This window comes from Colias croceus, chromosome Z (assembly GCF_905220415.1).
Source record: "Colias croceus chromosome Z, ilColCroc2.1".
NCBI classification, from domain to species: domain Eukaryota; kingdom Metazoa; phylum Arthropoda; class Insecta; order Lepidoptera; family Pieridae; genus Colias; species Colias croceus.
The window spans coordinates 11,125,116-11,242,352 of record NC_059568.1 but is presented as its reverse complement, the minus strand read 5'-3'; the positions used below and the strand labels follow the sequence as shown (position 1 = coordinate 11,242,352).

Sequence of the window (117,237 nt, the reverse complement as noted above, 5' to 3'; positions counted from 1 at the left end):
TATTGAGTAGTTACTTAAATTTAGATTAGAATTATTGTCTGTGTTTTTATTACATACCCATTTATTAATAAACAATCGTATTTCATCTAGACACGCGGCAGCGTGTCAAGCCAAGTTCAAACGAAGAGAACTGGCGATAAGCGGATTACACCAGTCTGTTTGGAAGAGATAACCCTACGCAAATAAATAATATGTCAAAGGTTAATATTTCATGTGTACATATTACGCAATCTACAACAAAAGTTACGACACAGTTATTAAAAGGAGGGTCCCTAACATAATTTCTAGCACTGAGAGACCGGTTAGACTGCTACGGTGCCACAGAGCAAGTATGTACGGTGCTAGACGCTAACACAGCCGTAATAAAGTTGAATATCGCGCTTGATCGCGCTCGAGCTCGAAGCTAAATCTCGTCAAAGTCTCAATAATAAAGTAAAGTCTGTGGTAAAGTCTCAATTCTTATTTCGTTTACCTATTATAACTAATTGATCTAGAGAAAAAATATCTTGGGATTGGATAGTAAACTATATTTTCTTACTGTTAACATTTATTTTACACACAAAGTAAATCTTTAAAAAAATGTAATAATCCTTAAAAAGGGCATAATTTTTGAATAAAAAATGAATCGAGCGAAAATGTTACCATTATGTAACTGTCTTGTACATGGAAAGATAAAGACTCAATAAATCATATAGGTACTAAAGTTCCATTTTGATTGGATGTGTGACTGTTTCAGAATATTAATGCAAATGCAAATTCACATTCATAAACTAAATTTAGCCTCCCCTTAAGTAAAAGTTTAAGATTTATTCCTATGTTCATACTGTTTGAGCCAATTTTTTGAGTAACAAGATTACAAAATAGCGACGTAGACCTCCTAAAATAATAGCCTACTATCATAGAGGTTCTTATCTTCTATAGTTCTTTATTTAGGTACATCTTAGTTATATATAAAAATACTTATAATTGTTTGCCATCATATTCAAAAATTTCTGTTTATTTTCTGTTTGCTGCCATCACGCAGATGATAATAAGTATAACCTAATGACGCAACCTAGACGCAACAAACATCGATAGTACGAATTATAATGTCTGCCTTGTACCGTAATCGCGTTATCTCAATGTGCTAGCTATCGTATATTGATAAATATAAATAGGTATGTGGTTGGACTACTCCAACTCAACACGACTTGTGGACCTCAGTAGCAATCACACCACTGAACAGGACATACATCTTCATTTACCAGTTTAAAATGTAAGTTTAAATGCTCATTACTTAAGCCGGTAAAGTACCGTTTTAATTAATCGCATAATCACCGGCATAATTTATTTTATATTTGTTGACGAAACATTAATTTGCAAACAATGTGCTCTCTCATTACCATATTATGTTCAAATGTCCCGATTTAACCTTTAATTGGTACTTTAGGATTTTATTACCCAATTCAGTGGTATATTTATTGAATAGGAGTAAATTCCACATAATATTTATTATTATGTGATTTATTTTTTGTTACGCGTAAAACCGGTTATGATAATGTAGTACGTTTAGATGTGGTGTAACTCTGTACGAGACGGTTCTGAGGGATGGATTGTGGCTTTGAGCAATATTTTAGCACTGATTTATTTTTATACACCTTACACGCATCTAATACCTTTAGGTATTTAAAATGTTATTAAATATATTTCCTACATGCCATATGATATTACCTACAACAAAATTGGCCTCCACACATTTTTCTATTGCAGACAACAATGGGTCTCGACATTAAATCAGTGTTGATTGTTGACGGAGTTGGCGCTAATTGCGCGGAGATTCTCAAGTCCCACGGCATCGAAGTAGCATCAAAAGCTAAAATAACCAAAGAGGAACTCTTGAACGAAATCCCTGTAAGTTAGACACAAAAAATAATATGCATGAATTATATATTTTGTAACTAGGATTCCTCATACTCTCATTCTTTCTAGAAATATAATGCGCTGGTTGTAAGATCAGCCTCTCAAGTGACAAAGGAAGTATTAGACGCAGGATCTAAACTGCTGGTAGTTGGACGAGCTGGTGCAGGAGTAGACAATATTGACGTAAATGCCGCTGGTCAGAAACAAATCGGTGTTATTAAGTAAGTTAATAATATCATACTACGTGTACAAATGGTACCAATTTATAATCACCAATAGAATGAAATAGAAATGGTAAATATAAATAATTATGTGAAAATAAAATCTGAGCGTCTGGGTGTCAAGTAATCTTTTTGTATAATCGATAATGAATATTCATGAATTTTTAATCGTATAATCAATTTTATACACGTCGATACAATTGATATCAAATATTTCCTGTGCATTGGGTCAATAATTCATTTCTAAATTCTATCCATATCGAAAGTCAATGCTCTCTTATCTTTATCATTTGAAATTATGACATTGGTGAAGTTCAATATCTAAACGTCTACATTAAGTAAGTAATTGTTTGTTTAAATAGTTGATTTCAAAGTTAAATAAGTATATAAGAGCTACTACTTATTAAGTATTCTGTGATAAAAGTATGCTCAATAAAGTACCATGTCAAAAAAAATATTCATGCCTAAGGGTCTTTCTCAATTGAAAGATCACTGTTTTGGCGCTGTTCTATTGATACAATTCCTTCTGATGCATATCATGTGAATAAAGTCATTTTTGTCAGAAGATTTGTAATTACTTTGTAATTTGTGTACTATCGCAAGTGTCAATTGATACATTTGACTTTGAATTAATACCCCTATTTACCGCAATTGACGTTAATAAACACAGCAAAACTATAATGGCTAGAGCATATCTAAATGCGAAAGTTTGTAAATATGTATGGATGTTTGTTTAATATTTCACCCAAAACAGCTGATCGGATATGTATGCAATTTGGAGTGGAGATAGATTACAAGCCGGATTAGCTAGATTAACTGATTATGTTTTTTACTCGAGTACCAAAAAGATTTCCACGAGTTTTCAATTAACATATTGTCACACCCTGGTATTGATTCTAGTGCTCCAGGCGCGAATGCAATGAGTGCTTGCGAGCTTACCTGTGGGCTGATATTGAACCTGGCCAGGCACGTGGTCCCAGCAGCCTCAGCCTTGAAGGCCGGCCGTTGGGAACGCGCCCTGTACACAGGCACAGAAGTTAATGGAAAGGTGCTGGCTGTCCTTGGACTGGGAAGAGTTGGCCGCGAAGTCGCTATCCGTATGCGCGCTTTTGGAATGAAGGTAATTGTCAATTTTATTTGTGCATATGTAAAAAAGTTGTATCGAGAATAATTTTATAGAATTAAAATCATATTCTTTACTCTATCATAGTTCTAATGAAGCATTTATAAAATAGCTATCAAACTCTCTTTAAATAAATTCTAGTGGTAGAACTTTGGAATACTCGTAATATCACTTCGAAAATATAAGAAAAAGCGATGGAAATTCGAATCATATAACCCATGTATTAAATGGTTTAATAAAACATTAACCCGTATTGCTCTCGAAAATTAGGTACCAGGTACTTATGTAACTATTTAACGTCATAGTTTAAGGATAGCGAATTTATTTTCCTTGTTATTATAAGGCTCATGATGCGAATATGTTATTGTTTTCAATCAATGAAGAGCAAAGCGAACGAAGCTCATTATCCTGCTTTGCTAATTCGAATATGAATATAATAACCAATATTCTATAATATAATAACCAATATTCTATAATATAATAACCAATATTCTATAATATAATAACCAATATTCCAAATCCAAAATGAAATCTAACCGAAGCTAAGCGCAATAATGGCAATAATCAATCAGCGCGAATATCACATAAAAATATCACTACAAAAATTTCATTTTGGAAAGTTTATTAGGATCCATTTTTCACGAATTAATATTGCTTAGACCGTATTACGGTGTACACAGTATATAAAATATCCAAGGCAAGGTACCGCATGTGCTTGTAATTATTTTATTCAAACCTAGAGTAATAAATAATATAAAGTAGATTCTAGGAATCTACTTTATATTACAAGTAATTTTTAATACAATAAAAATTATAATCTTAGAGGTATTTTTATCGTTATCGTCACAACTAATAATAGAACATGTGACTTGAGATAAGAAATGTAAGATACTTTCCGAAATATGCTATTATCCAACTGTGCCAGAAGAAGAGTTATGTTTTTCGAATGTAAAAAAAACGTAAACACTATTTATGTGTTTGTTGGATGTCTAAATTTGAAGATGATTTAAACCTGGAGACTACATCCGTCTTAATGATGACTTGGTAGAGTAACAGCCAGCTAATACCTCTATCTAATCTATAAGGGTCTTCTCCAAATAAGATAAGGGTATCATTTAAGCTATCACCAATTTAATTAGTTTTGTGTTTCTTAAATAATAGGGTTTGTCCTCAAAATAGTAGATCTGTCACCAAAATGTAGTCACCAAACAATGCAAAATCAGTTCCACAATAAATCACCTAAAATCCTGAGATATAAGGTCTAGTACCAAATAAATGTTTTTGTATGTATTATAATAGGTGTGTCCTAATAAGTATTTAAGCAAACTAATTTAAAGAGATCACCAATAAATCATATTATGTTACTAAAAGTTAAAATAATCAATATCTATTCTTAAAAATAATAACCACTGAATAATCAGCTCTGGTTTAATAGCTGGCTTATGGTTAGCATAATTGTGGATAAAACACTTAATTAAAGTTAAAATAATCAATATTTATTGTAAAAAAACAATAATCACTGAATAATCAGCGCTGGTTTGGATTTCGAAGGGCGCCCCCTTTTTCTTTTCTGGCCGATAAGCACATTTTTTGCTTCTGGTGGGGGGTTGGCCAGCTTTAAGCGTATGGCTAATCCGATAATATGTTTGCACATGTCAATTTTTAAAGCGCGCCAATTTGTCTCCGCCCCTTTGATCATTTTTTCATTAAAATTATAAATTGATGTATTAAATTGATAACGAATACTATTAATTTATTATCTGAACGAAATAAAATGTTACTACTGTATTGGTGACAAAATATCAAATAAAAAGGAGTCGCAGTCAGGGATCGATAATCGATTTATTTGGTGACAGATCTACCATTCTGAGCACAGAGCTATTATTTAAGTAACAAAACTGTTATTATAAGAACGAAGTTTATATTCATGTAATGCAATATAATTTTATTGGTTATCGATCTCTTATTTTACTCATATTATATTAACATTAATTTGATAATTCATACCTGGGAACAATTTTTGTTTATCTGAGAACGGAAATATTTCGTGGTGATAGATCTATTTATTAGGTGATACAACTTGATGACAAATATAAATTTTGGTGATAGAAAATATAGTTCCCATAAGATAATTCTAGAATACGATACTCGAGTTGAATACTAGTTAGATATTTGCTTGCTAAGCGATGCTCGCACAGCATGCGTAGAACACTATAATTATTATAATACATTTAGAAAACTGTTAATTATTTCTTTTTTTTCAGGTTGTCGGCTTCGATCCCTTCGTATCTGCAGAGCAATGCAAGCAGTTTGATGTAACAAAAATGGAGCTAGATGAGATCTGGCCTTTGGCTGATTACATCACACTACACACGCCCCTCATTGAGTCCACACGCAGTAAGTCTTGTTATTGTTATTATGTCAACTGTTATCGGACAATTAATAATAGTGTGGACTGGAAATCAATTGCATCATTTATTATTACATTCAAGGGGATTTTATTGGGAGATTTAAACCTATAGCTTACATATAATACTAGTAAAGTATTAATTCATAGCCTTGCTTTTGATTTAACTTTTTATGATTTGTGAACCAAGACTGTACGCAATAATAATAAATTATAAGACAATGTCATTAAATGAACACTAATGTTGTGATGGAATTTTTTGGAAGAAAACATAATTTAGATAATTAATGACTCGAGTTGATAAAGTTATTTCAATTATTGTAATGGAATATAAATAGCGGCGTATTAAATGTTATCTGCAACTAGGATAACTGATAATGCTAATAGTATTTATTAACTAATCATTGAATTTTTTGGATTAAGGCATGATTTTTTGGTTTTATTGATTAGTCTCCAAATGGATCCAAGTTACAATCATAATTGTGCAATCGAAAAAAAATTAAAACTTCACATTTTTGCAACTTACCTACTAGTAATTGGCTACTAATTAAGGAACAGGTTTTTACACGTTTATTTAACAACCATATTTTTTTCAGATTTCATTAACGCAGATGTGTTGAAACGCTGCAAAAAAGGAGTCAAAATCATAAATGTTGGTCGAGGCGGTCTCATCAAGGAGAAAGATTTCCTCGACGCCCTTAATGCTGGACAGGTAGAATAACATTACAATACAAGTCATTCTATAACAGAAAATTCATTGCAAGTTTTGTTTAAGCTTCCCATATTGCAATAATAAACGCGTGAGCGTAGAACTGTCCTTGGTTTGATTCCGGTTGAAAACTAACATACACAGAATGCTCTACATACTTGTCTGTAAAGAAAAGCGATCAGTGAAATATAATATGTACGCTACTACTGCTCATAACCGCATGGGTACGTACGCAGCCTCGCGAATTAATTGCTGCGCGAGGCTGCTCTGTCTATGTGGACCAGCCTAATGAACTTCAGAACAAGGTTTACTTATCAATCTGTTATAATTCGCACAGTGCGTAATAATGGCAACCAAACTTTTAAAATCTAAAATTCAAAAGCATACCAACGTTGGCAGGGATTTTCCGCAAATAGCGGTAAAGTGGCCAACATTTGTTTCTTCACATGGTTTTCGTAAGAGTAAATCTTTGCGCTTTTTGTCTGTATACTTACTTAAGGCCTTAGGATACTCTAGTGCTAGTGCACGTAAAGTTCAAAGTTTTTGAATTGAATACATATTTATCATTCAATATTTTTTTACATTTAATAGACATTATAAGAACTTTACTTATTCCTTTAGGTTGGTGGCGCTGCTCTCGACGTGTTCGAACAAGAGCCTCCTACAGATCCCCTTACTTTAGAGATCATCCAGCACCCAGCTGTTATTGCGACACCACATTTAGGTTTGTATGACAATGTATTTGTATGACATTAACAATCACATGAATCATGTTAAAGTATAAAATAAACCTTATAGTATGAAAACAACTTACCATGCAGGAAGTTATAGAGAGTACTTATACGAGAAAGGTGATCAGCATCATATTTACGTTTTGCCTTTGTAAAATAAACATAAAAACAAATCATTTTGTAATAGTACCAATATTAATAATTAATATCAACCGTCGCGTCGCTTGTAAATGTGAATCCGTTCGTCAAATATGAATTTTCAAAAAAGGTCACCGATTTCGCATGGAAAAGTAACATATAAATATATCATTTGACCTCTACGTTCTATAATAATGTTGTCTACGTGCTGAAACGAGTTTATACATCCTGTTCTTTATTTGCGTCAGTGACAATTGGATTCTTTTTAGATGTTGACTGCATTTTTGTTTCATTCAATTGTATCGACTTAATGAAGTAATTATTTGCAGGAGCGTCTACAAAAGAGGCCCAAGTTCGAGTGGGACAAGAAATAGCAGAACAGCTGGTAAATTTAGTGAAACCTGGTACATACAACACACCACTCGCTGAGGTGACCCGTGTCTTACCGAAGTGAAGAGCTACGACATAATATAATTTCCAAGATATAAACATATCTTTATTTATATTACTTTACGTATAATTTACTACAAAGTATTTTAATATTTTTGTATCGACTGTGAGATTGTAATTTCTCATTAAGTTCTACATAAATGTATTGTCTTATAGATATGTCATTTTTAATTTTCCCCACCCCTAAATTAAATAATATATAGGTACGTTTTCAAAGTTATCTTTAAACGTAGTAATGAAAACGTAAGTAACGAAAAAATCTCTCAAATATATCATTATTTAATTAATACCTATTATGAGCTGTTTAAATAAAAGCGAAGTTTGTTTTTGTAAAGGTAAATTTTTATTTATATATTAGCTGAGGACTATATTATTTTTGAAGGTAAAAGTAATAATACAAAAGATATTTTAAATTATTTATTTAAAAACACTTAGAAATATAATTTACAATATAGTAGGTAAGTATATAAAATCTCTAATTCATTGGAACTTACTAAGTTCAGACCAGAGTATTCTGATGGCAGTGATGTGGATACAGGTAAAGTAGAAATAGTTTTAAGGAGAGGTATAAAGTTCTTTTACAGTCACGAATAGGAAAGAGGCATATTTTATACAATTATAACCTTATTGGGATAAAGGAAAGGACGAGAAAGGATAGGAACAAATGAGAAGTAAGGAGCAAGGAACTAGTTTCCACCACGTCTGAATTGCCTGCCGGTCCTGACCGTGGGGGCGGCGTCGTTTTGTTCATCAATTGGGTCTGCTTCTTGCACGGACCTTGATGACGCTGAAAGTATAAAATAGTTTTAGTATACCTACCAATTAAACATCATTTTATAGGAAACATTAAGATGTTAATTTCTTCAGATTGATCACTTAATGATAGGCATTTAGAAAAACAAACAAGTTACGACGGAAATAGGGGTAAACAAAATTTGGGGCAATAGAAACCACAAGCCGTTTATCATAAATCTAAACTACCTACTACGTACGTTAATCGTTGCTAAAATAGCTTTACGAAATCTATAATTATATTGCAAAATGACACGCAACACAGTAAAGTAGGTATGTTATTAAATAGTTTTTGGTAAGAGTATTATTTAAATAATTATAATAAGCAATTAAAAAAGTTTATGGTTAAACATTTTCGTAATAGTGCTTTATTGGTACAAGCCTACGTATTTGATGAGAATGCGTATGTAGGTAATGTTTCTACATGGGAATATACAGGTATATAGATAAAAATATTAGCTGTCCCGGCAAACGTTGTTCTGCCTTACTCTTATCAGATGTTGGATGTGATGCACAGAAAATTTCATTGAGAATCGGTACAGCCGTTTTGGAGGAGTACCGCGGTAACTAACATTGTGACACGGGAATTTTATATAATTATGTATTAGATGAACATTGTTATAGGTTCGTAAAATAAGAATCTGGGATAATAATAGATAAACATTGAAAAAATAGTAGGTAGGTAATAGAATCGAATGATGATAATATTTCCTGTGGTGACAATATCGTGCACCAAAATCGAATTACATATTATGATATCGAATTACGATTATGAATAAGATTGTTCAAAATATGAGATAGAAAAATCGTGTAACTTACGTCTGTTGAAACGACTTCTGCTCGGTTTCGATTGCCCGGGAGCGTCTTCAGATTTGGTTTCACGAGTAGCTGTATTAAAACGTTTTTTACCTGCTGAATAAAATATACAATTAATATTTGATATTATAATTATGTAAATTCATGTAATCAGTGTATAATATACTTACTGAAGTTAGCCTTTGAAGGCGCCTCTGTTTGAACATCAACAGATTGCGACTGTGACGCGGCAGGTACAGATGATTGTCCTAATTTAGCTAAAAGAAAAGCAAAACATTATTGGGTAACAAAAATCACTCAATTTTAACTTAATTACTAAAAAATCACTCAATTATAATTGAATAAATAAAAATCTATGCAAAATACAACTTGATAAGGTAAGGGTAAGCCGAGGTTTCATTATGTATTATTTTTTTCAGAAAAAAGCTATAATTAAGGATGGTGCTGCGGACTGCCATAAATCATATAAACTCGATTTATGTGCCTAATTATAAAATTTTGTAATTGTATTAATAAAATAGTTTTATTGCGGATAAACACATTAGGGTAATATTTTAACAAAAGAAGCGTAATGATTTTCCGTCTACCAAATATTTCAATTACATGCCAATATTAAAATTGTAGACTGACTTTCAGTGTGGTGAAGAAATTCGTAGGAAATAAGGTTACATATTAACCCACTTCCACACCGGCGAGGTCAGTCAGTATAAAAATATGTGTGTAAATCAGTAGAGGTCAGTACTTTTTTCTGTCGGCAACATATTCTACCAATATATTTATTATTCTATTTGTATTTGCAGGACAAAAGAAATCTTTAATCAATTGTAAATATTAACCTTCAGCAACTTGAGCTCGCCGCCTTTTAAGTGCTTCCAAGAGATCGGTGTTGCTGCGGAAAGGTCGCACTCCTCCGGCGACTAGCTTTTTGCCTTCAGTCGAGGAGGGAGCTGCTTCTGTTGAGGGCTCTTGGGCTTCAGCCTCTGCGGGGTAATCTCCTTCTTCTTCATAATCACCATCCTCCTGTAATATTAAAAAATTTATATCTCATTAAATTATTCATATTGTGCACTTATATTATTATAATGGAATTTAGTTTTATTAAATGGATATATGTACCTACATAGTAATTAAATGTTCCTATAATGATTTTCAAAATGTTCAATTGAAACTCTTTCAACTCATGATAAATGTCCGATATTGTACTTACTTAAGAAAAAAATAAATAAAGACTGCAAAAGACAAAGTAAGACTTGTTTTATTGTTATAACTTTTATTGTTATAATACTTTATATTGACGTCATAGCCAGGAGATTATATATAGAGTTGTACATTCCAAAGGCGGTCGCAATAATTCCACCAGAAACCAGTTCAATCAGTATGAATGTGTTATTGTCGTTCGCGTAGAAATGCCACCGAGGAACGGGAGTTGCAGAGGTCACTCGTGAAGGCAGCCCGACCATCGGGTGCGGGGCGGTCCGACTCGCCTTGGACTAAATGATTCGAGTGTGACATCTCGTGTGCTCGAAAGGGAAATAAATACCCATAAGACAATCATGTGGCAACGAGTGCATCAGAGCCGCACGGTGACGAATGCAGTTTTAACGATAATTTCAGTCTCGATAAATAATGTAATATATATGGAAACGGATACTGGGTTATATAGAAAAGCTGATAAACATTATATAATTAATTAAAGGTTAAAATTGCAGAAGATTTGAAACACTTCGGCTATTATTTAATTCCGGGGTGCTATTAGTTTGCTTTATTTAAGTAAAATATTATTATATAGAACCTATTTCGGATAAAACAAAGGAAAACGATAATTAATACTGATTCAAACCAACTGTGTACAAAATTTAAGATTACTCTCATATTTATTGCCTTTATATTATAAACATTTGAAACTACCAAAACTGAGTTCGAATGTCAAAAGTTAACATTATGTAAGCACTTTGGTATGGAATAAAAATATTGCAAAAATATCATCCTGAACTAACAATATTGACATTTTAGGACTCTTAATGTAAACGCAACTAAAAATACAACACAGACATCGTTACATAATAGAAGATATAATATTCTTGAGCAATATGGGAAGCGAGATAGAAGCAAGAAAATATATGCACATATACGATAAGATCTTACGTGTTCGTGAAATAATACTACCTACTCAAAGATCCTTGATTGTAGATAGAGGTTGGATACTGGTTTTTACCAACTACATAAGAATTATTAAATACCAAACAGGAAATCGGAGCGTGCATTTTCTAGAAAACTTTGTATATTTTTTTTATTACCTATAGGTATATTAATTAGGTAGAATAAAGTATTTAAATGGATAGGTCAGAGAATGCCAAACAAAAGACCATATAAAGACACAAATTACTGTTAATGTACAAAATATAGCTTTCCATCTATACTCTATAATAATATTATAAAGAGGAAAGGTTTGTATGTATGTATTGTATGTATGTATTGTTTTCACGCATAAACTACTGAACCGATTACAATGAAATTTAGCACACATATAGAGGGTAACTTGGAATAGGTTTTATCCCGGAAATCCCACGGGAATGGGAACCGCGATTTCCGCAGGCGGAAATATAGTCGTTTTATACTTTAACATCGTTTTATATTTTGTAAAAATATTTTATTAAGTCTTAAAAGCTTAACAGCTACTTAAAAATGCATATTAAAAAAATAAGAATCTTTGTTTATTCAAAAAACATTATAACGTCGCCGTAAATTAAATAATATTTTGAATTAATATTGCTTAAAAAAATAATTAACCTATGATGATAAATTACCTACCTGTTTGACTTTCCTTAAAAGGACATAGTTGTAAATAATGCGGAAAATGTAAATTATTTTAAATATCTATCCATAAATAATTAATTAATGAAGAATTAATAGTTATTTAAATATTATAAGTTTATTATGTAAATTCTTTTATTTATTTAAACAAATTGAAATATAGGTTATATAATTAAGGATATAACGGTATTTTTTATTGGAATTAATATTCTAGTTAAAATGCATTCAATTCATATCCTAGAGACTATGAGCCCTTCCTTTGTTTTGTTTAATTACAATATATATATATATAAGATTAATTATAAATGGTAATAATACTGCAAATTCAATTATTGAATGCTGCTTGGCACAGGTGATCTTTTTTTGTAGTTTTTCAAATTGCATGCAAGATGCATCTTATCCCCATGGACATTGTTAACGTAAAACTGTAAAGTCAATAAGACAAATCGTTTATTTTTAAAGGCCTTAAACTTTTCTAAACACCTACCTCTGCAGGGGCGGCTGTGGTGGTAGTCGTTGTAGGCTTGCCTTTTCCCACCAAACCTCGTTTCAAAAGGCCCCGATTTGGAATTGCCCTGGGCTCTGAGTCATCTTGCGGCCGCGCTGACGCTTGCCACGCTATACACGCTAGAAGAATGAATCTGTAAGTAAAACAAATTTCATCGTTCAAACAAAATTATCATAATTTATAACATTTCTACGAAGACGACCCACTTTGGCCCATGCAATGACTGCAAGCTGAAAGTTATGTAAATAGAACCTTATTGCGTATTCAGGACACATCATCGATGATTTATGTTAATTTGGAAAAAATACATTAACTGTATCGACTGTCTCTTTTGGACTTTAACGTTCTAGGTAAAACTTATTTACCGTTTCTAAATAATACCTACTGTTTACTACAAAAAAACGCATCTTTATTAAGTATGTACCTATTTCGCTTAAGTTAATATATTATTTTAACTGTGACATGTCATCAGAATGTATTACGAGTATATTATTATAATGTGGTAAATGTCAGGGATCATTAAAATATGCCTAAATAGCACGTGCTAGAGTATGGTTTGATCAATTTGCGAATCAAGTTTTTGCACAATGTCCTTGTACGTTCAACCTTTATGGATTGTCGAAGTAATACGAGGATTTACGTAGAGACGGTAAGTATTACAAAATCTTTTAAGGTGTATGTTCGGATCGAAAATATATATTTCTATAAACGCTTAGATAATTGATAATTAACTTAATGTAATAAAAATGCCATAAAATTATATTCCTGTTAGGAAATAATTAATTTTATTAAATATATTTATTATTAATTATATTTATATATTAATTATTAATTATTATTTTTAATTTAATTTTATTTTATTATGTTTTGTTATCAATTGTACGAGGCATGTTAGTCTCAAAATATGAATAAATAATTAAACCGAATCTCGGTGAATGTCGGTTAGTAAATGGTCTTGATAATGTCATACGTGGTCATACTTCGTTTCATTTGGACATAGACGCAAGTGCGTGAGAGAACTGTCGATGGCTACTAAAGGTTAACACGTTATTTATAGAGAGTTAAGTAACAGGTCCCCTCTCAGGGTCAGGTCAGGTTGATAGCTAGCTAGGCAAGTTCCGCATTCGCTTCCGATCAAATCACGACAATCTCCCTTAGCTTTCTCTATTTTATGTAATACATCACAATATCCAATGACATGCACACATAAATAACAGCAATCTAGCCATAGCTAAACCTGGTCACGAACGCGAACTCGTGCCTTTATTAGTAAAATATCAATAAAACTGCATTCTTGACATTTTATCGTTTCTGTGACTATCGACGTCGATTTATTAGGTGATAAAACAATAGTACCTACTTCAGTATACATCGGGAGTCGAAAACTATCGAATTGGTGCTTCGCGTCACGTCGGAAAAAGTAAAACTTTCTATGTTTGTGTTATTTAGTAAAACGTGCGTGCATGTATCGAATATAATATGGTCTGAGTCCAACCGCATCAAGGACATTCGTTCCAAAACCAGAAGTGGTAAGAATTGGGGTGACCTCGCCATGCAATGCGGCAGCCGCTAGCACTAGAGGTAGACCCCTCCGCCTGACGGGTGACGCACCTACATCAGGAAGCACTGCACACTCGAGATGACTGAGAGGTTGTAATTTGTATCATGTATCTTAAATCGATTTAATTTACCTCAATATATTATGCATTTTACGTTGTACATACTACGATTGCACGCCTAAAGCTTGCAAAACGTTACGAATCGAAACAAGCATATTGTGAAGCTTATTGCGCGTGAATCTTCCCACAGTACAATAATTGATCTTGGGTAAGTAGTGAATGCTATGGGAACAATGAAAAATAACTAGGTTATGGGCATGCACGCAAATTGTTTATATCTTCAGTGACGCAATGCACTTAGTTGATGCAAAAGATACTGAAGTATACAATTGTAAGTCACTCTTAGTTATAGACAAATGCCAATCGTCTAGTTGTGTAATAGTATATTATTACCAAATGTCTTTATGTTTGCCGTCATGTTGAGTAAGTGCTAGGTATTTTTGAGCGCATCTTCATGTAGACACGCCTCCGGCTATCAATGTGTGCGCTTGCATTGCATGCGATTGCATATATTCGCACATAATGTTATCATGCACATAATACTTTCAGACAGCTCATTTTCTATATTTTACATAAAATATTTGAAACACGTTGAAATATAATAAAAACGAGTGAATTATAGTTTATAACTGCATTCCTAAACTACTCGAGATAATAATAATCTCAACGACTGAGTCCTCGAAAATAACGAGAAGTAGCTGTAACAGAATTTTAATACATTATCTTTTATTAATTGAGGCCAACTACTGGAAGTTGTTGCATTCATTATTTTGCAGTTGTTAAACGAATGGGTACACAGCAATACAACTATCAAGTTTGCTTTTGTTGTAATTGTATTTCCATTGGTTTATTACAATAATGGTTCAATTTAAAATGAATTGATAGGTTCGGAAATACTTTTCAATTTTAAATACGTTATGTTCTTAGTTTCAAAGGCGACTATAGGTATTAATGTATTGTATATGTGTATTATCGTATGTGATGAATACTCATGATGTGTTTATGGGCGAGCCCACCTTTTGCTTGTTCTGACATAAAAAAACGCCCAATAAGTCTTGATTGAATAAAATTATACATAGGTACCTATATATCGAAAAGAAATCGGAAAGCACTATAATCGCAATGATATTTCGCACAAGTTATCTCCATATAACAAGAAGCTCAAGCACGCTCAAGTATATAATGTAACTCATTATTACATAAACAATTGATTTTAATCGGAATTTCTATCAATTTATAGTTTCTGAAAAATAACTTTCTGAATAAAGTAGATGACCTTCATTTTTAAATTAAATCTATTCCATCTTCATTGTAAGTCATTGGATTTGTACTTTCGATAAATTACGTCTTTAACTGTTTACATAATCCTTATGTACAGCGTACAGCTAGATTCACCGCTTCGACAAATGACAAATTGAAAGGCAAAGTTGAAAATAGACGTTTAATAACTTGTTGGTATTTATCTTCATTGGTCAGTTTCGAGATACCAGGTACTAACGCCTTCAAAGACTAATGAAACAAAATGAATTATTTGATATGAGAAAATAATCTATACATATTAGCAAAGTTGAAAAGGCGTCGTGACGTGTCGTGACTATGTTTGTATGAAACTGAAGAGCTGTATATGGACAAGCAGTACTCAGTTCCTTAATGTACTGTGCCAATACCTTATCTGCATGTGTAACTATTCATCCTACATAAAATCAAAGTTGCTTAATCGTAGGTCGCGGGCTTAGCTTTCAACGTGGGATCGAGTCATTCAACCGGTTCTCGGTTTCGCTAAATAAATTTGAAAATTAATTGCTTTGTGTGTGTTACACTAGGTCAAATCGGGCTCCGTAATAAGGTTTATAAGTCACGAATTATGAAATAGATATGAATGTTCTCATTTTGTAGACCCACAACAATATTGATTGCTATTTTTTCCCATAGGTACTTCATACATTGTTATGAATTTATTCAATATAGGTACACCGTACATTGTAATTATTTGAATGAATTCTGTTACGTGCAAGTTGGTTTTCTTATTAGGTTTTTATTGTTGTGTAAATGAATTGCATTTCCACAAAGGACATTTGTTATCTAGTTATTAAAAATTTAAATATAATTTTGCGCCGTAGGTACATCAATATTTAATTAGGTACAATTGAGATTTCGCAACTATGAAATGTTTTTTTTTTTGTTAAATATTGTTGAATGAGAAATATCTACTTAGTTATTGAATTAATATATAAAACATAATATCTCTTTTATGTTCATTCATAAAAAATTATATAAAAAAGCTCCAAGCTTATTCATTGGTTTCGTAGATTGTTTACTTGCGTTCATTATTATTAGAATTGCACGGTTCTTTGTTTTTTTTTCTATGTCGAAAACGTAATTAAATTTTCTTAATTGATGTAGGTATGATTCAAATGGATGACCGAAAAATTTGTTTTCAATAAACTTTAATACATAGGTACCTATAGAGATTAGGAGGTAGCTTTGGGTGATATGTAAGAGATACATTGTTAGAAAGTGCTTAAAATTATTTTAATTTCATGGGTTACACTAAGTGTTAATAGTGTAATAGTAACATTCTTCACACACAAAAATAATAAAAAAGTTATTTATGAAGTTTTAGGTGTTAACGCTTAGCAATTGAACTCGTAATTTTAAGTCAGGTCTATGTCTATATATTTCTACCTATGCCTTTATCTACCTGACTGTGAATGTTTCATTATAATATTATGACATCGCAAATGCAATCGCACAGCGGGATCTTACAATTCCGCTTTATAGTACGTACTTAGATACTACAAAATAAGTAATACTACGAAATAAGTGTCTACTTACAGGGGGAGACTCCTCATGTTTGGTGAGTGGTGTTTTGTGAATGTTGTAAGAAGCACTAGTGTTGTTCCTTTCTCTGCAGAGCGTAGTTGTGCAGGTCCACAGCGTACGGAGGCCACGCTTGATCTGCCGTTCCAAGACCGACACCTCCGATACTCTCTGACTTTCGGTGTTGCAGTGGCCGCCCGCCACCCCAACACCACTAGCCTGATTTATATTCGGAGAAGCATGCGCGTCTGTACACATGCCAAACATTCCACACATGAATGTCTATGCATTTGTTAAACTTTGAATACGGCAAATCCTGTTGTGACGTACGTCACGGTTGCCGTGTAAGTCACGGCAACCGTGACTATTACACGGTAGTGATGAGTAAGAATCATTAGACGCAGCGGTAACTAGACCGAATAGTAGCCACCACCACTTGTACGCGGTTACAAAAAGCCACATCACGTGTCTTAAATTTTTATACGTGTGTATTGGAGAACAAAATTATGTTAGCTAAATACTACTTCCGCTCCTTGATTATGCTGACGCCTAGTGTACCACTGATTTTAGTGAAGAGCATTTAAATACACTTGAGCATCTCCAAAATTACGTCTTTTTTTTAAGGTCTTCGTAATCCACGTATCCCAGTTTCGCAATAAACTCAAGTGGCTATTATTATCCATCCTCTTTGATCCCAATTCCTCCCATTAAAAAAAAAACAATTTAAGTTCCTAGATTCAGGTGTCTATAGTCTCCGTTCCGTTGATAATCTTCTGTTTAGTTTTCCTTCTCAACACACTAGTTTCCTTGATAAATCCTTTATCATAACCGCTATCAGACTTTGGAATTCTTTGCCTATTGCAGCTAGACTGATCTTTGAAAAGTTCCTTTAAAACTCTTTTAAATAAATATTTCTCTAATTTAGCTTTTCCTTCAAAATAAATATGTATGTATTATATTCTCTTTTATTTTTCATATAATATGTATTTTATTTATTCTCTATTAACTTTACTTTCAATGCCACCCGTGTACCTAATATATCATTAATTCATTATCCTTTACCTTGGGCTGTGGGCAGCCTGGAAGAGATCGCTGATGAGCGATATGGTTGCCTTATGTGCTATGCATGTTTTCCATTTCTTTTAATATATTGTATTATGTATTGTAATTTGTAATGGTATCTACATAAAATTGTTAAATCTATACTAATATTATAAAGCTGAAGAGTTTGTTTGTTTGTATGTTTGTTTGTTTTAACGCGCTAATCTCGGGAACTACTGGTCCGATTTGAAAAATTCTTTCGGTGTTAGATAGCCCTTTTATCGAGGAAGGCTAGGCTATATATCATCACGCTAAGACCAACAGGAGCGGAGCAATGCGGGTGAAACCGCGGGGAACAGCCAGTAAATAATAAATAAACATAATTAAGATTTAATTTCATGCACTTAATTATAATTAATCAAGCATATAATGATTTAACATAGATGAGTCAATTCCTGCGTTAACACAATCTCGACGATCGACAAGCTCTGTAAAAAAGCTTAATTTATTGAAATCACCATAGCGAATAAGTACCTATTACATACAAGAGGCAAATTGTTAACTTCGGTATTTGTGATTATACTCTGTGTGTGTGACTTGTTATGCAATAATTTCTCGTAAAAAAACATGCGACATACGAGTCGGCTGCATCATAATATAAAACAGGTAGGTAGGTAGTTATATTGTATTTTTATACAAAATATAACAGGACGGAGCAGAATGAATAAAAAAAACAGCAGAAGAGTGACCGCAAGACGTTTACTTTCTTTAATGTCAAAGGTGACAACATTTATTCGTGCTTTTAAAGTGCCGTTACCAGCCGGATCTAGACATGTAGGTAATAAACATTTCGTTAGAATGCTCATGACGAAGGCAAATAATAACTTCTGCTTATGTCATACTAATAATACAATATTTGACTGGAAATGACCTAATTACTGAATTTTTTCCTCAGAAGGTAATAATAATAGGTACATATCTTACTATTGCTTTTACTTTACTATGTGGAGGGCCTTTAGTTTACATGTTTTTTTTTTATAATTTAATGTTGCGTTTATTAAACAAAAATAAAAAAGAATATACCTTTGGATTTTTAACGTGATATTTTGTTCATTGTGCATTGTGATCTGCTACGTTTCGAACACAGACATATTATTGTATGTCTGTGGTTTCGAACATTTTACAGCGAGCATGATCACGGGGAGACCAAAATGATACAACAATGTAAAGGGTAACTACCTACCTACGTCATGAAGGTCGAGCAAACTATTATGATTTGTGAACTACCTTCACCGTTTTCAGTACAGTTTGAAATTGTTAGTAACAATAATTTTAGATGTTTTTAATTTCTCCGCTCAAATGTTCCAAAAAATATTCTCTAGCAAGGATAATATGTGAATGGTCGAATCGAATGTAGTGTTTCTTGTCTAGTAGGTAACTCTGTCATTGCCGTGCCATTTTACATGTCGCAGACCTACAGACTTTATTGAGACGGTCTTTGTTTGATAATAAGTTTACCGTATGTGTTCGGTGTTGCCTCAGTCCGCTACCTAAGCTTCTTTATATTTGGCCAATTTTTGTGAGGGAGACCACAAACCTGCTTTTTGTAATGGAATATTAAGTACCTAGGTACCTACTCTTTATGGGTTCGAAAAATGAAAAAAAGAAAAACTTTAGCGATGTCAAGGGACATCCGGATGGAACGAAGTATTAAGTTAGAGAGACAGACAGAGAACTACGTGCACGTCGCATTGGCTACAACTCTAGCAAAAAGTGTCGTGACAACTTTTCGTAAGAATTTTTTCCGTCAAGCCCCCTTGAACTTCGTTCCAAAATGAAATTACTTGAAGATGCTGCGAGAGCGCTTAAAACTTGTCGCGAAGTACCTATTTTTGTGGTCGATAGAATCACAGAGGGGTAAACTGTCCGAAATAATTACCTATCAAGGGATAGAATGACGGCGGATTGACCAGGAATGTGGTGAGATTTACCATTAGCTGCTAAATTCGTTAAAAAATTCTTGTATTCCAATTCATTTATCAAAAAAAAATATTCTCTTAGTAAATCGCTTTTCCATATTATAAGTAGCTTTATTTAAAAAAAATATCTTAAACCTACCTAGATGTCAATAATAGGTACGATGAGGAGCACTAATGGAGTCAGATAGTAATAATAGAATTGCTTAAATATTTATGTATTCCTGAATCAGTAGCAACGCTTACGAGTAATTACGAATAGTATGTAATATGTTGATTTAATTTATGGCGCCTCAGAACATTGCTCTAGCAATCATGTATAAATGCGAAACATCTCAAAACAGATAAAAAAAGCGAACCAAGTTTATATTTCTAGTGCTACTTCATAGTGATAAATTCACTTCCCTCCAGAACAGGTCTTTTTTCCAGATCAGACTTTAACTATTTAACAAAAAAACACAATAAGAAAACTGATGAAAATGTAAAATTATCACAAGAATATATCATTGCCATTTACTAAATAAAATATGTAATCGATATTGAAAACTGGCATCTTTAAGTGAACTGTCAGTTGTCAGTTGTCACCTCAGGTTGTCACTCTATCGAGTTGACTCAGCTGTTGAGACTTGATAGACTTGAGTAGATGATTTGTCATTTGTTCTCTAAAGTTTTGTCATCAGTGTGGTCATCAGCTGAAATTATAAATACTGCATTTGAATTTTTTTTACTTTCATAAAATCTTCCTTCGAAAGACTATCATTAGTTATTAACTGTTGCTTTATTATCTCGCTTCTAATGGAGACTTATCAGATTATATAAATTATAGTCACTACTTAGTTAAAATAATAACAGTACTTTCGTTAAAATGATCAAAATATTAGCGTTGTTTACCGTTTTTCTTGTGTCTTCTTTTGGCGACAATACGCTGCAGTATGCTGCAATTATATTTAGACATGGTGATAGGACGCCTGTTGATACTTACCCAACAGATCCCTGGCGTAATCAATCTTTTTGGCCTGTAAAATTCGGAGAACTAACTAATATTGGTAAAAAACAACATTATGCATTAGGAAAATGGCTCCGACACCGTTATGCGGTAAGTTTCATTTTAAATTCATAGCCTGGTGAATAAAACAATGTAAAAACATTTTAATTTACTATTACTTTAATACATAGTTTAAAAAATGAGGACATAATATAGTTAGCTGGTTCTTGTATATTTAACAGAATAAGTTATCGAATAAAACAACAGTAATAGTTTGTAAATATTATGAGAATGTTATAAAAAAATACTTAGATAACATGAGATTATTAATCTTAACATAATTATTATTACTATTGGCATTAAATAAAACTAACTACCTCATTATAATGTGATTAATGGTTCAGGTGATGAACAAAGAAATAAATTTACAATTTAATTTGTTACATGTTGTTTGTTTGTTTGACTATCATGGTATTTTTTAAACCTTTGTTTATCATAGGATTTCTCTTTGAGAAAACTCAAAATCAGTGTAATCATAAAACATTAACTGTTTGCTAATACTTTAGTACATCTGAAAAAACTCAAACATTTATTTATTCAATTAGACTTTTTCGAGAAGCACTTTTGAAACGCTAATACATATTTTTAACATTTACCACCGATTCGGAAAGCAGTATCTATGGAGAAAAACCAGCAAGAAACTCCATAGTTGCTCTTTTAAATCATTTCAGTATTACAATTTAATTTTACAAAATATGTAACTGTATATTATCATAATATGCCAAAGAACTGTCCTGTGGTTTTTACGCGACAACCCTCCATGGGTTTGTCTTCCATATATTCCTTAATGCTGTAATAGGCTCTGAATTAATATGTTTTTAATATAATTTTTAAATTTAGCAAAACTCTTTAATAAATGGACTTGTTCTATAATATATTCATTTAAATTAAAGGATTTATTCCATAGTTTTAATTTACATCTGTAAGACTAATGACCATTAGATAGTCCACCAACATTATGGCTGTAGCATCTAAATGTTAGGTGTCAAATGTTGTAATACTGCTAATGGCATTTGCAATAAAATATTTTTCTTTAGTAGTTTGAGGTTTTTATTTTTTTCAGAATTGTGTAGTCTTTAATCTGAATAGGCTTAAGTATATCTTAACTAAGTATATTTCTCTAAAATGAAATTGATTTTTCCAGAATTTAATATCTGAGGATTTTGATCCGACTGAGGTGTATGTAAGATCCACAGATGTTGATCGTACTCTGATGTCTGCCCAAGCAAATCTGGCTGGTAAGAGAATATTTCGGTCATTTAAAACATTGATTAAATATGGCAAAATTTTATTGAAAATTCATATACAGTTGCTTGATTGCAGGTCTTTACCCACCTACAAATAAATCAACGTGGAATGATAACTTGATGTGGCAGCCGATACCTGTACACACAACACCAGAACATGAAGATGAATTATTGGCAATGAAAAGACACTGTGATCCTTATATCAAGGAAAAAAATAAATACTACAATTCTAAAGCATTTAAAGATCGGCTGAGCAAATATCAAAGCCTTATGGAGTGAGTTATTTTCATATATTTGGATATAATATCTATTTGCATGTATTTCAATTAACGTAATACACAAACAAACACATGTTGCTGGGATAGACTTCAAAATTAATATCATAGTACATTATAAATTATTATATTTTTTAGCTACCTAACCGCATACACGGGAAGGAAAGTAAAAACCTATGAAGATATCTCATCCATTTACAGTGTGTTAAAAATAGAAAGTTTGTACAACTTTACATTGCCAAAATGGACTAAAACTGTTTACCCTCATAAATTGAGGGAACCAGCTTGTTATGGGTAATATGCATTTTCTTAAGTGATAAGACATAGTATAGTGAGTCATATTCTTGATTAAAACTAATGCCAATACATATTATTATAGGTTTTCGATAGCTACTGGTACATCCTTAATGGCGCGTCTTATGATTGGGCCGTTACTACAACAAATTATGAAAAATATGCAAGCCGCTATTGCCAATGCGCCCAATCATTTAAAATTCTCCATATACAGTGGCCATGATTTTACAATTGGCAATGTTTTGAATGGTCTTGGTGTATTTGATGGAAACTGCCCGGAATATACTTCAACCATATTTTTTGAACTTGTTCAGGGTGAGTTTCGTTTTATTGTGTACCTAATAATATATACTTCATTTGTATTTTGTAACTTAGTTGGTACCGACTTGGGTAAAGTCTTGTAATGAAATTTAATTAATATAAGAAAATTCTAGCAATGCTTTTCGATAATAGTAGCATAGTGAATAGTCAGTTAAAATATATACATGATATTGACCTGATATTTGTTTTGATGAGTAGGTAACCAATATATTGGATTGTATAAACATAAGCTATTGGAATTATAAAAAAAAATAAGGTAGTGAACAAATTCTTAAATTAATACTTATTTAATTCTATTCAGTAATTTAAAGGCAGAAAGAAGTCTATGTTGTTGCAGTATTTGAAAAATATTTTATAAATTTTCTGAATTTCTATAGCTTACTAGCGGTCCGCCCCGGCTTCGCCCGTGGTAGATGTTTCGCAATAAAAGGTAGCCTATGTTCTGTCACAGGGTCTAAAGATTGTCTGTGCCAAATTTCATCAAAATTGGTTGAGAGGTTTAAGCGGGAAAGCGTAACAGACAGACAGACAGAGTTACTTTCGCATTTATAATATCAGTAGGGAATAGTAGGGATGAGATAGACGGAGGACATTTAACGCTGTTGTATAAAATTCAAATGTATATTACTATCCATTATACACATAACTATAGTCAGCACCTGAATCTATCTACACTTTCTATAATAATATTTTTTTTTTCCAAATCATGTCACATACATACATTTTTAATGTTATCTCACTGTATTTATATGATATTGCTTGTTTTGTATTGACACTCAAAACATTGGTAATAATTATGTACACATTTTGTGTTGTTTTTTACAGATAACTCATCTATGGAACACTTTATTCGTGTTTCATATAGAAACAGTAGTGAAATTGTAGAACCAATAATATTAAATCTCCCGCATTGTGACAAACTATGTCCAGTTAAAAGATTTAAGAAATTGTATGAAAACATACTTACTGTTAATTGGGAGAAGGAATGTAATGTACAGGTAATTAAATATTCTTAAAATACAAAACATATATTTAGTTATAGTTAATCAAAAGAAATACGGACATTATAATCAAGATGTGCGATTGAAAGAAACCTCTGCAATAAAAGTATCTAATATTATGAAGAATTTTAAAATTATTCTTATTTTTTCAGAAAATTAGATTTTATATAATGACACATGATAAAGAAGCTGAACTCTATACTAAACAAAGAAACAACCTATACAAATATAAAAAATGAACAAAAAATATTTGAATGTGTCAGGTTATTGCAATGTTATAATAATTAGTTAATTACCTATAGTTAATCAATATTCAAATCTGTTATAATTCTAGTAAATCAATATTCAAATCTGTTATAATTCTAGTAAATCAATATTAAAATATGTTATAATTCTAGTAAATCAATATTCAAATCTGTTATAATTCTAGTAAATCAATATTCAAAGTTATACTATAAAGAAAAACATGCAACAAAAATATAACTTTTTTAAATTATTTTGCAGTATCCTGGCCTCCTGACAATTTCAATCATCCCTCTGGTCTTTGTGAACTGCATTCAATTAATTGCAATTATGATCTACTTTCAATTTAACAACATCTTGCCTTGGTAAGTGCATTATCTATACATATAATAAATCTGTAGAAGGGTCAATTCTGCACATTGAAAATATTGAAAAAATAAATCGCATGGGGTGTTACTGGATCGATACCAAGCCCAAATATGTGATTAAAAAAATTTTTGTCTGTCTGTCTGTATGTTCAGGCATCACGTGAAAACTAACGGTTCGATTTCGATGAAACTTGGTATAATTATACCTCATTATCCTGGGCATAAAATAGGATACTTTTTATCCCGGAAAAATACGTAGAAAAAAAATAAATCTTAATTTTTCTTTAATTTTCCGTGCGGACGGAGTCACGGGCGGAAGCTAGTTGATCATATAAATAAAGCCAATATCTTTCATTAATAATATTAGTGTTCCACATGTGAATGCTAATATGTTGAAAAAGCGTAATACTATGTCATGACGATCCCAAAGTGCTTCTAGAAGGAGTCTTATTGAATAAATAAATATTTTTAGTTGAAATTGTTATATGGTGAAATATTTCAAGATATTTTTTCTTACAAAAAAAGACTATATACAAGATAGACAACAGATCAAATAAGTGGCATGAAGTGGTATTATATTTGTATGTACTAATTTGTTATTTTGTCCTCTTTACAGGGTAGGATTTTGGTACAGAAGAATGCCAGTTCAACAGGCCAGCGAAGAAATACAAGAAAAACAAATCATCATATAAAATGATTTACATTGAGCTAGTAGTCTATTTTCTGTCCATTTTTTGTTAAATGAACTAAAGATCTCTTAATTTATTGTCGTAAATACTAAATAGTATAAGATTTTTTTATTTTAACATATCCTAGAAATTGATTTCATGAAATGATTTGGATTTTAAAAAATAATAAGTTTGCTCAATTTTTTGAAAGGATATATGTATATCTATAAGGATATCTATATCACCTTAAAGAGGTGGGGCAGAAAAACCGATGAGGCTTGTAATTTAATAATAATAATATTGATGTTTTCTATAATAATTAAGCAACAGAGGCTCACTCATTAGTAACATGACTTAGGGCTGATTTTAGAAACCTTGATTAAAACTTATTCTAAAGAATATCCTATTAAACTGACATTTTAAAAATTTGTTCTATTTGCCTTTCTTTTGATATTTTACAGGCAACATTTTAATATCATCATACAATATTTTAATGGATAGATAAGTTTTAACCGAGGATTGTAAAACTGGCCTTAAATGTAGACAACAATAAATGATTCTTAAGACATTTATACATCTTTTTTAAATGTGATTTGTATTTTAATACATATAAATATTTCTATAATTAAATAAAGAAATAAAAATTTATAATTCTTTTATTGACCCAATTGTTATATGATTTGTGATGTTCATGAAGATATAATTTATTAAATACAAATTAGTATTGATAGAAAATCAGGTGAAGTTAGTGCTTAGTAAGTATAGAATTTGCTTTGGCACTTAAAGGTACATTAAACCTATATTGTTTTCAATTATTCATAAATACATGATAATGAAAATATGTTTTATTTATATGTTTATGTAGTTAGCTGAGTATTTTGTGAGTCGAGAAAAGAAAAAAGGTGATTTTTACATCAAGTTCTTACTTTAAGTACCTAGTGAGTTCTGAGTGCTGAAGCTTATAAGCTAATATAGTTAATTTAAAACTTTTTCATCATCTAACGCTAAAAAGTGTAATGTATGTGCAGTACGAATATTATGGACTTTCTAAAAACTTTACAATACAGAACTCTTGCTATGAATCTCAAGGGTATCTGCAACTGAGAGGGTCTACTAAACTGTAAAAGCAGTTCAAAGTGAACCAATTTCACTTCGTAGCCAACAAATAATTAATAAGGGTAATCCACAGGGGTAATCAATAATCAGTGCCGGTGTAAGGACTACTGACACCCCGGGCGAAAATATTGGACGCCCACTTGAGGTGAAGAGAAGACCACTGCACCGGTTTGCACCAGGAGAGGCAACTTCAGACCTTGGCGCCCCCCAGAAATTGTCGCTCTGGGCCTATGCTCTGGGCCATCGCCCCCCCCCCCCCCCCCTACGTCCTAACGCCGGCACTGTCAATAATCATGTCATAACACCACAGTATTACTTTACTCCTAACTTTACTCTATGCATAACACTGAACACATGACAATTCACAATATTCAAAATTGAAATGTGTTGAAATAATATTTTGGGATTTCAGATATTTTGTTGAAGGCGTTGAGGCGTCAGCGCAGTTGACACTTGACAGTTGTCAGATTTTGACAATCGTTCTGAAAGAGCTGTGAAAGTTCATTGCCCATTGGAGAGTGGAGACTCAGGTGTTGCTATATTTAATTATCCAGCACAGGAATGTCTATTTGCTGAAAATATTAATTTGATACCATACATTCTCCAAGCAGTAACTAAGTAGTTTTATATCCTATAAGTAAAAATTAAAATTAAATAAAGGCATTGAAATACTATAAGAGCCTAAAATAAATAGTTGCGGACTGCGCAGTCACTTGAAGTCAGATTCAAGTAAATTAGCAAATACAGCAAAATTTTTCTTGTATCGTTAGCGTAACGACTATTCTAATCTTTGTATGTTTTTTTAGAGAAATAATGCATTTTATAAACAATTTTTTTTTTAACAATCAATCGAACTAGTAGATTAATCGATTACAAATTAAAAAAACTACTCACGTCTTACCATACTTGAACAATACATATTACATCACTATTAAACAGTTGTCCGGTGAAGTTTCGTTGCGAGTCCCCATAGTGGTTTGGAATTAGTTTTCTATAAAATATATTTTCAATAACAAGTGATACAAATCTTTTAAAACGTTTAATAATGTGTAATAATAATTTTAGTGTTGCTTACGTGTATTAATTGTTATCAGTGCGTAGCAGTTATTAATGTGTTTACGGTTTGTTCCCCTATAAATTTGGTCATCTGTTTCTGGGAGATTCTTTATAAAATACTCCTGCGTAGTCTTGCCAGGGAAGTCTTCAATATATTTATTTACCTACATAATCTCATACCATTTATTTGAAGGTAAACTGTATTCTTCATCTTTTGAATACTTAGAGTGGACAATGTTATACCTACCCACAATAAACGATAGTAACAGTATTTCTTTTCTTGCTTACATTTTGCCAAGTAACTGAACTCTTTGGGAAGGGGCTTTTTCGGTTGATAAACTTATCTCCAAAAAAATTGACCTATTCACAACATTGTAAAACATTTTGCAAGTTGTATGTTGGTAGCTTCTGTCATCAGTTATTTAAACATGTTCAGATATTTCTCAACATTTAATTTCTACAAAACCAAGATACTGTTTTATGGCCAAATTAATTTATAAAATTTATATAGACATATGTTTTAACGGTAACTTCACAATTAAAAATTTATGAATTCTAACTATTGCTTCAAACTTATTTTGAACAGTAAGACTAAAATATGATATCACATATTTTTATAATTCGATTTGAATTACTACACATATTATACACATTATTCTTCACATAAACCTCAAAATATTTGACCAATTTTACTCAAAATATGGTTTATTATTAAAACCCTTTTTACTTCATATTAACTTTTAACACTTAATATTGAGGTTGATTCATATTATTTTGGAACATGTTTGTCTATACAAATTGCAAGATGAAGCTGATGCAAGCTTCTATTAATAATCATTTAACATAATATAAGCAAAACCGGTACAAACACATTTAACCCATTGAGCCACAAGCGGCCAGATCGGGCCACCACACAATAGATATATATATATTTCTATTGTGTCTGTGATTCCGGGGGCTGAGTTATTAAAATGATTCAGCTATCTAATATAAATGATACTATTGAAATAAGTATATGAAAGTAAGTCAATATACATATTACAAGAAAATAAAACAGAGACAAAAAATTAAAAACAAGGCTTTATTTGTAACAAGCGATGAAAATACTAAATATGTTCTTAAGTTTTAAATTTTAATACTCTATAGTTAATATGTTTTATAAATTTTTCAATTTTAAATATTAAAAGCATCTTTTTGTTACATAGGTACCTATTATCTAATATGTAATAATATCTTCTATGCTCCTTTTTTATATGTAATTAAAAGCTGAGTATTGAAACTTATCCAGTATATTCATGATGGATCTTTACATATTATTATATTAATTCTAATTTTTGTTTAAAAAAAATTACGAAAAGGAATTCCACCCACAAATGACTTCCACTAGCCAAGCCCTTTCATTTGTCACTTATGCGGAAGTAGTCTAATTTTTGTTTAATATACAACTATGTATACTATGGATAACTAATATTTTTTTATTAAATTCTTCTGCATGTTGTAAGAAAAATTTTTAATCATAACTACTTCTTACTATTTAATCTTTTGCCTTGTAATACTTAAAAGTTAAAACTGTACAAAGTATGCTTAAAAATCTGAAGTACAAATAAAAAGCAATCTAATCTGGATGGTAATTAGATGGTTACTTATGATGACGTCACTGAGTCTTTACTTCAAAGGTGCTAGGTACCTACAATCTCTTTTTATGTAACAAGGTATGCGTCATAAATATTTAAGTATATTGGTTCATAAATTCATATAGGTATTATCTTATGTGTACCATACCTAAATTGTAATAGACAAGTATATCCTTATGAAAAATAATATCCACTACAAGTTGCTAATTTTTTATTTAATTAACAATAATAATGCACGCAAATGTGTGATAAATAAGTCTGCGTCCAACCTTTTACGTATATATTTCCGCTGCGGAAAATGGAAAGTTTTCGGTGTCCTAAATTTCAAATAAGAATACACTCTCTTTTGTTATTCGCTAATTCGAGTAGGCAGTATTGTTATTTTTGTAAAAAATAATCGTTCCGCTGGGATAACGTTATAACGGATATATTAAAACGATTTCGAATTATCATACACAATTACACAATGTTATGCACTAAATATCTATGAAACAAATCATGAAATTCGACATTTTTCCGCTACGCTAATGCTACCTATGAAGAAATATTTAAATTTGATTCTTTATTACCTACTTACTTAAGATATTGTTATTCTCCGTAATACACGGGTACCACCAGAAGGAAGGTACCCGGTCTTTTGGGAGGCTTACGTGGGGACACAGGTCCAACACGCAGAGGCCCTTTAGAGAATTTTAATGTGTTTTGGGACACCAGCCGCAGCCTGCCCATGACTGCACTATAGAGATACAGCCCTGGGCAGTCCGCGGCCGATGCAGGACTATTGTAAAATATGGGAATTAAAAATCTGGGTTATGGAAGGAGGTGCTTAGTGGATAGGTAGGTTGGGTCTATGGGGACTATGGACGTCTGCCTTTTCAATATTAAAAATTGAAAGTGATGGCAGACGGTGACTCGCCAGCTCGGTCGATGGGCTCCCAAAAAGGTTGCCGAAAATGGCAACAAGGGGGCAACATCAGCTGAGCGGCTGGGGGTGTAGAGAGGTGCGGCACCGGTTTCACCATCGCGGGCCCGCAGACCCGGAGCGGGTTTCCCCGCTATTACGCCATTAGACACTTCCACCCCCGAGCATATAGCTCTGGCGGCTCCACTCTGGACGGCCAACAAAGGCAAGCCAGAGGTGGGGGATCCTGAACCTCGTCATTGTTCACTCCGAACTGCCACCGGGACAGCCCAGAGGTGAGGACAGGGACCTCCCCCGGGAGCGCTCGGTTCCCGCGGGGTCGCTACTCCCCGACACCTCGCCACAAGGTGCCCTGCGGGGTGACTGACTGCACGGCTGGGATATCTATTGTAGATATGCCAACCGGGGGCGATGGGGTCGTCACATCCCTACGCCTTTATATTGTTATAAATATTAATATATCAAGTATAGAAAAGATATACGTATTTCAGAGATAGGTAGGTATTTGATAGGCTAATAAAGTCATTGGCTCATAATAGTTATCATAAGACCCGTGGGCGTCGTGTCCGCGTAATAAACTCCTCATAAGTACAGATCAACATTTTATATCAAGTACTTATATCCACGTCCTTGCAACGAATCTCTAGCTAGCGTTTAGTAAATACATTACTATGTACAACCTACCTTAAGGGCCGACTGCTATAGTTAAAAATCTCTTATAATTCATAAATTATAACCAAAACATTGGTGGAAACTTATAAAATGGTATGGATCAAAATTATGTAAAATTACCACCAGTACCGCCAGCCAGACAGCCCGGACTCAAACCGAAATAGCAAGAGAAACAGTATATCAAAAAACCAACTAGGTATTCTAAAATTCTTTTTTTTCAAACGTTGCTAGCTCCTGTACCAAATATTCCGTAAACTTTCACTCCACTGCGTGTTGTTTATTCTAAAATAATATTGTGACATAATGAGTGGTACATACCGTGAACACAAAAGCAATAAAATATACACACCGGCACAATTAGCGGAACAAAAAAAAAGTGAGACTATGAGATAATAACGCATATATTTGACGAAAATGTAATTAGATACAAAATAACAAGTTGATTAACATCTTTTAACAACGACTTTGAAAAGTCTTCGTTATTTTTTATTGTAAAATTAAGAAATTTGAAATAAGTGAAATTTTTAGATGATTATGAACCATCACAAAAAAATAAAAAAAGTAAGCATTAAATGATTTGACAATAAAATTAAAGCAAAATTAAGAACGAGTGTTTCTCCCTCTTGCTCTGATTACGGTTTCCATTCGTCTGGGCTTGCTACAGATTATGTTATCGATGATTTCTTGAGGCAACCGCTCCCACTTCTCAAGTAATTCGTTTCCAAGTTCATTTGATTGATTTGATTGATCTGATTTTTGCCTGATGGCTTTTGTCGATCCTTAAGATAAACCAGTCCTTCCGCGAAGAGATCGGGATTTGACTATAACACATTCCACTAGTGCTAATATTCAGAGAAAAAATAGGGAAATACGTTTGCATGAACTAAACCCCGCTACCATTTCCTCATATACACTTCATTGGTACGTTAACGTTACGAACTGCTAACTCTTAAAATATTTGATCAACTAAATATTATTTCTTGTTATCACCTAAATTGTTTGAGCATTTGATAGCTGAATCGAGATGGACCAAAAATACTGTTTTACTTTTAAAGCACTAAAATTATAATTATCAAAATAAAAGCGTAGAAAATAACAACTAAATCCATAGTATAGTCCATAGTAAGTTTTCACAACCTTTATTTTGATTATATGAGCAAACCAAAATAGAAAATTACTCACATACTGTATCACTTTGGAAACAGAGTAGTCTTTCAGTATTATAAATTATAGGAGTGAACTGTTATGTTTTTGATTGTTCACACACAAATTAGGTACCGTAGCGATTTAGATGAAATATATAGATAGGGAGGCGAGGTAGCTAAATGACGTAATTCAACGGCGTCGTCGAGACTTATCAAAATCGAAAGAGAAAATAATTTCGAAAAGAAAAGCTTCTATGGTAAAAACCATTTTAGCGGTGGGTTTGGCGTGTACGGATTTTCAAAAATGTAAAAAAAAACAGTTACTTGGGCATTCTCGAGCGCGTCAGATATTCATACTACGTATGCCCCAAGTGCCTCTGATAACAACGGTATACTAATCTGCCGGTTTGCGTGGTGGGGCTAGGCATATAAATTCGTCAAAAATGCACAAAAAAACAATTTACTCGAGCGCGTCAGATTTTCGGAAGGGGTGTTAAGTAGGCCCCAAGGAAGCTTCCCTTAAAAAAACTGACGATTACGACATGACGATAAGTTATGATGAATTTTTGAAAATGCAGAAAAAAAGAGTCCTTTTGAAATACTCGAGCGCGTCAGATTTTCATAGGGGAGGTTTATCTCGGTATCCTGAAAGCATATTTTCTTAATCTGACAAAAATGTTGGTGGGTTCTCTTAATCTGACCGAAAAAGGTTTGTGGGTTTCTTTTTTTTAATCATCTTTATTTCATATCAATTTTTCTTAACTCCCTCAGTTTTCGAGATATACACAAAAAACCGGGAGTTTGACTTTTTACGATGCTTCAAGTAAAAAAAGTTTTAACTTTGGACAAAAATGAAAAGAGACCTTTTTTTGTAGAATAAAATTACCTTTTTTGTTTATTTAAACTTTTTTTTTGGAAAAAGTAATGTTCGCGACTTATATGCTGCAACGCGTTTTTCGGAAGATGAAATGGCTCCTCCAGACTTCCGGTCATGCGGAAACCGGCAGATTTTGTATTTTTAGTAAGTTTTAGATTATATTCTTCAAAATAAAAATAAAAACAATCGCGCTCGAGAATGCCGGATTAACGTTTATTTTTACAAGTTCGCGACCCTATAACTCGGCGGCGTCAAGGACTTATGGTCAGATTAGTTAAATTTAGTCTTAAAACACTAAAATCAACCCCCAATATCTTAATCTGACGCGCTCGAGTATTTCAGACTATCGATTTTTTTTTACTAATCTGATCGTCTATCCTAGGCGCGCGTCACTACATATAGAGCTAAATAGTTAACAAGGTTGTTCTATTAGGTCTAAGGTATCTCTCATATCTTAAACTGCCACGCTCGAGTATTACAGAAAATTCCCCTCTTCGCCTCCCTATCTAATAGCTTATAGGTACATACACATTATGGCAGTTTGTCAACAATACTTATAATCTTGATTTTTGTTTAGTTTGTGTTCATTAGATGCAAATGTAAGGTTTTGTTGGTATTCATTTTAAAATAGTGCTACCCACGGTCACGTGTTGCTTATGTCACAAAATTAATTTTTACCGAACATTCCGTTTAAGGCTGGTTGCAGAGCTTGACCGACTGTCAGTGCGTACCGTCGGTCCTGACGATACGCATCAACAATTGTATGACTATGACACTAATGCGCATGACAATACGCGTGCGTATGGTCGGTCTAGCTATGAACGGTTTTAGGCTGGTTGCAGAGCTTGACCGACCGTCAGTGCGTACCGTCGGTCCTGACGATACGCATCAACAATTGTATGACTATGACACTAATGCGCATGACAACACGCGTGCGTATGGTCGGTCCAGCTATGAAAAGTTTTATGAATTTTCATACATATTATGACAAGCGCGACTGACGTACGCACTGACGGTCGGTCAAGCTCTGCAACCAGCCTTATGAATTTCCATACATAATATGACAAGTGCGACTGACGTACGCACTGATGGTCGGTCAAGCTCTGCAACCAGCCTTATAGGTAGGTATGTGGATAGTAAATAATAACCCCAAAATTAAACACATCTTACGAAGTATGTAATCTTAGTTGTGTAAAGCAATTAAATAATCCTCACTAATATTATAAATGCGAAAGTAACTCTGTCTGCCTGTTACTCAATCACGCCAACTACTGAACCAATTTGCATGAAATTTGGTATATAGATATTTTGATACCCGAGAAAGGTCATAGGCTACTTTTTACCCTGGGAAATAGGATAGGTTTTATCCCGGAAATCCCACGGGAACGGGAACTATGCGGGTTTTTCTATGACTGCGCGGGCGAAGCTGCGGTTGGAAAGCTAGTATTTATATAGATTGGACTTTCTCAATAAACTTGCGATCGAGATAAGTGTTTAACATGGCCTATGTTTTTGCAGTTATCTCATTTTTCTATGGACTTGGTACCTATAGTAGTTATGTATCGATAATTAGCTTTATACCTAAACTTTCAGAAATTTGGAATGGATTAGGGCCGGTTTTTCAATGCTTGGATAAAACTTATTCGTCGAATAATTTATAAAACTACCATTTTAAAAACGTATTCTAATTGCCCGTATTTGACAGTTTACGTGACATTTTAATATTATCGTGTAATACTTTATTGGACGGATAAGTTTTATCCAAGCATTGAAAAATCGGCCCTTAATAATTTAACTGTTTAAGGGCTGATTTTTCAATCTTTGGATAAATCTTATTCATCGAATAACGTATTAAACTACCATTTCAAAAATGTATTCTAATTGTCCGTATTTGACAGTTTACAGGTGACATTTTAAAATGTTCCTGTAATACCTACTTTATTGGACGGATAAATTTTAACCAAGGATTGAAAAATCGGGCCTAAGTTGAATTATGTGTTGACTGTTGACAGTTAAAACATTCCGCACTATTTGCCGATTTTATCTTAATACCGATAGGGGTTAAGGTTTATGAGTAAGATAAAGACAAAACTGTATCCGCATGTTAATTAAATAGTAAATACTGCAAAATCAATTTATGTATAAGGTTTATAAATAGTAAGATGCACTTTATTGAAGCAATGGACATTGGAAACGTTTATTTAAATCTGTGATTTAAATAAATAACAAATAATCATGAACGTTTTATTCGACATTTATTTTAATCGAAGCATACAAACGAGTACAAACTATGGACACAGATTAGAGAATAGTTACTTCGTGACTATTTAATTAAAACAAAATTGAAAATACATAAGTAATACATGTAGTATTAGGTACTCCATACAGCAAAACAGAATGTTTATAACGTATACCGACTACCGACCGAACCGACTACGAATACCGACCACTGATTGATACGGCTAAATGAATCCTTTAAAAGATAAATTAAATACTCTAGAGGTCATAAGAAAAAATGATATTATGAAAGATTACGAACTTATATTTTAAAATATGCACATAATTGTATTTCATAATGGCTTTTTATTACCTATACCCGGCGCGGCCTAAGATGATCCCTATGACAGTTCGTCTTAGTGATTGCTCGTATGATGGATCGTGTCGATACTTTACTATTTTATAGGCAAAGGCGTGGTTTGCATTCAGCCACGTCGGTAAACATGTTTTTACAAATATTATAAAATGAATTTTTAACGTCTATTATGTAAACGAAACGGTAAGTAAAACGAAAGTTTTCCAAAACATAAAAATGCACCTTATCATTTTCTCGTAATTTTTAACCCGTTTAACACAGTGTATATTATTTTATCATGAAAATGGAATCCCCCATTTAATTTTTCTATAACTTATATTATCATAGGTAAGTAAATTAACGCGAACGGAAATTAATTAATTAATTATGCTGCGATCTTCTGTTCCATTCAATAGTGAATGAACTATAGCTTAAGCATGGAAAAAATGTGAACTCGTTTCCATTATCGAAATTTGTTTATCGATACTTTCCGCACTAGTCGATAAATGCCAACGATGTAAGTTTTGAAGGACGTAAACGTAAAGTCAGATTGATATAATTTCTCGTAAATGTTAAGAATTGTTATAATGCCAACGGAATATCATTGTAATAGCATAAAGCTACGTAAAAATTAATAAATGCCATTTTTAGATGCCTCCAATACGTTTCTAATTTAATGGTGACGCCATTACAAGTTTGTCTCTTGAGAATAACTGTCAGTGTCATAGGGATCATCTTAGGCCGCGCCGGGTATAAATTTGGATTTTAACTGTCACGACTGGAAATTAACAGAAAGCACCATTTTCCGACCGACTGAGTACAAATACACGTGTTTCCGACCACTGAGTAGCTAGATTCCGACCAGTCAAATATTTTCTACTAAAATCAACTTTATGATAATAGAAATACAATGGAAATTCGTAAAAACCCGTTTCGTCTTTTCACTGCATCACGCGTGGACCGATTTCGATAATTCTTTTTTATTAAATTACTTGAAGTACGAGGATGGTTCTTATGGAGAGATATTTTAAATATGTACCACGGGCGAAGCCGGGGCGGATCGCTAGTTTTAAATAATATTTGAGCATTTATTATAATAACAAAAACTAACTCTATGTTAGACTGTAGTAGTTTAAAATTACATTTACTCAAACTCAAACTCATAAAATGCCTCACTGGTCATCCACACTAAATTAGAATGTCCCATTGACTTTGCCCAATTCTAAAATCCATTTCACCAAAAGTATTATTTCAGCTAATGAGAATACTTCAGCCTCTTTACCTGAAATAAACGCATGCAATTTCACTCAAGCACAGCGCAAGCAAAAGCAACCCAGTTGGACGGAAACAGGGAAATATATCGCACCTAGATTCCGACCAAACCTAAATTTGCGTAATAAAGCCTCTAAACCGAAATTGATATTCATTTTTAGTTCATTTCTATTTCATATGTACACTTATAAAGATCTCACAATTTCGTAGTTATGCAATTATGTGTCATAAAAGTAAAATATAGGGTTTTTAAACCAGACCGGTCTTTGTAAATGAATAACAAAAAAATCAAAAAAGAGTGTCAGTTAAAACGTATATTACAAATAATCCATTAAAGTTAGCATTGGTCGCATACAAGTGTAGTATGTAAGCATAGCGTTTAGAATAAATAACTTAATACGAAACCTCCACAAAACAACATGCATAATAGATAATTACCTTCTTTTACAAAGTGCGAAATTCCGTTTACCGACCGATTCGGTCGGATTTCGGAATGTTGTTATTTTGAAAAGCTCCTCATTCCGTCCATAATTATTTGTCAAAAAAAACCTATAAAAACACGCTATCTTTGCATGTATATTTTAAAATTAATAATTTAAAACACCAATAAAACGTTCAAAGTAAATTAACCACAAACTTACCAGAGTATTTAGCGTAAAAATCCAAATGTTTATTTTCACCGTTTTATGTTTTTTTCGCATTCAATTTAATACAAACTACACCCTCGCCTAGCTTTTCTTGGATTGACGAAATGTCGGTTAAAATTTGAAACCCAATTTTGGACAGATGACGTACGATAAGTGATTGGATCGAAAGCCTTCAGTTTCACGAGTGTCGCGCGTATTTTAAACGTTTTATCAAATAAAAATCAAAATGGTCGGATAGAGGAGGCTAGTCGGAAACCGGTGCCGTTACGTTACAATATTTTACCTACTCCGAACTCAAACTAACCACTCACTAACCACTGTGCTATAGGTAAGTGTTAATACACACACGTACGTCATATTACTTATTAGGTTCTATTACGAAAATTAGCGATAAAATATCACACAATACAATAAAAGTAAGTATTAGATTATAATGTTATATTTAAAGTAACTGAGTATCGTTACGCATTAGGCACGGTAGAATGTGCAAATGACGATTGGTCACGCATTCCATTCTTTGCAATTTGCTAGCCGAGTAAAACTGTGAATGGAGTTCTTTAACAAATTTAAACTATTTATCACATGAAGTCTCTATATATTTAATTGCTAATGCGTCCTTGTATCTATAACCGTAATACAGCCGCTATTCGCTCATAAAAACGTTTCAAATATTATCTATCTAATCTTATCATTATTATGTGTGATTTAATTATGCTGTATTGCTTTCTATACGTACCCTAGACATCATTTATCAATTTTATGAACACTTGTGACGTCCTTAATCACCTTTTATATTATATTCATGTAATAATTCACGGTTATATTTCTGAATAACTATCTCAAGTGAAAATATACACAAGTTTCCTAATATGTAGAAGTTTCTGCTGCTTTCGTCAACTGACAGGTAAAGGCTTTCTCTAGATAATGTTTTAGTAGACATTTTTAAGGGGAATAGAGTAAATCTGAGTAAAACTGCTGTAACTAGTTGCAATCAATTTAAGTGCAACTGACCTAAGCCGTACCTAACTAAATAAATTAACAAAAGTTGTATCTTCAATATCGTATTGTATCTTTAATATCGTATCTAGACACGCGGCAGCGTGTCAAGCCGAGTTCAAGCGAAGAGAACTGGCGAGCAGCAGCCGTGTGTATATTTACACGAACCATTTCGAGCCACTTTTCACCCCCTTATAACTCGAAAACTATTTGAGTTAAATAAACCAAATTTGGTACATATCAAGAGGACCTCAAGATAAACAAGAACCTTAAATTTCATAAATACAGATTAAACAGTTGCGTAGATATTAATATCCAAAAATCGCAATTTTTAAGACTGACTGACTTATAGACATATACAAAACCTAACCCACTTCCAGATGACCTAGAAAGTTCAAATTTTGTAATCAACTAGGTAATAGTGAGTGTACAAAGGAAAAAATCAGAAAATACTGAATTTATTTGTATTTAATTTTTTTTTCAATGACATTAATTTTGTTTGTATGGAAAAATGGAAAAGTTTAAAAAAATAGAAAATAGTATATTCACCTTACTAGTCTTTAAAAATAGATCAAAACTAATCAGTGGCCGAAAAAAATTTTGAAATCCATCAATAAATGACTGAGATATAGATTATTGAAGTTTACATATTTTAGGACGAAACATCTGTAGATTCGAAGCGCCTCTGACATCACACTCACTCGCGCTAGTATCGCTAGGGCTGATCACTTCGATTGCATGATTTCTTTATTCAAAAGACGTAAAATAAAAGAAAATTGTAATAAAAATATTGCTCATACAGTTAAAAATAATATATAATTTTACATATTCACATTTAATTATTCTTTATTTATGAGTGTTTAGTTTAGTTTTAATTTCAGTGTAAATAAATAAATAAATAAAATCTTTATTTTGCTTTAAACATGGTATTCAATGGTGATACAATTATATTAATAAAGCACAAACATGTTCAGCCAATACAAGCATGCAAAAATAATTACCATAAATGGTGTAATGGAAGAAGGCTTCGTCGAAGGTCGAAATGATTTAATTTGCGTAATATTAATATGAGTTAAACATCTTTAGGCGCGTTTAGAGTAAAATTTCAAGATCGCTTCATGGCAATACCGTAACGTCATGGAGTAAGGCGACGATTCTTCTACAACGATCTTTGCATCTTGGTAATAGTGTGTGTAGTCACGCTGGATGTTTAGAAAATCATGTAATCTTTTAAACAGAAAACGAGTTTAAAAAATTGCAGATAATGACGGGGCAATGTGCGCTGACATTCATAACATATAAGAAAATATAGAAAATAATACTAAACAAACCATATAGAGAAACCGCAAGAAAAAAAAATCGTACCTATATAAAAAGTATTATAATATTCATAAAGTAAATCAAATTTGCAGAGTAATTTTCTGCACAAAAAGTAATGATATCCCATCAAAAACATAAATGTAAAATTTGGAGCCGAGTTCAATCGTTGACTTAATTTGCCAAAAAAAGAAATGAGATCTAAATGTGTGCCAAGTTCTGCAGACAGTCCAGAAATTTATTTACAAAGATGTATTAAGTTCTTAGGTTGACTGAAAACTCAATTGTTTTATTTTCCCTTAGAGAACAATGTTTATTCCAAAATATAACTTTTTTAATTTGAATAATATAATTATTTTCACAAAGCAAACAACAAATGACCTATTGAACCCCATAATTTGATGAGGCTAGTTTTTAGAACCTCACAAAATATAAACAGTATGTAAAACTAGCCTCATCAAATTATGGGGTTCAATAGGTCATTTGTTGTTTGCTTGGTGAAAATAATTATATTATTCAAATTAAAAAAAGTTATATTTTGGAATAAACATTGTTCTCTAAGGGAAAATAAAACAATTGAGTTTTCAGTCAACCTAAGAACTTAATACATCTTTGTAAATAAATTTCTGGACTGTCTGCAGAACTTGGCACACATTTAGATCTCATTTCTTTTTTTGGCAAATTAAGTCAACGATTGAACTCGGCTCCAAATTTTACATTTATGTTTTTGATGGGATTGTATCTACCTAATCTTTTAGTTACCTGAACTAAATTTATCAGTTTTAATTCACGGAAAAAAAAGTAATATGTAATGAAAAATGGGACTCATAGACAGTAAGTAGTTCACGCTGCAACCATGTAACGCAATGAAATTTTTTTTTGTGTTTATAGATAGGAGTCTAGAGAACGACATAGACACAGGTTACTTTTTATTGAGGAAATCTAATTCTCATCAGAATTTATTTTTGTTGTTTTTTATTTAAACACTAGCATATAATGTAGACGTGATTTAGTAAATATTTCCATACATAGGTACTGGAAATGCATGCATTTAAAATTCTGTGTAGTTGTAGTTACATACTTACTGTTCAATATAAAAAAAACATGTTCTTTATTCAAAAGATTTTTATATGATACGCGTTTCCTTTAATTACATCGTAACTTTAATTCATAAACTATATAGTTACTTGCCTACCTGGTATTGTAAATGTATTTACGTTTTTTTCTCGTATTGAAATGTTACATCATTATCTTGACGTAAACTGGTGGCAAGTGCTAAGCATTAGCCCACGATGTTAAATAATTGAACTTATGAATAAGTAACTACTTACGTACAATGAATTGTTACATTACCTTTAAGTTAACTTGGTACATATATATTTTTATATCAGTAAACAATTCTGGCCGATTACGCAGGAGTATTAATTATTTCTTCAATATATTATATAGGTAGGTACTTAGGACCCGGATCAATATTTATTTTGCTCTCTTTCAGATCACTGAAATGTTCTTTGACATTGATTTACTTAACAATCTCACAAGCATGTCGTCGGTCCGATGACGGGAGTTTGAAAATTTCTTATGAAATCACCTAAATAACGCTTAGAACACTAATTTAACATGTGACTTTATGTGATATTTAAATAATAATTTTTTATAATATTTTATTTGATTGTGTTTATACGTATGCTGTTCAATGGATACCGACAATAACAAAATCACAAAGAATAAATCGAAACGTAATAGGAACAAAAATGCGAAGAAAAAAGAAATGGAGAGAAAAGACGAGGTGGTCGTAGATAAGGTTGCAAGTGATGTTAAGGGGGTCGATAATGAAGTCAGTATAAGTGGATCGCCAAGCTCAACGGATAGCGAAGATCTAGTCAACGCCATCAACTACAACACCATCACGTCCTTAGCTGCTTTGAAAGATATCATTCAAGGGGAAAATAATGACACTCCAGAAACGGACAGCTTTTTTCAACACTATTTTATGAATCATTGTAATAATTTATCCAGTCGGAATTCTAATTCTACGTCACCTTTCCCATATACTGAAAGGAGACGCCTCTCGCAATGTCGCGAGGAAGATGAAGACGATTATAGAAAAGATAATTCTGTTTCGAATTCCCCATCGAAAGCTTTACATTTATCAGATTCTAATAAAAATGACTATAAGTTGAACAAATCTCCACATAAAACGGAAAGTCTGAAGATAGACAATAAGGAAGATAAAGAATCTTCAAAGCGGACGGTGATGGGAGCTAAGCACAAGTTTTTGGTAACGACAGCGGAAACTCCACCAGCAAAACTAGAGCGTGCTTTTCGAACACAAGTTAACAACGCTCACACAGTTCATTTTGGAACAAAGGGTGCGGAGGAGTTAAGACCGAGTGTGAGATCAATATTTGCCGCCGAAAATCTCCACCGGGACAAGAACTATTTCGATAGCAGCTTGATCGAAATAAGATCGACTGTGGACGGAGTAGCGACAAGCTCAGAAGATATTTGGGTCAAGAGGACTAATGACAAACAAGTAAGACTTGAAGTATATTTTTTATATTTATAATATAAATTAAACATCTAGTTATTCCATTGAAACTCTTCAAATTATTTTATGACAAATAAAAATATCCCATTTGCTTCAGAGGTGTGTTCAGAGGTCTTCTATAATTTCTTATACCCATGCAACCTGCTTTTAAAGTATACCTAGCTAGTTCAATTTATGTTTATCATATTTATAGCTGTATTCTTATAAATAATCATAAAATTTTCACATGTTATAGGTTGTATTGCCAAAAGAAGACGTAGCTACAACTGAGGATGAAAGAAAGATTCAACTAGCAGTAGATACAGAAAAACCAGATAAAGTGGAGACACAACGCGCGAGATCAGGAACCTGGGGCTCGCAGTCTCGTAAAGAGAAAGATATAATAAAAATAACCGATGTTCAAAAGTTGAAGGAGATTCGACGATATAGCGATGACAGACGCCAAAAGAGAGGTAATGTAATATCTTTGTAATAATAAACCGTTCATTTAACAATTTCCTATAGGTATTAACTAAAAATAGAACATTTTGGCTCAGTCTGCTTCCAAAATACAAAGCATTAAGATAAATTTTGAGATAAACCCACATTTTCCATTTAATTATCTCGCCATAAAAGTCAAGTGAATCGTGTAAGAACAAACGTAAACTAACAATCGAAATAAACTATGTATTTTATTTGACAAATAAGTCGTTCTTAAGCCATCGTGGATTTCTGTATATTTTGTGCGATCTTCGTGCGAAAGCATGCTTGGGATATGAATAAAGATCCGCTTCTTATTGACGTAGATTGTAATGAGATAAATCTTAGAGATAAATAGATAATTATTACAGATATGATAACTATCAGTTAATATTATCTCGAAAATCTTTTCGCCACTTACTAATTTTGTACTAGTTAGTTCACGACTATGCGTTGTTTTCGCATGTATTAAATTTAGATTTATTATCGACGAAGTGTGTACTAACCAAACGTGTTAGCAATGTTTGCACTGTGTCTTCATATTATTAGTATTGTGTGTGCTCTAGCTGGCAAATAGCCACATTACTAATGTTAAGGGATAGTCTTTCTCTAGTAGGTACAGAGCAATTAAATGAAATAGTTTTAATGCAAACTGGTGTATTTAAAGATACCGGAACTATTAATTACACATACTAGACGGTATGTTTGAATATTCTATAAAGTTTCGTATGCTTAACTTTAATTATGTTTTTAATCATAAATAATGGCGGCCCGCGCCCACTTTCACGAAAGACCTTCGATCGGAAAGGTAATTTTATGATTAATTTTCTACAAAGGCAATTTATTAATTTTCATTATATAACCGTAAACATTTTGGTCGCGATACCAGAGTAAATTCTAGGCCCAATGTGAGGCACAACGTATACATATGTAGGTAATACTTATGTGTATTTTTTTTTTTTCACTAGACTTTTAAGAAATTAAACAGCATCAGAAAGCTTCTCTATTTAGTACGAGTCATGAAACATCGTGATGTATAGGACGCGATACAAATATGGGATTATGGTCTTTTCTAATTATCACTATTTCTGCATCGTATTTTCTAAATTTGTGGAAACAATTATCGATTAGGCTGAACGCAAAGAAAAATATTTCTGCTAAACAAACGAGAACAAGCTATATCTACTGCGATTATAAGGCACCAGCCTTCACCTCGTTTCAACCTTTGTACTTCTATGCAACAGCGTTATTTTAATTTATGAAAACTCATTTTCATTAACTGCCTAGTGAGATCACTATGTACAATATAAATGTAGCCTTGATCGAAATGACTATTTTATATCTGATCTTATATACACTTGTTTCAGCGTCCTATTTGTAAACATGTTTTTGTGCCACATTTACGCTTTGTTTACTATAATCGTGTCGCTCAGTTGGATCTGATGAAAAGAAACGCGTTGCATCGAGAAAAACAAATGTTGAAAATTTTAGAAAACAGTTCGCGATTCAACCTTCATATTTGTATTCAGACATTTATTTAATATACAGGTGTTTAAAGCCATGGTAACGTTATAATGCTAGCAATGTATGACGAAGTGGCTAGGAATTTGCATTTACAACGTGCACTATTGGCAAAATGTAAAGTTCTTCAATATCGCAATGGTGTAAATATGAGGTTGTTTTTGGAATCGTAATTCTGCTCATTACCTACCGCGATATAGCGGCGATCGATTTATCGTTAGCACGCAAGGCTATAATATCCACGTAAATAAACTATGGAATTCATTTCAACTTTGTGTTGTAATGAATCATAATAATGTCCGTATTGTCCCTAACGGTTCTATACAAGGCGATATCTTTGAATAGAAACACATTCTAGTATGCGTTGTGATGATTAATTCCAATGAGATAAATATGCCATGGGGGTCGTCGTAGAATGGATGGGATAGTTGTCACGAGTCACACTTGTGTAGTCAATTGTAATTATTACTGTGCCATTACTTACGTAATTATTTATTAAGTAATCTATGCTATTTTTAAAATACGTATCTTTATTGTAATCTAAGTACATATCTTTTAGAAAAAATGAAAAAACGCATACTACACTATTATTTTGTTAACATAACAATTAACATATAAAATTTAAATTATATCTTTTAAAAAATTTGTACTGTTTTAGAGCAACGCTTGGACGCCGCAATCACAAGAAGCACACAGTCAGTGGGTGAACGCAGACGCCGAGGGTCCGCAGACGATGGCCATTCGCACCAGTTTTATCAACAAACAATACATGGTAAATGCTCTTATTTAGTTGTATTAGCCATTTAACGACCGTTCTAGAATTTTCCATCAGGTGACGGAGAATTCATGACGAGTAAAAATTGATAAACCAAGATATTATTTTACGTGGCAATATGCTACGACCACTCATTGTTTTTAATTGTTCTTCAGGAACCTCCGGGGTGAGCCGTAGACCGGCTTTGTTTGATATTTTCAAATCGCGTCCGCGCGGCGCTGATTCTAAGAAGCAACCGAGTTTCATGCAACAAGTGAAAAATGCTATGCAGGTATGAATGAGTTTCAACGAACCATGTTATGAGATCCTATTAACGAACCATGCTATGAAATTCTATCTTAACCCATTGACCACCGAGCGGCCTATCGGGCCACGACACAATAGATTTTCTATTGTGTCTGTGATTCCGGGGGCTGAGGCATTAATATAATAAATGTAAAATAACTCTGTCTGTCTCTTCTTCACGCATCAACCACTGAACTGATTTTGATGCAATTTGCTAGAGCTTGGGACCGTGGAGGACATAAGGATAGGTAACATTCCAGAAATACCACGGCAACTATGCGGGTTTTTCTTTGTCTACTGACTAATGGCAACTAAAAGGTTGTACTAAATTAAATATTTGATTTATGTATTTTCAGAATATGACAAAAGCGAAAGAGCCCATTAAAACGGACACAAAACAAGATTTAACAAAGCCGGACGGTGCTGCAAGTTCGACTACTGCTTCGACTAGCAAAGTTAAGGATGGATCTGCGCACCCGCACCCTGGGAGTGACACTAAGGTATTTTAATTTATGTTTAATTTAATTTGCCAAAATTAGTCTCATTTTAATGAAATTTGGCATAAAAAGGGATGGGTATATATTTGTTACTAAAAAAATTTAAGGGTCAAATGATTTCATTTTAACCCATCAGCCCCCGGAATCACAGACACAATAGAAAATCTTGTGTCGCGGTCGGATCTGGCCGTTCGGTGGTCAACGGGTTAAATACTTTTATCTACCTTACTATGATCTTGGAGGATGAAAATAATAATAAGATAGACCTTCATTGTAAACAGAAAATAATAATGAATGTTATATCGCGATTCGTGGAGTGAACGCTCTAAAATATGTACGAGAAGACAATCCACTGGGTATACAGCGGAACGCTATGAATTTTGCCTTATTGTGAAAGTTAATTATGTTGCAAGGACCAGAAGTAATACCTAGTATGTTGAAATTGTTTCTGTATTTTTTAAGTCAATTTCTAAGTTCAATAATTATTTTTTGAACATACAAATAAAATGCAGTACATTATTGTAAGTCTGGGTTTTGCAAGTAAAGCGTATATGTAGGTAATTAAACAAATCTTGACACTAATAATAATTTAACAAAATATCAAATGTGCTGACGATATATTTGATGATAAAAAAATATTTTAAGGAGTTTTTCATATGATTTTCTTCATACTTTTATTAAGTACTAGTACCTGTGCCCCGCCGTTTCACCCGCATTGCTCCGCTCCTGTTAGTCTTAGCGTGATGACATATAGCCCATAATCTTCCTCGATAAATGGGCTATCTAACACCGAAATAATTTTTCAAATCGGACCAGTAGTTTCTGAGATTAGCGCGTTCAAACTAAAAAACAAATAAACAAACTCTTCAGCTGTATAATATTAGTATAGATTATAATTGTTTATTTCGTTATGGTTATGGATAATAAAGTTTAGTGTCTATTATTCCATGTCAAATTCATAGCCATGCCAATACGCATTTGGTTTCAAATAACACCATCTCTTGAAATTCATGAAAACTTACAGTAAAAAAACTATAAAATCAAAATGTGTTCGTTTCACGACGCAAACCATTACGAGATACAAAGTTTGCTTACATATGAAATTCATGTGTATTTTTTATATTTTTGATTAAGGATTACATACTTTATAGAAAAAAATTATGTTCTTGAACCAATGAAGACAAATTCCCTCTTTATTTATGAAGGACTCAACTACCAACTCTATTCGCTCCAAACGGGTTTATTATGCTTTAACTATTTTATTTAAACTCAATATATTTCCATACAGTACTACCACACAATCACGGTGCCGAGCAATCGTAGGCCGAGCGCCATCAATAAAGTGATGGATCTGTTCCGAGGACGGGCTTCCATACCAGGACAGCCAACTGAAGTCACGGAGAAACGGCAGAGGGTGAGTTTAGAGTTTAATCTGCTTATATCTCGTCGTCGTATGTATATAATCTGTCAGTGCGAAGAGACGTTGCGTCTCTCTGTATACTGTACATAATCTACTATGGGGAGTGCTCTGAGGAATTGTTCCACCTACTACCAGCCGTACAGTTCCACCACCGGACCACTCGCCGTAAAAACCAGTTCCATCCGCACCATCTGGATGGTTGGCGCTCCACTACTGTCCGCTTCACCCGCAAATTCCTACCACGAACGGTGAAACTGTGGAACGATTTGCCACCTGCGGTGTTCCCGAACAACTACGACTTTGAGGAGAAAAGAGCTTATTTGTTCATAAAAGGCCGGCAAAGCACCTGTAACACTTCTAGTGTTACAAGTGTTTATGGGCGGTGGTGACCACTTAACATCAGGTGGCCCACCTGCTCCTTTGCTTGCTCTGACATAAAAAAGAAAAAAAATATTAAGTATAGAGATATTTTATGGCAAGAGATGTCGAGGACAACAACAAATGTGCCAAATGGTAAAGATTTCGCCAAGACAGGAAGCAAATGTAAGTTACGTTTGCCAAAGCAGAGGAAGAGGAAGCTGAAAGAGGCGTTTTCTAAAAGGCACAATTATAAATAGCCATGAGCACTTTTAATAGGCAAGGTATGATCATAGGAATATATGTTTATACGTTATATTTTATAAAAAAATACGTCTTATCTGGTTATCAGATCGGTGAAGTTCAAGTTCCCAGAGTCTTCTAAACTATAAGTAAACACGACATTCATTTTTCTAAATCGCTACAATGTCCTCTATCTCCAGTAATACCACGTTATCCATTCATTACGCCGCATTTTGATTTATTTATTATGAAAATATTACGTCCTATTATCACGCTAACTTCCATTATAATGTATTATGCGGATTTATGAAAAATCAGTGTTTTGGTAGTAAGTCCACCATGATATTTAGACCCGTACGTGGCACTTAATCAGTACGAGTTCCTCAAAAATTAAGTAAATTGTAAACCATAAAATTATGCTACACACAGAACCCCAGAGGGTTTATATCCTGCTCGCCCGACATTTCTATAGTGCGATTTGTAACAGGACTGCTGCCATCTGTTGTAATGTAAATTATTTTACAACCCTTCGTATAAAAGTCTGGAACAGAAAAGCATATTCTGTAAAAATTGCACAGTAAATGCAATAAAATTAAACTTGATTCATTCATGCGCTAATAAACCTATTTCCCCAAACTTTAATTAAAGCTGTTTTAAGCCTGTCTATATTATGTTGTTTGAAACAAGAACTTTGTCTTTTCATTTTCGATTCAGCGCCATCTATACTTGCCTACTCTAAATTATTTTGTTAGCTTCAAACATTCTTTCCTGAAAGTTTTCCTATCTCGTAGCCTCGTAGCGTGAGTTACAAAGGCATAACGCCATCTATTGACTAATATAAATTATTTTTTAAGGTTCAAGCAGGGAAAACATTGTTTTTTATTTCTAATAGTACATATATATGGTTGACTAGCTGCGCTCCGCGGTTTCACGCACGTGGCTCCGCTCATGTTGGTCTTAGCGTGATGATATTATATAGCCTATAGCCTTTCCTGAATGGGCTATCTAACACCGAAATAATTTTTCAAATCGGACCAGTAGTTTCTGAGAAAGGCGTGTTCAAACAAACAAACAAACTCTTCAGCATTATAATTTTAGTTATAGTTACTATTTTACATTATAGTTGTTGCCTGCAGCTTTGCCCGTGTAGTCAAAATAAATTTTCATAGGTATGAAATGTTTCACCGCGTCAAAAAGTATCTTATGTTCTCTTTATCCTCCTTACTTTTTCCAGTCATAAACTTTATACTTACCATAAGCATTACGACGGGAAAGTTAAAACAAACAGTTGAAAATGTATTGGCAATTATAATATTAGTAAGGACTAAGGATAGAAAATCCATTAGCATGGAAGTTGTTACTCTTACCTTCGTCGAGCTGGAGCCTACGTAAGTCCTTACTATATCCAGACACAAAAATCATACTATTTAATAATTAATTTGCGAAGTAAAAGAAAGATAATTTAAAAATGTTATGGTAATACCTACTTTGCAGTTTACAACAGTTTCATCATTATGACTATGAAATTGTAGATAAAATTGTATGTTTTAATTTTAATGAATTAATTGTGTCAATACGGCTAATCAATATGTCCTATTAAAGTAAACATGATTGTTAATTGCTAGCTAAACCAGGCCAAGCATCGACTTTGCTTCATAATAATTAAGAGCATAGATTGAAATTCCGTTCCCGCGGGCTCTTCGGAATGAAAATTATATAATACAAGCGGTCCACCCCGGCTTCGCCCATGGTACATGTTTATGTTTTCTCTACATGAGAACCATCCTCGTACTTCAAGGAATATAATAAAAAAAGGATATATCGAAATCGGTTCAGCCGTTCTCGAGTTATCCGCTTGCCAACACATTTTGCGATTCATTTTTATATATAAGAGAAGATAACATACCTTCAGTACAAAAGAACACTCTATTGTAGTTCAGATTATTGGATAAAGATCGTGTGTGCCGAGCACACGTGCCAGAACTGAAACTTCTATGGCAAAAATCTTCGCCTTACTCTAGACGTGATGGTATTGCCATGACACGACCTTGAAATGTAACTCTCAACGCGCATAAAGAAGAATCACTTCAAAACTCCTTTTTATGAGTTCTAATGACTTCGAGGCGAGTGCCTCGGTCGTTCAATTTTTTGGGTTGGTTACCTCAGAATTTCGACTGAGTGAACGGATTTTCATGATTCTCGCATTTTTTGAAAGCTAGTGCCTTCCGGTTTGTCCCATTTAAACTTTGCCCAATTCAGACAACTTAAGTTTTGTTAAAAATCATTATTTATTTACAGGGTTTGCGTTGATCTAATTATTATTACTCCTAATTCCGTAGGTGTTTGTTATGTCAACAGGTTTAATTAACCAACCATTGCCCATCTATGTTGACCAAGACGTACTGAAGCAAGTAGAGAAGATTAAATATCTAGGCAGTACTTGTGACCTTGAAAGCGAAATAAATCGGATTAACGCCGCATGGGCTGCTTTTGGCAAACTAAGACGAAAGGTTTTTTGTTCTCACTACCTGAAAATGACAACAAACACAGATCGACAGGCATTATCGGATGCGCCGATACCCACGGCCTGTGGTCTGGTCTGGCGCGGTTGGATCTGTGAAGAAAGCAGGCCGTGGGAACCCACCTTAAGCCATTTGCGAGCGCTTGATAGGGCATTACTGACCGGGCGGGTTAGTAATGCCCTTTCATTGACAGTTTGTTGACAATAGTTAGCAGTCGCCGTAGCCGAAATCGGCAAGGAGTGATTATTATTATGATTGATGATGCAGGTGCATCCAATTCTAAACCTTAAGTTAATGTTAATTAGAAGACTTACTCAAAATTAATAATTATTAATTATGATATCGAACTATGTATTTTTAACCTTTTTTCATTTATAGGCACAAGATAACAATGTAAAACTTTAAAATTATTGACCTAAGACGAATTAGTAAACTTCGTAATTAATCGATTTCAGAGATGGTTTATCGCGGCATAAAATCCGCTACAGACTATCGATATGCACTAATAATTTTTCGTAGATTATCTTCTTAATCACAAACCCAACCTTATATTATTATAATCGTCAGAACGTGATAATTATAATGATAACAATTCGACGGAAATTTAAGAATATTTGAGTTGTTCATTTTCCACGAGACTTGGCTTAGTTGATGATTAGATATTGTTTAGCAACTATATTCTTACCACGTTTTAGTGTAACGAAAATGGTTTAGGACAAAGCAGTTATGTGCGTTTAAAATATGAATCAAATTTCGTAATGCTACAAATGGAAATTGTAGAAAAATAAATAATTGGCAAAGTCATATTCGTTCAACGTTTATTTTAAATTAACTTTACGTTAGTAAGTAACAGCGGCTTTAAACAGACGTTAACTGTGTCCACAAGATTAATTGCTATTGCGCTTATCTCAACAAGCTGTGAAAAGTCAAAGTTGAGAGTTTCAAACTTTCGTTAAATGGAGAAGATTGACACGAATTCAAGGCCACTGATAAATAGCAAAAGGTCTTGTGCGAGGAATTAGCTAAATAAACATTGTGAGTAAATGTTCGGAAAACTCTTTGTATGCAAAGTGATTTTTGTCTAGCTTTTATGAAACCCATGATAACAATAGGATGTGTATATAGAATAATGATATGTTTTGAATCCCTGAAAAATGTGCGACGTTTTTAATCGGATCCTTTGTGTTTTCGGCGACTTATATCAGCCGAATATACGATTTTTTATCTATCGGTCTCGTTCTTGTCTCGTTTTGTAAAAATAAATGACTGATAATACTCAGGGCGAATTGTAGACAAAGGACCAAAGTATGTTTCATAATGTGTTCGTCGTTAATCGAGGGCTTCAAATTATCTGTCGTCAAAAATTTACTGGCGCGATAGCTAATAGAGGAAAATTCTGTGTGTTAAATCGTGGGATTTGTGTATAAGTTAGTTTATTTCAGTAGTCGTTTTATAACATACAGTCCATGAAACTTCAGGTAGTTTAGCTTTGTGTGTCGTTAAAAAGAAACATGTCCATCTGTGTTGCAGTATACGATACTCGTTTATTGCCTAGTGCACGGTTATAGTTCAAACATAGTAATATTATGATCATGTTCGTATGTCTCCAATGTGTGGGGCCATTGCTCATCATTTGCATATATAAACATACTTTTCATTTGCCGTTTCCTTTAGTTTATCATGAAAAAAAAAATGTCTGCAGTATCAAGTGACCTTGTAAGAAATGTCTGTTTTTATTTATTCACTTCCCTTTGATTATATCTAAACATCTTGCATACTAATATTTATCTCAAATATTAATCTCTAGATTCCCAGGTGAATGCACTATCCGGCACTTAGGGTTCTGCTTTACATTTATAGATAATTATAATCTTTGTTTGTTTTTCATATACTGTATTACATAGAAATACGGAAAACAGTTGAATATTTACTCAGTGGTTTAATTAGCTATATAATTGTCACCGCAATTATGTCAAGTTCGTAGAGAAACTCCAATCGACATTTAAACGTTAAAAGGCTTAGTCACAGACTATAAATCTAAACTAAAAGTAATGAAATGTGAAATAAAATCTTATTTTATTTTGTTTCGCAAGTCGGTCTTCATGAAACGTCGGGTAATTTTTAGTGCACGATGGCGATGACATCACAATGATATTGTCAAAAGTGGGTACGTGTTGTGACACTCGATGTTCGGGCCGATACATGGAGCATTGTGTCGAACGGTCTGATAAGAGCCTCTTGGCTTCCCGATTCCGTTGCGGAACCACTGTTAAGGAAATCGGGCATGTACGCTCCAGCATTGCATAACAAAAGAACGTCTCGTGACAACTGTGTTATCGCTCAGTGTTTTAAGAGATGCCTCCGCGATCTAACATCGCCGTATTCACGAGAATGCGTGAGTTTTATCGCTAATCGTGGTGACATCTCGCAGAGCATGTTTTGAGTGTGCTGGTGGGATATGGCCAATTACTTTCGATGGAAGAAGGGCAAAAGGGATGACGACGTATTCGTGTCTGAGAAGCCGCGCAGTCGATCTCTCGATCCACGTTCGTTGGAGTTAAGTGGTATCCGGCTTGTCGCACAAAATTATCACCAAAATCAACCTAATCAACAGGTAACGATTTAATTATGTCTACCTACTCTGCTCTTCGTTACTTCATTCACAAGTTGACAACATTATGATTCGAATAAAATTTCGTAGTGTTGTATATCCGTATAAAGGTTTGCGAATTTGTTTCTTGTCCTCTTATGTCTGTCGCTAACAGACTTTATCCTGTGTGTTTATGATTTTAAGTAAGATGACGGCATCGCGATTAGGTATATATGTTTACCTATTATTCACACTATAAATGATTTACGTGAATATTATCTTGGTGTTAAAGAATATAATAAAATGATAATTTAAGACACGTTTTATCGTATCTGAAGACGTCATCATTATAATGTGTGTTAGTTACTTTGTTTATTGAATAGAAAGCCTTGGAACAAAATAATGAGTACATTAATTGAATATGTCCCTGCCTTTTCTTTTACGAGTACCATAATTGAAATACAATCACGGTTTGTTGTGATAAGTACCTACTGATACGAAAAGTTTGTGATAAAATTTATGGTCACTTGTGTGTGTTTATTATTATTGTTATCGAGTGGTTGGTGTAAATTCTATAGTTAGCAGTTGTGGTGTAAGTAATGAAATACGCGACCTCCTTCATGCGTATATTTGAAGGACATTTTCAACAGCTGCTTAGTTTCGCGATATAAATTTTCCTCACGCGTTTAATAATTTCAATAAAACTAATATTTTTGACACCAATAATCAATCACATGGATATATGTATGTATTTTAACTCGGTGCAAAATGTTACATAAAATTAATTATTTTTCTTTCCCTTGGCGATGTCCTTTAAATTTCTAAGGTTTCCTTTTCTCAGTTTAAATTATTATTCTACTATGAATTGTGATACATATCATGCCACTTTATTAGATAAAGAAACAATTATGTTCTAGAGAGTCATAAAATAAATTATAAAATAGTTTGGAAAATCCAAAAGTGCACGCCTCTTATTCTCATCCTTTACAATAAAATTGATTATTTATAAAGAGTACGTGACTATAAATATAAAAAAGAAATAAAATAAAACATTTGGAAAAGTAAAGAAAGCGGTACCGTAATAATTGAGCTATTTTTCTTGTGGCCCCACCTAGATGTGAAACTGCGCAGTTTAAGGGACTGACTACCAACTTATTTTTTTAAACCTTGGCTTATAGTATAAAGAATCGAGTTTATAATGGTGAATTTTGAGTACACTATAAAAAAAAAAGTCGATATTTTTTTGTTTATTTAATAACAATTAAACCACATCGAATCAGACCCTGAAAAATGAAAGGGTTCTATTCCTGAGCATACACAAGCGTAAGAGAAAAAAAAAGACTCGATTAGTAAAGTATTTCGGTCGCTATTGTGTTAACAAGAAAATCCTCCGCACATACAGACACACGGACGTCCAAGACAGAACTTTTTTAAACTGTTTTTTAACTAGTTTAAAGAACAAAAATGACATCAAAAATATCATGAATGTTAAAAATAGTGTTTTTCCTTAATATGTGTGTGTGTATAAAGACATTTTATGTTTGAAAAATCAGATGTTTTGCGCGAAGTGACAGTAGTAGTTAGTACCCACCTCAACGCTTCGCTTATGAGGCGTGCAATAAAAATTAATATGAAACTATAAATCAACTTATATCACGAGTAAAAACAATGAAAATGATTATTGTTATTTGTTGGATACAAAAGCGGAAAATTTTGGAGTCAATCATAAATTGATGATTGCATTGGTTTAGGTATGTGTGGTCCGTCAATTATAGTGGATAAAATTACGTTTGGTTGTTTTTTTGATTTTATAAAAATAAAAAAGTACCTAATTAAAATTAAATTTTAACAAAATATCTATACCATATACTATGAAACTTTACAGTAATATAGGCTATATCAGAATAACATATGAGAAATACTTGATTTTGCACTCCGGTTAGACCGCGGGTGAACCCGCGCGGCATAGCTAGTATATTATAGTCCTCGTGCGAAACACTTGTTAGAATTTCTAAACGGATGCTAAGGGACACTGCTGTTATCAGGACGTCCCCTTTATCGTGATGGATTAATATTTACATCATCGTCGTGTACGAAAATTGACTACGAGAATAACATGGCTCTATCTGAGGTGTCGGTATTTGTTTTATGTAAGGTTGTTGGACATGGAAGTCACCAGTTTTAAATAATTGATTGTGTACCCAATGAGATTTTTGTTTTTCTGAAGATTTAAATATAATTTTCGCTTTCTTTTGTAATATGTAAATAACACGCGATGATATGATATGAATTCTCCTTTTCACAAAAATATTAGTGTAATACTTTGTACCAATTTTAAATGGCAGAAAGGAAATTAAAAGCCGTGTGTACAGTACACAAAAAAGGTGCAAATGTTAAATGTCACTCCACAAAATTCTGGACCAGTGATTCGGAAGAAGTAGTTGGCTTCTTATTGCATGAACTTCGCTATTAAGTAGGTACGCAATTTCACGGCTGAAAACCTGTAGGTAATATTATGAGTAGATAGCTTCAAATGGAGTTAGAAATATAATGTTTATCACATTTGATCAAAATCATATACAAATTGTGTGAATGAAATATTGTTATCGATATCGAAATGATAAAATTATTTTATGAATATAAATTTTGATTTTCCATAGTAATTATGCAATGTAAAGTTTAACATTGAAAATGTTAATAAAATAACTACTTACACACTTTTTATCGATAATAATAAAAGAAGATATTATAAGCAATGGCCTCGTGTCCTTATGTTATGTCAATGTGTACTTATCATCATTTTTAGTGTAAGTAATATTATAATTTATAAAAAAAATCAAGTTTGTCTGCTTATTATATATGTTATGTTTATAAATTATAGCCAATTTATAAACATAATATATTATTATGTTTATATTTTTCGGTTAGAGATTGAAATACCTAATCTTTATTTTATCAATTTCATATAGTTCAGGATACATCGCCCATTTTTGCAAGTGACTACTGTCAAGCTGATTTTCCGTTTGTAGCTTTATTTTGATGAGACACCGAATAATTTCGTGTACGAAACTCTCGATTGTGGTAGCTAACAGAGATAACAAGGATAAATTTTTGATTTGATGGTTCTCAAATATTTATTACGCAATTTGTAGGACAATATGTCTGTTGAATTATATAAACATTAAATAAGTGAAAACAAAAAAATCAGCTTGTTAGTAATCATTTATGATGACCTCGTTATCGATACACTTTGGAAAGGGGGACTCTTTGAACCAACCATAGATTTTGTAGGACAAATATTTTTTCGAATAATTTAGGTAATTATCTTGAGATTGAACGAAAAAAAAATCAGTTAGTAATAAATATTTGAGAACCATCAAATCCAAAATTTTTATCCTTGTTATCTCTGTTAGCTACCACAATCGAGACTTTCGTAAACGAAATTATTGGGCGTCTCATCAAAATAAAGCTACAAACGGAAAATTAGCTTGATAGTAGTCACTTGCAAAAATGGGCGATGTATCCTGAACTAGTACGTTTAGGTATATATTTGGAACGATTTCGATCCTTAAATTCGTAATAACGAAAGTCTTAAGCAAAAATATTAATTTCATTCTACTTCAATAATCTGTAAGACTAGTTTTAGATAAAGACCGTGTAACGCGATAGGATAACTGTACACTATTTTTTTCTGCAAATAACTTTGGATTTTTGGGGAAGTAAGTACCCGTAATGGCACACATACATTACGCGTATAATGTATATGTTGAAGAATGTATTAAAAATCTGATTAACTGTATGCCATTTTCTTTTAATACATCGTGAGATAAGAACAAATGAAGTATTTTCTTCATTTCGATAACACGAATATTATAGCGATAAATATTTACCAACAACACGATGCATGATAATACAATTATGTAATTTAATTGACTTTCATATTTCGTAGTGATGCAGTATACAAATATAGGTACAGCTCAGTACAGGTATAGTTCAGCCCTGTATAATTTGTTCGTTCTCATCTCGCCTACTTCAGACTACATTTTCAAGTGCAACAATGCATAGGTGGCCATTCTAACACAATAGTCGTCCTAGTATGTAATAAGTACACTTTGTTAATAGGTTAGATACACTCATTGTTAAACCTTCGACAGTTATTAGCATACTGTCACGTTTCGTTTCATTAAATGATTAGGTGGTAGATATGATTGCAAGTGCGTATGTGGCTTATAAAATTTGTTCCTATAAAACCGTTAACTGACAAGGAATCATGTATTAGGTATTGAATACCATCCTGTGCATGTGAAGCTCGATGGAAATGGTCTTTTGTAATGTGTTATTTGTAATAAAACAAAGCAGAAGCGGATTCTACTAAATAATATAATACATACCTACTTCGAATAAGCGCTTAACTCATATTATATTTTTTTCACGAACAACGCTAAAGCTCTACATTATTAATCCCTCGGGCTTTGCCTGTAATGTTTTATCAACAATGGTTTATTTATATTACTACCGACGAAGATTAAAGAGTGAATTAATTAAAAAAATATTTCCCTTGTGCCAATAATATTCCAGAAAGAGAGCTTAATTATCAATATTGAATTTGGAGTGAGTTCAATAAATAATAATTTATGCATCATGCGGTATTGATCGAGAGGGTTTGCAAATTAATGAGCCACCGAAAGCTTTTATGAAGTCAAATTAGATGAATTAATATGAATAAATTTTACACATCATGGTTTAATTGATGTGAAGTATGGTTAAACAAACGGGGCGAGAGATATTGTAAAATAAGTTTTTGTAGGAAACTACATTGGCGAACAATAGGTATTTTATTATGTTTTATATTTATGCCACCTTGATTTAAATTTATACATTCACGCTTGTATTAGGAGGGATACAAAATGTGAGTTATACAGAAACAACTAATGACGATGTGATTTGAATTGAGGTGGTCTCTCAATGTCGGTAAAATTGATAAAGTTAGCTCTAAAGTACTCTATGTAGCTCTCTCGTCAATCGACCTTCACAATTATTGCTTGCGCAGTAGGTACTCTCGTAGGATCAGTGTTTGAGAAGCAGTAGAAAACGTCTTTATTAGTTTCCCAAAGTTATATTGCAAAGGCCTTTACTCTTTAGGATGGTCGATCTATAGATATCACAATATATCTTTTCATACAAAAAACGATTGATGTTAGACTTTATTTGATATGTATTAAAGTCTTAAATTGTTTGCGAGTATTATAAACTCGAAAGGTTCTGTAGCATAATTATTCTGATTTTGTTAAAATTTATGAGAAAGCACGAAGAGTACACAAATGGAGACGAAAAAAATAAAGACAAAAGATGCAAACAGCTGTTGTGAAAGCGTTAATGTGTTTCATAGAAGCAGAATAAGTATTTGGAATCGGAAAACGTTTAAAGGAGTTCTTTGAGAGCAAATTTCAATAGGATTACCGGTATAAAAGTAGAGCCTCTTACGTTAATAGTATAATGAGAAAATATTCAGCAGAATAGTAGAAATGGGAGTGAAGCAATTGTGCACTTTAATTATTTTTAGAGTTAAATAATACAGTTAATCGCTTTCATATTCGCTGTAGATACACGTGGCATAAATTAATATGTATATAATAAATTAAATTAAAATCGTACGGTAAATAATAACATCCCATACTGTATCAGACGAGATGTTCTATTACAGTTTTCACGGTCCAGTTTCACATGAATAGCTTCAAATTACCCTTTATAAACAATATTATATTTTTATTTTTATATTTCCTGCAGATTCTTTTAATTTCCACACAATCGTATCTCCTGTAATTATATTTAAATGATCTTATATAATGCTCTACGTTTATATAAATAATATTCAGTGCACTTTAAACATAGCTTTATACGCAATTACGCTTGCAAAGGCTGGCAGCTATGATTAAATAAAATCTATATTATGGTGCTTAGCACTGCATCTAGTATTTGCTCTGGCCACTCGTCCATTGTTCAACTTTTTATGATTACCTACTATGAGAACAAGGCGGTCTGTCAACAGTTAATACATCAAGCGAATCTGTAAACTGTTTAATAATAACACAGTACTTATCACAAAGGACAAATGTAGATACTAATTTCGTCACAGAACTGAATGTACCTTTTCAAAGAAACTGTTAATAATTTCAATAGTTAACGTACTATGACTCCTCATTGTATTTTTTTTTTATAAATAGTAAATAGTACAACATCAAGCGAATCTGTAAACTGTATAATAATAACACAGTATTTATCACAAAGGACAAATGTAGATACTAATTTCGTCACAGAACTGAATGTACCTTTTCAAAGAAACTGTTATTTATTTCAATAGTTAACGTACTATGACTCCTCATAGTATTTTTTTTATAAATAGTACAACTCAAGTACAAGTTAATAGAAAAATATGCAAAAGACATTAACATAACAATTGAATTAAAATTAACAATACGAAGAAACAGCTGAAAGATATTTTATAATGTCAATTGTCACAAAGCAAACATTTTAATGTAAAAATTGCTTTAACGTAGTAACAGGCGTAAATAATGTTATATATTAAGATGAAATATTTATTTATTTTATTTCATGGTATCAATAATAAACTGGGAAGAATTTTTGCAATATTTTCAAGTACTACTTTATTTTTAAACGTTATATTTGATAGATACTTCTCCGTATATCCCGACTTGATGTGGGTTAAGCCTATGTTACTAGGAAACATGTTTGTTTTTTATTGTAAAAAAAATCGGAACACTAGTTTATGAGTTAACATTTTTTACTAAAAACTCGATAGTATTCGCGACAAAAAGTGACCTTGTAGCGAGGATCAAGAACCGTACTTACTACGTAACTGAGGTAAAATGTTAAAAACTTAATAAACTCTTGTTCTAAATCGTTACCGTAATTTTTCGCTGTTTAGATCTTAAAAGATGAAATTGCCCTTTTTGTCAACTAGAAACTGAAATGCTGAAATGCAACTGAGGGCAATTTTCTGCAATGTACATACCTATTTTAAATTTTCGCTTGGGTTTTTTGAATTGTGCCATTGTATGACTGATAGCTAGTTAATCTTTATAATTTTCTATTTAAAGTTCATGAAGATCGTTCAATTTCAAAAATGGTTTATTCGAGACATATTTATTTGTATTTTATTAGCACTAACAATGCCTAAGTGACGTAAATGTGTTAATATACATATTAAGGAAAAGTTTACGACATTTAAACATTTCAGTTGTTTTTTGTTTGTTTTGTTATATTTTGTAATTTTTCAAATTTTCTTTTTTATTTATTTTTGTTTGTTTTCTTTACAGAGGGCGGTTGCTCAGCCACACCACCATGCAGGTGAGTTTTGAGTCTCACTCAAGCATGAGCACAGAACAGAAGCACTTTGTGGCAAGTCTGAGATACACCGGCCGTAGTTTCAATATTGATTTTCCAACTTTCAAGCTAGTGATTAAACTTACCGAACAGTAGTGTTGATATCGCATTCTGTGTTTGCTCAATTAACCAGATAATATGAGGTAGTTGCGGTTCACTTAGCTTGTTTGTAGAGGGAAATCTGTTTTTCTAATTTCCAATACACTTGAATTTTAAAAATGTGTAGGTGTATCAGGCGGTAATCTATACTAATACTAATAATATTAAAAAGAGGAAAGGTTTGTAATTATGTATTATGTATGTATGTATGGTTTTCACGCATAAACTACTGGACCGATTTCAAAAATTATTTCACCATTAGAAAGCTGCATCTTCACTGAGCAACATAGGCTAGGTTTAATCCAGGAAATCCCACGGGAACGGGAACTATGCGGGGTTTTCTTTGAAAACGCGGGCGAAGCCGCAGGCGGAAAGCTAGTAAGTTTATAAACTCGTACTACATTTAAAATGAACGAATCTCCTATGGTCTCTTTACCAGAATTAATCTTTGGGATATAGATATTAAAAAATTCGCCATACCACACATACAAGATACGCAAACGTGGAGATTGGTTTACAATTTCGGTTAGACTTGAATTTCCAAGAGTATTTCGGTTATTGTACTGTATATTGTAGCACTAATCATACGTATATGCTTTGTGCACATAGTTATATGTCCACAGATAGTCATTGAAATTTCCAATTATTACTAGATTGCCATAGTAAATACACGATGTAACCATGCAAAATTAAATTGTCCGTTTATGCTGAAAAACAGTCCAATGCAAATTATTATTTCAGTGTTTGACCAAATAATTAGCGTTAATTTATTAGTTAGTTGAAATAATTAATTTACTGAACAGATAAATACATTATTATAATAAATATGCTACTATAGCTATGCTGCAAATAGGTCAGATTAGATAATTTTATGTTGATAAGATGGATTCATCTTGTTTCGATTTTTACAGACTGTCTAGATAAGTATTAAAATTAATCCATATATAAAAGTTCTATTTTGTATTCTCTGTATTCCTGCAGCTGTAAAATTACCGTCTTAAATAAGATTTTCAAAAAGGAAAAAGCGTTTTCAAGTATCTTCTAGTTATTAGTATGAATTGCACTTGGCAAATTTCCGAGCCTTGTAGTATACGTGTATTACCTTCGGCGATTTTTGCGAAATAGGCTGGGAGGGAACGTTGATTACTCTTACGTTAGATAAATAATTGATCTTTCGTAAAGCAACAACCATATTATACTTTAATTCTTTTGTAACTTGATTGCCATGCAAACGTCTATTGATTGTCCAATGAACGTTGAAAATGAATTTTTCAATGCATACTGCATAGATATGAGTTATTAGGCAGGTAAAATATTTAATTTTTATATCCAACTAGCTTTCCGCTCGCGGCTTCGCCCTCGTTTTGAATGAAAAATCCGTATAGTTCCCGTTCTCGTGGGATTTTCGGGATTGCGTCATTTTCCCAGGATAAAAAGTAGCCTATGTCCTTTCTTGGGTATCAAAATATCTCCATACCAAATTTCATGAAAATTGGTTCAGTAGTTTACGCGTGATTGAGTAACAGACAGACAGACAGAGTTACTTTCGCATTTATAATATTACTAGAGGTCCGCCCCGGCTTCGCAGGTGGTACATATTTCGCAATAAAAGGTAGCCTATGTCCTTTCTTGAGTATCAAAATATCTCCATACCAAATTTCATGCAAATTGGTTCAGTATTTTAGGCGTGATTGAGTAACAGACAGACAGACAGAGTTACTTTCGCATTTATATACCTATTAGTATAGATAAGTATGGATATAGTTATTTACATTCAGTTAACCGATGTTCTTATTTTAAACTCAAACTCGAAACATTTATTGCAACTAATTATGTACAATTCAAGAAGACTCTTCTGGAAATACTTTAGTATCGTCACAACATACTTTTACCATCTTATGCCCCTTATATTTGTACGACCGCGGGGGCAGACATTATTGGAAACCACTAAAATCAATCCTTATCACGAAGCGATTAATTTGTGATATATAGCAGATGTGTCTAGTAATTAAGGATAAGAAAATTTACGCTTCACATTTATTCACTGGACTAGGGTCGGGGACAGAGACTTATAGACGATTAAAATAACCAAACTTTCTGGACTAACCTTTTTTATTAAAAATAGGGTGAGAGTACACAAGCTAAGTTTCCACTTACTACATTATTACCTAGTGGGAAATGTCACATATTTCCTTGAAAACTGCGTACCTACACAGAGCTGTCAAAGTATTTCAAATTATAGAACTATTCCAGACATTGGTGTCCTGTGTGATAAATAATAAACTTTTATACTTGAAATAGAGCATTATTAAATAAAGTTATATTACGAAATTGGAATAATTTAAAAAAGTACAGACTCGTTTTACAATTTATTGATATAAAACAGGCAGGATCTAAAAAAAAAATAATTATTGATCTCACAAATTTCTTATGTCTTAAGTGCCCAGATGGAATCATTACATCCCTTGTTTTTGTTGGTATAACATTCATTGACAGAATACCACCTGTTACCAGTCGACGTAAGAAAATTTACATACCATATATTATAAATCTGAAGAGATTGTTTGTTTGCTTGAGCGCGCTAATCTCAGGAACTACTGGTCCGATTTGAAAAATTGTTTTCGGTGTTAGATAGCCCATTTAACGAGGTTATAAGCTATATATCATCACGCGTGAAACGGAGCGAACGGGTGAAACAGGGTTAGTATAGTATATGGGTACATAATATTATTCTGTAAATTTTCCATCGATATAAAAATTTATATCTTGTCTATATTTTTTACGATTATTGAATTGATTTTGTCGAAACTTGCATTCCTAAAAAATAATGCGATTAATTGTTTCGGACTTTCTGAGATATGTAATGATAAACATGTTGTTGTAAATAGATAGAGAAAAGGTGTTTACTTGAAATCCGAATTAGATAACATATTATGTAACTTAAAATTGATATTTTATGTCGTTGCAGCAAAATAAAATAAACACGAGTCGAATTGACATACCCTTATTTAAAAACGGTTTATAAAATTAATTGTTTTTATAACATTTGGCATGTGTTCTTAAGATAGATTTATAACTTCCCACAATAATAGGGCAATAAATAAAGGCACAACATGGGGACAGTTGTTCCCAACGATTTTCCTCATTTCTTACTCCCTTAAGGTGCGTATAAATTAAGCGCGGCAGCCGCGCGAGCCAATGTTCGACCAGAGTTGACGATCATTTGCTGCGCGAGCCAATATGTAGATATATTTTAAGTTGAACGTAGTTGCCGCGCGCGGCAGGCGATCCATCACGAACATCTCTTCTGTAGGACGCCAAAAGTATAGTCATTTTCTTTTTCAAGTCAGGAATAGGTATATCTATTTTTTTACTGATTTCTACCCACGCATCATACCTTACCGATTTATTGTGGTATTGGGAGGAAATCTGTTCCACAAAAATTCATCAGCGCCATACAATTGTATTAGTAAACGGCATTTTTAGTTGTCTATTTTTACGTATACGCCGCGCGAGCCGAATCACCAAAATTACAAAACGTCCACATGGCGCGCGAGCGAACGACTGAAGCTCCTTTGATGCGGTCTCAAAAACCGACAGTGAGCGGATCGCCCCGCGGCACGTTCGAGCGCGGCAATGTTCGCGTCGCCGCGCGCGGCGATCCCGTCTACATAGTGCGCGGCCGTCGCGCGCGCCAATGTTCGATGGTTTGCCGCGCTTAATCTATACGCGGCTTAAGATTCGTGATATCCCACATAGGGAAACTCCAAGACGCCTCACTAGGTGACCTTCAATTCCCCTATCGTGTCCAGCTTATCGAAGCCATGTACCATAACTGTTTTGAAATAGTTATGGTACATAATTTAGTTGTTTATGTTGTTGTCATTGGCTTTTAATATGTAAATTAAACAATAAACGTTATTCCTTTATTTTTAATTTTCTTCAGCGATTCCTCGCAGTATTGCGTATGAAACAAAAAAAATATATTATATTAGCCGAATTGATAAACTCCTCCTTTTTTTAAGTCGGTTAAAAATAATTTTATTCAACGTGTATTACGTAAAATGTAATCATGTGTCATGACACCCTTTCTTGGAATGTGATTATACAAATGTGTCATTTATTCATGTTCCCGTCCTTGTCCTAAAATGTTTAAAACAGGGGCAAGTAGCAATGAGTTTCTTGATAATATATTTATTTTAATCTGTTCGTTTCATATTGAGTCAGTAACTGTGGTAGCGGAGAAAGGTGCGCGATAATTAGCGGATTTAAGGAGATTAATTGATGTCCATTACAGATTTCGCGGGTGACTAGTAATCGCAAATTGATGTTAACCCTACCTTTGTCGCGTGCTCACCACGAGGCCGATGTAGATTCGCATTATATTATATACCTACTGCCTTCTCGTTTGCTCTCTTGCTTATTTATTTTACTTAGTGTTCCCACGGTTGCCGCGAGTAAATGACGTGTCGCGCACGAGTCAAATATAGAATTGCAGTGATAGATACGACTCGGTCTCGTGTTTAATAAAAATTGAAGTGATTAAGATTAAACAGTTGTAAAGTGAAACAAGATTTTCAATGCGCTGTTCGGTCGAATCTCGACATTAGCGGTGTGTTTACTTTTGGCATTATAACACGTTAATAATTGTGTTGTTTTGACCACATGCATCTTGGCGCAATGCCGTTGTTGACAAAAAGTATTTAGGTTTCAAACACATGCATTAATTGCCGGCCGACTATTGTTAAAATATTTATTAGCTATTTATTTAGTGCCAAATTATTCTCGTAAATTATGGACATACGTCGTTGTTCTGTGAGACTTTAATTTATGCAAACACAATTTTTATTTGTAAACGTATCCGTTTGATCAATGACATTTTGAAGTTAGTTTTGAAATAATTTAATTATAATCAGTTTGGTGGGTTTAAAATGTATTCGTTATGTTACAAAATTCAAATACTAGGTATGTTTTTAAATAGAAAAAAACTCAATTGCGTCCAATAGCGTTCAACGTTGACATTTTATTTTGATGATTCAGTTTTAATCACAACATTTTATTTTACCTTGATAATATATTTAAACAGCCTGTGCGCTAGGTTGTTACTATGTACATTTTTTTATTTACAATTCGATCAAACATCTTATTCATAATAAAATGAAATCAAATATTTAAAAGTACCGATTGTGTATACGTGTGATTTCAACTCAGAGTTTAACGATGCAATTCGATACTAATGATTTCTCAAAATTAGGTATTTAAGTTATCTAAAGGAGCCTTTAGATATTTTTTTCCCATGAAAAATGGAAATAGGTGAAAAAATGCGTTTTTCTTTCTCTGTGTCGGGTGTAAACGCTACGACCCTTTTCTATTTTTGTTATAAAATTACTGGACTAAAATAGAATAACCCACTAACTCTTTTAACAGAAAACCTTTCAATAAGTAATGCAGTGGATAGTAAAAAATAAAATCTGTAAATTGTGTGAATTTACGATTTAATATCTATTAAGTCGATATACCTATACATAGGTGTAACATAGTTTATCTGTCTATAACCAATTGCAATAGTTTAGGAGACAAAGTTTGGTTAGCCGATCGGCGCGTTTACTTTAGATTCAATTTAGTGATATAAGCGTATGGCCGTTAAACGCCCCTGATTTTAAATTACTATTGAAAAACGAAGCTGTCAACAATATATGCCATTTTACAATATATCCGGGAGGCCATTGTTTACCATCCTTGCTATTGGCGCTTGCGAAGCTCGAAAATGCTTTAACATGTTTCATTTTAAACGAGAAGATTGAAAATGGAAAATTCTTTTGTTTTACTAACTACTAGACCGGGATCCCTCGCCCTTTTTCGTAAGTGATTACTAACAAGCTAATTTTTCGTCAGTAGCTTCATTTTGACGAGACGCCCAACATTAGCTAGTACAAAAATTTCGTAAGTGGTAGCTAACAGGGGTAATGAGAACATAATTTGTTGATTTAGTGGTTATCAAAAATTCATTACTAACTGGTTTTTTTATTTATAATTCTTATAATAATAATCTAAATTAGCCGAAAAAATATTTGTCCTACAAAATGCTAGGTTTGATCAACGAGGTCCCATTTTTGCAACATGTACTATTTACGAGGTCATGAAAAATTATTACTAACCAGCTGATTTTTTTTTTGTTGGTTAGTTAATAATTATATAATTTAACGCCCACATTGTCCTACACATTACGTGGAACGTTTTTCTAGTCCTAGACTCCTAAGTTGTCCATACCACAGGACCATTTTTTTTATTAGTAACTGTAGGACAAAAGTATCACGTGATACATTAGTGTGTTTTTTATCCGAATAAAACAATGTCCTACAAAAAAACTGGTATGCATCCGTAGTCCTACAATAATCGTAATTTTCCTTTTTCCTATGTGCAACATGAGGTAAAGTGAAAATATATTTATTGAAATAAATCAACTTTATTATGTAACATACATGAAAAAGTAGATATTTTTATATAAAAAAGTAATTAATTTTCATCTGACTCATCAGAAAAACATTCATCCTCACTACTGGCATCACTCTCCTCATCTAAAAATAAAAAACAAAGAAAAGAATCTTTTTCTTACTTAGACACAATCATACACACACCATGATATATATTTATAAAATTAGTTTTTATTTTATTTTTTTTCAATTTATTTGAATGTTTTTTCTAAACATCCAAGTGCGTACCCAATATAATTTTATTATTTATAAATAATTGTGATTTCAAAAAATGTTCAAATACTATTATATCTTATTATTGTTGAGATAAATGCAAAAATTACTTATGATAATAACAAAAAAGTAATATAAACTGATAAAAAAGTAATTTTAATTACATGTTTCAATTTATGCTTAAATAACTTTAAAAAAATTGATTTCAGAAAAAAATATATAAGAAACAAATTGTAGACAATTATAATTAGATTATTATTATAAGAATTATAAATTAAAAAACCAGTTAGTAATAAATTTTTGATAACCACTAAATCAACAAATTATGTCCTCATTACCCCTGTTAGCTACCACAATCGAGCATTTTCGTAAAGGAAATTCTTGGGCGTCTCATTGAAACGAAGCTACTCACGAAGTTTCAACTTGATACTAATTATTTTTACATCTAGTATTTGTACTACAACCTAAGAGTGTCGGACTAGAAAAACGTTCCACGTAATGTGTAGGACAATGTGGGCGTTAAATTATATAATTATTAACTAACCAACAAAAAAAAAATCAGCTGGTTAGTAATAATTTTTCATGACCTCGTAAATAGTACATGTTGCAAAAATGGGACCTCGTTGATCAAACCTAGCATTTTGTAGGACAAATATTTTTTCGGCTAATTTAGATTATTATTATAAGAATTATAAATAAAAAAACCAGTTAGTAATGAATTTTTGATAACCACTAAATCAACAAATTATGTTCTCATTACCCCTGTTAGCTACCACTTACGAAATTTTTGTACTAGCTAATGTTGGGCGTCTCGTCAAAATGAAGCTACTGACGAAAATTTAGCTTGTTAGTAATCACTTACGAAAAAGGGCGAGGGATCCCGGTCTATACGTGCAGTCTTTCGCAGATTACACTGTTACTTGCTAGCTTCGATGAAATCGTGTTTTTGTGCTGGTATATTTAAGAGTTTGTAATTAATTTTTTGGTTGTTTTTCATCGAGGTAAATAGAAAAGCTTCATTAAAATCTATACTAATATTATAAAGCTGAAGAGTTTGTTTGTTTGTTTTTTTGAACGCGCTAATCTCGGGAACTACTGGTCCGATTTGAAAAATTCTTTCGGTGTTAGATAGCCCATTTATCGAGGAAGGTTTTAGGCTATATATCATCACGCTACGACCAACAGGAGTGGAGCCACGGGGGTGAAACCGCGCGGAGCAGCTAGTACTAATACATATACCTATAAAAAGAAGCTGTGAAAGGACTCACAGTAGCAACAAAATCAAGAAAGACTACGCGATAAAGATCTTTAAACGTTTTCCCTTATAATGATTTATCCAAGGAAAACATCAAAAAGGCGCCCAATATCAAAGATGTTGAAGGGTCTTTAATTTATTTTCGGCATAAACACGTTGAATTAACGGCTAAGGTTAAACCTGGTGCGATGAATATAAACGATCTCAATTGCCCTCTTTTTAGATGAATAAGGGCAGAGGCGTAGAAACCACGAAAGAGGATCCTATTACATTACCATACAGATATAATACGCGTGTACCGAGATTAGACCTATCGTAGGGTAATATTATACGTCTACTTTACCAAACTCCTCAATTAAGTACAGCAGAAACTAATATGTTAGTAATGTTATTTCCGATACGTTTGCTTTTCAATGAATATACATAGGAATATTCGGATTTTCGCAAAATAAAGTTTTCATCGTTGAGCTTGCCACTCCATTCAGACTGATGTAAAGAAGTGTTTAACACTTATATAGATTACATTCGCCCTAAAGTAATAATCTTTAAATTCAAAGTAAAGTAGTTCTGCATTTCCCAAAAAAATTGCCGTAAAATTTTACATTCCGCACTAGTTAGAGATAAATTTATTTTATAAGATCCATCTCGGATCCCTCGGAGAGATAACGCTAGCCGTTTCTGGGTTTAAATCCTCGTTGATGAAATGGAATGTTAAGCGACGACGGATGCCATTCGTTTGACATGTGACAGCTCCTCAATTGGGCTGATAAGTGTAGTGATAAAATTATTAGCTCCTTTACATTGGAAGTATAGCTAAATCATTCCCAATATATTTTCCGAAGTTGCTACCATATAAATTGGCTTTTCTCTATAAAAAGGGTACCCTGACACTGAAATAATTTTTAAAATCGGACTTGTAGTTCCTGACATTAAGGCTTTCAACCAAGCACGCTAACAAACCAAAAATCTCTTCAGCTTTATAAGATTATAGATGTATATATTTTGGTAAAATACACAACTGTCTTTTATGAAATACTCTAAAAGAATATAGTTATCTCAATACGACCATAAAATTACTTTACAATTTGTGTGAGAAAAATAAAAATCATTTGTCATTGTGTGAGAAAATTAAAGCGTTACCTTTTTTAGTAAGAGTTGAGTTGGGGTTAGTTAATTTAAACTATAATGGCTAAACAATGAATGCACATTTTGTCCCACAGGATAATATTGCTTTATTTACTCTATAAATGCATCTGCACATTTATTTATCGTTTCCGTTTTCAATATAAAATAAATTGAGAAATAATAATACAGCGAATAATGATCTGTTAGAGTTTCTCCATTTATTTAAGATAAAAGCTATTTTAATCATGATATCCTATGCCCTAAAAAGTACGTCACTGGGTAAAAATTTTAAGCAAATGTCAAAGGCAAAATGCTTTGATTGCAAAAAGAGATCAGTTCAAAGAGTGCAAAATCTGTGAAGGTGACCTTATACACGCATGCGTCATGCATTTACTATTGTAAAAAAATCCCCTTATTTATTTTCCAGTATATTCTTGGTCTTTATATTCAACACACCCTCTTCTTTAGAATAGAGGAAACCGGCCTTCATTCAAAACCATATTATAGTAAACAAATTGGGTATTACGTTACGTCATATTTCACACCGGTTTCTTGTTGGGTTATTCAACTTCTACGCCTATTTAAAGATATTTTTATTAAACAGTAAACTATCAATTTTTATTTTATTTCGAACCTCAGTCTGGATTCGGCTTGAACAGCGTAATTAAATAGACTATAAAAATGAGTGTTGTTGCTACTGAAATAATGGTATAAATTTGTAACCATGCACGGGCTATCAAATTTCTTCCACAAACACCACTCGAGGGAGTCCACGCCTCCTTTGGAAGAGGAGGATAGCTCTGATAGTTGGCAATCTAATTTGAGTACGCCAGATCCGCGACCAGCTCAAAGCGATGGACGCAGCAAAGCCATTCCTATCAATCGAAGAAGTTGCTGCACACACAGAAGTTTTCGGGGGACGCCCGGAAGTTCCTACGAGTATTCATCTAGTCCTAGAGATAGATATTCTAATTTTGCTTCATACTACCGAGATGTAATGGATCCTCAAGCCCAAGTTTCCGGCGCATCTTCCACCCCGCATTCCAGCCACGGAGAAAGTAGACGAAGACATGACGATGATAGATATTCATCGAGTCTACAACCCACCCGGCAAGATTACCGCCATTACGTTTCACCATTGTTCAACGATGTTATGGACGATATACAAGAAAATGAATTCAGCAAATGCGAACGCTACGGTGAAATCAGCAATACCAAAATAAGTCACAAGAGCCGGTTCGATAACAAGAGCTTTGTGAAGAAGTTGACCGAAAATATAACCCGAAGTAAAGATTCTTCTGAGAGGCGGGGGTCCGGATCGAGCGGAAGCGGCCACAACTACAAGCATTCCTTTCAGGAATTAATTCGGACATTTTCGAAGAAAGTAGGTCATTGGCGTCATGAATCGGGTGAAGGTCGAAGGGGGTCGTGCGCCGTGCCGGCTACGACGCTTGAACCCACCATAGACCCCGAGGAATTCCGATCTCGCTCCAAATCTTTGGATGCAGATCGTATACACAAAGTTACTCATTCTATACTCGATGACTGCGGCGCGACCTACGAGATTTTTGAGGCTATATTGAGAGAAGGTATATATTTATTTTATTGTCATATTTAATACATTAAGCTAAAAATACATAATTGAATATGCATGAAATCAATTGTATAGAAACGACATATAAAATCTGTCTTTTGAATAATTTTATTGTTATATTGAATAATAATATCCAATAACATAAGACGATGGTGAACGTATAAAAAAATTCACGAACAAAGTTCATATTATTATTATTCATTTTATATATTATTTATTCTGTTTAGTTACTAAGAGTAAATATTACAAGGTTTTATTTTAAATGTTTTGTAAAGACCACAAATTTATAAACATTTATCAAGACAGTAAACGATAGTAAATATTCATAGTTAAAATAAAGATTATAATAATGTAAATGTTTAGTGGAGTAGTTGACCTAGCGATTAGATGTTTAAAATAAATAACCTTCGCCGCTAAATCAGCGTCTGCTTATATTTATAATTACCCATCTAAGAACTAATTGAACTTTAGTAAAGTAATTATTACGCTAAATGTTTACAAATAAATGCTAAAGAAATGGCAATCGAATATACTAGTGCTTTATAAGATACAATTTTCTTGGGCTCAAGTAAACACAAACGTTTTTAATTATGAATGAGTTTCGTAACTTCAATTAAATCTATGTGATTAGTTATAATCTGATAAAATTCATTGTTTACAATTTACAAAACTACGGCTCGAGAACGTGGTAAATGAATTCATAAAGTATTGAGTACCTAGTAATTTTTACGATATGTTTCACCTTCAACAAGTGACACGTTATTAGTTAGTCATTGACGTTAAACTCTCAATGAGTCTATCTTGTCTAGCTTTTTTTAATACATATAATAATTATGATTACAAAGCGTACAGATTCACCAAATCATAACAAAATATCGACGAAATGCATGCAGAATATTTTAGGTAGGTATGGAAAAAAAAGAACGACTTAGTAAAACACATAAATATAATATACTAGATGTGTCCTATACTAATTTAAACAAGATGAGAGAGTAGAATAAAGAATTGAAAAACATTTTTTTTTTACGTAACGCCTTCTTCTACGTTATTCAGATTATTTCAATTTATATTATAATATAATCTATATCGCCTTTTGTTGTTTTTTAATTTCAATTTAAATAAATAAATATTTAGATACAGAATTTGAATACAAATAAAAAAACGTTCACATAACGACTACTGTTCGAATTGCTGGTTAATCAAATTTCTCTGTCGTATTGAAGGAGCGTTTTTACTCATGTTGCTGCGGTAACACGCGTCTATAAAATAATTTTGAAAAATAAATTATTTATGTAATAAAGCCGAAAAATTAGACGCGTATTCCATAAAATTCACACAAATGGAAGGTTAAATGAAAATGGACTGTTGTTTGGAATTTGGTTAGAATGAATTGTGTAAATACGTCTTTAGTCGCCAAAGAGGTTTTGAGATTTTTTTATCAGATACGAGAGGTATCAAGGTGCAATATTATTAATAGGATAATTTTTATCGCTGACGTCGAGTTCATTGTTTCGATTATATAAAACAGCATATTTAAATAAAGATCTCTATTTGAATTTATTGAAAATCAATATAATCTACTCATAACTACAGATAACTAATAACTGCCCTATTATACAATTCATATTCGTATTTTAAATCATTTACCATATCCAGAAATTATAACTCATTGGCAAAGAATCGAAGTGTTGATGCATCGACTGCATCGAACTGAGTAGGTATGGAGAAGTAATCTTCGGTTGCGTCGCGATAACCTTATTGTAACGATCTTGTCTCAGCTCCGTCTACGTCCTATTTGGTTCGCTTTACCTTGTTTTGCATTGCTTATATGTTAATACTGCTATACGAGTGCGCAATCACGTACTTTGTTTGGTCTGCTATTATTATTATAGTGTAAGTAGGTAATAAATACAATTATAATATAATTGAATGTACACACAATTATACGATCGTGCTACGCTCATATCTCTGTAAAAGGAAAATGTATGTCTTTGGTATTCGGTCATAACAACGTGTGTTTATATGAGGTAAATGTTATACCGTTTTAGATTAACTTTACGTGGGGTTAATATCCTTCATTGTAACTTAAAATATAGATGAAACAATGGAAAATGTAAACAATTTTAATATTTTTATCATATGAACACTGAGATCAATGAATTCTGATCACTCGCTCACTACAACATCTCCTTTCTTAAAAACAAGTTCTGTGTCTCCGATAGTTTAATCAGGGCCAGTTCAAATATTAGTTTTATTAGTTATGTAATCAGTGGGATGTAACCGAGTTTAATCGCGTGCGTTGTCCTGATCTCGTTTCGTGTTGTTACAGCGATGGAGGAAAATCCAAAAAAAATGTATACTATCATCGATATAATTATGTATGTTGTATGTCAACGCCGCCTTGCATATATTTACTTCGAGAGCTATTCACCTTGAACTGTATGGTGATATGTAGTTATGTAAATTTATGAGAGAATATAATGTAGTTACAATGTATGCACTATGTATGCAATGTATCCTTAACTTGCAAAGTTAGTAACTGTTATTAATTTGGGTTTTTCAAGCAGGTAGGTACTTCGTTCGGATTACGGTAGGAAAATAGATTTCGAAAATATGTTTATTCAGTATTTTCAGAATAATAGAGTTTTATATTGTTGAAAACATTTTAGGAGTGCACTTCATAGCTTTGATAGTGAGTGTATCGTTAAAAGCCCCGTGGATGGATGCATTGTATGTAGTTAGGTACATTTTGTTGTTCTAATGTGAATTTTTTATCGCGCATCATTGTTATAAATAAATAATATTTACTACTGCTAAAAAACTTTAAATCATAACATTATTCAAAGTAGGTAAGTTAACTTTGATATTTTATTCAAGAAAATTTTTAAAATAGTTTCAGAAAAATCTTTACAGTGTCTTTAGTAGGTATATGAGAAATAACGTTTCTCTTCGTGATCCTACTAACAGTGTGAAATAATATTAGATAAACCTTATTAGAATTTATGTAATATAATATACCCTAGGATTATCTCCGCGGCTGTATAAACATAGCAATTTACGCGGCGGCATGTTTAAATCATGACCAAGGATTATAGGTTTCAATTCAACGTCTTGACCCTTATTATAAGAAATAGACCAGTTAAATAAATTTCGCCTAATGATGTGCAACTTCTCTTATCATTATCTATAGTGGCGTTACTTTGCAAGATCAAAGAAACATTAACGCTCTAGAGCGGTTTAACTTTTTGCTGAACACAATACTGTAGTTCAGGATACATCGCCCATTTTTGAAAGTGACTACTATCAAGCTAATTTTCCGTTTGTAGCTTTATTTTGATGAGACGCCCAATAATTTCGTGTACGAAAGTCTCGATTGTGGTAGCTAACAGAGATAATAAGGATAAAAATTTTTGATTTGATGGTTCTCAAATATTTATTACTAACTGAATTTTTTTTTGTTCAATCTCAAGATAATTACCTAAATTATTCGAAAAAATATTTGTCCTACAAAATCTATGGTTGGTTCAAAGAGTCCCCCTTTCCAAAGTGTATCGATAACGAGGTCATCATAAATGATTACTAACCAGCTGATTTTTTTGTTTTCACTTAATTAATGTTTACATAATTCAACAGACATATTGTCCTACAAATTGCGTAATAAATATTTGAGAACCATCAAATCAAAAAATTTTATCCTTGTTATCTCTGTTAGCTACCACAATCGAGAGTTTTGTACACGAAATTATTCGGTGTCTCATCAAAATAAAGCTACAAACGGATAATCAGCTTGATAGTACCTAGTCACTTGCAAAAATGGGCGATGTATCCTGAACTACTGGGGAAGTTGAATTCAATGGACAGTTTTTGTCATAGCTTCTGTGGATGCTTTGTTGAGTACTAATAGTACTTTTTGTAGGATATTCGAACTGAATTCTTTATTTCGTATCCGAACGAATAGTAAAATAAACGGACTCACTGATATTAAAACTTATATTGGAATATACTAACAGTATATCGGAACACAACGTCGTGTATCACAAGATTAAGTCTGATAAAGGGAACCTTTTATAATTGTGTTTTTTAATTTGCACCTGTCGACCACATTAATGGTTTATGCAATCTAATTTAGATACTAGTGTGGTGAAAGTATTTAAGACATACTTTCATTAATTCGACCCAAATAAGATTAATATATAGATAAGTACCTTCTGTAAATAATTAGGTATCGTTTTTATTTTGATTGCTTTTTCTAAACAAATCGCTTGGCCTATTTGTCCTTTGATTAATGACATATTTTGTTAAATTAATAGCTACTAAATATATTAAATAAATTATTTATTTAATATAGGCCTAAATTAGATTGAAATAATTTAAATAATTCAACCATTTACCATATCACGTGAGTAATTATAATAACTTGTCTTTTGCAACATGTGTGTGACCTCTATAATGATGATTTAATTAAATAAAGTGATGGTGGCTCAGCTGCTATGGCCTTTAATCTAAAGTTGAGTGTCCGAGCATCAAGGCCCGAACTAAAAGATTACAATTGCTCCACATCAACAATGCTCTTATAAAAAAGATGGATCATTGCGATGAAATCGACATGTCAGAAATCAAAAGGATTGATGACATGCGAGATAATAATTTATTACGATATTTTTTGTGCATCAAAGCCCGCAGCTAAACATGTTTATCTTCGTCATAAACAATGCTCGTGTATTTATTTTTACGCCTGTTTCTCTTCCCGTCTTTCTAAGTTCTTGTGTGTAAAAGGTGTTGTGAATTTTAAAATCTAAACTTGCATAAAGAAACGTGGTACAAAAGGAACAACCTTTATATTGCTGTAAACATCGCTCTCAGTATTTGTCTTGTTTCCTCATTACTTCTGCCGCTGTAACATTGCTTGTCATAAAATATAAATAGGTTACTACCTATCTATCGAGTTAAGAATGGCTGAGGATCTATTCAAACTCGCCTTTGTTACCGTTTTTCAAGTAGTATTTATATGGATATTATGATGAACTATACCGCCTTATTACTAAAACTAGATTTTCGATAGTGTGTTCCTGACTATTAATGTTGCTGACATATTATGGTATAAAACTTAAATAAATGTATTCTTTTCTTACCAAAAAATATAATATTATGAAGTATTAGTAACGAGAATAAGGAAAACTGCCAAAATTTTTTCGTCATTAAAATATCATGTGACTGTATGTGACACTGTGAAGATTAACACGTTCTTTTAATTAAATTAACCCGAAAGAGTCATGAGATCAAAGTCCATATCAATAACTAACACTTTGTCATATATACAACGTCATGCTCAGTTTTAATAATAATTTCGATAATAATAGTTTTCATTTTTCGAGGGAGTGACTATTGACAAAAGTAAAATAAATTTTGAAAATAATTAATTTTCTAGTGTTAATTACTTCGGTTGGTGGGTATTTTTCTTATCTTAGAGCCAGCGCGCACGAGCAACTTTGTCTCCGCAACTATTTTGTCCCCGCAACTATTTTGTCTCTCCCACCCATGGGCTATTATGAAAGTGCGCGCACGTAGCGACGCAACTCCCCATACAATTGATGGGAGAGACAAAATAGTTGCGGAGACAAAGTTGCTCGTGCGCGCTGGCTCTTAATAACGAATACGTATATGGAATTGAAATAAAGCATGTGACGTCAACCGAATCTGCACTTATGACCCAAACCATTATACAAATGAAACACAGCATAAGAAAAATGAAAAAAGTAACAAATGACGGTGATGATTTCAAATTTAAGTAATTGATAATTTGCTTCGTTAAAGTATGTGTGTTGAGATAGTAGTTAGAAATCAATCAATAAAACCATGTAGAATTTACAAGATTCTCTTTATATTGTACTTTTAATTTAGTATTTATTTTGAATTGTATTTATAAGTATATTGCACGTGGGTTGGGAGTCAGTCTATGAGATATAGCGGGAAGAAATAAACCTAGTAAAGACAAATGCTCCTAGTATACTATCGTCAGATTTCTGACTGCATAGACATACCATTTGTCGAGTGGATATTGCACGTCATTCATTTTGGTTATTGACAAATACATCATGACGATGTCTTCGAATAACAGCATTATTTATAAGGGATAGTCTGCATATTGTCTGCATACAATCTAACCAAATACGGAGCGGTCTACATTATGTTGTCAAACTTTACTTCTTGTGCGGTTTCGATGTTTTCCTTTAGTTTGCAGTATAGCTTGCCACAAAGTATCTACTGGTATATCCTACTAATATTACAAACGTGAAAGTTTGTAAGTATGCATGGATGAATGCTTGTTATTCTTTCATGTAAAAACTACTGAACCGATTATAATGCGATTTGCCATGTAGATAACTGAAGAACTACAATAGAATATAGATATCCTGGAAATCCCACAGGAACGGGAACTATGAAGCTACTAGCGAAGCCATGGGCGGGAATCTATAGTGTTAAATGTATCCAAACTTTACTGCTCGGATACTTTTGCTATGTTCACCTTCACCGAAAGCATCTAAAGAGTCCATATTCTTGCAGGTGCGCACCTCCGTCGTACAACATCGCAAGAGGCGGAGAGGCGGCGTTCCTCGTTGGGCAACGTGCCGGCGGCGAGGCATCGTGCCTCGGACGCCTCGCTGGACCCCCACCACGCCGCTATTTTGTTCCGGGATGCTAGAGGGGTAAGTTTCATGACCGTCGGTCAGAACCCTCGGACCCGTCGGACGCCTCGGTCAATGACCGAGGCTTCATATTTGTGATTTGAGATGAGGAGATTGCTTTGGATTTGTTAAGATAGAGTAATGAAATCAAATGTAATTGCTTACTGATAAAATTATTTACCTACGAAGTGGGGTGATATAAGATTTCAATTTTTTTAATAATTTGTAAAAAAAAAACTTTGCATACTTTAGTTCTTGTAATTTAAATACCTCCACGTTTGTAGCAAACAATAACAAGTCATAAATATTGTTATCTATTTTTAAATTAATCTCAAAAATATAGCCAAAGGACATTTACTATTAAATATCATTACATTTGGGTATTAATTTTCCTGTCGTTAATTTATATAAAATATACAGTCCACGTGCTTATATCACTATTTTTATAATAAGGCGTCTAAAAAGTAACAATTGTACAGTTAATTTACGTAATAAGAAGTTATAAAAGATGTGTTGAATGACTATTTTTTATGTTATTGCTAAGTATTAAAGTTCTTCTATGAACAACAAAGTTAAATCTTAAAACTCAGTTTGTGAATCCCTACAATTGCTTTTATAGAGACAGTCTCCGAACAATGAGGTAGTAGCTATCGTCAATAGTAGGTATCTGAAAATTTTCGTTGTGTACTATTGTCTTAATATAAATAATATTTTTATTTGTAAAAATCAACCCTTGTTTACCGAATGAGAATATCGAAGTTATCATTTTTCCGAATAATAATTATGTAGTTTAATGTTTCTTTTTCCAAATATATGGCTATCCGTTTATGAATCTATATTCTATAGAGGTGAAGTTTTAAAAAGAAAAATAATCACCATAAGGTAAAGACGTAGAAAACCAATGACTTAATTTTTATAATTTTCAAGTTAGTAATTCATATATTTTATTAGAAACAATCAATAAAACCATTAAAGTACTGGCTAACTTCACCTATACCTACTTGTATTTTAATTACTATTTTGCGCGGAAAAAATATTTATCATTTCCTGTATCTAATACATTGTAAACATAGCTTTATTTCAAATATTTCCTCAATAAATTGATTAGGAAAGCGCTCAACTTATATCGTTAATCGAATTTATTAATTAATTAAAAAAAATGACCTGTCCCTTCTTCGTGGAAATACACTTTACTATTATTAGTGTAAACACAACATAAACCAGCCATACCCACACTAAAGTGTGTATAATCTTATCTTTTACTTTTCCTGTTCCGATATCTATTGTAACGGTTGTTACTATAATAATAATATTGCCATGCGAATATAACTCACAAATTAGTGTGGAATCACTTGACCCCGATGAGAGTATTGTGTTCTGTTTGTAGCTCGTCTTCTACAGTTTTATTGTACGATTTTGAATAGTTGCAGTTTTTATTCACACCATTATGAATGACATTTTGTTACTTGAGCACTATGTGAGTTTATTTTTATCTTATACTAGCTTTTCGCGCCGTACCATTGAGAAGCAATATTTTTTGTACTTTTTCATATTTTTTTCTGACTATTTTTACCTAATCCTAGCGTTGACAAATCTAATGAAACCAATATAATCCGATTCCGATTTCCGATTCAACATCGTGTAAATAACACGATTAACACGACTTTTATACAGGTACCTATATATTGAGCTAAATGTGGTAGGTAGTATTGATTGTATCAAAAATTTAAAAAACCTTTCTGGCAGTTGCGTACAATAATATTTTATTAGATGACGCATGGAGCTGCAAGCGATTGCCCCTCATAAAACCTTAACCTATATATAGCTTACATAGAGTTCATTTTTATAAATACATCTAGGGGAAGTTTTGCTACTAACTTTGTTACCCTTTTTGCAATACCCTTTCTGCAATAATTCAAACATAATTTCGGCTGCATCCAGATTAGCTGAAGTAATATTACAAGATGTCTTCAAGTAAAATTTCAGGACTTTTTTGTGCGCCAAAACGATTGTTATCAATCGTTTTTATGACTTAACTTTTTAAGCTACCTATCATAGAAAAACCTATTGTATTCAACAACATACAGTGAAGCTTTTTATGTAAGCATAATTATGATGACTTTCAGCAAAAAAGAGAGCTTTGTGCTCACTTTTTTGCTGAAAGTTCTGTTTAGTGCTATATTTTCGATGTATACAAAATAGTAGCGGAAAAAGTGCTACATATTGAGAACCTTCGTTGTTATGGAAACGTCGACTAAAAATTTAAATTCAGCACGCAAATTTAACCGCAATCAAGTCATATTCAAAACGAAGTGTGACCCGCTTCATAGTGCTATTTAATTCATGAAATATGAGTGGGTAATATAAAAGCATTTCCTTTTAAATAAGGTCTCACTATCACTTATTCAATGCGAAGTACCGTCATTTAAGGTTACAATATTAACGTTTGTTTTCTTTTTCAGCTGCCGGTAGTGGATCCGTTCCTGGAAAAAGTTAATCTTTCTGACCTGGGTGAGTTAGTAAAACGTGTATATGCACTCACGCCTCAACGTAGAGAATATTATTAAGGAAATGTCGCTGCTGTGATATTCCGCGTTACATTGAATCTATCTCGCTGTATTCTGAAAGTCTGAAGCAGTTAGCGCATGCTAAAAGTATGTGAGTACTTGGAATTTGAAAACATGTCCACTGCTTTCAAGCTGGCTGCAGCTAAATAGAAAATAGGAAGATGATTTTAATAAGATAAAAATTTACACTCTTGCGTAGCAACACTATCGTACCTAGTTATTTAATATAAGATTCTTGATTAAAATTTTCATACAGTGATTTAAAATCATGTAGCATTTAATAGCTCGGAGCATGAACCATTTTGATTTGGGCTCGGCTATATCGTACAAGATTTTATAATGCCAAGCCAGATTTGCGTAAGTTTTGAAAATGTCAACACATTAATTTGTTTGTTATCGATTTTATATGTATCGAATTCTTATTAAATTTACTTATCGATCATGAATATACATTAATAATCAATTGGGACTAAAATGCTCTGTAGATTACTGATTTGAACTGTTATTTTGTATAGTTAGTTAAAGAAACATCACAGTTGTTTTAATTGGATCATTTCATCCTAAATACTGTATTCTTCATATCGCGAAGGAACTTACTTTTGACAATTGAGCATTGTAATACAAAAAACTACCAATTAAATTCAATATAAATTACGAGTAATTGGTAAAAACAGTTTCGGTTCGGAGCTGCGAAAGATTAACCGGAGGTCGTGTTTCCATTTGTTTCTGTGGAGCTATCAAGTTATTTGATTGGCACTATTTCGAACAGGTTCATTCCGATACCTTTGAATCGAACTCGTGTCACAGAGAGCGCGGCTATTTCCGATTTTTGTTCTGTTGCTTTTACAATTATAAAGAACCTTTACGGTGTGAATATTCGTGTTGAATAAAATAACGATTCCAATCCTCTTTTACAAACTGAGTCTGACACTTTTGAGCCCGAATAACTAATTGTACTGGGTTGTTTTAGGTGAGGATTCTATTAAAATTATACTGAGTAACTAACCCTCACTAGGTAGGAACATTCCTCTGATTGCATCTGTCTCTAATGATATGAAAATGTGTCATCCATACTAATATTATAAATGCGAAAGTAACCCTGTCTGTCTGTCTGTCTGTTACTCAATCACGCCTTAACAGTTCAGTAGAACCAATTTGCATGAAATTTGGTATGGAGATATTTTAATACCCGAGAAAGGACAAAGGCTACCTTTTACTGCGAAATATGTACCACGGGCGAAGCCGGGGCGGACCACTAGTTTAAATATATATTTGTAAGTATTTCTGCTTCTTTATCCAATCGCTACACGTTCAGGTGTAAGATTATCTACATATTGTCTGGGGTTTGATCTAATAAAACTGTCCAATTTCTGAGTTACACATAGAAAAATCAATTATTGAAATTATTGTAATCAAAAATGTCTCCCACATCTCGCTGAACAGGTATTCACTTTGTTATAATGAATATCAAAGCTATTATAGGTATGTTTAATTTGAGATGATTTCGTTACTATAATTTTTACTCATAACCTGAGTCTATATTTAATTTAGCAACGTAAATAACTCAGATAATATTGTGTGGTACACATGCATTTTTATAGAGCATATGCTTAACGGCTATTAATATTGATAGTTTATTAATCAGGAAACCAATTAGAGCAAGTAACATTATTATTTCTCTCGTTCGCAGTAAAACCTTAGAGATATAAACGCTATTTATAGGTGCTGAATTGTAATCAAAATCATACATTACTATATTGATTGCTCCAAATGTAGCATTGTTGATGACACAAACTAAATAATGTTTGTTAATATAATATGAAAGTTTTGTGATATGTGTTTCTATTGTATTTATAATTATTTTCCCTATTTATATTATATTTGGTTTGTCTTGATGTGACCCAGCTTTTATTATCTATTTCCTTCTTATTCGTTTATGTTTACTGCGTCTTCTTATCAGAGTTAGGTTAATACAATTACGCTTTATTTTTTTATCCTTGCAGTAAAATATCAGAAGATTATATTAAAAATGAAAATTAACATTACGCTTTCCAAACCACAGTCAACATTTGAATGAAGTATACAAGTTATCGCTTCGTTTTATTGTAAATATGATTGTATTAAGTTTACGATCGATAGCGATAAAATAATTCTGTATCATTGTATCGGTTTACAATTCTTTTAATGCACGTATTCTATAAAAGTATTTAACCAAATATGTTAAAGTATTTAGTGAGAGATGGAAATTTTTTGTGGATTATGAGTGAGAAAAGATTGTTATTTACAAAAGGTGCGATTTGTTATGTACAATCATACAAGGTTATATCTACATGTTTGTAAGTAAATTTTAGTTGCTAAAATGTAATGTAAAATACTATTAGTATCCTACCGTGTAACGTAAGATACTTATAGTTATATATAGGTGAGGGTAATTAAATGATATAATTTTAATCATGACAATAAAGCAATAAAATTATTAGGTATATCTTTCCTGGTTATTTTGAAAATACCACTTTCTCCGTTATCATTTATATTTCGTTTCATATTTATTACTCATTAAAGTGCATTCTATGGTTTACATTTCTGATTAGTTCGGCTTGCCATACAATATATTAACATTAAATTTGCGCGGTTGACTGTAATTTCGCGATAAATTTGGATCTGGTACAGATTATATTTAGCGTTAGTTTGGTGTAGTTGTTGTGTAGTGAGTCGGATGTGTTGTAGTCGCGTCTCCCCGGCACAGCAGGGTGGGCGTGGGCCGCGGGAAAGACGCCAAACTGTGGCCGGTGTCAAGTTCAGACTCGGGTGCGCGAGCGCCTCGCGTATATTTAGCAGTGAGCCGTGGGAGGCGCGGCGGGCCGCACCGAAAGGCGGCGGGCGATGCGCCGCCCGACCCCTGCGCATGCTGCGCCTACACTACTTCTCGGACCACCCTGCCCTCGCCGTAGACGACGGCGGCGAAGAATCCGTCTACTCTATCGAGCTCATCAAGGAGTTCGAAGCGGTCGGCCGCGCGTGGAAATCATTCCTCACTGATTGGCTAGAAAAAGGTGCCGGCTTGTTTATGCCTCCCACGCGTTGCCCCCCTGTTTTGAGTCGCGTGTTTATGTTATAGACGCGACGCGGCGTGATAACGAACGGAATACAGTGCCCGACATTCGGAGACTCGTCCATCTAAAAATTTTACGTGTCTACACGGATTGTGTTTTAGGGAATAAGTATGATTCAATTTCGATCTTCTGTGAAATTAGTGTCGTCAATTTTATCGAAACACAAACGTTGCACGACCTTGCGAACTCATGAATATGATAATGGTTTTTATTAGCGGGTAACAAGAATTTTACCTTCATAATTAAATCTACGGCTCATATCGATAATGATCTTACGTCACTCCGAGGTTCCCGGTGACGTCAGAAGACGGCCTCAACATGGTTTGCGCAACGCTCAGAACATAAATAAACAAACGGCGCACACACACACGTGGCTTTTTTTTATAAAAACTCAGTGTGGGAAGCTTAATTGTAATGACTAATGACATATGTCAGTGTTTTAACATGAAGTAGATTTAACTGCATTGAATTTAACGTAATTCAAACTTGAATAATTATTGCTGAATGCTCACACCGGGTATTGAAATTTTAACAATCGTAGGTATTATTTCTCTTCCTTCTTGAGGAACGTTTGTTTTCTTAGATCAAAAATAACCTAACTTTTTCTTGATTTAAAAGTTCCTTTTAACCAATTTTATTATGTAGAATGAAGTCCGATTCTGTAGTCAAGCTTTTGAATTTATGAATCTTAAAAGCGTCCTACTCAATCAACATATTTTTTTATCACTTAAGCGCTGTTTAATCCATTTTTGTATTTTAATGAAAATGATAAATTTCGTTATTATTTTATATCAATGAATTAACCAGAATTAACCTAATTAAAAAATAATTACATAAATTTAGGAATAAATTAACGTCTATATGCCGGCGGCTAACTTATCATTCAGCATGCTATTTGAAAAATGATAAAAACATAAAATGCAATCTCATATCATATACATTTATCTAGAATATCACTCGTCAGTTGCTTAGTAATCATATTCTTAAATTGAACGTTTGTAATTTATGCCAATTACCTATATCCAGGATATCATTGTAGTTTCTGATGATGATATTAATGAAGTTTTATATTACCGTACAAAATGTGATTCTTTCTGTAACCTTAATACAAACCTTAGTATGAGCGTCACTTTGATTGGTCCGGTTTAAATGACGCAGTGTTGTAATAAAATTTGTCTTGTGCAATCAAATGAGGCCAAAAGAAAATCGAAGTTTTATTCATGAGAATTAGTGCTCGGCAACAATGAATGTGAATCATATATGCACGCCTTGCACAAAACGTAGACGATATCATATCGTACTTCATCGCAATGCGCAGGTCAAATTCATATTCCTGTGTCCCATATTTTAGGAGATAAAAATAGATAAGTACCATTATGAGAGCTCTTAGACATCTCAAAAAGCCAATCACAATACAATGCTAGCAAATTATATGAGACAGTTTCCAGCAAGATGGGTCTGATATTTGGACTCTTGGAAATTCATACTAAAATGGTTATAAATAGGATGCGAGCATATGAGGGTACACTAAACGGATGTAACAATATGAATTTAGACACAATAGGCTTATCAACGTTTGTCAATATCAGCTTCTATTCAAGAATGTAGCATCAACCGTATTGTTAAAACAGTGTAGTTGGATTACGTTGTTCGTAACACTACTCTAATTACAAGCTGATTTTTTGCATCCATAATTTATACCAATAATACGTATAATAGGTTTCATTCGTAAATTACGTGTGACAAATATAATTGTTCCTGTCCAAGTTTATAGTTGCGAAATGCAATTGTGCGTGACATCCAGGAAAGTCGGGAATTCCACGTTAAATGGTATTGCGGTCGTACATGTCACTCATCTTTAATAGATTCGTCCGATTTAACTAATAAATTCCATTATAGTCCTTCAACTATAATGGAATTTGTCTCTTAGAATTTATCTATTGGAATTATGGATTTGAAATTATATTATAGATAATATAATCAATATAATGGTATTGATATACTTATATATTTATAAATATCGTATTTAGGTAGTGCTAAATTCTCTATTCTTGTACACACAAAGTGAATTTAGGTAATTTGCCAAAATGGATTTGTTTTATATTTTTGTAGAAACATAAATTCAATCTGCAAACGAAGCTCATTTTGTATAAAAAATTCCGTGACAAGTTTCATAATAAGCCTTGTAGTCATTAAGGTAGATTATAGTGGAGAGATGTCCCATTTTCGTACCTAGTTAGATAGTCAGACCAGAGATAGATATAAATAATATAATTTAGTTTCCAAGATTATTTTCAGTGCCAAAATCATGACTAAAATATTGCTTTTGTTTCATGGTATTTATTTGGTACTGCAAATTGAATATGTTAACCTACTCAGATGTGATAAAAATTTCGGTTTCGTACTTGTCACGAACGTATACACTATACATGAAATGAATTGTTCTTTTCATCGAATTTTAATCCCTGCATTCGCGTTGATTAATGGAACTGTTCGCGAATAAAACAAACTCTCTAGTCAAATTTGGTTTGTTTGGCAACACATACAAAGCAGGGAGCGATCACTTAATTGAAGCACTGAAAACCAACAAAGCTCATCCCACGTTTATTCTGCTAAAAGCCTATGTATGTAGCGAGATTACTTTGCTATATACATTAAAAGCTTCAATTTAACAATTTAGACGTAATACAGTTATATAAAAAGAATTGTTATTATCCCGTACGTATATTATCCTGTTATAAGAACGTAGGAGTGTCGGTTGCGTCTAAATTATCCAATCCATCCTCCTTAAGGACCTCGCTTATCGAGACACATCAGTAACGTGTGTGTTTTACACGTGTCGCTTGGTAATCTGAATATTGGAGAGCGCAAGTTGGCGTAATTGAAGGAAATAAAGCCCCGTTTCCACTAGGCAACATCTGACACGCGATATGTTGTACAACATGTTAGAATATAGTGCGATACTTTTGTTGAACTATGTCTACGCTCTACTACAATTTGCTATAATATACTCTTCTGACTAATATCGAGAAACACAATACGAAAAAAAGCTCTCCTACAGATTATATCCTCCTCCTCCTCCGACCGTGCATATCCTGACACTATTTTCAAGCGTGACTCAATATTTGTCGTATTGATTTCTCTAGTAAATATGAGATTTATGACAGTATCAGTAGGTAGTATGTACGTAATCTTTTCATGTATGGCAAAAGTAATAGCTAAAATGGATAAGTATGTTTAATGACAGGACGGATATTACAGAAAACCTATTTCCAGGTGAACTTAAACATGTATCGTTTGTATTTCAAAGCAGAAGCTGCTTATTTTGAGAATGTATTTCAATATGTTTGATTACACCTGATATTATAGACAGACTATATTAAGTAATAAGCAGTGTTTGTCTCTTTTATCATCATAATTAGTCGTAGATTTGACTATTTCAATGTTTTATGTTATGATTAGGCACATCCGATACAGGGTTAGTTTTCTATGACCGGCCAAATTTTCAGAAATGGTTCAGAATCGATAACATTTTAGATCTAATGAAAAAAAAAAGTTTTTATAAATTCGATTTCATTCCTGTCCGCCACTAAAAAGTGAACGTGTGGACATTACAAAAGCACAATTCAGTTCAACAACCTAGATAGGTAGAAGTTAGCACACACATAAATTTGGCGATGCGCGCACGCACACAAGTGCATTGATTCTGGCGGTGTTTACGATTTAGGAAATTTTTAAGACATTTTCAAATGAATGCTATTATTTTTATTTTATTTTATTCGACAATAATGTTTCAAATGTACCTTTGGTTTAATATCTAGATCTTAATTTTAAATTTTGGCTGGTCATTGAAAACTAACCCTGTATAATAGACAGACTATTAATACGAGAGTTAGCAGTATTTTCTACATTTTTACCGTTTTTTCGCATAGATTAAATAATATTTTATAATTAATTTACAGAAGAGGACGAATCGCAGATATTCGTGAAGTTCTTCAAGTTCCACAAGTGCTACGATCTGATCCCTACGTCGGCGAAACTGGTCGTCTTCGACACGCAACTGCTTGTTAAGAAGGCGTTCTTCGCACTTGTATATAACGGTAAGTGCTTTACTATGCAACTATTATATGTTATATTTATATTGTGTGTTGAGTGTATTATTTGTTTAATCTTAAAATATAATGTTTGAAAAAGTTTAATGATTGTGTAATATGGATAACTCTTGATAAGGTGTTTTTCTTTCGTATGGATGCTTCCTTTTCAGGATGAGATTTGATACGTTTTTTTTTTGTTATCGGTTATTTGCCTCATAATTAGATGGATAAGTAATGATTTTAATAACTACATCAGTTGAGGACTTTTCTGATGTTACAAACATTTTAGTTTCGCTATATAGATTAATCAAAATTTAACTGCATTTCGTATGATGTTAAGTGAAATAGGCAATATTTATATTGTTGATGTCATTTCTCATTAAAATATTATCGTATCGAACAGGCGATACGAAACGATTTCAAATGCAAATATATTTAGAACGTATAATAATGACACGTTGGTTTTAAGTAATTGTTTAAAGTGACTCATTAAAATGAACATTATCCATTGTGTTTGTAATTCATCAGGTTTATTTTAGAATTTCATTTTAGTTTAAGATTTAAACAAAAAAGTAGTCACGCTGTCGTATTTATTCTTTGAAAAGTATAAATAGTATATACATGTTTTCGATAGAAAAGTTTATAGCGCTGGCTGGTTATTTCTATTCCAGAATCGTTTAGAACGCATGAGTTTACTTTGTCGTAAAGAAAAACCTACTCAGATCATATAACATGTCCCCACTTACGATTAATTTCCTCAAAGCCATGAATATACGAAATATATATTCTATTTCTGAGAATACATTCACATTATACTTACAGTCGATTTTTTCGAAGATTTATGTTACGTTTGACCACTAGAATGAATGAAACGTCAACTTATAAACCTAGTCGAGCCTTTACAAGTACATTGCCTCGAGAAAAGTAGGAAAAGAGTAGTGTAGTGTACTTCACAACGACTCTCATTAAATGCTTCTGTAAGAAAATGATGATGAGTGATCTCATTCACCAAAAAAAAGAGTACCATTTTCATTTCATCAACACTTAAATATGCACTATCAATCTTATGCATCATTAATTGAATAAAAGCAACAAATAAACAATACAGGTGGCAATATTTCACTTAAGTTGTTTTCATTATAATTTAAATATTCATAGTATCCTTGATGTTATTTGCACTGCGACGTATTTACTTGTACTCTATTGTTAATGTACTTAATCGTATTACTTCATTATGAAAACGATTTTAATTATAAGTATGCTGTAACACTGCAAATTGTTTGTTTATCAAAAAGCTATGCGATTGGTGTCATGTTTAGCAAGCGATGTTTTTGATCAAAGCTGTGCGATTCAATACAATGCCAAAATAGTAACATTATTTTATTTCAATACAGGAAACCCCGTAAGAAACAATAAGCCGTTCTTGTGCTGGATACTAAGGTGTATATCGTTCCTAAGACCTAAGTATATACCTACTAGCTTACCGCCCGCGGCTTCGCCCGCTTTCTCTAAAACGATTTAAGATTTAAACTATCTTATCTCTCAAGTTGGATCGAACTGCACATGGTGTGCGAATTTTATTATAATCGGTTAAGTGGTTTAGGAGTCCATTGAGGACAAACATTGTGACACGACATTTATATATATTAAGATTATAACGATATCTAAAACGTAGCGTCTTATCTCTAGCTATTGACTGATAAAAGTCTTTATTTTTATACATGTCTTGTCGGTTTATTTGTATTTATATCAGTTATATTTTTTCAATATAACAATTTTGTAAAAAAATTATTTGAAAGATCTAGAGTATGCAATAGTTAATATAATGTGTTAAGATATATTACTTTGTAAGGAGCCTTGTGATAATAATAATAATATATTCGTACCTTGCTTCTATTTGAGTAAATAGTCTTCGTTTACTTTGCTTGCTATCTCCACTGATTTGCCTTGTATATATTATTGTTTCTTACGGAGGTTTATATATTTACCTACAATCTATATTTTTAATGTTTTTCTTTCAACATTGTGTTTTATTAAAATTTGTTTTTTTCTTTTATTAAATTATATTTGTGCTATAAATAGGTACCTACTTCTTTACAGTGGAGATCAGCAATTATGTTTTACCGTAATAATTTTAGGAAAACCGTATTACGTTCTGTTTTCCATTCATAAAGACGAAGTTAAACTAAACTAATGTATTAATTCGAGTACGTTTATATCTGAACGTTAAAAGCATTGCTATATTTAGTTTCGGAGTAGTAAGATGATGGTTTAAACTATTTAATTAAACATCGAAATATTAATAAAACATAACAAGCTATTTTAGGAAGCAAATATTTAAATTTTTTCGTTCGTATCCAAATATAGATAAGAGGTAAATATGAGTCTTACCTAAAAATATTTTTTTCTTTATTTATAGAGACGATTACTATAAATAATAAATACGTGTAACAAGTATTATTATAGAGCTGCTTTGATAAGAGAGCAACAAAGCGATTTTACAGTGCGATGTTCATGAATTAATTTCCAATCTCCTTTAAAAGGAGGATTGCACTAAGCTTTCTAAACAACTGCTGTATATACAAACAGATTACCCATAGGGCTTTATACTTAGGGATTATACTTGGGAATGAAGTGCTATTTCTGTATAATAATACAAAATGATAATATCACAAACTGTAATATTACTAAGTATTTTAATATGAAAACTTTCGTTTGATCTAACAAATTATTAATTCAGATTTCAGTTATCAGTGTACAATAACAGTGTTTTTAATAATGACGCAGGAGAACATTTTCTTAGTAGGTCAGATTCGAAATCATTGTTGTATAGTTCATTCACTCAACAAAACAGGCAGAAAACATAATGTATTTGTAGGAAATTCTATAATAATTGACTAAGCAATAAATTAGTTATGAATAACCAATAAATTCATGCACTCGAACTGCTTGTTACCAACGTAAACACTTTTAACTACGCAATTCATGATATATTGTGAAGTGCAGTGTTTACTTTCATACTTGAACCTTAAAACGGCATTTAATTGGCAATATAATGTAGTAACGATCCTAACCAATCCCACCAGGAAATGACATTAATGTCTCTGTAATACTTAATTATGTGGGGATATTAAACAATTTGGTTAGTCACAAAGATTTGGACGTGCGCCAAACACAATTTAGTTTGTATCTAAGAAATATTTCACGACCGCACATTAAAAGTAGCACGGCGGCGATGAAAATAAAACATACTACGTAGAACAATATAATCCATTCATAAAAAAATGTCCTGTTTGGCACATAATTCATTGTTTATGCGCGAAGTTTTAAATAAAATATTTATAGACAAATGAACTATGATGAAATGAAATGGATTACATTTTACAAAGTGCAGATAGGCAGAATTGCGTATGCATTGATGGATGCGTGTTTTGTAAAAGGTTTTATATTTTTTGATGTACGTTATTTTAGGACGCTAAAACAAAGGCTGGCTTAAATTTGTAGTTGTGTATTTTCAAGCCGTGCTATCAGTTTCATATGATATCGATATTCTGAGAACTATACAGCTAACTACGGGATCACTAGGCTACAGTATTAAATATCCCAATATCAAACGTTATTAAGTTGTTGATTGTTAGTGGGAGTAGGTAACAAAGTATCGAGTTTACTCTTGCGGATAAGTCATACCAGTTTTATGCATCGTATAAATTATAATAGATATAATTTTCCTCGCAAATATGTTATATCAGAAATTAATTCGAACAATAACTGATCTTTTTACATCATACAGTACATTTTTCATAAAAGTATCGCGAGATGAAGTGAAACTTTAAATTTATATATCGCAACCCTTAATTGTTACATTTTAAGTTTGAACTTTACATTATACATTGGGTACCTACTGGGAAATATAATATACAAGTAAAGACGAATTGCGCACAATATATACCATACTGATGTTCAAAGTTGCATTGTATTAAACGTGTTGGACTCTATGTGAACCTCCACTTTCATTGTAAAATCGTTTTATGGCCCCGCGAGACAGGCTGTGCTTAGTGCGGGGTTCGCTGTCGTATTCTGTACTTATTTTAATTACCTTCTTTTGGCAAATAAATATATATTTTTTTTATGATCGTTCATTGGTTTTGCTTTTGCCTTTGTGAGGATAGATACTTTGGATCTGTATAAAATAATATAATCTACGACTATAATCGATCTCTGTTTCTAACAAGCACGTAGGCCACATTCAATTAAAATCTATATATTAATACATAGGCCATAAGCACTGTTCATCTGGATATCACGCGAATGATCTTGCCGGTTTCTCAATAGATAGATTTCCGAATCGGTGGTAAATGATAGAACTGTTATGATGATTTAAAAGTGCTTCTAGAAGAAGTCTAATTGAAAAAAAAGAAACGCGTTCAGGTTTTTTATGCGTGTCAACTTGTACGCAGGCGTTCGAGCGGCGCCGCTATGGGACTCCCAACGGCAGCAGTTCGTAGGCATGCTGACGATCACCGACTTCATAAAGATCCTGCAGATGTACTACACAAGCCCAGACGTTACTATGGACGAGCTGGAAGAACACCGACTTGAGACTTGGCGCCGTAAGTCTTTCCTTTAATAATGATTTTCATAGTTTTATGTACAAGTTAAAATGAAATAGCGGTTATTTATTCGCCTAAGTGCTTGAATTCTAGAGATTCCTTAAATCGATTTTTTCTCGAACTACTTTACTGAACTTGAACAAAATATTTCACATGATTAAAAAAGAAACATTGAATCAAATTAATATTAATTTGGTAGTAGAATTAATTAAATTAACAGAAGCATTTTCATAACTCGCACTAAGCAATTTATTCTTTACGATAATTTGATTTTAATCTACATCGTATCCGTTTCCATTTCCACTCTTATGCATTTTTCTAATAATGCAACGGGATTGAATTTCAACGGTCGGTTACGCCAAACAAATGAGCATGCATTTTGTACACCTGTTCCACATAATTTCAGTGCTGTTATTGTAATTACATATCATTCGAATAAATCCGTTATCTGTTAATGCATACAATAAACGCGAGTTTGTAAGAATGTACAGCTCAAATACTTATAGACTACTAGCTTTCCACCTGAAGCTTCGCCCGCGCAGTCAAAGAAAAACCCGCATAGTTCCCGTTCTCGTGGGATTTCCGGGATAAAACCTATCCTATTTCCCGGGGTAAAAAGTAGCCTATGTACTTTCTCGGATATCAAAATATCTTTATCAAATTTCATGCAAATTGATTCAATAGTTAAGGCGTGATTGAGTAACAGACAGAGTTACTTTTGCATTTATAATATCAATAGTATGGATAGGCCCATGCCGAGAATAGATGGTTCATATGAACCACTAGGTGACTTTTATAGGATGATAGAAGAGCATAAATAAAATAAAAAGATTCAGCTATTAATTTAATGTAAGAATCTTTGTTGTTTATTTTAATATTAAACCTTAAATGTATCTTTCCTAAAACATCCAAGTTTATTTTTTATGATAAGGGGATCGGGGTATGTCTTTATTTCTCCCATGAACATTTAATTTTTATTATTTATTTTACATTTATTAATGTTTACGCTGAGCCAGGCGTGTAATTGTTATAAACTTGTTAGTTTTAAATCGGGTTAACATTCAGCGTTATTTGAAACCGTATCCTCATTACATAATAACTAAACAAATTATGTAATTATAAAATACATTTCCACTAGATTTTAGTTCACGTGATAAATTATTATCTTAGTCTGCATCATTAATCGTTACATTGATCGACTTTTTTTATTTTATTTTTTATTTATTTAAACTTTAAAAGGACAGAAGAAGTTGGTGTAAGTATCTAGGTAGTGGTTACCCCACAAAGGAGTATTGACTTAGCAGCACTGTAAGTTACCTACGTAAATAGATTCATGCTATTTTGAATCATAACTGAAGAATTATTCTATTTACATTTACTGTGTGAATATTTTACACGTTTCTGTTCGATTCCTCCATTTAATTTAACGAAATAGAGCCAAGAAAGCATGCAGGAAATAACCGAAATAAACCCAAAAACAATCATCATATGTTTTTGATAAAAAATTAATTTCTCTTCTTCTTATAAATAGCCAAAACTTTGTAGTAATCATTCCCTTGATTATGTCCTCTAGGACCCCGGTTTCCCTTTGGTAAACAGCAATCAGGGATTACGCACCTTTCAAACAGTGAAATTCTAATACTCCTTCGCTCCTAATATTGCTTCGTTATATGCTAAGTTCGTGATATTACCACGTCTAAAATTTCTAGTATACAAGATTGTGACCGTCCGTATGTTTGCCTTTGCAGAGGTCCTAAAGGGATCAGTGGTGCCTCTAGTGTCGATTGGTCCGGACGCGTCTCTGTACGAAGCCATCCGGATGCTGATCATGAACCGGATCCATCGGCTGCCGGTGATCGATCCGGAGACCGGCAACGTGCTGTACATACTCACGCACAAGAGGATATTGAGATTCCTCTTCTTATATGTAAGTAGAAGGTTTTGGATGTTACTGTTATAGATTTTTCGGTGGTGTATGATGTCTATATTTGGTTTTACAAGGTATAGGAATTGGGCATATATCATTGGTAGATAAATGTTTTAGTTGAAATGTCCATATATTATGAGAGGATTTCATAGTCACCTAACTATGCAGTCTTGTGCTTAGCCAGTAATGAAAGGTCAGGATGGCTTTTGATATATAATCTATAACTTTTTGAAACACAAGAATCCGCGTGTATTGTTAATAACTATTTTAATAAACCACATCCGTTTTGTTGCTTTTTTAATATGTAAAACTTATCGTCCATTTCAACAAAACCATTGAAGTTCAGAAACAATTAATCCGAATACACTCGTATGTCTTCATAACTCTCGGGCGATTTGCCAAACATAATTCTAGTGAATAATTATCAACTGAATGCAAATTGCATGAAAATACAGCTAGTCTAGTCTGGACGAGAATATATTACAGGATTATAATAAACTAGCTGCTCCGCGCGGTTTCACCCCCGTGGCTCCACTCCTGTTGGTCGTAGCGTGATGACACATAGCCTATAACCTTCTTTGATAAATGAGCTATCTAACAGTGAAATAATTTTTTAAATCGGACCAGTAGTTCCCGAGATTAGCGCGTTCAAACAAACAAACAAACTCTTCAGCTTTATAATATTAGTATATATTAAATCATTAGTGTACAGTCGTCAAGACATCAAGTGAGACTACTACTTCTGACAAAATAAAATCCAATATTTATTTGTATTCTATTGTAGTCTATCTGACTCCTTCATATGTGTAAAACATGTAATGTGCCTATGTTATGTAAAAAAAAAACTTTATTTAAATATATAGTTCATAGTAGTGATATAACCTCCTTTCTATGTCACTTTAACGATAAAATAAATGACACTAATAGGCGTAATGGATTGAGTATTCCACCTTTCTCATGTTATAATAGCTTGTACTATATTAATTTTAGTACACAGTTTTCTTTACCTAATAAAAATGACTAATAAGCTGAACTTCACGCTCCCATTCCATCTTCACCGTTTCACCATCCAACATCTACACGTGCCGCTGGCTTCCATCCCTTCGAAGTTGACGTACCATTTATGCGCTCAAAACGTTATCAGAAATCGTTCATCAACTTAACTGCAAGGGATTGGAACGCCCTACCCGCTTCCGTCTTCCCAGATAAATACAACTTAAACACATTCAAGGCAAGAGTGAATAGGCTCTATCTAGGCAGGCATGACCTTCCATAGACTGCATCACTACTTACCATCAGGTAATGGTGCAGTCAAATGCCTGGCTATTTCTATATAAAAAAAATAAAATAATAATTATCAACATTCGTTTCCAGATAAACGAGCTGCCAAAGCCCAAGTACTTACAGAACAAGCTTCGCGACCTGAAGATCGGTACATTGAATAACATAGAGACGGCAACAGAGGAAACTTCTATAATAGAAGCTCTGAGGAAGTTTGTTAATCGTCGCGTATCAGCCCTCCCGCTTATTGATGCTGAGGGCCGACTCAAGGATATATACGCCAAGTTTGATGTTATTGTAAGTTCTAACTCAAAATTATACAAACGTTTAACACAATTAGACTTCTATTAGAAGCTCTATGGATAACGTTATCATAACACTTATACAATTCGCTTTGGAAAGCAGTTTATGAAAAGATCCGGCAAGAAACTGTAGTTGCTACTCTGTTTGGATTGCTATCCCTATAAATAACTAGCTTACCGCCCGCGGCTTCGCCCGCTTTCTCTAAAACGATTTGAGATTTAAACTGTCCTATCTCTCAAGTTGGATCGAACTGCACATGGTGTGCGAATTTTATTATAATCGGTTAAGTGGTTTAAGAGTCCATTGAGGACAAACATTGTGACACGAGATTTATATATATTAAGATTTATATATGACGGAAGAAAGGGCCCGAAGGCTATTTTTAAAAGGTGACGTCAGCAATTCTGACGTCACCATCATCAGGGCAGGCGCTCATACTCGAAGTAGAACGCCTGTGGGTATTTTTACTGCCCTTTTATTCCACGTCGTAATTATAGAGAGAGCTCCGAACGCTCCAACGGCCGGCGCGTGAATGTGCTCTGTGCCGTCGGACGCTCGTATTTAAATTAAACCATGACTCACAAGAATTAGTTTGAGAGTGTTGCCACTCTAATTTTTGCAATGAATTTTTATCATTTTTAACAAACATTAATTATTTCGTTAATTTAACCACTTATTTAAAAAGATTTAAGTAAACTTTAGCTAGTTATAATTATTTAGTAGTTAGTTATGTGACAACCCTACGCTATATGTAATGTGAAGCGCTGACGGTGTGCTTTCGTTCGTGAGAACGTTTTATTCCTTTAAATTATAATATTAGAATAAAAACATATTGTGAAGCATCGTGCTCATAATAACACGTATATTGTAATTTTACTTTTTAATTAAAATAATTTAAGATATATAATTCTTTTTATTAATTCACTGGAAAGTGAATTTAACTGGCGCAGTCGGTAGGATACTCGGGTCGCCCGGCGGGAAGATATCCGAAATAAATATCGGTTCCGAGGCCCCGCGCGGCCGACCGGTTTTTTTAAAAACCCAAGCGAGTATCCAGAACATCAGCAGTATCCAGCCATCGATACAGAAACCATGTCAATGTGAGTTGCACAGAATTATTTTATTGTGTTGCTTTCCTATATTATATTCCTATATTAATTTTAGAATAAACCTTCACGATTTTCCATCCTAGGAAATCCCGGGGTACCGAGGCTGTTAATACCCAACAGTCCTCGAGAAATAGTTTAGTTGATAGTATTAGAAGTATTGATAGTTTTAATATGTCGTTTGACACGGAAGAAATTTTTAAATGCTTAAGGGTGGTCCCAGATTTTGATGGTAACCCCCATGTATTAACAAGATTCATTAGAATATGCGACCAATTAGTTATTAAATATATAAGAGATGACCCCGAGGCCACTCTTTCTAATTTATCGCTGATAAACGGCATTTTAAATAAAATCACGGGACCGGCGGCACGCCTCATTAATACTAACGGTATTCCTGATAGTTGGGGTGGAATCCGTGAGGCCCTAGTTAACAATTTTTCTGACCAGAGGGACGAGACGGCTCTGTATAATGATATAGCGTCACAAGCCCAGGGTGGCAGCTCGCCCCAAGAGTTCTATGATAGATTACAGTCTTTATTCAGTACCATGATGACTTACGTAACTTTACATGAATCTCTTAAAAGTACTATAGACGCAAAACGGGACCTATATAAAAAATTGACGAAACAAGCTTTTGTTCGGGGTCTTAAAGAACCCCTCGGGTCGCGTATACGCTGTATGAGGCCCGAAACAATAGAGAAAGCATTAGAGTATGTTCAGGAGGAATTAAATACAATGTACTTACAACAAAGAAACGATGCTTCATCCAAATTTAATTATTCGAATTATAATAATGTACCTAAGTCTATATATAATAATTCTTTAATGCCGTCACCCAATTTCCATGTACCCAAGCCCCTCTATTTACCTCAACCGTATATGTTTCCTCCTAAAGTCCGACCAAACCCACCGTATCAATTTAGAATGCCTGTTCAAAACCAGCAGCATGTTCCTAGAATGCCCACACGTACCCAACAAATATTCCGAGCTATTCCACCTAACTATAACCCCCAAAGCAACGTATTCCGATTACCACAACGTCCTCAACCAAATTATTATAAAGGTTCAACGCCAATGAGTGGCGTGAGTCATTATGTCGCGAAGGAATCACCCTCGACTGGACATGACTGGTGTAAGCATGGTAACCCACCACCTACTAACTATTTTAAAACTCGTGATATCAATGTTAATGAATGTGTGCCATATGAATATTACTCTCCATACTATGACTACTATGACGCTGATTATAATAACTATTATGTTGACTATGCTGACGATTATTACTCTAACTACGACGCGATTTATGATCAAAATTGTGACATGCCACCGGAAAACGTATGTGAAACTAATGAAAGTAATGATACTAACCAACACACTGACTCCACTGACAACGAAAATTTTCCGAAGGCCAGCCATACAAGAAAACCAAGATAGAAATTAATTTGCAGACGCAAAGGCAGCTACCGTACATACAGATTTTAGACCCACCATTAAAACTATTATTAGACACAGGAGCTAATCAGTCATTTATAAGTCCGGAAGCGGTTCAAAAGTTTTATTCAAATATAAGATTAAATTACGACCCTTTCGAAGTCACTAATATACATGCCACCACTAGAAACGATTTCTCTATTACTATACCATGTTTCAAAGAGTTTCAAGAGACAGATAAAATTACACTATTTGTATATAAGTTTCACGACGTATTTGACGGACTTATAGGTCTTGATTTGCTTGAAAAATTGGAATCGAAAATTGACTTAAAAACTCGGCAGTTTATTACGCGTAATGCCACTAACCCTATTAAAATGTATAATTCGTGCAATGTAAATTTATATGAATGCGTTTTACCAGCGGAGTCTTCCAAATTACTTAAATTACCCGTTAATGTACCAAATGGTGACACTTTCATACCAGAACAATTTATTTCAAATTGCGTTATACCTCATTGTTTAACGTCGGTTAAAAATAACAGAGGAATTTTAGAGGTTCGTAATCCAACTCAACATGATATCATTTTCTCAATGGATAGACATGTCTCCGGTGAAATTTATAATACGGAATTATTTAATCAAAATAAGTTATCAACCCGTACATCAGACGTTATATCTCGGTTACGTACAGATCATTTAAATCAGGAAGAGCGAGTTAACTTAGAAAGATTAGTTGCACAGTATTCAGACGTTTTCTATATAGAAGATGAACCACTTACATTTACTAATAAAATAAAACATCGCATACGAACCACGGACGAAGTACCAATTCATACTAAAAGCTATAGGTATCCATTTGTACATAGAAATGAAGTTAGAGATCAAATTCAAAAAATGTTAAGTCAAGGTATAATAAGACCTTCAGACTCAGCCTGGAGCTCACCAATTTGGATTGTTCCCAAAAAGGCAGACGCTTCAGGGAAGCAGAAATGGAGATTAGTCGTAGATTTTCGTAAATTAAACGAAAAAACTATTGACGACAGATATCCTATACCTAATATTACTGACGTCCTTGACAAATTAGGCAAGTGTCAATACTTTAGTACATTAGATTTAGCTAGCGGGTTTCTACAAGTGGAGATGGATCCTAGTGATATTTCTAAAACTGCGTTTAGCGTGGAACATGGGCATTTCGAATTTTTGAGAATGCCCATGGGACTTAAGAATTCTCCGTCCACCTTTCAGAGGGTTATGGACAATGTCTTGCGCGGTCTACAGAACGAAATATGCCTAGTTTATTTAGATGACATTATAGTCTTTAGCACCAGCTTACAAGAGCATATTGATAACCTTAAAAAAGTATTTCAACGTCTACGTGAGTCAAATTTTAAAATTCAAATGGACAAATCCGAATTTCTTAGGTTAGAAACTGCATATTTGGGACACATAATTAGTAGAGACGGAATTAAACCAAACCCAGATAAAATTAGAGCTGTAACTAAATACCCTATTCCAAAAACTTCTAAAGAAATAAAGCAATTTTTAGGTCTTCTAGGTTATTACAGAAAATTTATCCCTGACTTTGCCCGTGTTACAAAACCGTTAACTAGATGTTTGAAAAAAGGTAGTAAAATTATTCTAGATTCAGAATACGTCAATTGTTTCGAAAAATGTAAAACACTTTTATTGAATGACCCCATATTACAATACCCAGATTTTACGAAAGAGTTTATACTTACCACTGATGCATCCAACGTAGCTATTGGTGCCATATTATCCCAAGGCCCAATCGGTTCTGACAAACCTATTTCATATGCTTCACGTACTTTAAATGATAGTGAAATGAATTACAGTACCATTGAAAAAGAGTTATTGGCAATTGTATGGGCAACAAAATACTTCCGACCGTACTTATTTGGCAGAAAGTTCAAAATTATAACAGACCATAAGCCCTTACAATGGATAATGAATCTTAAGGAACCGAACTCTCGGCTGACACGTTGGCGCCTTAAGCTGTCTGAATATGATTATACGATAGTTTATAAGAAAGGTAAATGTAACACGAACGCGGACGCATTGTCGCGCATAGAATTGCATAATGAAAACGTAGAATCTATGATAGTGAATATTTCTGACTCTGAATCGACTGTAACTGCACCTGACGACAGACCATTAGATAGTAGATCATCGACTGTTTCTGCACCTGACGACAGACCTTTAATTAGCCAATCATCAACAGATACAGCCCCCTCCTTAAGAGCTCACGGTACAGACGAAACTCTTAACATTAATCCAGAGGGCACAAAACATACTAGCCGTGAAAATCCTATTCTTGACATTCCTATAAGTGATGACCCACTTAACACATTTCGTAAACAGATATTTATAAAAATCACGAATAACTCACCTTCAACGAAACCTTCCATAAAGAAGCCATTTGATACATTCTTACGTGTCTCAGTACAAATTAACGAAGACAGCTTACAAGAAAACATTGTAGAGCTGATTAAGAAGTATGTAGATCCTAAAATTCGTACTGCAATTTTGGTCAATCCTGTTAGTAAAATGTTCGATATAGTACCTTTAATCCAAAATACTTTTAAAAATTCATGTATGAAATTATTTCTTGTTAAGCGACAGATTGAAGATATAACTGATTATTTAGTTCAACAAGATACTATTCGAAAATATCACGAAGGTAAAACGAACCATCGCGGTATTAACGAGACTTACCTTTCCTTATCCCAACGATACTTCTGGCCTAAAATGAAAACCGACATAACAAGTTACATAAATACATGCCCAATTTGCAACAGTGCAAAATACGACCGTAACCCTGTACGCCCAGTGTTTAAAATCGTGCCTCCTCCTTCTAAACCATTTGAGATTGTTCATGCTGACGTATTGACTCTAGAACATGATAAGTATCTGACTATTATTGACTCATTCTCTAAATATGCTCAAGCGTACCGAATAAGCGACAGTACTGCACCGAATATCATTAAAACATTGTTACTTTTCATGACGCACCACGGTTCGCCTATGTCGATAACTACTGACCGAGGTACTGAATTTACAAATCAAGTATTTTCCGAATTTGTACGTCTGCATAAGATTAACCATCATATGATTGCTCCTCATACCCCCAACGAAAACGGTATGATAGAACGCTTCCATAGCACCCTTATCGAGCATATAAGAATATTAAAATTAAAGCATAAAAAAGAAACTGCAGTAAATTTAGTGCCCTATGCAATCTTAGCATATAATAGTTCTGTACACAGTCTGACTAAATGCCGACCTTATGACGTAATTACAGGACATTATGACCCTAGAGACCCAACTGACTTAAATTTATCGGAAAGACTTTTACAACAATACATACATAACCATCGCATTAACATGGAGACAGTTTATAAATTAATACACGACTCATCATTCGCAGAACGTGAAGCGATTATGACGCGACATAATACCCGAAGAGAACCTGAGATTGACTATGCACCTGATCAAGAAGTATATATACGTAATCCGTTAGCCGCGAGACAAAAGTTAGCTTCACGATTCTTAAAAGACAAAGTTGTGTCTAATTTACCTATACATGTATATACTTCCAAAAAACGCTTACCTGTTTCGAAATCCCGACTCAAGCGTACTCCAAAACCCACTACTTCCCTTTAATTTTGATAACCGTACATTATTACTATATAGAATTAGGATTCAACATTTAAACGAAAAATTGGATAAGGTATCGTCCTTGTTAGAAGCTTTGTAAAACGTAGATTGATAAATAGTTTAGGTTCTATACAGAATTAGCGCAACTCCTAGATTCCTTAGACGTTAATATTAATGATTTACTTTTAGTAGTAAGAAATATAGAGGATAGTTTAGCTTTTATGCGTACATCGCGAGCGCACCATGTTATGTTAGGGATAGATATATTAAGTATTATATTAGTTACTTTACGTTCCTTTTACGATTCAGAACAAATTATTATTAATGTAGATCTCCGTGAATAATTCGCACTGGATCATACTTTAGTAAAAATAGGATAGTAATTATATTAAGATTCCCCATTATAACTCCTCACACTTTAATCGTACAAATCATATTATCATCATACCTCCCTATCCCTATATAGCAACCAATAAAGATATTTATGTGCACATAGAGGCTGAATGCCCGAAGTTCAATCGAAGAGCAATCGGTTTCTATGTGAAGAGACCCTAAACCATCATACAAGAAGTTCACCCGACTGTATTGAATGCACAAACCTCATCATCACGCAAGAGATATCCTGCGATTGTGAATCCACCTGCCTAACATTAACTAAGCCAGCAATGGAGAAATTGGACGACAGTCACTACACCATTATTTTCCATCTCACAAAAGTTGAATTATCCTGCAATCATAAGGAATACCTTCATCTCCAAGGCAGTTTTATAGCAACGTTGCCGACAAACGGTTCTCTACGTACTGACGACCTCACTATTGTAAACTTCAATGTTCCTGTGCTATCGTCGCTACAAATCAAAGAAAATGAATATTCAGAAAACACAGAAAACATCAGCCCCAGAAGTTGATCCTGCCGCAACATTTTCACTCAATGTCCTAAAATAGTTGCGGATCTGCGGGGGGAGGAGTTATGTGACAACCCTACGCTATATGTAATGTGAAGCGCTGACGGTGTGCTTTCGTTCGTGAGAACGTTTTATTCCTTTAAATTATAATATTAGAATAAAAACATATTGTGAAGCATCGTGCTCATAATAACACGTATATTGTAATTTTACTTTTTAATTAAAATAATTTAAGATATATAATTCTTTTTATTAATTCACTGGAAAGTGAATTTAACTAGTTTGACGGTAGTCGTTTATTGTCGTTGCGCCGACACGGCCATACTGACAGGCGGTGCGCGCTCTGCACCAGCCTCGTTGTAAAAGTCTGTAACAATATCAAGTTATAATCTTGGCATGTTTTTTGTCGGTTCTCGGAGAGTCTCGAAGGTTCTTTAGATTTCTCGGAGGTTCTCGTAGATTTCTCGGAGGTTGGTTCTCATAGATTTCTCGGAGGGTCTCGTAGATTCTCGGAGGTTCTCGAAGGTTCTCGTAGATTTCTCGGAGGTTCTCGTAGATTTCTCGGAGGTTCTCGTAGATTTATGCTTATCACAAAGAGAGGCGCAGATAGCACGCACAATTCCTTCGATGAACCACACTCCCGTTACAATAATCCACGTAACAAACTTTTACTTTACACAACGCACGAGAAAAACACAAACGCCAGTATGCCGTTACAAAACTACGTAAACGTTTAAAATTTAAAAAGAGTGAGCTTGAATTCTATCCAACTTCTGATGACGGAAGAAAGGGCCCGAAGGCTATTTTTAAAAGGTGACGTCAGCAATTCTGACGTCACCATCATCAGGGCAGGCGCTCATACTCGAAGTAGAACGCCTGTGGGTATTTTTACTGCCCTTTTATTCCACGTCGTAATTATAGAGAGAGCTCCGAACGCTCCAACGGCCGGCGCGTGAATGTGCTCTGTGCCGTCGGACGCTCGTATTTAAATTAAACCATGACTCACAAGAATTAGTTTGAGAGTGTTGCCACTCTAATTTTTGCAATGAATTTTTATCATTTTTAACAAACATTAATTATTTCGTTAATTTAACCACTTATTTAAAAAGATTTAAGTAAACTTTAGCTAGTTATAATTATTTAGTAGTTTGACGGTAGTCGTTTATTGTCGTTGCGCCGACATATATATTAAGAAGATATAACAGTATTAAACAAAGTCGCTTTCCGCTGTTTGGTATGATAAGATGTCTTTAACTACGCGACCGAATTTGATACGGGTTGTGTCAATAGATAATATAATAATAGGCCTAATAAGAAAAGTCCGTCTTCATATGTTTTATAACAAGTTATGCTCTATTTAACTTTGCGAAGTTTTACGTTATTACGTTATTATTGTAATAAGACATGAACTATTTACTATACAGAAATATTCTATCAACATAATCATTTCTTGTTATTACGTTATTATTGTAATAAGACATGAACTATTTACTACCCATAAATATTTTATCAACATAATAATTTCTTGTCAAAATTCCAGAACTTGGCCGCCGAGAAGACATACAACAATTTGGATGTAACACTGAAGAAAGCCAACGAGCATCGCAACGAGTGGTTCGAGGGCGTGCAGAAGTGTAACCTCGATGAAACGCTCTACGAAGTTATGGAGAGGATTGTGAGGGCTGAGGTTGGTTAAATGATTATTAATAATTAAATATATTTAACAACAAAATGGTCTTTCATGAGAGGAATGACTAAATGCTAAGTAATGAATGTCGATGGTTGATTTCATAGTTTTTTTTTAGATTCTTGTGCAATTTTTACAGTTATGATAGACGTCGATGAAATTGAATTTTAACATGTATGGCGTTTAAAGTTAAATGTAAACGCGACTTACTGTTTCATTAGAATGCACAATTAATGTTAGTATGAGAGAAGTCACGTGTCATATGCGATGAGGGTTAGATGCGTTTCAAAGGACCTTTTTTTAAAATAAATTATCTCTACTGGCAACAGATTTAATTCGTATCGATGTGTTTCGTGCACTTACACATAACCGTACCGAAAAGTCACTTTCTTGATAATATTTTCTCATACCATTATAACAAATAATCCTCAGGTGCATCGTCTGGTGGTAGTCGACGAAGAGGACAAAGTGACGGGCATAATATCGCTCTCCGACCTGCTCATGTACCTCGTACTGCGTCCAACCGGCGAGTGTGAAGGCGCGAGTCTACGCAACGAGCACGCACCAATCGAAGAGCGGGACGAAGCGAGCGAACCCAACGCGCCAGACAAGGACGACAATACACCGCCGGAGACAGCCGAACCCGCACAAGAACTGGACGAAGACGGGCAAGAACTATACGACGAAGCAACCGGCACCAGTTAAGTTAGTTACCGGAGTGGTTCTTGTATTGCGTTCGTTGGTTTGTAGAAGGTGGAAGTGTTGTTTTTTTGTATTTATCAATCAAACCCTACAATTTACATATCATGTGTTAAACCGCTTTGTGATACCACAACATGCCTAAGTTAGAGATTTTTTCGACGAATGTTCTTTTACTTGCCATCAACACGTTTTTATCATGTGCAATTTTGCTACTTGTACGGTTAAAATGATGAATTTACTTTTAAAATTCTGCAATTATCACAAACATCACGTTTTATTGTACACCCTTCTATTTTAATACGCAATATTTTATCGCCCTTTTACTTTTTTTTTACCTTTTTTTTTAAATTTTCAATAATTTATACACTTATATGGACATTTTATCGGCCAGTCCGTTTAGTAACTAATCAGTGTATTTTGGATAGAAATATCAATAATCTTTGATGTTAGAACGTTTTTAACTATGTGTAATTTTTACTAAGTGTTCGTTATTGAATGTTGCAAACCTCATAGCGCAAAAATTATTTTAGCAATTACAGTTTACCGTGGTAATGCACAAATTATATTATGTGTACTCAGTATATTTATGTGTGTATTTTGAACTATTTACCATTATATAATAATAATAAAATAATTAATATTAGATAGTTTACCCTGTTAACTTCATCCTAACGCCGGCCCTGCCGACATGCACAAATACAACGATGACGCAACAAGGACGTCACTTCATGTTTAATGTAATGCTAGACTCTAAGATAATCGTTATTTTTCGATATATTTAGTAACTAAATTCTGTAAAGGCCTGCATGTGCAATAAATTTGATCAAAGTCGATTTATGATAAGAAATCACTTCATTAAAAAAAATCATCAGTAGGTACTTAATGTTTGTGTTGTGGTAATATGTACAAGGCTTAATTTATGTATCTTTACTTCTCTTATGTAATATAATACCTATTTAATGGCCTGTATGTACTTTTTAGACGGGAAATATATGTGTATACTTAGTTGAGCCAATTTAATAGGCAACATTTGACGTCTATCAATTTTATCTTCGAAGAGATGTAACTTGTATAAAAACATCGATTAAAGTGAATTAATCGATACGGATTTGAAACATTTGTTAATCGAATTTATTAATTTATGATAATTTTTATTCACAAGTAATCAATGCATTCGATTCTAGATGTCAGATTTCGATTTTAAGAGTAGCATCTCTGGTATTTAAAAAGAAAAAAGATTTATTGACACAAAATTGTAGCGACGTCAGTTGTTCAATTCAGAAATTGTTTATTATGTTTAGAATGGTTTATCAGTAAAATGAAATCTTAAAATTACTTGTATTGGTCATTGTTATTATAAATATGTAATCGTAATTTAAAAAAGTTAAGCAAATGTGCAGTTCTAACAAAACGAAATATCATGTTATTCTATGTCGTCGTTACTAGGTTACGTTGTTGAATTTTGTTGAACTGTCAAATGTTGCCTATTGAAATGGCTCTACTATAAAACTATGCATTATTGTCAAAATAAAGCTTAAAGTTTTCTATAGCAATTCTCTTATATGGATTTTAACATTTCGAGTAATGTCGGGTCATTAACTTAGTCCTTTATTCAAACATGTTTTGTATAATATCTATCTGAATTATGTTCATAAATGTTCAATATTCTAAAACGTCGAAGTCTGTGTGGCCAAACCTACATAGTTTTTAACCCGACATGATACATATATATATTTATATTTTGATGTACGATAATATACACATTTAGAAACTTTAATATAAATATTCCTTTATATATTTTGTTGTAGAATTCAATTTCACAAAGGCGTATTTTTTGTGTTAATATTTTTTTTTACGAATGAAATTTATCTTCAAAACTGATGATACAAAAAAGCATATCATTTACAATTTAAAACTTTACGTAACCCATTTTTTTATAATGATTTTTGATAATTATTATTAAATCTAACCCGTTCGAATTAAAAAGTTACGTACCTATAACAGTTTTTTGAAAATGTACCTTATTATTGACAACTCAAAGTCGATTATCGTCCGCCTTTGTGGAATTGTCGCAAGAATTCAGACCAAGATCTGAACTGAATCCAAAAAGTAAAGCTCACGTGCGTTATAAGTATTATATATGTTAATAACTTATGTTAGTTTAACGTAGCGGTAAAAATGTAGAAGTAACATACGTGGTAATATATGAGGTGAATGTCTGTCATGTATTTGGATATCTATAAACCTTGTTAGATGTAAGTATGGCGAGATGCGCAAATTGTTCGCATTTTTTGAGAATAAATCTTGATTCCGTGTAAGTGGATTGGTTTTTTATTTTATCTGTAAGGAGTTGGACCTTATTTTTTTAAGAATTTTTTGAAGTGAAACTTCTTTAGGCGCGTTCAGAGTAAAATTTCAAGGTCGCGCCATGGCAATACCATCACGTCAGGGAGTAAGGCGATCATTTTTGTATCTTTGAATCTTGCCAATAAAGTTTCACTTCTGACACATGTGCTCGGCACATACGCTCTTTTTTAATTATTACATTTTAAGCTGTGCTGGCATTCTGTGCAGATACAGAAAAAAAAATCAAATGAGCATATTTTGTGGGCTATAATATTAAGGGCCGATTTTTCAATCCTTGGATAAAACTTACCCGTCCAATAAAGTATTACACGATAATATTAAAACGTCACGTAAACTGTAAAATACGGGCAATAAGAATACATTTTTGAAATGGTAGTTTAATACGTTATTCGACGAATAAATTTTATCCACGAATTGAAAAATCAGCCCTGTTGATGTAAATTATGATAGTACATCGTGAATGGCTCATAATGTACGCTGTAGGACAACTGTAGGCTGTAGGTATAAATGTTATTGACACCATGATCAATTTAGAATTTCATCTGTATCAAGCAATAGAAAAAAGACGCAGTTCACAATTCTCGTAGATAACATAAATATTGTATGTACCTATTTTAAGGATGGTATTGAATGAATTAGACACAGGGATACTTATTTTCTATAATCTTTGTACATTAAAACCACTGATATTTTATTTAATGAAACGACATTTATTTCCAACTTCCAAATATCTTTCCGACATAAAATAGTAAAATTTCGTCCCCGATCATCACCATTCCACATTACATTAACTTTGGTTAAATACGCTTATAAGTAATACATATGTAGTGTTTGTAGATTACAAAGATGCGCTGAATATGTTACAAAATTGAAACATACAACTCTTTTTGATTTCGAGATATTGATTTTGGTTCATATTCTTAACGTATAATAAATTAAATTGTGATTTTCCTGTAAAGTAATGAGAAAGACGAAAGGAAAAATGGAAAAACGTTTGCCAAATTGTCTAAAATTAGACATTTTTTGTTTGAAAAGTTAATTTTATTCAATTTTCAAATCCACTACATACTATAATATTCGAATTCACAAGATTCAGGAGTCAGGTACATATGTTGATTTCTTTAGAGTTTATAGTTGAGATTCAACAAGGATGATTTTTTATAAATTTGGTCTATTTCTCCAAATCAATGTCAAGAAGATATTTTATGTATGAATTGTGTCGTATTTAAGATAAAACAACGTATGAGGTTAATGTATTAGTAGACTACCTTTAAATATAGGATACCTAACTGAATATAAAATCCGATTATAGAATTTTTTAAATTTAAAATAAATAACAAGTCTCAATGTTTCTATGACCCTTAAAAGATATGTGTATGTAAAAAGGTTTTTTAGCTGTAGAGAACAGATAACGAATATCATTTATTTAACGCTTTTCAGTTTGCTTTTCATGGCCATCTTGTCAAATTGGCTAATAGCTCCTATTTATTTGGCAACAATGCGTATGCAAGCTCCATTTTAAGGATCTCGTGTCTGCTGGTACGTACAGACTTCTCTGAATGAATACAATTTATTATTAAAATCGGAATGTAAAGGAGATTTTTCATGAAAGTATTTTGCATATTGTTCACTATACAGATATATAAAAAGCATGCATCTTTTTTCGCTCTGTATAATTTTCCATCCCTGATGATTGTGAAGTTCTTTAGGTAAGTAGGTATAGATAAAATATTATTGGTGATAATTTCGTTGTTTTCGAAACAAACGATTCACGTAACGTTTTCTAAAATTTAAAGTTTACTTTTATAATATGAACTTAACAGAAATATTTATTGTTCCAAATTAAAAAAAAATAATTAAATAAACATTTTAATGTAATTTCAAAGGACACGAGTTAAAACGACGCACGAGCACATATTTAATCAATGTAGTAGCGGTCTCAACTCGCAATGTCCCACAGCAATAGTCGCAACAGGGCTGCACAAATTTATCTCTTTTTTGGATCATAAACTACTTCAGTTCAGGTCATATAATTATGTAAAAACTCTTGTTAATTTCATATACTCCCCTTAGAAATGATGGTCCATTATCAAATATTTTTTTTTCCAAAGTTGTTATCAAGTGTAAATAAAAATGAAAAATCTCCTTTGTATCCCTAGAGCAGAATCCAGCGCATCTTTGTATTACACAATTATCTGATATACACTAACATGTAAGTAACAACAAGAATATTAACCTATATCTACTTATAATCTTAATGAGATACAACAATGAATTAGATTATACACTTAGCAAATTCTTAATTAAAAAGCATTATTGTAAATAAAAATTGAGCAGTGACACATTACTAAAGAAAACTAACGGACAGACAGCATGATTACAGAATTAACTGCTATGTTATAACATCATTTAATTATATAGATCTACATCTGTTTTATTTTACGAGTATTTGTATAGGTATTATAAAGAGCATTTTAATTTTGTGCGGATTTTAACTGAGCGGATTAAAATATTTTTTTTTTCTTATGTAAAATTTAGAAATAGTCGTCAATGAAGAAATCCCTATATATCCCAAACGAGTTCATCTCTCAGCATTAAAATGATAAAACCCCTGAACTAAATGACAAATTCCAACTTTACCACTAATTGGGGTAAATATAACACGTTAAAATTTAATTGGTAAAACCATGGCGGGACCGCTTTATTTTAAATACGCTATTATGTATAAAGATAGAATAACTATGAATTTAATATTCATGTCCCGTTTCTGTAAAAGCCAAGGATACAAAATTTAAATATATTTTTTGAAAGATGTAGCTTACTCACATTGCTAGGACCACTATGACGACCCTATATGCTATTTAGCTATAATGAAAATGGTTACATAACCAACAATTTAAACTTTATACATTTGCTACATTAATTCGTTTCATTACCCTTAAAGAATGATCTAACTGCAGAAGAGATACGTGCTTTTTGGCGTTAGTGAATCTTAAATCACATGATCTAGGTATTTCTTTATAATCAAAGCCTTAGTTGTTTAATTTATGTGAACCGCCTTAACGGTAATAAGTAATAACCTATTATTTTTTAATCAATAGAATTTGCGAAATCGTTAAATTCTTTATCCAAACATGAGTAACACAGACTCATATTTTTAAAATAACATTTCAATATGTAGATATCTGTCGAAGGTAGAGTGCATAATTTACACTTTACAATCGGCGTCGTCATTATCAAACGCTCTATGTCTATAATCAGAATTTTTGATTTGGATGGATTACCTAGGTTAGGTTCATTGTATTTATAGCCACACCAAACACGAGCCTCGCGGGGTTCCGTCGGCTCGTAACCGACTCCTTGTGGACGTTTAGAAAAGTATATTGTCGATGGAAACTGACGACGACTTTTGTAAACGGCGAAATTATTTTCCTGCGACATATCGAACACTCGTAAAATAGAACGAAATACATCGAAATTCACAAACATTTACTATACTGTATATTGAGTGCGTACTAACACATCTTATTATAATATTTTTTAGACCGGATTCATGCTAGAGTTAAAAGTTAGTTTCTTAACAAAGATGCCAGAACCAAAAAAATTTAAATTGACTATAGATTATAGTCAACTATATAATAATTATGATGGTCGTCCATGAAAAATGATTCTTTCGTGTTCCGGAAATCCCATGGGAACGGGAACTATGCGGGTTTTTCTTTGAATGCGCGGGCGAAGCCGCGGGCGGAAACCTAGTTTATTATAAATCGTGTTTTGATAGTAGTAAAACGTAGCCTCCTCGTTCTGTTCAACATAAAGATAACTACTGTTCTTCCTTCATTGCGTTGGAGTAGAGCATTTGTGCTATCGTTCTAAATTGTTCAGAAAATATGGTGTCATGGAGTATTTGATTGTTAAATTTTGGTGTATGACCTAATCACGCTTGTGTAATTTTACGATACAAACCCTGAACACTAGGTATATGAATCCGGCCTTGGTTATTAAAAAAGGTACCTATTTCAGCGAATTAGCTGTTTATTACACGATTTGAGGTATTGATGTTGTATATTTCATCTTATTTAGGTGCAGAGATGCTTGTGCTTAAACCAATGCTTTCAAACATTGCTCACATGTGACTGTACAAGCATTGTATGTAAAATAAATTGAATAACATTACAATGGTACGATTTGAGGATGATTAAATTTATTCATGTCCTAATAAAATACATGGTTTAAGTAGATTTTAAAAAATTTAGAGTCTTCAATACTTACGTTCAAATGTACCGTTTACCTCAAACGCTACCCTATTATCCTAATTCCTATTAAACAACAACAACGTTATAGTAAGGCCTATACGGATTTTAAGAATACAAACATCGAACATTTGACCCTACGTTGAATATTAGGTAGTAGGTATATTTAAATACGTGGCCTAGGCGTGTTAAACGAAAAATATAGAAAAATTTGCCAGATATGTATACATATTTACAACATGACTATATCAGTTCATTTTCATTTAAAATAAATGCGAAAATGAATCTTGCAAATCAATATTATAGTTTACAATACCGACATATAAAAGGGTGTGTTACCTAACAAGCAAATCAGTACGAGACGTGATAGTCTAATACTATATTACTTAAAATATCACAATTGTGAGTTTCATAGAGGCGACTCTAGCCCCGCTCGGAAATACGTGAACATAAAGTGTTTAGTGTTTTAAAGATAATTTTGTGGGTATAACGTGATGTCGTACATTATTGTCTACTCCGATAACTATAAAGTAGAAGTATTACAAGTTTGATTCATTCAAGGAAAGATAATAAAGTATGTATTTATAAGACATGTATTTTTTCCCTATCCGAGGGGCGACATACTATTAATGTAACACTTTATTTATAGACTGTTATATTACCTATAAATAGCCTGGTTTTCATAGAATATAATAGGCGAAATTATATAAGATTATTATGTAAAATTTTGACTTAAAAATTAAATAACAAAATCATATAATATTAAATTACGTATAAAATTTTATCATCCTTTTTTAATTTCAATATATACATAGTTAAAATATAATATAATGTTGATTATTTCAAAACTAACCTAGGCTGTATTTATTCAATTAGGCGCAAAAATGGCACTGATAAATAAAGTAATAATCACATCAATATTTATAAAAATGCTCAAAAGACAAATTACGCAGTCAAAATGTTAAAATTACAGTCAGAAATTTTGAAAAATGTCTCGTAGGATTGATAAGAAATATAAGCAAGTAGCTCTATTTCAGGAAATTCATTTGATATGTACAGATAGTGCGTCGAAGTACAGCAAAAGGACCGTAATATATTATATATATATGATATTCAGTTCCATTATTAAATATTTATAAGGATTAATAATATAACATTTAAAATCGATAAACGATTATTATACAGGATGTCCCACCGTCGGTAGTCTAAGATCAATGGAGGTTATAGTTTTGCATATGCTGAGTACGTAAAAAATACTTATAAAATTCCAAATGCATTTTTTTTCAAATAGATGAATTCTTTAACCTCTTTGTGTACACCATAACAAGCAACCGCCCAACTTTGCCACCCGCACGTGCGGGTGGCGTTGCGTTTAATATTTTGTTTTTATTTGTATTTTTTCATAGACAGAATGCTCACATTAGAGAAGCGTTATAATAATATACCGGCTGCGCGAAGCTAGAGAAGAAAACATGAATTTTAAGGTAAAATTTAGCAAAAATGTTTGGCGTAGGATTTTTTACGTGATCAGCGTATGCAAGACTACAAGTTTCTTCGCGCTTAATATACCTACCGATAGTGGGACACCCTGTATAATACAATTATATTTTATGAATTTTGATACAACCACAGAAAAATAATATATTTAGGGGGATGTAAAAGCAAAAGTGCTTTTATATAATTAATAAATAGATTAGAAAGTGTTTAATGTCAATGAAAATATATCATGTCATTAAAGAAGGTAACAACCAACCACAAAAATATTATTATTGTAAGTTCGCTTTTACACCCCGATTTACATGTGTCTATTAAAATACGTTTCATTTTATCAATTATTGATTTAAATATTTTAGCATGTTCCTGTTTTATTCTGAAATACTTTAAAATAATACTTTCTTTTTAGGGTTCCGTAGCCAAAATGGCAAAAACGGAACCCTTATAGTTTCGTCATGTCCGTCTGTCCGTCTGTCCGTCTGTCCGTCTGTCACAGCCGATTTACTCGGAAACTATAAGTACTACAGTGATGAAATTTGATGGGAATATGTGTTGTATGAACCGCTACAAAAATATGACACTAAATAGTAAAAAAAAGAATTGGGGGTGGGGCCCCCCATACATGTAACTGAGGGATGAAATTTTTTTTTTCGATGTACATACCCGTGTGGGGTATCAATGGAAAGGTCTTTTAAAATGATATAAAGTTTTCTAAAAAACATTTTTCTTAAAGTGAACGGTTTTTGAGATATCAGCTCTCAAAGTCGTAAAAAGTATGTCCCCCCCCCTCTATTTTTATAACTACGGGGTATAAAATTCTAAAAAAAATAGAGGTGATGCATGCTAATTAACTCTTTCAACGATTTTTGGTTTGATCAAAGTATCTCTTATAGTTTTTGAGATAGGTTGATTTAACTGTAATTTATTATATTTGCTGCTACGGAACCCTTTGTGCGCGAGCCCGACTCGCACTTGGCCGGTTTTATTTAATAATAGTTTAATGTTCTGATATCGAGTTATCTTTAACTCACAATTTTGTAAATGTGAATCGTCATAAGATAAATGCTTTCGTTACTTTTCACTCTTAAATTTTATTTAGTCCAAAATACCATTTTATAATACTTTCTCCCAAAACATCTCAAATCCAAAACCAACCAAATCACTCGTTCTCTTACACCTAGTATGCTTTTCTTAACATTTCGTAAGCATACTTCAATCAATTTCTTTAAAATAAATATAATGGAATAAGTTCATAAAATAACTATGTACACTCACCGGCACGAAATCTTGGCCACTTACAAATTTGCCGATAAAAAAAGTTGGAAGTGTTTTTCACGATTTTTTTGTATGCAGATATGTTAACATATTATTTGTTTAATTTTATGGTAAGAAATCATTGAGTTTGAGAATAATCTTTTACCACTTTTTAAGAGTTACTCGAAATTTGTGATTTGTGCGGTTAAGCCGAAGTTACGAATTGTTCGTTTTAAGCTTTTTTCGATATCTTTTATGCCGTTTTAAGATATTGTTATTGTTGTACTGTAGTCAATGATCATAACAAACAATAAAAAATGCCATTAACATCTGAACAACCTACTCAGGCCATCACAATGTTAGACCAATGACTGCCGCAACGTAAAGTACCTAATGTACAGTACGTACCTCGTTCAGCGATGCACTATGCATGGAGAAGATACTAGGAGACTGGCAGCCACATGTGCAGACCAGGAAATGAAGGTGTGAGGTGCACATCAGCTCGAGAAGACCCGTTTATTGTTCGAGAGATACTCAGAAATGGCTTTCTGACAGTTTTTAGGATACGCCACCGGCTCTAAAACACCAGGATAATAAATGTGAGTGAGCAATCGGTGAGAAGACTAATGAAAGAAGTTAATTTGAAGGTTTTCAGACCAGCACGCCGTCCAGAACTCCTCAGACATCACAGAGAAGCACGTCTTCGTTTTGCACGAGAACATGAAAACTGGACCCACAGCCAGTGCGCTCGTGAGGTGTTCACAGATGGCTGCTAAGGCACTTTACGAGCTTCTGATAGCCAACAGTCAGTATAGAGGAGACGAGAAGAGAGGTTTTCACACATCACCACACTCAAAATGCGATTTTTCATGGAGGGTCAATAATGGTATGGGGAGGTATAAGTTCCGATGCTCGCACGGAGTTATTTATCGTAGATAATGGCTTAAATTTGATCAGGTACATCGAGGAAATTCTCCAGAAACATTTTCAGCCCTATTACAGGTTTATCAGTGAAGAAAATTTGCTACTTATACACTATAACGCACGTCCGCGTGTCGTACGATACGTATAAGAGTACCTTCAAGAGGTTATTATTGAAAAATTGGAGTGGCCAGCTCGTAGCCCGGATCTTAATCCAATAGAACACATCTGGGACATGCTTAAAAGAAACATAAAGTTCGATTTCAACCCAGCACTAATGTTAGATGAGCTTAGAAATACAGCTGGGGCCGTTTGGTACACTATAGCTCAAGTGGTCTCCAAAAATGTCTTCTAGAGTATGCCAGACTGGATGCAAACAGTGTTTAAGGCAAGAGAAGGAAACACCCTTTATTAAAAGGTTCAATTTTTTTTATGGAAACGTTCTTTCTAATTTTTTAGCATTTTTTAAGAAATCATTTAAATTTCACAGGAAAAGCGTAAATTCTTGTTTAATTCATATCTACTCGGTAGTACTTCTTATTAACTTCCAATTATTACTAAAAGTTAGTAAAAACATTATGTAAAGTAACTAGTTTTGATTAAATTTTTATTGAATTTTGTAGTAGAAAAGAAATAGTGTTATTTTACGCAAAAATTTGCAGTGGCCAAGATTCCGTGCCGGTGAGTGTATTTGAAATATCATTAAAATCATCTTTGTCATTTAAAATTTAATAAAAATAATCTATAATTCACCCGTAACTTTTTAAAATAAATATAACTACATTCCATTTCATAAATAAACCTTTAAAATGTATTTCTGGAATAAATATATCTCTTAAATATAAGTTAAAAATTAAATCGATTAATATCCTATTTAATAAACTTATAACAATATACATAGGTAATATAAATATAAAAAAGTAAAAAGAAAAAATATTTTAGAGCTAGTCCGCACGAGCAACTTTGTCTCCGCAACTATTTTGTCTCTCCCATCAATTGTATGGGGAGTTGCGTCGCTACGTGGCGTGCGCGTACTTTCATACTAGCCCATGGGTGGAGAGACATAATTAGTTGCAGAGACAAAGTTGCTCGTGCGCACTAGCTCAAATAGAATTTACTTCAGCTGTCTCTTTTTCTCTGAAGATTATTGAATCGTGTGTGCGTTAGTTTGCCGTGTTTTAAAGATGGAATGTTGTATTGGCAACCCTTCTACACCTTTTTACTTATAATAAAATAGTAAACAACTATTTAAGGTAGGTAGTAATGTAGGTTCTTCTATTTTCTTTAAGGTGTGAAGGTAACAAACACACAATTGAAGAATAAATAAACACCACTAAATAAAATTTTTAAACTATATAACTAGTTTTTAAATAAAAACTTTAATTCATTTGACTAGAACTTGACTAGACTATTAAGGTAAAATAAACTTCTAGGTCTAAAAAATCTTTAATGAAAATCAGTCTAGAATATTTGTGCTGTTTTAACTAAAACTAAATAATTGTTAATCAAAATACCATAAAAATACTAACAATATACGTAATAAATAGAACATATCATAGAGAACAGATGGAATATGTTTTTGTGGATCGTTTTAAATGCGTAAAAGTGTTAAATTTCAAACCGTATTGATGTCTTCCGATGCTTTTGACTGTTCTTTTTATTACGTAAAAAAACTTTAATAACATAAATATACACTCATA

General features: G+C 33.0%; 4 protein-coding genes across 8 annotated transcripts; 3 read left to right on the top strand and 1 right to left on the bottom strand.

Moving 5' to 3' along the window:
- Window positions 1-1,128: 1,128 nt before the first annotated feature.
- LOC123705087 (D-3-phosphoglycerate dehydrogenase) lies at window positions 1,129-7,833 on the top strand. Its single transcript, XM_045653703.1, has 8 exons — window positions 1,129-1,255; window positions 1,750-1,890; window positions 1,969-2,120; window positions 3,021-3,240; window positions 5,508-5,640; window positions 6,247-6,362; window positions 6,981-7,083; window positions 7,558-7,833. Exons 2-8 carry the CDS (start codon window positions 1,756-1,758, stop codon window positions 7,680-7,682), a joined length of 984 nt encoding a protein of 327 aa, XP_045509659.1. The 5' UTR covers window positions 1,129-1,255; window positions 1,750-1,755; the 3' UTR covers window positions 7,683-7,833.
- Window positions 7,834-8,082: 249 nt separating this feature from the next.
- Window positions 8,083-17,260, bottom strand: LOC123705088. Of its 2 annotated transcripts, none has more exons than XM_045653705.1 (6): window positions 17,063-17,260; window positions 12,588-12,741; window positions 10,123-10,306; window positions 9,457-9,543; window positions 9,290-9,379; window positions 8,083-8,465 (listed from the first exon to the last, which is right to left on the bottom strand). In XM_045653705.1, exons 1-6 carry the CDS (start codon window positions 17,077-17,079, stop codon window positions 8,365-8,367), a joined length of 633 nt encoding a protein of 210 aa, XP_045509661.1. In that variant the 5' UTR covers window positions 17,080-17,260; the 3' UTR covers window positions 8,083-8,364. The 2 variants fall into 2 exon arrangements, with proteins under 2 accessions (XP_045509661.1, XP_045509660.1); XM_045653704.1 differs by having other exon boundaries at window positions 9,290-9,382; window positions 17,063-17,254.
- Window positions 17,261-20,695: 3,435 nt separating this feature from the next.
- Window positions 20,696-26,172, top strand: LOC123705086 (prostatic acid phosphatase-like). Its single transcript, XM_045653702.1, has 8 exons — window positions 20,696-21,160; window positions 22,254-22,347; window positions 22,433-22,631; window positions 22,770-22,925; window positions 23,011-23,240; window positions 24,072-24,244; window positions 24,752-24,855; window positions 25,475-26,172. The coding sequence occupies exons 1-8, from the start codon at window positions 20,930-20,932 to the stop codon at window positions 25,548-25,550; spliced, it is 1,263 nt and encodes a 420-aa protein (XP_045509658.1). The 5' UTR covers window positions 20,696-20,929; the 3' UTR covers window positions 25,551-26,172.
- Window positions 26,173-27,570: 1,398 nt separating this feature from the next.
- LOC123705603 lies at window positions 27,571-106,357 on the top strand. Of its 4 annotated transcripts, none has more exons than XM_045654470.1 (16): window positions 27,571-27,735; window positions 41,248-42,288; window positions 42,539-42,755; window positions 44,942-45,055; window positions 45,214-45,329; window positions 45,700-45,843; window positions 47,129-47,254; window positions 60,310-60,340; window positions 77,721-77,863; window positions 80,305-80,353; window positions 87,485-87,622; window positions 92,074-92,226; window positions 93,975-94,153; window positions 95,528-95,731; window positions 104,400-104,546; window positions 104,979-106,357. In XM_045654470.1, the coding sequence occupies exons 2-16, from the start codon at window positions 41,449-41,451 to the stop codon at window positions 105,249-105,251; spliced, it is 2,874 nt and encodes a 957-aa protein (XP_045510426.1). In that variant the 5' UTR covers window positions 27,571-27,735; window positions 41,248-41,448; the 3' UTR covers window positions 105,252-106,357. The 4 variants fall into 4 exon arrangements, with proteins under 4 accessions (XP_045510426.1, XP_045510425.1, XP_045510427.1 ...); XM_045654469.1 differs by having other exon boundaries at window positions 27,571-27,763; XM_045654471.1 differs by having other exon boundaries at window positions 27,588-27,617.
- Window positions 106,358-117,237: the final 10,880 nt, after the last annotated feature.

Bases quoted from the DNA above. Each gene is read 5' to 3' on its own strand.
- LOC123705087 (XM_045653703.1), top strand. From the start codon at position 1,756: ATGGGTCTCGACATTAAATCAGTGTTGATTGTTGACGGAGTTGGCGCT. The intron at 2,121-3,020 runs GTAAGTTAATAA...TATTGATTCTAG, and splicing joins AAACAAATCGGTGTTATTAA to TGCTCCAGGCGCGAATGCAA. The intron at 5,641-6,246 runs GTAAGTCTTGTT...TATTTTTTTCAG, and splicing joins CCTCATTGAGTCCACACGCA to ATTTCATTAACGCAGATGTG.
- LOC123705088 (XM_045653704.1), bottom strand. The intron at 9,383-9,456 runs GTAAGTATATTA...TATTTTATTCAG, and splicing joins GCCTTCAAAGGCTAACTTCA to CAGGTAAAAAACGTTTTAAT. The intron at 8,466-9,289 runs GTAAGTTACACG...TTATACTTTCAG, and splicing joins CAGAAGTCGTTTCAACAGAC to CGTCATCAAGGTCCGTGCAA.
- LOC123705086 (XM_045653702.1), top strand. From the start codon at position 20,930: ATGATCAAAATATTAGCGTTGTTTACCGTTTTTCTTGTGTCTTCTTTT. The intron at 21,161-22,253 runs GTAAGTTTCATT...TGATTTTTCCAG, and splicing joins GGCTCCGACACCGTTATGCG to AATTTAATATCTGAGGATTT. The intron at 22,632-22,769 runs GTGAGTTATTTT...TATATTTTTTAG, and splicing joins AAATATCAAAGCCTTATGGA to CTACCTAACCGCATACACGG.
- LOC123705603 (XM_045654470.1), top strand. From the start codon at position 41,449: ATGGATACCGACAATAACAAAATCACAAAGAATAAATCGAAACGTAAT. The intron at 45,844-47,128 runs GTATTTTAATTT...ATTTCCATACAG, and splicing joins ACCCTGGGAGTGACACTAAG to TACTACCACACAATCACGGT. The intron at 47,255-60,309 runs GTGAGTTTAGAG...TTTTCTTTACAG, and splicing joins TCACGGAGAAACGGCAGAGG to AGGGCGGTTGCTCAGCCACA.